Genomic DNA, 142,982 nt, shown 5'->3' on the forward strand with positions numbered 1-142,982 from the left:
GCTTATAGGGATTTCCACAAGGTACTGGTAAAGGGAAAAAGGAAACCACAAAAGAATCCTATTTCTGTAAAACAATCAATGATTAAATCTTATCTGTATGATTGTACGTGAAGAAGAAAAAAGCTGGATGTGCGACATGGCCACGCCATCCAGCTCATTACTAAGCTCCACTTCTTCAGTAAGAACACTATTTCACTTCTAACCTAATAACTAATTTCTAAAATTTACCAAAAATTAGTACTTTGCCTGTGTGTACAGCACATATCAAGGTGTGGGGAAGTTTAAGAAACTTGTAGCTTGTCTGTAGAGTGTGGCTGCTTGAGAATTATTAATTCAGTCTATTTCCCCTCCCCACCTCTTCTGTCTCCCTCCTTTTCTAACCTTGATTCCTTTTCCTCAAGGAGGAAGATGCACTTTTTGCCCTTCAAACGCCCAACTCTGCCTATCCAAGATATGACCGTATCAGTGAACTAAGCTACCTGAAAACATTTGAAATCAAAAAAATGGCCTCGTCAGTGTCCTGAGGAGATGTTTCTCTCAAATCCCACGAGTTGAAGAGCTGGGGTGTGCCCCTTCCCCCTGGAGCGTCAGGGTGTCTCAACGTGGAAAAGCGCAGGCCTATCCCGGTGCCCACTGCTCCCTGCAGCGGCTGAGAGACACAACTGGCGCCCGAGACGTGCCCTTCTCCTCAGCTTCTTACTCTGTCCAGCACCGAGTCAGGTCAGGAAGCTCACGGTCTCCACCAGCGGCTACCTGCGAGTGACAGTGTGTGGACGGGTGCCCCAGGGCAGCTCCACTTACTGGCCCAGCAGCGCCCCTCCCCGATGCCCACAGAGCCGTTCTCAACACACCCTTGCACGGCACACCAGAGCTCACAAAATAATCCTAACCAAGATGAACATCTCTTCTTCCTGATAACAACAAAATGCACCACGAAGAAGCCAGAAGATGATTCATGCTGTACATTCGTGGTTTTGTCTGACCAAAAAACAAAACAGCAGAACACACGCGTGCGACAGTAACAGCCCCCACGTGGCGTGCTATTAATATGACATCCAACATGTCATTTGATGAAGGAATTTTGTTACTAGTCACTTCTTTCTCTTCACCCAGAATAATTTTGTGCCTGGATTTGCAAACTTCTTACCTACAGCAGACCTGAAACCCAATCTTGTCACGTAGAATCAATTCGACTCTGACTGATGTCTCCGCGATCTTAGTCTCTTCTCTGACTTTGGCAACAAAATTCATCGATTTTATGCTGTTAAGTGTTATATTTATCCAAGAAAATAATTTGTTCACCAGAGAGGGCACTGTCTTTTGAAAATGTTACCAGTGCACTCTGGGCTGCCATTATTTGACGAAATTTCACAAAAAAATAACCCCAGGGCACTGGGGAATGGATTCCTGAGAGGGTGAAACCTGATTTCCAGATAATCATGGTTTTGCTTTCCTTTTTTGGGAGCGCATGTGACATCACCATATTTGCAGACTGATTTATCAGACCACATACAGACATAGACTCGTATGTACACTCCATTTTTGGCAAAATTCTGAATTGTACATTACTAGTTATTTTCACTATTTTAGCCACAGATCTTTTTTATAAAACGGGATATAAGCAACACAACGGTAATAAAAAAAAGTAAAATATGCCAGTATCAATAATAACCCTTAAATTATGGGACGTCTAGCTGAACTCCGCGCCATTAACATGCCAGCTAAGACAGTCAATTCATTCCACGCACATTCCTTATGAAGGCAAATATTAAGAACGCAATGGTACTCCCAAAGGGGGAGAAAAACATAACTAATCTTACATTTCTAGTTTGCAAATGGTATGCAAAACAACGTAATTCCAGTGCTGGCCACCTGAAAGACCTCAGACACACTTTTAGTTTTTAGGACACACTTTCAGAAAGACCAATCCTGCAGATGGTCTTTCAGAATCTGCTAGAATGGGCACTTCCAACCCCTACTTTCACAGACATTCTTCATTTGAAGGCACCCAAAATTACTTTTAGAAATTTTTTAGGAGGCTTGTAAAATTGCACTCAGCAGTGGAGATCCTAGAAATTCTACTCTGATTCTCCATGCATTTATCACAGAGAATCTCCAAAGGTCATTCCCAAGGGAAGGTCCATCTCTCAGCGATGAGAAACATTTCATGTTCAAGTCATTTAGTGCAACCACATGTAGTTTCAAAGAAATGTAACCCTGCTCCTTAATTTTAGCATGGTGACGAGGGAAGGACACTGCAAAGCTGAGAACCTTCATCTGAGTACTCGGCACCAATCACCTGATAACCTCCGTTTGCCACAATTCTCTGATCTCTGTGAAATGTGGACGTTGTAAAGGGACCACAAACTCAATACAGACAAAACCAAACTCATGACCTTCACCACAACGGTCCCCTAATGGTGCCGCCCATGGCAGTGGGTGGGTCCGCCGCCTGCCCAGTTACAACTTTGAAACCTAGGAGTCGTCTTTCACATCACCGTGTCCTTCACGCGCACATCCAATCCATCAGGAAACTGTTGGTTTTACCTCTAAATATTCCTCAAGTCCATGTGTCCCCCCGCCCCCCACCATCCGACCACAAGCTGTCTGGCAAGAGCAAGCCTAGTGCCCGAAGCAGGCTCCTCACGGCTTCTCAGTCCCCTCCAGTGGGTTCTCTGCGCAGATACCCAAGTGATCTCTCCAAACATAGATCTGATGGTACCCCTTGCTTAAAACTCCCCTATAGCTTTCCTTGTTGCAGACGGACCAAATCCTTAAGGGCAAATGCTGCCCAGTCTCTTCTGGTGTGGCTGTTCCCTTTGCTCTCTGTTCCTGCCATACTGATAGTTCAGCTCCTCCTCCCTGCCGCACAGGTTCCTCCAACAAGGAGTGCTCTTCCCTGCCAGACATGGCCTCCGTCCCCCCCACCCCTCCAGCTCAGCCTCGGATCCCAGCTCAGGCATCACTTCCTCAGGGCTCTTTCCTGACCCCAAAGTCTCCCCTGGTTCCTCTGCATAAACTGTGTTCCTTACCTGCAGTGCAATGATACAATCTTGGGTGCATTTGATCAATGTCTGTCTTCCCCACTAGGGTGTAGACCAATGGCAGCGGGTGTCTTACTCATCAGAACCCCAGCACCTAACGACACGCTGGCTCATAATAGGTGCACAGTGTGTTGAGTGTACGAATGAGTAAATGGGTCAGCACCATGTGACGATTCCCATTTATCTCTAACAGTTCAGAATTTTATCACTGATTGTGAAGCAACTGTCACAGGGTTACACAAATTTGCTCCTAAGGACTAAAGTCACTAGATACAGCCTCTTGAACTTAGAGACCCACAATCACTGCCTACAGAGCTACTGATTTCTACCTAAACGCCCCCAATAGCCCAACAAAGACCATCTCCCTGCAGATGACTCCAGGAAGTGGAACCTTGCAGAAGCAGGAGGAGGAAGGGGTCTGTCACATGGGGCACTCTCGACTCAGTGTAATGACAGTTCAATTAGAAGCTTTCCTCAAGTCTGCATCCTCTAAAGCTAATAATAATAATTAGAAAATCAACCTATGAAAAGCTTGTAAGCCACGTGTCTCAGAAAAACAAAGAGAGACAAGCAGTGGAGCTTGTTCTTACCCTAAAAATACAGTAAGAACGGCAACAAAATACGAATGGGACAATTCTTCCTAAGTAAAGATACCACTAGCAAGGGGGAAATGGAACTGAATACCTAAAAGGTACAACTATGGATAATGCCATGAACATTTTGAAGGATTGAAATTTGGGTTTTACAAATTCAATTTTAACTCTGAATATCATCACTCCAGGATTATCTCAAGTTGGGAGGAATTAGGAGAACGCCTTACCAAAAAAAATTCACTTTCAAGTTACTTAGTGAAACCACATACGTTTTCAAAAAACTGTAACCTTGCTCCTCAATTTTTAGGATGATGAACAGGGCACAGAACTGCAAAGCTGAGAACCTTAATCTGAACACCTGGCACTAATTAGCCCTTAACCTTCATATCCCACAATTTCTAATCTACATAAATAAGGGTATCCGTTGGCAAAATGTCGATAATTGTTAACTGAATGGCAAAAAAACTAATCAACCAACTATTCTTGAATATTTTTATGTATATTGAGTTTTTCCCTTATAAAACATTAATAAAAAGAATACCTTCTACTTTACTGCCTCACTGCCACATGGATAAAGTAAAATAAAACGTACATTAATTTACTAGGTCAGGCAGTGCCAATGGTAGTTTAAAATGTTTTTTTAAGGGGCGCCTGGCTGGCTCAGTCGGTAGAGCATGCACTCCTTGATCTCAGGGTTGTGAGTTCAAACCCCACACTGGGTGTGGGGATTATTTAAAAATAAAAAATTTAAAAAATAGATAAAAATAAATAAGATGTTTTTTTAAAAGTCTTCTCCACTAAATTCAGTACACAGCCAAAAAGACACCTAAGGATTTTAAAAACCAATTCTAGAAAGATAAGATGCAATAGTGTCTTTTACTGGCATTCTTCCATGAAGAAACATGATTTTCTTATCAAAAAGTAACCAAGGTGTTCACCTGGAAAAAGCGAACCAAGGTGTTGTAAAGCTAAATGGGAGTATTAGCAGTCTTGTGTCAATTCCTCAGCTTAAGATACGTTAACAGACAACATCTGCTATAATTTTAGGTTCTTCCATAAATTCTTAAATCTTCAGCATCTGCTCCCACCTGGGTGTACTGGAGCCTAACGTGGGCTATCTAGGTAAATCCCTTCATTCATTCAACAAACGCTGAGAGCCTACTTCGTGCCCCAGCCGCTGTGCTAGCTGGGAAACACCAGTGCCTGCTTCCTGGGGTGCACATTTGCATATCTACTTTTCATTATATCATAATTATAAGGTTTTATGGTGTGCAGAGAACACCTCACACTGCGAATGGCAGTCCCTGATACTGTACGATGCACAACCTGCCTATTTGAACATGGCGGCAGCCCTGGAGTCTCACCCAGGAGCTCCTGACTCAGCGCCATCGACATTTGGGGTTAAGTCTTTGTCACGGCAGTGGGGGGGGGGGGGGGACTGTCCTGTACACTATAGGATTGGCAGCACTCCTGGCTTCTACCCACTATACATGCCCTCCCCACAATGTGACAACCAAGAATGTCTCCAGTCGTTGCCAAATGTCCCAGGGGTGATGGGGTGAGTGGGGAAGGGTGTTGTGAAACTACCTCTGGTTGAGAACCACTGGTCTATCTAACCTAAGTAGCAGAGGTAGAACTAGGACCCAGGTTCATTTTTGTTGTTTCTCAAAATAATACCTTAATTACAAAAGTAATATATGATCATTGCCAAGATTCAAACCAGAAGCACATAATGAATAGGAATTCTCCTTCTCCCCGTCTCCCTTCCTCCAAAGGTAACGGCCGTGAAGTTCGATGTGTAGACATTTTTAAATACACACACACACACACACACAAAGAGCAAATGTTTTCTTCTTTTTAAGTTCTGTGACTTGCTGTTTTCATTCAATACTATACGTCAGTATACACCTATCCTTCCCCACTCTTTCTTCACAAGCTGCAAAGCGGTCTGCATTATGAGTCTATCATAATTTAAGCTTTTGCCATTGATGGACATTCATACAGTCTTCAGTTCTGGGTTATTTCTAACCATGCTACAATGGGGGAAATGCTGCGTCAGCATCCTTGTACGTCTATTTTTCCACACTTATACAAGGATTTCTATGGCACTGACTTCTTAGAACTGCTGAGTCAAGGGTATATGCATTTTAAATTTTGCTGGGTACTGCCAAGAGCCCCCCTTTCTTCTTCACCAGCTGCCACAAGGATGAAATAAGATCATGTCCCTAAAGAGGCTTGTAGAAGAGACATACAGTGTATTATGTGTCCCCAGTTCGTGGTTCGGGCATCACTGGGACAGTTAATCCACTTTTCCAATTCTCCTTGTAACATTTAACTTAACAGAAAGGGTAGTCTTTTTTTTTTTTTAAGAATCTTCTTTGCAGCAGTTCTCAGAGGGTTATTTTAAGCAACAGCAAGATCAAGCAGTGAGCATAATCAATTATTTTGTAGATGAGAAGAAATGTGATCTGTATTCAACATTCTCAATGTGACAAATGAGACCGCTTACCCATCATTATTTTAAGGATTACAGATGAAATGCAAAGGATTGTTTCCCTCCAGGATTTTCATTACATGTTCTATTGATTCTTAGAAGAGAAGTATAAGTTTCTCTGTAAGTGATAAGCTTTAATAACCCTAACTTCACGTATTTCCCTGACTCTCAGAACTATTGCAGTAAGAAAATGACCTTCGGCAGGGTTAAATTAAGGTCCAGTCAATAGTTCTCAAGGAGAGGAGACACTTTCACACACAAAAGACAGTCTGAGCACCAGCAGATCAAGCAAAGGCAGAGCTCGTGGTCTGAATTTGATACCACAAACCTCTCAGCCGGCAAAGATGGCTCTTCTGAGCTGGCACCTTCACAGCACCCTAGCTCAAAACACCTGGTGGGACACAAAGTTGCCCCCGTTCATGACAGTCCAGATGAACTTCGTAAGATTCTTGCAAACTTCGTCTTTAGAGCTGTCTGACTGTGAATGAACGCTGCGGGCTGGAAAGACACGCAGGAAAGTAAAGGAGCTGCAATTTGTGAGGATGGAGGGACGGAGCTTGTTTTCTTAGTTTCTATGTTCTTGGGGCTACAGTTCACTCCAAATTCACTATTTCTGTAACTATTGCCATGGGATCCTCTTGAAAATTCACCCACTTGACATGAATGGGCAGACGTCTACAAGCCTGCTACTGAGCGCGGAGCTCTGATCGGCAGCATCGACATCCCCTGAGCACCTGTTAGAATCGAGGAAACTCGGGCCTGCCTCCTACTGCTGAGCCAGCAGCTGCGTCCTCACAACACCCCTGCGGTTCCAGTGCACAGTTTGGGTTTGGGAAGCCGCAGTCTGCAGGACTTACAGCAGTGACTCTCCAGGGCAGGGGTGAGGAGAACGGTGCTGTCCCTTAAGGCAGCACTGACTCTATCTGGGGACATTTTTTGGTGGGTGCTACAGGCATCATGGATAGAGGCCAGAAAGGCTGCCAAACAGTTTACGATACACAGGACAGTCTCCCGTAACAAAGAATGATCCAGCCCCAATGTCAGGGGTTGAGAGACCCTGACTTACAGAAAAAAGTTGTGCCCAACTCCATATGGACACTATTGATCATAAAATAAAAAGAAATAAAAATAGCGTCAAAAGCTTATACTGTGTGGTTCCAGTTGGAGACCGTGATGTATGGGTGCCTGGTGACTCAAGATGGTGATGGAGGAAGATCCGGAATTCACCTCCTCCCACAGACACACTAGTCTACAACTACATATGGGACAATTTCCTCCTTAAAAAAAACCTAAAGGCTGGCTGAGGTATGACTACACATCAGGCAAATGAGAAGAACACCACATCAAAGCAGGCAGGACGGGGCATAAACCCCACCCACACAGAGCGACCCAGAACCAGGAGAAAACTCAAAACCCCGGGCTTTCCCCCAAGGAGCAAAGGGTTCAAACCCCACATCGAGCACCTTAACATTTAGAACCTGCAACTGAGAAATGAGCCCCCAAAACATCTAACTTTGAAAACCAAGAGGGTTCCCACCCTGAGACCCACGAGATTGTAACAATCTGGAAGACGGCTCTTAACAGGGCTTACACACGCAATGCTACCAGCCCAGCTCAGAGGCAGCCCATCACCAAGACTTAAAGTGAGGGAGCCTCACCAGCTGAAAGCGTTGGCCTGAGGGGTAGGCATCTGATGTGACTTACACCCCTGGCGTCTAGGGGAACTCTCTCCAGGGACGGAGACTGCTGGGCGCCATCCTCGAGCTCTCCTGTTGCTGTGATGTAGAGCACCGGTGCTCCCACTTGAACATACATCCGATCTCCCGACTTTTGTGGCTGCCACTCAGGGGATGCTTCTAGACTGCATGGCTCTAAAGGCCAGTGGAGCTTGCCTTCCTGGTTCCATGGGACTATAACAATTGGTGTCACCCAAAAAGGAGCTCACACCCCTGTCACCCTGACTTTCACAGTTGCTGACAAGGGACATCTCTTCGTCACCGGGCACTGGAGGCCAGTGGGGCTTGTGCTGGTGGGTCCCACAGAACTGTACCCCTGGAGGAAGAGTTCTCAGACAGCTACCACCCCCAGAGCATAGCAAGAGGCAACAGAACCAGGAGCTCAGTCTTTCTGTGAAGGAGGCCTACTAGCCAATCATCATGGCTCTGGCCTGAGGGGCAGATTTCTAATTAAACCCTCATCTAGGGGCTGACTGTGAACTTTTCCAGAGACCCAGAGAGTAGGCACTCTTTGCTCTCTCCGTCATACTCCAGAGGACCAGGGTCTCCTGGAAGGAGGCTTTATACATGACTGGTGCCCTGTTTTTTATATCTGGTGCCCCAGTTTTTGCAGCTGTGCCCAGAGGATGCCCCTTGATGGTATGGCTCTGGAGGTGGCTGGGGGAGGGGTGGAGGGTGTTGTATTCCTGGGTCCCATGGGACTGTGGCAATTGAAGAGACAGTTCTTGGCAGGCTGCCATCCGCAGGGCACTGCTCAGCAGACTGAGATAGACAGACACACAGCCCTGCCTAGTCTTTCTGTGAAGGCGGCCTCTTTGCCTCTCCCGGAGCTTTGCTGTAAAAGGCAGGCTTCAGGTCTGGCATATACATGGGGACCATGGATGCTCTCAACGAACGCAGGCTGTGGACACCATCTTGGTGCATTCCTGCTGCCTTGCTCCAACGGGCCAGTATCTCCCAGGAAAGGGCTTATAAACTCGTCTGGAGCCCCAGTTTTTGCAACTGCCACCCAGGGGCTACTACCAGATCACCTGGCCAGCAGGGCGTTCTCTTGTGGTCCCACAGGACTGTATATATTAGCACACTTTTATTTTATTTTTCTAAAGATTTATTTATTTTAGAGAGAGAGCTGGAGAGGGGGAGGGGCTGGGGAAGAGGGAGAGAGAATCTCAAGCAGACTCCCAGCTGAGCATGGAGCCCGATGCAGCGCCCAATCTCACGACCCCAAGATCATGACCTGAGTTGAAACCAAGAGGTAGAAATCTTATTTAAAAAATAATGGCAGAGGGGCACCCGGGTGGTGCAGTCAGTTAAACCTTCAGCTCTTGGTTTTGGTTCAGGTCGTGATCTCAGGGTTGTGGGATTGAGCCCTGCCTTGGGCTCTGCACTCAGTGTGGCATCTGCTCAAGACTCTCTCTGTCCCTCCACCCCTCTCTAAAATAAGTAAATAAATCTTTAAAAATAAATAAATGGGGTGCCTGGGTGGTTCAGTCATTTGTGTCTGACTTCAGCTCAGGTCATGATCTTGGGGTCCTGGGATTGCTCTCTCAAATAAATAAATAATAAAATATTTAATTAAACAAACAAATAATTAAATAAAAGTGGTGGAAAACTTCCCTATTCTGAGGAGGGAAACAGACATCCTGATCCAGGAATCCCAGAAAGTCCCAAACAGGACCCGAAGAGATCCACACCAAGATACGTTATAATTAAAATGTCAGAAGTTAAAAATAAGGAGAAAATATTAAAAGCAGCAAGAGAAAACAACTTACATACAAGTGAACCCCCATAAGGCTATCAGATTTTTTAGTAGAAATTTTGGCAGGCCAGAAGGGAGTGGCATGATATAGTCAAAGTGCTGAAAGGGAACATTTTCCAACCAAGAATACTCCACCCAGGAGAGTTACCATTCAGAATTGAAGGAGAGATAAATGGTTTTCCTGACAAGCAAAAGCTGAAAGAGTTGATGACCACAATATGGGCCTTACAAGAAATGTTAAAGGGACTTCCTTAAGCTGAAAAGAAAGAGCACTAATTAAAAACAAGAAAATATATGAAAGAATACATCTCATTGGAAAGGTAAATATATAGTAAAAGTAGTCAACTACTTACAAAGCAAGTAGGAAAGCTAAAAGACAAAAGTAGTAAAAATAGGAGCGCCTGGGTGGCGTCTGCCTTCGGCTCAGGTCATGATCCCAGGGTCCTGGGCTCGAGCCCCGCATCGGGCTCCCTGCTTGGTGGGAAGCCTGCTTCTCCCTCTCATACTCCCCTACTTGTGTTCCCTCTCTCGCTGTCTTTGTCAAATAAATAAATAAATAATCTTAAAAAAAAAAAAAGTAGTAAAAGTAACTGCTCACAATAATTAGTTAAGGGATACCAAAGATTAAAAAAATGCAAAATCTGACATCAACAACATAAAATGTAGGCGAGAGAGTAAAAATGTTGAGCTTTTGAATGGGATCAAACTTAAGTTGTTATCAATTTAAAATAGATTGTTAAAGACATAAGTTGTTACACGTAAGCCTCATGGTAACCACAAAGCAAAAACCTATTATAAATACAAAAGAGATAAAGAGAGAAGAATATAAATAAACCACTAAAAATAATCATCAAACCACAAAGGAAGAGAACAAGAAAAGAGAGGAACTACAAAAACAATCAGTAAGCAATTAACAAAAGGGCAATTAGTAATTATCTATTGATAATTACTTTAAGTGTAAATGGATTAAATTCTCCAATCAAAAGACAGAGTAGCTGAATGGATTAAAAAAAAAAAAAAAGACCCATCTACAGGCTGCCTACAGAGACTCACTTTAGATGGAAGGACGCACACAGACTGAAAGTGAGGGATGGAAAAGATTCCGTGAAAACGAAAGCCAAAAACACTTGGAGCAGCTATACTTCTATCAGGTTTTAAAAGAAGACTTAACAAAAGACAAATATGGGGGCACCTGGCTGGCTCAGGTGGAGGAGGCTGCAACTCTTGATCTCGGGGTTTTGAGTTCAAGCCCCACCTTGGGCACAGAGTGTACTTTAAATAAATAAGTAAACAAAAATTTTTAAAAAGACAAATTTGGTTATTATATAATGATAAAGAGGACAATCCAAAAAAAGGATGTAATATTTGTTAATATTTATTTGCCCAACTTGGGAGGACCTAAATATAGAAAGCAAATATTAACAGATCTAAAAGGAGAAATAGATAGCAATGCAATGACAGTAAGGGATTTGAATACCTCACGTACATAAATGGATAGATCATCTAAACAGAAAATAAACAAGGAAATGTCAGCATTAAAGGACACATTAGATTAGACGGACCTAGATATGTAACAGAACATTCCGTCCAAAGCAACAGAACATATATTCTTTCAGGATAGATCACATGATGGCCACAAATCAAGTCTTAATAAATTTAAGAGGATTAAAATCATGTCAAGAATCTCTTCTGATCATAACAGCATGAGATTACAAATTAATCACGAGTAAAACTGGAAAATTCACAAATATGTGGACATTAAACAGCATGCTATCAAACAGCTAATGGGTTTGATGAGGGAACAGAAGGCAAGCTGAGGACAAAGCAGAAACTGACACCCTGCAAACCCCCCCTCCCCATAGGATGTATGTGACATTCCTCAGGCACTCCGGGCTGCCCTAAAGGACAAAGAAATAGTTAACCTATAGATACCACAATCCTGCAAGACTTAAGTCTCCCTCAGTTTACAAATGTCTTTAGCAGTTTACAAGAACAAAGCATTTCTATCAATAACCTAGCTTCTGGAAGGGAATGTAGGGAATGTAGATATGATTAAATGTCCTTATAATCTGCAGCCTCCAGGAAGTTCCCAAACATCTTAATGTTAATGGCTTGCTAGGGCAAAACCACCTTAACTTGACAATGGCAAGGCCTCCAGTATCCCGTGAATCTTCTTTAACATATGAAAGTATTTCCTCAACCTCCCTTTTTCCTTACCTCCCCCAACCCCGCGGTATATAACAGCCACCCCTCACAACTCTGGTGCAGCAGCTCTTTCTGCCCATGGGTCCTGTCCCCGTGCTTTAATAAACCACCAATTTTGCACCAAAGATGCCTCAAGAATTCTTTCTTGGTCGTCGGCTCCGGACTCCACCCCACTGAACCTGGCGAGTATTCCGTGCCCTCATCAGGTTGAAGAAGCAATCAAAGAAAAATAAAAAAATGCTGAGACAGATGAAAATGGAAATATAAATACCAAAATCTGTGGGATGCAGCAAAAACAGTTTTAAGAGGGAAGTTCATAGCTATAAATGTCTACCTCAAGAAACAAGAAAAGCCTCAAATAAACAATATAACTTCACACTTCAAGGAGCCAGAAAAAGATGAACAAAGCCCAAAGTTAGAAGGAAGGAAATGGTGAAGATTAGAGAAGAAATAAATGAAATAGAGACTAAAAAATAAAATAAAGATCAATGAAACTAAGAGCTGATTCCCTGAAAGATAAGCAAAACTGACAAACCTTTAGCAAGACTCATCAAGAAAAAGAGAGGACCCAAATAAATAAAATCAGAAATGAAACAGGAAACGTTACAAATGCTAACACAGAAATACAAAGGCTCATAAAAGACTACTGCAGATAGTTACATGCCAACAAACTAGACAACCCAGAATACATCAATTCCTAGAACATACAACTACCGAGACTGAATCATGGTGAAGTAGAAAATCTGAACAGACTGATAACTAGTAAGAAGATTGAATCAGTAATTGAAAACTTCCCAGAAAACAAAAATCCAGGACCAGATGGCTTAACTGGTGAATTCCACTAAACATTCAAAGAAGAATTAATAACAATCCTTCTCAAATTCTTCCAAAAAACAGAAGAGGAAGAAAACACTTTTGAACTCATTCTACAAGGCCAGCATTACCCTGAAACCAAAGCCAGACAAGGATGCCACAGAAAAGAGAATTACAGGCCAATATCCCTGATTTTTTTTTAAGATTTTATTTATTTATTTGACAGAGAGAGAGACAGCCAGCGAGAGAGGGAACACAAGCAGGGGGAGTGGGAGAGGAAGAAGCAGGCTCCCAGTGGAGGAGCCTGATATGGGGCTCGATCCCATAACGCCGGGATCACGCCCTGAGCCGAAGGCAGACACTCAATGACTGAGCAATCCATGCGCCCCAGGCCAATAACCCTGATAAACACAGATGCAATAATCCTCAACTACATATTAGCAAACCAAGTCACCCACACACTAAAAGGATCACTCAATGTGATCAAGGGGGATTTACTCCAGGGATGCAAGGATAGTTTAAAACCCACAAACCAGTCAGTGTGATACACCACATTAACAAAAGGAAGGATAAAAATCATATGATCCTCTCTCTCTCCTTCTGCCTCTCCCCTGCCCACATGTCACGCTCTGTCTTTCTCAAATAAACAAATAAAATCTTTAAAAAATCTTATGATCATCTCAATAGATGAGAAAAGCACTTGACAAACTTCAATACCCATTCACAATAAAGACTTAACAACAAAGTGGACACTGAGGAAATCTACCTCCATGTCCTGAAGGCCATATGTGACAAACCCACAGCTAACACCATATTCAACAGTGAAAAGCTGAAAGCTCTTCCTAAGATCAGGAACAAGACAACGATGCCCACTCTTACCACTTTTATTCAACATAGTGCTGAAGTCTTAGCCAGAGCAATGAAGCAAGAATAAGAAATAAAGGGTATCCACATTGGTAAAGAAGAAGGAAAACTGTCACTATTTCCAGATGACATGGTGATACAGAAAACCCTAAAGACTCCAGCAAAAAACTCTTAGAATAAACAAATTTGGTAAAGATTCAGGATACAAAATCAACACACACAAAAATCTGTTGCATTTCTATATACTAATAGGAAACTATCAGAAAGAGCAATTTTTCTAAAAGTACCATTTACAATTGCATCAAAAGAAAAAAAACCTAGGAATGAATTTAACCAAGGAAATGAAACACCTATTTATTGAAAACTACAAGACATTAAAGAAATTGAAGATAACAGAAATAAATGGAAAGATATTCCATACTCATGGGTTGAAAAATATTGTTAAAATGTCCATACTACCCCAAGTAATCTGCAGATTCAACACAATCCCTATCAAAATTCCAATGGCATTTTTCAAAGAAATAGAAAAAAAATCCTAAAATTTGTACAGAACCATAAAACCCAGAATAGCCAATGCAATCTTGCGAAAGAACCAAGCTGGAGGCATCATGCTCCCTGGTTTCAAACTATATTACAAATCTGTAGCAATTAAAACAGTATGATATCAGCATAAAACCAGACACACGGATCTGTTAAACAGAATAAAGAGCTCAGAAATAAACCCATGCTTGTATGGTCAATTAATTTACGACAAAGGAGCCAAGAATATACACGGAGGAAAGGACAGTCTCTTTAATAAATGGTGTTGGGAGAACTGGACAGCCACATGCCAAAGAATGAAACTGGACCACTTTCTTACGGCAGGCACAAAAATTAACTCAAAATAGTTTAAAGACTTGAATGTAAGATCTGAAACCACAGAATTCCTAGAAGAATACATTGGTGGTAAGTTCCTTGACATAGGTCTTGGCGATAATTTTCTGAATTCGACACCAAAAGCAAAAGCAACAAAAGCAAAAGTAAATAAGTTGGACTACATTATCCTCGAAAGCATGCACACAGCAGAGGAAACCACACACACACAGAGAAAAACCTGGATGGACTAACATGACATTGTTAGCAGTGACTAGCTGGCACTTACAGATACTGGTGTATGAATGTGTACTTCCCAATTTCATTTCTTTCTTTCTTTTTTTTTTTTTTTGCATTCAACCTGTAAACTCCTGCTAGAAAAAAAAAATTCTTTTCAAAGGGAAAGAAAAAGAGGTAATGGTGTGGACATGGGAATGGAGAGCTAGCGTGCCCACATCCCAGACTCCACCGTACAGGACAGTTGATAAGTGAGCAGCACTGTACAGGACGACGGAGGAACCCATCTCCTTGAGCGAGAACCAGGCCTGCAAGGCCCAGAGGTGGAGGGAATGTTTTTTACAGAACTGACCACACTTGCCTCTGTGACTCTGTTATTCCTGGCATGTTTCTATTAAAGCCCCTATCACACTTTGGTGCAAATATCTGTTTATATGACTATCAAAACATATTAGATTACACACTTCAAAAACAAAAAAGTTCATGCTGTCCTTTTAGTCAGAATTCAAATATTCATATTTAATTGCTCTTCTTATTGGTAAAAGGCTTTATTTCATAATTCTACTTAAAAAAGCATAAGCTTTCTGAATTAAACACAGTTAGTAGCAACAATATCACCCTTCCCCAAAATGGAAACAGACCATTTAAATTAAAACTTTAGTTAAAGAGCAGAAAAGGATCATTAAAATAATCTCTTCTATCCTACTATCATTATAAAACTATATCTATGCTGTTCTGGAGAAGAGATTTCTAAACAAACAAGTTATCAACTTTTTTCAACAACTATAACAATATTTGCCAACTCACATTGTCAAGACATACTTATTCAATATTAAACTTAAAATTACATCTGAAAAAAAATAATTCCAATTCTTAAGGGAGAAGAATAATACTATTAGAAGAAAAATGTTCTGTACTGGAATTACTGTACTAAAAACTCATATCCTAATTATAAAAAATTACTTGCTAGATCTAATTTGTAGTTTATAGGTTGAAAAAAAACCCTATTCTGACAAATGACTGAAAACCTTTCAAAGTCCCATTGCTAGGCTACATCAATAAGTCGGGTCCATCAGGAAATGCACAAACAGAACTCTACCTGCCAGGTGCTCACAGTATGGCTCATTAGAGCACGACTGTGTTTAATGTTTAATTTCAAATAATGTGAAAGGTTTGCCTGAAGACCTGAGGCACTCAGGGACTCTTTTGGATGTCATCACAAAAGGAGAGATGACAGCCACTATGCGTGTGTTCCTGTTAGCTTCTGAAAATGTGAATGAAAATAATTAAAGGTGACAAGAAAAAAAAATCTTTCATGGCTCTCATTTTCCATGAAATAATTATTTTAGTTCCCTTTTATTGACAGAACTCAGTTACCATATATACTAAAAAAAAAGTTTCAGCCATTAAAATGTCACACAGCTAAGAAATATAACTGACTAATGACCGATTTCCATAAATCACTGCCCCAATCATGGTCAGATCAGTTAAAAAGGCTGGTATTATCTTAATGTACTAATTATTTTCTTTTTTAAGTTCTTATTTTTCATAATCTCTACGCCCCAACTGCGGGGCTTGAACTCATGACCCCGAGATCAAGAGTTACACACTCTTCCGGCTGAGCCAGCCAGGTGCCCCACTATTCTTTAATACAGACAAAATTTGTCTCTTGAGCCACTTTTCAAATTCTGCAATTTTCCATCACCCATTAAGTACGGCTGCTGGCAGACTAGACCTTTTTTTTCCCTGAGGATTGGCTTACAGAAAACCATAAGAAACAGTGATTATTAAAATTCTAGGATAAATATTGGGGCACCTGGGTGGCTCGGGTCAGTTACACATCTGCCTTCCGCTCAGGTCATGACCCCAGGGTCCTGGGATGGAGCCCTGCATCGTGCTCCCTGATGGGGTGGGGGGCGCCTGCTTCTCCCTTCTCCCTCTGCCTCTGCCCCTCCCCTTCCTTGCTCATGCTCTCTCTCTCAAGTAAATAAAATCTTAAAAAATAAAATAAAATTCTAAGATAAACACGAAAACGACAAAATGTAAATATAAAAGCAATTATGGCTGAAGGGACCTAGACATCTACGACCACGCTCTCATTTTAAAGAGGGAGAAATAAAGCAAGGTCAAGCTGTATGCCCAAGGAGACGGCAGGTTAGTGGCTGGTCTCCAGACAGTACTGCAAGCCGCCCTGCATTCAAAGGCAGTTATACCCAAATCCCATCAGCATTTAGGAGCAAGTGTGCAAGCCCATCATCCATCTATTATCACTTCGTTCTTCAAATGATCACTTACTAAGAGCACGCAGAATCTTGGGAATTTCAGAGCTGGAGTGGGGAGCCATTTATGGCCCCTCATTTTACAGATGAGCAAACGAACGTCCAAAGAGCGATTACTGCTCCGTTCCTTACTCCACAAACATTTACTGCACTCCTACAATAAGCCAGGTCTTAGAGATGCAAAGATACACAGGCTAGGATCCCAGGTCTTCCTCTTCACTACAGAGAACACACTGATGGTCACCAGAGGGGAGGTGGGGGGGGTGACGATGGGGACCAGGTGATGGGGATGAAGAGCACATTCACCGTGATGAGCACCGAGTCATGTACAGAATTCCTAAATTCCGATATTGTACACCTGAAACTAACAGAGTATGTTAACTATACTGAAATTAAAATTGAAAAAAAAATCCCAGTTCTTAAGGAGCTCCTGTGGGACAAAGAGAAAACATAAAGGTAATAGAACATGATGTTATTTTAAGAGAGGTCTTTGCTAGTAGACTGGGCCAGCAAGGAGGAATGAATCAGCCCTGATTGTTTGCACATGACGCTGGACACCACGCGGGAGCACATAGCTACTGACACCATTTACTGCTTGACTACAAGGTTTTATAGTAAAACAGATGAAAAAAGTTCCACTTTCACCAAAAGCTGCAGGAAACTATCTCTTTCTAGACTGTCAGGCACAGCAGCTGGCATTTCACACATATTACTTAATTCTGAAGATGACTCAGAATACGATATTACCCCCATTTTTTCAAAGGAAGCCAATGAAAACAAACTTGTCCACGTGAAGATGAGAGGCCAGAGTCATAATTTGAACCCAGGTTTGTCCGGCTCCAAACATCAGATTCCTTTCTTTTTGTTGTAACACTCTCAGCACAGGATTTTCTTTAAGTGTCTAAATCACCTCCACGTGGTTTCTCAAGTCTCCGTAAGCAATACATCCTGCAACAAATAATTCTAGTCTTCAAGATTATTACTTCCTAGAATCAGAAATCATTGTTTAAAAAGCTTAAGGAAAGACGAGAAAAGATTCTTCCTATACCTGAATAATGTGTCCTCCTCTCTTTAAGAAACTTACTCATAAAAACTGAAATATTGATATGGATTTCGGCTTTCATCTTTTCCCTTTTCTATGCTTAGATCACATCGTAGGTGCTCCATAAATGGCATTTTTCTTCAAGATACTGAGAGGACTGACTCTGAGATCTTCTGAAGCACTTGGAGTCTGAAGAAGTACATTTTCTTTCGTCGTTTCTATTCCCGTCCGGAACATCTTATCTTTCCGAAGGCTGAACACCGCCCCGCTCTCCGGAGCTAAGGAAGCACTGAGGATGCAAATGAGCCCCGGCAGCCAGAGAAGTCTGCCGCCTGGCATTCTACAACCAACACCTGCCCGCACAGCCTGTCAAATGCTGCCGGGACGAGAGTGGGGAGGAAGACGGGGGCCAGGGGCAGAAGATCGGGTCTCAACCCCTAGTATTAACCCTAAAGAAGCTCCACTCTTGCCTGGGAATGAAGGAACAACGTGGGCAGCCCAGCCAAAAGCACGAAAGGAGAGCGCTGCTAGGTGACAATGGCCTTTGTTACTGAGAAAGTTGTATCGGCGTGTACACCGTGTCACCCACAGTTCCAGTGATGCAGGTCATCGGACAAAACCCCAAGCGGCCTCTCGGAATTTAAATGAACGCAGCTGGGCATTCAAACTGAAACCTCGCTCAAGCCCCCAGGAGGAAAAGTAATCACTGCCCTCCGCACCAAGATTTTCCGCGCAAGCCGCAGTTGCGGCACCGGCGCAAAGCTGCCCCGCGACCCCCGCCCGCCCCGCGATCCCCGCCCCGCGCCTTGCGACTCCCGCGTGCCCCCCTGCAGCCCCGCGATCCCTGCCCCGCGCCCCCTGACCCTTCTGCGTCCCCCGGTCCTCTCGTAATCCCCGGACCCCCGCCGCCCGGTGCCCCCTGACAGGTCTGCGCACCCCGCGGCCGCCCCGCGATCCCCGCCCAGAGCCCTGCGCCCCCTGACCCTTCTGCGCCCCCGTAATTCCCGGACCCCCGCCGCCCCGTGCCCCTCGGCCGCCCGGCGATGCTCACCCCGCCGCCCCGCGCCCCCTGACCCGTCTGCTCCCCACCCCCCGGCCGCCCCGCGCCCCCAGGACCCCCGCCGCCCGGTGCCCCCTGACAGGTCTGCGCACCCCCCTCGGCCGCCCCGCGATCCGCGCCCCGCGCCCTGCTCCCCCTGACCTTTCTGTGCTCCCCGGCCGCCCCACAGCCCCCGCCCGGGGTCCTGCACCCCCCGGACTCCCGCCGCCCCGCGACCCCCGCCCCGTGCTCCGAGGGCGAACGCAGGGGCTGCCCTCCCGCGCCCAGGCTCACCTCCAGGCGCGCCGCCCCGCGCGCCGGCCGGGCCCCAGCGCCCCGCGACCAGCTGAAAGAGGAGGAGGAGGCGGAGCGGGCGGGACCCGAGGCCGACGACCGCGGGCCGGGACCCCCACGCAGACATCGCCCGGCCCCGCGCGGGAACGCAGGCGGCCGCCTCGCGACGGCCGCGCGGGAAAGGAACGTGGGCTCCAGAGGGATGGAGCCGGGAGGTGGGTGGGAGCCAAGGGGTAACGGAGGCTGCTGCCGAGGGGCTGCTCCGCTCCTCAGTCCGGGGCCGCCGCCGCCACCTCAGCTCGAAGGATTCCCGCGGGCTCGCGGCGCGTGAGGAGGCTCGCGCGCCTGGCCCCGCCCCTTCCCTTGGGCCCGCCCCCTGCCCGTAGCCCCGCCTCCGTCCCGCCTTTGGCCTCTCTGCTCAGAAGCCCGCTTAGAGCTAGAGCTCCGCCTTTTCCGCGCCTGGCCCCGCCCCCGTTGGCCCCTCCCCCGAACGGGCGGGACCCGGGGACCCAACGCCAGTGACCGCAGCAGGGCGTTCAATCCCGGTAAGCGAAAAGCCGGGCCCAGCGCCCTGGCCGGTCCCTCATCTGGCCTCCGGCGACCTGGGCAGGCCCCCAACTACCTGTGATCACCATCGCTAATTAACGTCTGTGCTGTGTGCAGCACCGCGGGAAGCAGACGGACAGTCTGCGGGCAGGAGGAAGTTATTCCGCTCACCAGAACTGCCCGCGGAACTAGGGCGCGGCTGGAGCGCGAGGACGAAGGGGGGCTCGCCCCCTGCCCGCTCCCTCTTCCCTGAAGCCAGGCGGGGGGCCCGGGGGGCCCAGTCCGGACCCTCCTTCAGGCGCCCGCAGAAATGACCAGCAGCGGTCTCAGCAGAGGCCGTGCCCCCCCCCCGTGTGCCCAGCCGTGAGCGTCTGTAACCAGTGCCCCCCCCACCCCGTGTGCCCAGCCGTGAGCGTCTGTAAGGATTGGTGACTCCATCCACCAGAAACATGGCCACTCCCCTGGTTTTGGGGGCAGACTGCTGGAGTGCCATCTCCAATCCCTCCCGACCCTACATTTCATCCTCTGTGTTCATAATTGATTAGAAAGCTTCATTGGGCTGAAGAGATTCAGGCGAATTAGCTTTAAACTTAAGTGGCAGAGCGTTTCACCGATTCTTCACACCTGTAAGACTTCTTATGAGCCGGAATTTCACACCAAGCTCCAGACTCAGTAAGTCTGTTAAAAAAGAAAAAACCTGGTTGTAAAGAATGTAAATGGTAAAATTTAGGTAAGACTTTTCCCCTAGGTCTAAGTACAGCCGGGAACATGGAAACAAAATCCAATGAAGCTACTCCCCTTGAGCTGAACTTAGAGGGGCCACAGAAAGGGTCAGGTGAGTCATCAATTACACTCCGCACTGGACGGAAAGTGCTTGTGGTCCCTTCACTGCAAACTTCTGTTTGCTCAGCACAGTATATGGGGCATATAGACACTTATGCAATTCACCCGCACAGCATCTGAGAAAGTCAAGTGTTATTCCACTTTCACAGCTAGGGGACTTGAAACAGCGGCTGAATAATGGCTGGAGGTCACAGGACCTCTCGGTGGGAAAACCGGAATTCAGCGGTTGTCAGCTCCGCCACAGCAAGCATAACGCAACTCCTGGAGCCCCCCCCTCAGGGTGTCCTATCAATAACCACGGAGCATGGCGATTTACCTAGTCTGTGAAAAAGACGACTTGGTGTTGTGACTGTTTGTAAGGGAAAGGCGAAGTGAGAAATTGGTTGGGCACTTTAAAATCCAAGCAGATAATTATGGAATATAAAGTGTGCCTCTTGGATGGCTTTTTCCAGAAGGATACGCCCGTTACCCTCGGTTGCTGGATGCGGTGGCTGCACCTGACTCTGATAATAGGCATTGTCACGCTGCTAGGAGACACGGCTGACACAGGGCATGAGCACTGCAGCCCCCACCGCCCAAGTCCCCTAACACAGCATCAGACTTCCAGCGTTCTGAGCTTTGACCCAGCTGGCTGCCCTACAGTCTGCACCGAGCACCTGCATCCCAGACGCGTAGCCCTCTGACCAGTGTGCAGGTCTCATCCCACGTCCCTGCCTTCGGCCACCCTCCTCCTCCCCCTCTCTGAATATTCACATCCACCCCTTCTTCAAGAACCCCCTCAAATGCTGCTTGCCCCACGAAGCACAGCCTGGTCTCCCCCAGCCTTAGCCACCTCCCTTCTCTCAAGACCCAGAACACTTGACTTTTGTCTCATAGCACTTCCTACTTTCCATCTTTTTCTCTGTAAATCTTATGTCCTCTACTAGAGTCTATGTTGGTTCACCTTTGCAAACACCCACCAGCCAGTGAGTGGCTTGCTGTGGAAAGCGGCATTTAGTAACTGCCATATTCACCTTGCCAAGGAGTGGGCAACTGTCATGATCTTCGTGCTCCTTAAATATGCGGGCCCGTTCGATCTCAAGCAGTCCAAGAGCAGTGTTGGTGTCAGCCGCGACCTGCCCTGTCCTCCCTTCTCTTAGCCCGCCCGGACAGCATGCTGGGAATTCCACCTGCTCGGACCCCACGCTCTGTGACCCTCTGCGTCAAGGGATCTCCCACGTCCTGACAACCAGCAGATGTACACCTCAGAGCCCCAGTGTGTCCCCCTGGGTAGGTGACGACGTCGTCACTTGGACCTGGCGCTTGGTAAGTCCCGAAACATCTTGTCCTCTCGCTCTTCCTATCTCGGTCAGTGGCGTCACCGTCCAACTACTTGCTTAAGCTAAACAGGGCATGCTCGGTTCCCCACCCTGCCTTGCTCGCCACATCGAACGAACCTTGAACCTGTACCTACTCCTCCCTCCTACTGCTATAGTCATTGGCACGCTCATCTCCAGCTCAGCCTGCTGCCCTGCACGCCCCAGCACGTTCTGCAGAAGGCGGCCTAAGTGACTGAACAGAGAAGCCGAAGCCCAAGTCGTGCCAGGGTCCTCAGAGTCGACCCTGATGCCCTCAAGTGCCCCGCCGCACCCCTCCTCCAGCTGTTCCAGCGGCTGTCCTGCCCACGGGCCTTCCCATAACTGCTCCCCCTGCCTGCTCTTTCTCTCCTACCACCACCTCCCCTGCTCCGCCTGATACCCGCCGCCTCCTGAGACAAACCAGCTGTGTACGTTGGGTCCTCCTCTCCCTCTGCCCCTCCGCTCAGCAGGTCACGGTTTGTAATTACCCTTCAGTGTGTGATTCCTCCCTAGAACATTCGCTCCCGAAGGGCGGCAGTAGCTGCGCCCACGTTATTCGCCGGGGTGCGCCCAGTGTATGGAGCACCGGGCGATACTCAGACGTTCGCTAGATGAGTAAATGAATGTTGGGTCGTGAGCTGAAAATGGTGAGCAGGGACTCAAACCCGGGCGGCCTGGCTTCAGAGACAACCATTCTGAAGGAAAGCTCTCTTTGGGCCCCACCCCTACTCTTTCTTTAAAATTTAAATTCAATTAATTAACATACAGTGTATTATTAGTTTCAGAGGTAGAGTTGGGGATTCATCAGTTGTGAACAATACCCAGTCGCCTCCTTAATGTCCATCACTTAGTCCCCCATCCCCCCACCCCTCCAGCCACCCTCTCTTGTGTTTGTCTCCCTCTCTGATTTCGTCCTCTTTTATTTTTTAAGTGGTGCCTTGAAACCTGGAGGCAGAAGAGGAAGCCCGTGGCGGCAGGCCCGTCACGTGCGGGAGGTGGCAGGTATCACCCTGTATGGGGCAATCATTCTCTGGTGCGCTTACTTACGGAACGCTGAAGCCAAGGGGGCAGCTCGTGCCCTGCAGCGAAAAGAGAGCTGCTGGGAGGGGGGTCGGGAGTCAGATAACGTGGTCGTCTGGGAGCCGAGGGACCGAGGGACCGTCTCGCATACCGACGTTGTTCACTTCCTTTCTTATAATGGGGTCAACTGAGCTAAATGCAGAGCCGGGCAGATTCTCGAATCTCCCATTCAGCATTTCCATTGCAGTTTGGTGATAAATTCTGCTGTAAGCCTTTAAGATGAAAGCCAAACTGAAAAGTTAATTAAAGATAAAAATGGATGCTGTCAATTTTACTGCTGAAATTAAATGTGTTTTCACAGATTAAAGCAAAAAAAGCAAGTATTGATAGGGCATTAAAATTCAGTCCTTCAAAAGAAATCCTATAAGAATAAAAGGTCCTTGTCAGGGTTACTTCAATGGCTATCAAAATGTAAAGGGGCAGACATATTTTATCGTGCAGCGCTTCAAGAAAGAAAAATTAATTGGCCATATTTTTGTTGGATTGTAATAGTTAAGTAGTTGTGCATAAAAATCACGAATCACAAAAATATAAACCATACGTATAACTGAGCTGTCTCAATAGACTTTAATGGCAGCACGTCTATACCACAAGGTCCTGGACCCGATTCCCAAGGGAAAAACACAAGTGAACAAGGAAATGGCAATTCACTACAAAACACAGTAAATTATAATGTATCCTGGACAAATACCAACTCTTGTTAGGGATAAAGATACTGTTTTCCGCGTAAACGTGCAGTGAGGTTACGCATGCCGCCCAAAACGCCCACGGCTTTTACACCTGGGAGCGATGAGTCACATCATGGAAGGGCTGTTCTCTGAAAGCAAACCAACGATACAAGCGGGTAGACCCGTTCTGGAGGTCTGACTGTGGCTCCTGTCACGATGCGCACGGGTCCTTGATGTGCACGTGGACGCTATGTCAACAGAGCTGCTAAAGCATAGGAATTTCTACAGTGAAACATCAAATCTGGATTTTCTGTAAATTTCTCCACCAGATTTGCAACTACGTAACATGCACCAAGCTCAACGTTTGCACTAAGTAAACACAACCTGTTATCCATAAATATCTATCATATTGTGACCTGCCCTTCACGGAAGGGCCACTCGTATGAATTTATAAAAGACATTTATGCCCCTATTTTAATGTCTGCGGGACACAACTGTTTAAGTGTTCGATTCTGCGCAAAAGGTAGAATTTAAGCATTCTTATCAAACATACCACCCAGACGTCACTCACTTTCTATTCTGGAACTGAGAGATATTCATAGACACCGCTACATACATCCAAAGTAAGTTCAAAGGACAAATTATACTGCAGGTGTAGACCACGGACACTCCAGAAATCTGTGGCTACACACGAAGCAGAACCTCCATCTTCGAATTTGATTTAATGGTCGCCGATTTAATACAATCCCCCCTCCAGTCAAGGAATATCATGAAATTCTCAAACTCAAAAAAGCACACACAGAAATTCAGAATTAAACAGATTCACTTCCATCTGTAACTTGTACACTGCCACATACTGCTTTTAGGGACGGAGGGGAAGAGGGAACCAAGCTGGAGCTGTTTCTCCCGTACGTTTGGGAATCTGCTCTAATTATCCCGTTTAATCTATTTAGCAAGGGTTCTCATCCAGCTTCAGTTCCTGTGCACATACTAATTGATGTCAGGTTTTTTATGGCTAAGACGCAAGACCAGACGAGCATCTTTCAGCCACACAAAGAGCTCCTTCTGAGGGCTAATTTACAACACCTCTTGTCCCAGAGAATTGATTATCTTTCACCGAATTCCAAGCCACCTGAGCCAAGTCTTTGAAAACTGGAAATCATTTGGTAACGTCCAGTTCCGCAGCTGTCTCACCTGAGACACAATCTTTCCTTGCTCTTCTAGAAGGCGCCTGATTAATTTCGGTGTTTTCAGTCTCTTGCACACTAAGGAATACTTGAGGTTATCTGCATGCCGAAGGACATTTTGGTCCTTGATTGCATATGATCTTCTTGTCCTCAGGGAACCAGACTTGAACTTGCCTGCTGTACTTCGGATGCACGTCTGATCCCCCCACTGCTCTGTGGGATGACAGACTGAAAAACAGAAAGATGGCAGCCTATTGGGAAGCACACAGCCTTTGGTCTTTGATGTCAAATAAACATGAGTTTGGATTCTAGCTCCATCACTTCCCAGCTATTCATTCAGCAGACACTTGAGAAGCAACCATATGCCCAGCTCTTGGGATGATGCGGTCAATAAGACAGATCTGTCCCTAATTTCAGGGAACTTACTGCCTAGGGGAGGAAGGCAGAGAATAAACAAGATAGTTTCAGAATTTGCTAAGAGTTCTTGAGGAAATAAATAGAAAGTGATGGGGCGGTGGCCTGAGCTAGGAGACAGAGAAAGCGCCAGTCACAGCGGGTGGGGGGCAGGCTGTGAGGCTCTGGGGTAGAAGAGAGCTTTGTGAGGAAGGACAGAGAACAGCTGTCAAGGCGGGGGAGGGGGCGAGGCCGGAAGGGCCAGCAGGGACTTCCTCCTCGGGACAGTGGAGAGCAACGTCAGCTTTATAGTGAGGATTCTTATATTATTAATTTAATTAGAATTTTAAAAGACGCAACAAACTACCCATTTTTTAGATGTGGACAAATATTGCAGAATCTAGAAAACCACGGTTTGATGCACTGACGTATCTGTGTACTAGCTTTTCTCCCGCTTTTTTGGCCTCGAGAACTGAATCTTCAGCTCATAATTCTGCACGTCTGAAGACTGGCTTCTGATTCCATCCGTGTCAAGCCCTGTTTCTCTTCCAGCGTGGTGATGCAGCTTCTGTCCCCGCACCTTCCTGTCATGATGCTGGGCTGGCTGGAATAGCTGTTGGAAGGAAATGCCCAGGAAGCCACGTCTACACTGGGATGATCGGGAATCACCTCGCGGTGCACGGCGCACATCACAGCCACGACCCCTCCAAAGACCTCCAGAAGGAGGGGCGTGGGTGTGGGAACAGAGAGCAGGACCTACCGATTGCCGCCTAAAGGTCTCCCTCTTGCAAACTGTAAGCACGGAAACCTAAGAACGCGTTGTGAGGGTCCTTCCCGGGGCCTTGGAAGGAAGGGGCTGTGCCAGTGAGGGGTTCTAAGCTCACGCTTCATCAGCGTCCCTACAGATGTGTGAAACTCCCCGCTGGGAAGCTGCGCATGCAGGGGGACAGGTGTGGGAGGCCCGTGGAAGGCCGCCGGATGGGCCGGGCCGGGAAGGCAGAACAGCCCGCACGGGAGCACTGGCGCACGTCCCTCACCTGTTCCGAGCTGTGGTTTTCTCAACCGCAAAATGGAAAGATGCCTCTAAGTCGTCAAGCACGTCTGGGCCCTCAGCCACCGAGTGCTGTGATTATAGTAGACGCTTTCCAAGGCGCCCGTGAGAGTTCGCAGTCACCGACGCATACGCTTCACTCCACAAACGACAGTTCTGCTCTGTCCTACAGGGAAGGGGTTTTCTAAGGCTTCAAAATACTTTTGGGAAGCAATGAGAGGGGGAAAAAACGTATTTTAATTTCTTCTTTGAAACTATTTTTAAACAAATGGCCTGTAATTTGCCGAATTCTACCGGTAGACTTGTTCAGCGTCTGGGCCAGTGAGAAAGTTCACAGCGGCGACCTCTGAGCACGACTGCATGGGCGATTTTTATTTAATCTGTTGTGTATGTTCACATACTGTGAAAGTGAGCACATACTGCTTTATAATCAGAAAAAGTAAGTTACTGGATTGTTCGGGACCCAGGAGACAATTTATCCTGGATTCTCCCATTCTGTACGGTTTGGGATTTTTCAGAGATGTTATTATATAAGGCTCCTGGGTATAGCATCAAAGACTCGGCCTTTCCTAGTGTTAGGTATAAAGGCACTCAGAGAAGAGATTCTTCGTGCCAACATGAAAGGAACCAGAAGTCCTCCCCAACCGTGAGACCTCCTTCAACGGTGACCAACAAATTCATGTACGTTCCCTCAGGAGTCAATCCAGTTTCCGCTTACACTGGGCTCTTTTAGGAGAAAATAGGGGAAGTAGACTCCTTTTAAAATCTGAATCGCTAATAGGAATGTCTGGCACGAAGATGGACTAAAAATAAACCAAGGTATGACCCCGCAATTCCACTTGAGGACATGCCCCAGAGAAACGAAGGCCTAAGTCTACACAAAGCCTGAGCAAGAGTATTCGTGGCAGCGCTTTTCGGCTAGCCCCCCACGGAAACCACCCTCCTGCCCGCCAGGCAGGATAATCACACAACGGGGTATTAGCAATTAAAAAAAAAGGATTCCTGCTGTTATTTCTCCTATAATTGCCAACCCGCGCTGCACCTTGGATGAACCTTGACATGACACTGGTCATGTCGACCACGTGGTGGCTTGTTGACCGCACTCCATGACCTGTCAGCAACAGGCAAGTCTGCATGCACAGAGCAGACCGGCGGTGCCCAGGGCCGGGGGGCCGGGGAGCCGGCAAAGTGGGACAGGGTTTCCGTTTGGGAAAATGAAAACACCGTGCCACTGGCTGCGCAACTGTGAGAACTAGAGCCCTGAGCGTGTGCCATCAAGGGGCGAACTGCATGGCATATGATAATTACGTCTCGGTACAGCCGTTACCAAAAAAGGGTAAGTATTTCATTTTATCTAATTCTGAATTCATTCAAGGACATTAGTCTGAACAACAGAATTAAGGTTGCATGATTAATCGAAATCCTGACTTTTAAAAATAGATACCAATTATATATTTTTTATTTTTATATTTTACCAATTATATTTATTTTATTTATTTTTTAAAAGATTGTATTTATTTACTTGACAGAGAGAGCACAAGTAGGCAGAATGGCAGCAGAGGGAGAGGGAGAAGCAGGCTCCCCACTGAGCAGGGAGCCCCATGCGGGACTCGATCCCAGGACCCTGGGATCATGACCTGAGTCGAAGGCAGACGCTTCACCGACTGAGCCACCCAGGCCCCCTATATTTTTAAAATTATGCATGATAAAAACAGAAATGTACTAGAAGATTGTCTCTATACTTGTTAAGAGCTGTAATTCCAGCATCGTTCACACACAGTGTGATAGTAGTGTCAAGGGTACAACACAGTGATGCAACACTTCCCTGCATCACCTGGCGCTCGTCACGACAGGTGCCCTCCTTCGTCCCCCACCCAGCTCCCCTCTGGTCACCAGCGCTGTGTTCTCTGTGGTTTAGGGTCTGTTTCTTGGTTTCTCTTCTTTGCTCGTTTTGCTCCTTAAGTTCCACATATGAGGGAAAGCATATGGTGTTTGTCTTTCTCTGGCGGACTTATTTCACTGAGCATAACTCTCAAGCTCTGTCCACGTCATTGCGAATGGCAAGAGTTCACTGTTTTTGATGGCTGAGCAATAGTCCCCTGTGTACATACACATCATCTTTATTGCTCTGCTTCCATAGTTCGGCTACTGCTGAAAATGCTGCGAGAAACGTCGGCGTGCACGTATCTTTTCAAGCTAGTGTTTGTATAGAATGTTTCTATATTTTGGCGTGCGGAATATCTTCATATGTATTATACTAACAACAAGAAATGTAAATGACTCATTGCTTTGCCTAAACACAAAAACACAAAAAACCTTCAGCAATCAGCATTAAAAACAAAAATGCAAATGCTAAAGAGAGGACACTGGGACACAGATGACAAAGAGCTCATAAATGACTTTTCTAAGCCGTGACAGGAAGCTGGGCAAGGAGGTGGGCAGACCGAGCAGAAAAGAACACAAATGAAGAGTATCTGGAAGAAAAAGGGGAAAAGCGTGTGACCCGGATGCCCTCACTGGGTGACGCGCACTCTTACCAACTTCTTCCCTACCAGGCCGAGACGACAAAAACGTTAGAAAATGTCAGGGGTAGCTCATCATCTTTCTTTTAAGAGAGTTTTCTTTATTTGAGAGAGAGGGGTGCGCGAGCGGGGAGGCAGCAGGAATCTCCAGCAGACTCTGCCCTGAGCACAGAGCCCGACGCGGGGCTCGATGCCACAACCGTGACATCAGGACCCCAGCCGAAACCAAGTCAGACGCGTCGCCGACGGTGCCGCCCGGGCCCCGCTCACGTGTTCTTAGCGCCTTGTCAGCTCGGAGCCTAAGTACTTACTGAGTGAGAGGCCCTGGCCCAGCTCTCCTGCCCCTCTCACCCCTCACTCCGGGGAGCTTCCCTCCTCTGGTCCCTTTCCCACTGAGACCCTCATCCTTCTTCCCGTTTCTGCAGCCTCCCAGCTGGTCCAGCTCCCAGACTCGAGGTGGGGTGTACTCCTTTCCCTCGTTCACTCTAAAATCTGGGCGTCTGGGGGGCACAGTCGGTGGAGTGGCTGGCTCTTGATTTCGGCTCAGGTCATGATCTCAGGGACGTGAGGTCGAGCCCCACGTGGGGAAAATCCACGCTCAGCGGGGAGCCTGCTTCTCCCTCTCCCTCTGCCTCCCCCTGCTCATGCTGTTTCTCCCTCTCAAATAAATACAATCATTAAAAGAAATTAAAAAAAAAAAACTAAAAATCTCAGCGGCTCCTGCCTTGCACACGGTCTGCAGAATGGTCTGGTTTCGTCAGTGCACATTTCCAACCTCGTCTCCTGTCACTCACCGTCTCCCCCTGACAATTCCTGCTCCCGCTCTGCTCAGCTACAGGCTTTCCATAAATATGTGAGGTTGTCCCGCTGCCAGGCCTTCGCTCCTGAGCCACGGCTCGCGGCCACCGGGGGTCCAGCACGTGTCCACATTAGCAAGCAGTTGATTACAGCCCTGCCCTTCCTGCACAGCCGCACAGTAATAACTGAGAACATGTCTTACTCAGCCGCGAATCGCCGTCACCCTAAAACTACCAGGAACGTGGTCAAGAGGAACAGAGATGAATCTACTTTCTGACTTCTTTTCCCCCAGAACGTGGAATATTTTTGCACTGCTAACAAATACTTTCATGGACCTTTCAAAGTGCTAGACCAGAAATCTGAGTCTTGCTTATTTTCTGATTAAGAAAAACCCCAGAAGTAAAATTATACCCAGGAACACCTGATTTTTTCCCCCACATGAATCATTTTTGAAACATCTGTAACTCGCCCAAGTGAAATAGACGCAAGATTCCAACCTTTTAGCTCTCGGTTTCTTGCTTCTGCCTGTCACGGTCCTCCCGCCCGTGGCTGAGCCCCGCTGCAAGAGCCCAAGCTCAGATGAGGGTTGCTAAGCTCCCTTCAGGACGCATCCGGCTCCACCTGCAGCCCGGAGCTATCCACACACCACGGCGCAGACGGAGAAAAGGGGCTGCAGAGGGTCTAGGCTACAGAGCCTTGAAACAAGGGGAAAACCAGTCAGAGCAGCCCCCACCCTGCCCCCACTTTTCACTTTCCCCGGCATGAAGCTGTTTCAGCAAAGGGTGAGCGGCACCTGCCTGGCTCAGTCAGTGGTGCCTGCGACTCTTCTCTCCAGGTCGAATTCAAGCCCCACGTGCGGCGTGGAGAGGATTTAAAATAATAAAAAATCCTAGGGGCGCCTGGGGGCTCAGTCGGTGAAGCATCTGCCTTCTTCGGCTCAGGTCATGATCCCAGGGTCCTGGGATCGAGCTGTGTTGGGCTCCCTGCTCAGTGGGGAGGCTGCTTCTCCCTCTGCTGCTCCCCCGGCTCATGCATGGTCAAATAAATAAAATCTTTAAAAATAATAAACCTTGGGGCGCCTGGGTGGCTCAGTCGTTAAGCGTCTGCCTTCGGCTCAGGTCACGATCCCAGTGTCCTGGGATCTGGGATCGAGCCCCGCATCGGGCTCCCTGCTCAGCGGGAAGCCTCCATCTCCCTCTCCCACTCCCCCTGCTTGTGTTCCCTCTCTCGTTGCCTCTCTGTCAAATAAATAAAATCTTTAAAAAATAATAAATCTTTTTTTTTTTTTTAAAGGTATGTTGAGATTTTTCCATCATTAGGATTAAGTCCTGAGTACTTGCTCCGGACATGGGGGAAAATGCAGTAGGCTCTCATCCCCCGCAGCCTCTGCAGCTGTCCTAGCTTTAGGAAAGCGCTCAAGGCGTGGTCAGAATCCAGAAAACTCACCAGTTCCACTACCTGGACGGGACAGGAGTGTATTTCTGGATTTCACTCCAGCATATCAGGGACCACCATTCACTTCTTCCTCAGTATTTGAAGCCTAGTATGTGCCTGTTTCTGTTCTCGATGCTGGGACGTAGCCGTTAAGTCCCTGCTCTGGACAGCAAGCAGACGTGCCTGGTGGTGAGGAGGACATGGAGAAACCCCACAGGGTAAGGGAGGGTGCGTGTGGGGAGAAGCGGCTGCTCCTTTCTGGGCAGTGGCCCAAACAAGCTGACACGGGAACATGGCGGAGTGGGCAATGCAGACACTCCCAGGGAAGAGCATTCTCAAGGCAGAGGCACTGGCAGGTACCAAGGCCCTGGGCTGCAAGAGGCCTGGTATTTCAAGGAACAAGAAGGCTCATTCGGATGAGAATGAGCAGGAGGAAGAGAAGGTAGCACTGGGGCCCCTTGTAAACCAGAGTAAAGGACCTGGCTTTCCCTGGGCAGGAAGGGCAGCCCAGCCTCGGCCTACACTCAGAGAGCTGCACCCGGAGAGCTGCACCTGGAGAGCTCCCTCTAGCCGCTGTGCACGGACTGAAGGGAAGACCAGTCACAGGGCCGTCAAAACAGTCCGCGTGAGACTGTGGTGGCCCAGGGTTGAACTCTGGGTCTGTTCTGGAGACAGGCAGCTCACTTCTCCGTCTACCTCCACTTCCGTGCACAGCGAGACCCAAAGGGTCACGTGACCACGTGCGGGGTCCTCACCATGTAGATTTTGCATTTGCAAAGTTGCTTGTAACCCCAAACCAACACGGATGGTGCCCCATGGTCACTGTGGGAGGGCGCAGAACCGTGAGAGGTCTGAACCGCCAGGAGCAGAGTGGAGCCCTGCCTCCTCGGTTCAGCCCATACTGTCAACGAGCTTTTCTTTCAGTCTGTCTTGTGCCATTTTTCGCATCTTTGTGCTGTTGGTGATTCTGCCTAAGCTCAGGGTGGAAGTCGGACGAGCTCCGTTCCGGCGTTACAGCTGTTGGCCATGCGCTCGAGAGCAACGGGTTACCAAAACAGGTTAAACGGACACACACACACACACGAGGTCACGTGCTGACCGCCTGATCAGGGTTGTGGCCAGAGGCTCTGGGGAACCTGGCCCGGCATCCATCCCCCCGAGCCACAGACCAGTATTGCTCACCCAGTGCTCACGATGACTGTACAGAACACAGCTGCTTGGAGTAACGGCGACCAGCTGTACACGGCAGAAGGACATTCAGATTAAAAACACGCCATGTCAAGGGGCTTGAGAACAGAGCTCGGCAGGAACAGCACAGTGGGCTGGCACGCACACACCACCCTGCCGCGCAGAACCACCGCGTACAAATCTTGGGAGCCGAGTCCACCACCTGTTCTGACAAGCTGGGCGTTTCTCACGTGTAGTCAGGTTTGAGAATCACCTGGGGAGCTTTGGCGCCTCCCGCACCTGGGCTGCGGGGCACAGGAGGGCCGGGCCGGGCCGGGCCGACCGCCGACGGAGCGCGGCCCCACAGCTTCTGCAAAGCTCTGACTCGATCGTAATGACAGCACACTCAGCAACAGCGCTCCTCTGGTCTGAACTATTCTCTTTGGTTCCACTTTTCCACTGCGGCCTCAATATCTCAGCTTGGGCGGCCTGTCTTGGGGCAGGACCCACAGCCTTCCTTGCTCACACCCACACCCCAGCTTGGGCCTGACCCAGCCCTCAACTTCATCCTCAGACTGAACCCCGCGGACCGAGTCGGGTCACCCGCCGGCCTCTGTGAGGAGCGCGAGGGGTGGGAAGCCAGAATATAAGCACCGTCAACAGGAGGAGATGGGGACACCCCGGGTGTCAAAACTGCTGTTTCCAAGCTGGGTGGTGGGTATGTAGGGTTTCACTTAGTTACGGCTTCCACGTGTCGTTAACGACTCACGGACATGCACGTACGTGCAGGCGTGCACACACACTTGCAATCGAGCATGAACCCATCGACACTGGGAACAGGACAGGGGCCCCTGCATCCCTGGATTCTCCCGTCAGACGCCTAGGAGAAGAGGACAGCTCTATTCTGCTCCAAACGGAAGGGGACACAGCAAGAGAGACCCTGAGTGCACGACTCCCACCCTTCTTCTTATGAAGTTAGCACCGTGTCGGCTGTCGCAGCTCGCGGACAGAAAGCGCAAGGGCCGCCACAGGGCACCTAACTCTCGGGGAGACCGTGGCCCCTACCGATCCCGGGGCCGTCAGCGATTCCTGCCACAGACACTCTCTCCCTTCACCACTTCCGTTCTTTCCAAGGTTTATTACCAAAAACAAGGAGGGACGAGGGCATCCACGACGAATCGTCGCCATTACAGGATTCAACTGGACAGAGACAGCAAGGACCTGACACAGCCGGTGCCGCCCGCGTGTCCCCACATGAGCGAAACAAGCGCAGCTTTCTCAGGGTGCAAAGGATGGCGAGGACACTGAAATGGCCCCACGTGAGCTACAAAACCCCTGGTTCCCCTTCTATTTATCCTTCTCTTTCTGCTCTTTTTCTTTCTTCTCCCGCTCGGCTTTAGCTTCCTCCTCCTCGTGGTTTTTGATCAACTGCTCCACTTCTTTTTGCTTGAGGACCCTGATGACCGTCTTCCCGTTCTCTCTCGTCAGGGTGGCGATCTCCACTGCAAGCGAGCACACGCACGTTACGGGGGGCACACTGGGCAAACAACTCAACAGTCCCAGCTCCCCCTGGAGCCCAGGCTCCCCACGCTCCCAGGCTTGGTGCTGCATTCGACTCACGGCTACTCTGACAGCAAAGAACACCTCCCATCCTGTCACTTCCTATCGAACTCCTACTTACGTGTCCTTCTCACCCATCCCAACCTCCGACTCGCCAGTCTGTCACTTTCCTGCAAAAAGTACACCAACCACTTGCTCTAGCTGGGCTGCCATTGGCTGCAACGACCAGAGGAACCCCATGTCGTCGTCAGAGCCCCTGAAGGCGCAGTCAGCGTCTCTAACCAGTGATCACACGCCTTTTCCTGGGCTTTTGAAAGCTCTTCAGAACAAAGGCATGAAAAAAGCTTCCATGACCGCAGACAAGGGAAGTAAAGTGATATCAAGGGAGAAGGGATTTTTTGAGCAGGGGAAATGGAGTAAACGCCTCCTTGAAATCAGGGAGAAGTACATGACACAGGACAGTCTGCAAGTCGACTGCATTTTCTAAGGAACACCAGAAGCCAAATTATCCTAAACTAAGTCAACCCATTAACCGACCACAAATTTTTGAAAACCTTATTTAGAAATATTGTTTTATGTGATCATATAACTTAAACTAGATAAAGTATTTAAAACTGCAACATGAGATAACATCAGCGGATTCAAAAGAACAGAGGATATCACAAGTCGTGCAAATGTCATCCCTCGGATCAACGACACCCTACGGGTAAATACTTAAGTACACGCGTATCATTGTACACACACACAAACACAGATGGGCTGTCGAGAAGCTGATCAGACAATTACTAACTAAAAGTAGCATGACTCAGATCTCTAACTATGAACACAGAGAACATTCAGGCCCAAGTCCTTACGCTCTGGACACAGGGTGGGATTACGGTCAAGGCACTGAACCTCCCTGAGGCCTGGCACCCTCACTTAGGAAACAGGGATAAGGCCGCTCGATTCATAAGGCTGCTGTTTCAATGAACTCGGACAACACGTTAGGGCTGAACCCAGGAGCCGCTCAATCGCCTCTCTCAACAACTGAGCCAATCAGGAGTGGACACCAATTACCTTTTTCAGCAGAGAGTTTACTCACATCCATGGTCTTATTTAGGACTTTGATAGCTAAAGCAAGTGCGGACTTCAAGGTCATTTCACCTTCTCTGTAGTCTTGTTTTAACATCGACACAGCTGCCTATAAGACATAAAGGAGAATCAACAAAGAATTTCCTTTAAATTCCTGCGCTCTTTTGGACTGGTCAGAAGAATAATGGCTGAGTCATTGTGGGCATCATAACCGAACACACAATTCTAAAGGCAGGGATGGGAGACACGGGATGGGGTGACAAGGGGGTTGTCGATGCTTATGAATGGGGTCTGCAACCTGGACCTCCCCAGACCTGCGAGGGGTCCGTGACAGAAGGAAGGGGTCTGAGAACTAGGATGTGAAAAACACCTACATCTATTTCCACAACTTCTCACTGAAAATTGGCATTTCCTTTCATTATAACTGTAGACAGTAAGTCCCAGGAGTATTAGCAGTGCTTGCGACTTCGTTACCAGCAGAAATCGAAGATGTTTTCCCATCACATTAAGGTTGTGGCAGCTATTATAGAACAGTTTACACTCACGGCCACTTGAAAATTATGGTGATTATTAGATCTTTTGCTCAATTTCATAGCAGCACAAAAATACTCACAGCACTATTGTTTCCAATGCACGTGGCTTTCCATCCTCCGTAATTCCCACTAGGGTCGCTCTGGTAGAGCTGAAAGCCATAGTGCTTATCCCAGCCGATGTAAAGCAACGAAACACCGAAGGGACGTTTTCCTTTAACAACAACGAACAGCCAAACACGTCAGCAATCTGCATTCAGCACCACTATGGTTACGTGAGACCCTGAGGGGGACTACAGCCTTCTCTGTGAAGTGAAGCCTTCATAAACTGCTTTGTTTTCTGAACACCGCCAATAAGCTCCAGCCAAAATTCCACTTTTGTCTCTAGGATTTGGACACAGCCAGCAAAGGGAATAAAGACACAGAGGACCAGTGCTGAATTTCATTATTATGTAAAAAGCAATTTGTTTCCAGATTTGAAAATGGCATTACGGCCTTCCAGCAGTCTATTAATAAAACATATGACAATCCACACAGCGGAAGCCAGTTAACTCACGAAGCAGGGATTTATGAAAAGTGTTTTCTTATTTAATTTTCAATTTCTTTTTACCATCTCAAAAAGGCTATTACTCATAAAATGGTTTAACTTTTTGGTATACAATGTCCAAAAAATTCAGTACCTCCAAACTGTGTGTAAGCCTGTTTGATATCGCACAGGGCTGTGACCAACTGCTCACAAGGGATTGGTTCCTGATACTGTAATAAATACCTACGATGAAGAAATCGGCACATTAATAGTTTTCTCTAAAACACAGATACACCTTAAGCAAAACACCATCTGCAAATAACCCTGTGCCACGGGGACAGTCTCACAGTCACCTGTCATTTCAAGAAGGGAGGAGGGCATGGCCACACCCTAATATCCTTACAGGAAGTAACATGTTCCAACTTCGGTTTAAGAAAACTTTAATTTTCAATTAACACATTTTTTAATGACTTTGATCTTTGCAAAAATGAGTTCTCCTTAGAAACATCAAAACTAACATATATATCTTCAGTGACGCTATTTACGGCCATACCTTTGAGCAATGAGCCTCAGTTCGTTAGTGAGAACATTAGCATCAGAAGTTATGCCGGCCACGCTGCAGGCCATGTCCCTTGAGGAAAAGAAAGACACTGGTAAGCAGGGAACGGTTTGCGAGTTCTGTTAGAAATGCACCAGACTTGCTCCAAAGCCACTACAGAAACAACAGAAGCGTCATCTTCACAGACTTTCCCCCTGATGTCATTCCACATGAAAAGTACACAAATGCACCCACAGAACCCTCAGCAGATGTATTTGTCATCACCCCCCATTAACAGGGCAAGAGAGTAACGTGAAGAAGCTAAGGTCAATCCCAAGAGTCATCAACAAAGGCAATGGAGGTCTTCCAGATGGGAAGACAGGCCGCTCTGTGCCCTCCTCCGTCCCGAGGCCTGGCTTGATGGAGGTGAAGGAGAAGGCACCACGGGAAGGGTCTTTTCTAAGCCCGCCTCCAAGTCCAGGGCTAGGCTCACACAAGGGGTGCGCTTCTTTCTTTGTCCTCGCCCCCCGGTCTGCCCTGGCTCTCCCACAGACTTGACAGCCTCTGTCCTGCCTGGCAAGCCTGACAGTGACGCCGCAGAGGGGACGGTGCTCCCTCAGACAAGCCCATCACTGAAGGGCTGGTCCCATCAGCAAGCTGCGCTGTCTGCCAGCTGCAAAGTCCCACACACCCAACTGTCACAGGAACTTCCCCACGGGTACAGGGCTTGGCTGAACTGTCCCCCACACCGCCGCGAGGTCTGTGGTTTGGTAAGGCAGTATAATTCCACAGAATTCCTGAGGAGCCACTCTGAACGATGCTCTGAGGGCCTGCCACAAGCCGGACACCATGCTAGTTTACTTGTTCATTTTATTTCACCAAACTGCCGTAACTACTCCAGTAGGCTGAGACCCGGAGGCACTGAACAACCAGTGTAGGGTCACACAGCTTCTGAATTCACCCAAACCTGTGTGACCACCAAGCCTGGGCTCCTATCACTACACCACGCGGGGTCTCCACTGACCGCATGGCTCTGCGCTGGCAAAGGGGTGACACGTGGTCCTGGGCCTCAAGGAGGTTTCAAACAAGATAAATCAAAAGCAAAAATTCTGAGGTAAAAACTGTTCAATTCTACCACGTCACAGGGAACAGCCCTCCCAAAATATGTGCGATGTCACTACGTGCGAAAGTGAGACAGTCTCCACTCCCTTCCCTAAGATCTCACTTACTCATTCAGTTTGTAAATTTTTTCAGAAAAAAAGACTTCGTCAAGAAGCTTGTGGATGTTGCGTCTCTCTGCTGCAAGCAAAACGCCGTCGTTTGCTAAGATTCCCAAGCAGGTGCCGGCGTGTCCAATAGCTTCCATGGCGTATTCCACCTGGTACAGGCGACCTACAAGACACAAGCGGTGAGCAACCAGCACAGGGCCCCAAGGGAAGCCAGCCACACCGCCGCAGGCCACACACAGGAGCCCCACTTTTACCCCCGACGAGGCACCTGACCGACCTGGTCACCAGAAATCAGCCCAAAGTACAAGAGGATGAACAACTTAGCAAGGATTTTTTTAAAAGTCTGTAGGTAGGGGCACCTGGCCGTCTCAGTCAGTGCAGCACGGGCCTCCTGATCTCCGGGTCATGGGTTCAAGCCCCATGTGGGGTGTAAAGATTACTTAAATAAATAAAACTTAAGGAAAAAAAAAAGTCTCTAGATTTTTTTCCCCTTTAGGTCAAACTAATTCAAAGACATTTTTTTAATTTGAGATAGCTTAAACAATTTCCACTTTACCTTCTGGAGAAAATATGGTAGTCCTAGAGTCGTATCTCCGAGACTGCAAAGGAAAACAGGCAAGTGACTCCTACCTACCAGAAGTCGGCCCATTAACCGTCTTACAAAACACCCTGGCATGCAAAGCTCAGTGTGTGGGAGCACACTGATGAGGAAAAAGCCCCTTCCAGCTCTGCTTCCTTCCATTCCAACTTTCTCATGCGAGTCTATAGGTACGAGCAATAGATTTATCAGGCAACAGCTTACTGGCATGCATATCAACTCACCATGTTTTCTGAACTTTATATAATTCCTGCAAAAAAAGTAAGATCATTATTAAAATGATGACTTACAATTTAAGAAGTATTTCCTGACTTAGAAAAAAAATGTTTTATTCACTCCCTTCGCTCCTCTAACATTTATGATGGGGCAGGCACTAGGCCAACTGCTGGAATACCAACACGGGGAACCCCATCCCTTCCCCGCAGAGCTTACAGTCTGGTATTCGGGTGAGGGACGCAGACACACGCAATTACAAAGCAATGGGGAAACAGAGGCGCTAGGGGTGGGGTAGGAAGAGGGATGGGGAAAAATCGAGAAAGCAAGGGTGCCTGGGTGGCCCAGGAGATTGCACGCATGACTCTTGGTTTCACATCATGATCCCAGGGTGATAGGATCCAGCCTGGTGTCAGCCTCCATGCTCAGTGCAGAGTCCCTCCCTCCCTCAGTCCGCCCCTTCTCCCCACTCATGTGGGGGTGCTCTCACTCTCTCTCAAATAAATCTTTAAAAAGAATCAAAAAAGCATTTTTTGAGAAAATAAAAAAGAGCTCAAATTAGAGATGGGAGAGGCAGAAATAAGGCTGGGAACCATTAGGCGTCAGAGGAAGAGTCGGGGAAGGGAGAAAGGGAGAGCAGCCCAGGTAGAAGAGCCTGCTCAGACGGCACTGGAACAGGACAGCTCAGAGGCTAGAGACAACTGCTCAAGTTAAAAAACATCTGAAAAAGCTTGGACACCAAGCCTTGAATGCCAAGTTAAGAGGCTGAGGCTTTCTCCGAGTGCTCGGAGTCCCAACCTAGAGGAGGTAAGGGCGGTTAGGCTCATCATTACTATTCCTGCAAAAGTCAACACTGGGTCTCAGCGTGAGTTAGTGGAAATGTCAAACTTCAGACTGCAAAGCCCGTTTTCCTAAATCCCAGAATATCGGGAATTAAGCCAGGAGAGATAAGCTGGGGATCCAAGCTCAGACCCCAACCCTGAAGGGCCCACCAAACCCCCGACCCCAGCACCGACGCGGACGCACGCGCCCGACGCCCCAACCCGGACTTGCGCGCCCCATCACGTGACCGATCCCCAAACCCGACGTGAGCACTAGATCCAAGCTCGGACCCCAGCCTCGGGGCCCGACGAGGGCGCCTGATCCAAGCTCGGACCCCAGCCCCGGCCCCGACGTGCGTGCTAGATCCAAGCCCGGACCCCAGCGCGGTCCCCGATGAGAGCGCCTGATCCAAGATGGGACCCCAGCCCCGGCCCCGACGAGAGCGCCTGATCCAAGCCCGGACCCCAGCCCGGTCCCCGATGACAGCGCCTGATCCAAGCTCGGACCCCAGCCCCATCCCCGATCCTGACCCCTGCTCGCGGTGCGCGCCGCACCCCCGACCCGGAAGCACGCCCCCGCAGGCTAGCCCCGACTGCCGGCCTGTCGCCGAGGAAGCGGGTGCAGAGTCATGGCACCCAGGGCGCCTTGGTGGCGGCTGCAGGCCGAGACCGCTCTGCCGCGACGCGCACGACCCCTGCCCAGGGGGAGGGCGACCAAGCTTCCGCGGGTGCCCAAGGACAAAGGCTCACCAGCTGGACACACGGAAGAGTGGAGACCTACAAGAGGACTTCCCTAGAGGAAGAGAACTCACCGCCAATACCTCTCCAGGGAAGCCGCCGTCAATATGGCGCCCGCGCGTGCGCAGAGCACGGGGGCGGGGCCGCCGCGGGCCCGGAAGTCCGGGGGCGGGGCCGGCGCCGGTGGCGAGAGCGGCTTCTGGTGTCCCGCAGGCTTCTCCTTCCGCGTGGTCGGCCCCAGCCCTGGGATGTGTGCTAAGTGGGCGCCGGGAGCTCCCCGCCCCTGGTCGCCGTGTACCCTCGGGACGGAAGGGTCCTAGGCGGGGACGCTGTGCCCCGGGAGGGGCCGGCACCGCCCAGCGCGCCGTCCTCCCGCGCGGACACTGCGACCCGTGCTGGCCCCCGGACACTTCCTCTGCTGCTTCCCCGACACGCTCCGTGTGCTGGTCGTGTGGAAGGTCACACTGGCAGTCGTGCGGGACTGTTAACTGCTTAGCAGGAAACGGTCCCGAGCTCATCAGACGAGCTTGCGTCCCGCCTCCGGGTCTCCCTTCTTGAACCTGGTCTCCGCTCTTACTGCGGACGCACAGAGCCAGCCAGGCCGGGGCTCACGGACCCCCCACCCCCGCGGGTTAGGCCAGGGCGGGGCTCACGGACCACCCCCCCTACCCCCGCGGGTCAGGCCAGGCCGGGGCTCACGGACCCCACCCCCACCCCCGCGGGTCAGACCAGGCCCGGGCTCACGGACCCCCCACTCTCGCCTTTTTCCTTGTCGGCCCGCCCGAGTTAGGGCCATACCTACCAGCAAGGCGCACAGCATTTAGCTTGGCTGACGCTGTCCCGTGTCTGTTCGCTGACCGTCCCTCCACCCTTTCCCGGCAGCTTCCGTCCCTCTGTCGAACACCTATTGTTCATGCTTCAAGTTGCCTTGGGTTACAAGGTTGGCCAGGTTTTGGGTTAATATGGAATCATGCGCTCACAGTCCCCTCCACGGAGAGGCCGGGAGGGCAGGAACTCTGTGCTCTTCAAGTTGGGTGAAAAATCACCCCTGGGGGATCTGGACTCTGAAGAGGAGGTAGTCTGGGAGCGAGCTGTGTTTGAGGCCTCTCCTGTCATTCCTGCTTCCTGCGCACACCAGGAGGTGAGCCCGTGAGCCCGGCAGATGGCACAGGGCCCCACCCGGACAGGGCGCTGTGCAGCCTCAGGCTGAAGTGTAACTGAGAATCTCCATCTCCGAGGACGAGGATCCCTGCCGCCTTAGGTCATTCTGCAGAATTAAGCAAGCGTTAACCAAGAGTTTAAGAGTTAAGTGAGACACAAAATCTCAGGTCTACAGAAGAGGGGTCGGGTGAGATAAAAGGGCAGAAGGAAGAATGAGTTTGGCCAGTTTGGGTGACGGAGCAATTGAGTCTGAGCAGAATGAAGGAGAAAACGAAGTACAGGAAAGGCATTTGAGGCCAATTTGTAAGATGCCTTCAAGGCCAGAATTTTTTTCTGTAGGTAACAGGGAGCATTAAAGTGATGTTTTAGGGTGATGAAGCCTCACAGTGTCCCATCCCACATGTTCCTTTTACAATGTGGTGTGGATGCTTCCCATTCAGAGGCCCTGTGTCCCCTCACCTTGAACTTCGTGGGCCTCTGACTACAAGAGAAGTAACATCCTACGACTTCCAGTGGTCAGTCATAAAAGATGATAGATTTCTGTCTTGTCCTCTTGGGATGGTCGTTCTTAGAACGTGGAGAGGTGCTCTCCCACCAGCCCAGACGAGGTCCCAGCATCCCCTGCCAGATTCGTGAGTGAAGACTGCTGCGGAAAGTTTTACTCCTCAATCACCGAATTTCCCCCAATCCTCAAGTCACCTCCCAACAGGGGCCCAAGCATTTGGGGAGCAGAGACCAGCTGTCCCAGTGCCTGAGTTTATACTCACAGAATCCATGAGATACTTACTAATGATTGAGATTTAAGCCACTAAGTTTCTGGTTAAACTGTCACACAGCAACGTATGCAGCTAGAGTTTCTATCTGCCTCTAAGAGGATGACTGTATGTTGGGGAGACTAAGGATACGAATACCAGAAAGTAAGGGTCTTCTGCCGCCTGGAGCAGATAAGAGCCTGGATAGAAAAAGCCACTTGCAAGAGGAGAGTCTTTGCTCTGCATATGGCATTGATCCCCAAATCTAGAAGTGGGTTTTCTCCTCAGTGGCTGGGAAGACCAGAGACTGGCTCTCGTAGAAATGCATGCATTCCAGCAGTTTATCAAGGGTGTGCTAGGGGCCTGGCATGGAGCTAGGCCGTGAAGACAACAGGAAATAAATACTATTCAATTTATGCCACCAAAAAGATGGGGTTTTTTTAAGTTTATTTTTTTTAGTAATCTCTACACCCAGTGTGGGGCTCAAACTCATGACCCCGAGATCAAGAGTCACAGGCTCTAGACTGAGCCCACCAGGAGGCCCTATGCCACCAGAACTGAATGACTAGAGATAAGCTAGGACAAACACCGAGCAGTAAACTATCAATGCAAGGCAGCCGTATTTAAACACCAAGGTAGTGGCCAGCAATATTTGCATTAGGAATTCAGTGAAGGAGAACCCACGTTTGCAGGAGTAAGTAAGGAGGAAATCTGTAGTTTCATGGTGTAAGAGAATGAACAACGGTCTGGGAGTGAAATCCAATTTTCAATTCATTTTTCTGGTCCCCAGTTTCCTGAATGGTCCAGCTAGATAAAAACAAAACAAAACAAAACAAAAAACAATGGGGATGCCTGGCTGGCTCAGTCGGTTTGATCTTGGGGTCAAGAGTTCAAGCCTCATTTTGGGGGTAGAGGTTACTTTAAAAAAAAAGAGAGAAATTCTTAGATATATACAATGCCTTAAATTTCAGAAGCGTAAGTGCTTTCATGTGAGTGATCTCATTTGATCCTAACACAGACGTGCCCATGCACGCATGCATGGTGGGTGGGAGGAGGAGAAGACTGGGACCCTGGCTCTGTAAGCAAATCCTCGTCTGAAAATGGGGATTGATCACAGCACTACTTCTCTCATGGGCTTGTTGTGGAGATTCAATGAGATAATGCATGTAAAATACTGTGATATAAGAAGAAATACAGGTTTGGTTTTCGTCCGGTTCTGGCACAACGCCTCTAAAACCCTCATAATCTCTTGAATGGTAGAGAGAGGAGTGTCTTTGTTATTCATAATAAACCCTATCAAGTACACTGGAATTTCGTCTAATGAGGCGACCCCACAGACAGAGAAGCAATGGCTGTTCACATACATTGAAAGAGACGTCCCTGAAAGGGTGTTTGAATGTCCAGGGTTGTAGACCTGGAACGTCTTAGAGAATGGACAAACCCACGAGAAGAAGTAAACAGCCATTTAATAAATCATCCCGAGGGACACATGAAGAGACATCCATGACACAAACAGTGGTATAAGGAACGTCAAGTTTACGGTGAGCTACAGTTCACCAACATCGCATTCATATGAAAAGAACCATGAATGAGAGCGATTTTAAAATATCTGCTTAGAGACTTTCTTAGTCTCAATCTGAAAACTAACCGTTCTGTTTAGGAAGCTCAGGCGGGAGTTAGTGGCCTCGCCTGGAGGCCTGCCTTGGCTTCCTCGCGGGCCGAGTATCTTCCAGCATCCGTCTCTAGAGGTTCAGTTTCAACTGCCCCCTCAAGCACGTGAACACTTTTTCTTAGGGACACTGTCTATATCTTAGTCTGTGCCTCATCTTCTCACACCTTTCTTTTAGCATACATTAATTTTGCAAATATCTTTTAAAACCACGGGAAAGCAGATATCAGGTATAAAAAACGGGATGAGAGACAAAAAGTAGTTTGATGTAGTCTCTGCCCTCGAATAGCTCTTAGGTCATCACCCACACTACCAAATGACGTGCCATCAAAAAGACAGAGTACAGTGTGGGGTTCTAGAGAAACGGAGCGAGGGGAGGAGGCTTCACAGAATTGGTGCTTGTTCACCAGGTCCCTGGATTACGCCCAATTGTTTAAAATACGTGCATCTATCCATACACATGTGCTCCTTTCAAAGTTTAGCACAGTCACTGAGCTCAGGGCTGGACTAGATCTTGAGACATGATCTGATTCAAAACAGGATTTCGCATGTTTTATACATGAGGCAAGCAGGACCCCCAGAGAGACGTGCCTGCTCAGGGGGCACTTCTGTAAATTTAAGGAGTGGTCGTGAGATTGCTTGAAGGCCTTCGTGCTTTCATGTGCACTGGTCCGTTCCGTCTGTTCATTCCTCACTGTGCAGGGACATCCTTGGTAGAATTAGATTTGGTCCCCTTGGGTTTTTCATGATCGGAGCTCATGGGAAGTTTCCCCGAGTCACAGGGAGACCCCGGAGTCGTAGGACCTGGCAGTTTCAAACCAGATTTCTTCCACAGCTTTCTGACCCAGGTCAAACATGTGCTGCAAGTGCTTCCACCCGGTTTTTGCGGTAATCATGAGATAGTCTTTGTTCTCCGGGTGCAGCTGGCAAGAGTACGCAGCGATGACGAGGGACTGGCAGAAGCGGCCGCACACGAGTAGAAACAAGGCGCCCCTCTCTACGGGCGTCAGCGGGATGACGCTCTCAAACCCTGCAAGGACGTGACCTCCCACGTGTACGGGCCTCTTGCTCTCAACCATCATGTACATGATGGTGATGGCCACTTCAAACACGTAGTAGCCGTAGCCCATGTCGCCGAAGTCCAAGATCCCAGACACTCGGTACGAGGTATCGCCGGAGGCTGACGTGCTGGACTCCACTAAAATATTATGGTCATTAAGATCTCCATGATTGATACCTGCAAGGAGAAAAATCAAGCCACATGCAAACATGTAATTCCCCAGCTCCTTCTCTGCCCAGCTCCTGTTTCTGGGGCATGGCCACTCAAACGTGACGAGCAGTCAGAGGTAGAGTCAAACCCTATTCTTCCTGAAATAAAAGAATTTCCTCTGAAAGGGAAAAAAGCAGTTAATTTCAGTAGTTGTATTTGCTTTTGCTTCTAATCAGTACGAGGCCCGACGATGCAGGTTGTGGTTGTTGCAAACACCTGGTTCTGACTGCCAGCAGAGTGAGGGGAGAGGCAGAACTGCCCCAAACCAGAAATGTGTAAAAGGAATATACATATGGTCATATTATTATACAAAACAAACAGTCCTAAGGGTGCCTGGCTGGCTCAGTCGGTGGAACGTGCAACTCTTGATCGTGGGGTTGTGAGTCTGAGTTCGTGTTGGATATAGAGATTGCTTAAAATAAAAAAAATCTTAAAGAAGAAAAAAAGAAGAAGAAAAATCAAGAGTCTTAGAATGGGCCAGATGTGTCTTTATGTTAACCTAGGATTTCCAAAAAATTTTCTGATGACAAATAATTCTGAATTTCCACAGTCTTGATCACTAGACTAGATGCTGCTATCTCCAGTTAGTACCCCTCAAGGTGGGGGTCTGTGGTCAGTGCTGGTCCACAAACTCTTACTAGTCTGTATGAGATAACACAAATTGAGAGTGTTCAGAAAATTTTATAGCAGTTGTCACCTAAGAGTGTGATCAGTGGACGTATCTCATTAACAGAGTAGAGACCGGTCTGGTGTTATCGAATTCACATGTATCACCTAAGAGTGTGATCAGTGGACGTATCTCATTAACAGAGTAGAGACCGGTCTGGTGTTATCGAATTCACATGTAAGCCGTGTGTGGTGCAGCTGTGAACCGGTCCTGAACAGTAGGGTCGTGCAGCAGGCAGTGGGGTGGGGGAACCATCCCTGTCTTCCATCAGGAACAGTCTGAGAAATTCTGATTTCAAAAGCTGGCTCAGGATTAGGAAGAGATGGGGGCATCCGTGAGCATGAAGCAGTGAGCGTTGGACCTTTACGATAAGTGTGTGACAGAAAGTCTGTAACATTCACTTCTGAGTATAACGGTGATTTCTTCTGTGTGACTTGGGATTGAGTAAATCATGCGGAAGTAATTTAGCGAACGTTACTGTAAACCAGATTCTAAAGTACACTTTTGTGGAACTGGGATTCATTATACAACTGGCACCATGTCAATGGTTTCACCGGCAATGTTTTTTCTTCCTTAGAGGCAAAGCAATGGTGCCTCTTATACGATCAAATGGGATTTTAGAACCAAGGAAATATGTTACTTTGTGAATGCAGTCTGTATATTCGCAAGCATTTTATTGCTTCTCTCCACATGTCCAGTGGCCCGTCGAGAAACGAGAGAGCTACTGAATGCCTGGGGAAAATGACAAACGTTGTTGAATTTGAGAATTAAAGAAAGAGAAGGCATCCTGATCAAGATGGCAGAGTGAATTCATCCTTTGATAACCCTCCTGCGTGCAACATACCTAGGAATGATGACAATAAAAAGAGAAAATAAAGATACGGCCAACCTCAAAAACAAGATGGATCTGTATACTAAAAAACAGACGATAGATGCCACGCAGCGAGCAGGAACGCAGCCGCGGGTCTGTCTACTGTGCCCAGCAGTGTGCTTACCCCTTTGGGAGAACCGGAACTGGAAATGCTACCTGCTGGGTGTGGGAGAAGCCTCACTGTGTGACGCGAAAGGCAGTGGGAAGGCCTTCCGAACTCATGAAAGGAGGACAAATCTGCTCCCAGTCCACTGCTCAGACTGCTATGGTCCACACAGGCAGAAGGACAGAAGCAGAACCTTGAAACCAAATGCAGAACCAGGTTGCTGTGTGAATACATTCAATGTCAAGTCATTCCAGTTACCAACGTCTTTGTTTCAGTTTTGAGTTAGTTTCTTTTCTTTTTTTTTAAGATTTTTAAAAATCATTCTTAACTAATCTCACACCCACCATGGGGCTTGAACTTACAACCCCAAGATAAGAGTTGCATGTTCTACGGACAGAGGCAACCACGGGCCCCTCAGGTAGTTCCTTTTGGCTCTTGCTCATGGTGACTTCCTTCCTTATGTGCTGGTATATAGTATGTTCTCTGCACACAAGGCAATGACTCTGGAAAAATAACCGGAAGAACTTCTATGAAGCAGGTGATGGGGATCGAGGAGTGCACTTACGGTGATGAGCACTGAGTGATTCACAGAAGTGGTGAATTGCTCTACTGTACACCTGAAACTAATACGACACTGCATGTTAATTACACTGAATTAGAACAAAAAATAATTTAAAATTTTTTTAATTAAAAAAGAAGAAATTCTAAAACTGGAAAACATAATGAAAGAAATTAAGAATGCAGTGGGTGGGTATAACAGACTAGACATAACTTAAGAAAGAATCAATAAACTAGAGGACATGTCAGAGAATTATCCAAAATGCAGCATGGGCACAGAAAAAAATGAAACACACACACACAGGTGAGAAGAGACACAGAAGATTCAGTGAGAGACCGAACAAGAGCTTAAACGGAGCTCAAAAGGAGGAAAGAGAAGAGCTGGGCAAGAATTTCCTGCAACTGATGAAAGATAATATCCACACACAGATTTGAGAAACCCAAGTATATTAAGAAAAAAAAATCATTTAAGAAAAAGAGAACATCCTGGGGTGCCTGGGTGGCTTAGTTGTTAAGTGTCTGCCTTCGGCTCAGGTCACAATCCCACGGTCCTGGGATTGAGCCCTGCATCAGGCTCCCTGCTCAGTGGGAAGCCTGCTTCTCCCTCTCCCACTCCCCCTGCTTGTGTTCCCTCTCTCGCTGTCTCTCTCTCTGTCAAATAAATAAATAGATAAAATCTTAAAAAAAAGAGAGAGAGAGAGAAAAGAAAAGAAAAAGAGAACATCCTACGAGAACCCCAAAGGGAAAAAGGCAGGCGGTCTTCAAAGGAGCTGCAGACCGACAGCTGACCTCTCAGCAGGAATGGAGAATTAGGAGACAGTGGGACCCGAAAACCCAAAAACCCTGAAACCTAAAGTCCTACAGGCTGTGAAAATATCCTTCAAGAATGAAGAGAAAATAGAACCATTTCCAGACAAATAAAACCACAGAGAGTTCACCATTAGAGAACTGCACTAAAGGACATTCTATGGGATGTATTCCAGGCAGGAAAAAAACGGCGCCAGGCAGAAAGCTTGAGGTGCTAGAAGATATGAAACCAACATAGGAGTAAATCTAAACAAACTTGGATATGAAAGAAAAATAATAATGTCTTTTGGAGTACAAAAATATAGATTTAAAGTTTACTAAAACAATAGCTTATAAGCCAGGACAGAGATCAATGTACTTAAAGTATCTTTAGGTCCTTATGTTGTCTTGGGTCACATTACACTTTGGTAAGTTAGAATCACATATGAGAATCTCTAGGGTAACCACCCAAACAGTAGAAAGAAAGCACATAGTTCCCAAAGTTCTGGACACACACACAAAAGATACAATCATGAAAAGAATGACCTAAAAAACAATTAAGTCAAAAGAAGAGAGGACACAGAAAAGAGTGGGAACAGACAGAAATCAAGAGTACGAAATAAGACAGCACAGCTACATAATGTCAGATGGAACAGACATTAAGGCAAAACGTAGAAGAAAGAAGGACGGATACTATATCCACAGGAGCTTCAATTCGCTAGGAGACACCAGTTCTAAGTTTATGTGCACATGGGCTGAAAGTATATCAAGCGCATTTTGACGGAAATACACATAAAATACAGACAGTCCACAATCATAGTGAGAGATTTAAAATACACTTTTCTCAATAATTGTTAGAATACATGGGCAAAAAATGTCAATAGTATAGAGAATTTAAACAACATGGTAACAAACGTGACCTACTAACATATAAATAACTGCACCCAACAATCACTGAATAAACTTTCTTTTTCAGCACACATGGACCATTTATTTTTAAAGATTTTATTTATTTATTTGACAGAGACAGCCAGCGAGAGAGGGAACACAGCAGGGGGAGTGGGAGAGGGAGAAGCAGGCTCCCAGCGGAAGAGCCTGATGTGGGGCTCGATCCCAGAATGCCGGGATCACGCCCTGAGCCGAAGGCAGACGCTTAACGACTGCGCCACCCAGGCGCCCCAGACATGGACCATTTTTAAAATTCACCAAATACTGGATTATCAAGTAAATCTTAACAAATTTGCCAGTGCTGAAATCATATAAAGCTACTCTATCCCATATGGTAGCCATTAGCCATACACTGCTATTTAAATTCATTAAGATTAAATAAAATGCGAATCTGGCTCCTTAGTTGTACTAGCCCCATTTCAAATGCTCAGTAGTTGCATAGAAACTATCATACTGGACCACGCGGATATACACCACTTTCACCATTGAAGAAATTCTACTGGGCAGCACTGATATGACATATGTTCCCTGCCCATAGTGCAATTACAGTAGAAATCAACAACAGAAGGGTGACTAAAAACGTCATCATCAACGTCTTTTACAGACCTCTATAAATGCAGAGACAGACCAATGTTCATGAATTAGATTCCTCAATCTTATAAGTGTAATATAAACAAATATAAATATGTTATACTATCCATTTTCTCCAAATTTATATACAGATTCAAACCAAATCTAACCAAAACCTTCACAATTTTTTTAAAAAATATGACATACTGATTACAAAATTGATAGTAACTGAAATGAAAAAGGACCAAAAATAGTCAAGACCCTCTTACAAAAGAACAAGAAGGTGGGAGGACATGTTCTACCAGCTATGAAACCTTAAAAGTTAAAAAAATGAAGATAGCATGCTAATCTTTAGAAATACTCACAAATATTCCAGTTATGTTCCTCCCAGGAACATGCTGGGTTGCACTTCTCTGCTCCCTAAAAAGTTGTGTATGGCCATGTGACTTTTTTCGACCCCTGATATATGAACAGAAGTGATGTAAGAGCAAGTATGCAGTGACCTACATTCTCCTTCCCCAGCTATAGCAATACTCCAGTTGGTGGAAGTTCCATCCGTCTCCATCCCAAAGTGAGAGTCCGTAGAACAGAACCCCGCCCAGTCCATGCTGGACATGCAGCCGGAGTGAGAACCAAATCTTTGCTATTGCAGTCCGCAAGAATTTGGGGGCTGTTTGTTACCGCAGCATAACCTTGCCTAGCTGATACACAGTGTGGTATGTGAGCAGAGGTAGGCAAATAGAACAGGGCAATAAAATAGAGAGCCCCCCACACATTTGATTTATAGCAGAGGTGGTACTGCAAAACAAAGGGAGAAAAGATGGCTTTTTAATAAATGTTGGTGAAAAAGTTAGCAGTCGTAAGAAAAATGCACACCATATGTAAACTTCAGATGGCTTACAGACCCATAATGAAAGGCAAAAACTAACACTTTAGTAAGATAACAGGAATATCTTCATAACCACAAGGTAGGGAAAAATGTCTACACAAGGCACGAAACACTAACCCCGGAATAGAAGATGGCTATATTTGAAACCAGGGAATTAAAGACTATTCATCAAAACACATCATAAAGACAGAGAAAAGGCAAGCCACAGAATGGGACAAACTATAACCAACGAAGGATTTGTATCCAGAAAATATTCTGAACTTCTAAAATCAATGAGAAAAAAACCCCAGTAGAAAACCTGACAAAAGACTTGACTAGGCACTTCACAAAAGAGTGTATCCAAATGGCCAATAGATAGGGAATTGTTGAGTAAAAGCACAGTGAGAAATCATTATGTTCATATCACATTGGCGAAAGCTAAAACGTCTGATGATAGCAAGAGTGTAGAGCAATGAAAACTGCCCTGTGCGAGCGGTAGCACACAGTCAGCAACCACTTTGGAAAACTGTTCAACATCATCTTGTATCGCTGGACATAGACGTGTCCTACGACCTAGCAGGCCCACCACAGCACGCATGACGTACACCCAATAACCCAGATGAGGAATGAGGGAGGCTGGGACCAAGCAGCAGTAGTAAGTGGGGGAAAGTAAAATTAGAACTGGTAGAATCTGATTGCATATGAGGTGTGTGAGAAAGAACAAAGTCAAGGCTGCCAACTCCCAGGTTTTTGGCCAGATCAACGAGGTGAATGGTGGAGACCATTTCAATGAGGTGAAGATGAGTTGGGGGGGGCAGATTTGAGGGGGGAAATCAAGTCTATTTTTACGCTACCTCCTTGCATTGCGTTCACACAAAGTAAATGCTGTGGACTGAATTGTGACTGCCCCCCCTCCAGTTCGTATGTTGAAGCTCCCACCCCCGCAGTGTGGTGGTATTTGGAGATGGGGTCTTTGGGAGGCCATGGAGTTTGGATGAGTCATAACGTGGGGCCCTCAGGACAGGATTAGTGCCCTTCTAAGAAGAGACACCAGAGACCATGGTGCTGTCTGTCCCCCACGCGAGGAGCAGAGAGAAGGTGGCTGGAGCCTGGGAAAGAACCTGACTTTGCTGGCAGCTGGACCTCAGATTTCCAGCTTCCAGAACTGTGGGAAATCCATGTCTGCTGTTTAAAGCCCCCACCTCCGTACTTGTGACAGCAGCCAGAGCTGAGCGCTACTGAAAACAGAGGCAGAGGGAGCTTGAGGCCTAGGTCAGGCTTGCTGCAAGTGCCCCTTCCTTCCTTGTCCTCTGACTGGTGCTTCATGCCCCGTCAGAGGCTGCTTCCACCCTGGAGAAACTGTTATCTGCGTCCATGAGGAGACATGCACTAGCGTGCTCACAAGAGTCCCGTGATGTAGCAAAAAAGAAAAAAAAAAGGGAACCAACCTAAAATTCTGTCAACAAGAGATGAGACCAAAAATAACACGGTACGTTCAAATAAATTATGGTACATACATGCTGTGGAATACATTTCGGCAGTTAATGAACGAAATGAACCGGAGCGACACATACGAAATAGATCAATCTGGAAAACATGATGTTGACTAAGAAAAGAAGGTAACACCATCTGATGCCGTCTAACAATGGAAAACATGCAAAACATTATCGCATATCATCTAGGAACACATATAGTAACGGTATTAGAACACGTGCTCCTTTAGAAGGGAGGGAGAGGTGTAACCATGTAAAGTTTAGAGAGGATTTCAAACGTAGCCATTTTAAGGAAAATAAAAGTACTATTCTTTAAAAAGTAGCAGGAGCAAACACGACACAATTTAAAGACTCGGTAAAACTAAGTTGTATGTCCACACTTTTCTGATGCTCTGAAACGCGACAATTTAAATAGCAAGAAAGACACTTACTTGATGGGCGGGGGGAGATACTCACATTCTCGAAAGTGACTTAGCTTGGTCAGGATTTCATCCTTGAACAGCTGAATGACCTCCACGACAATCTCCCGGTTTCGGCTCTGGCCCAAGGCATCCAGATATTTCTCCAGCAGAGGAACGTTTTTCAGATTCCAAATGAAGTTCTCCCGACGAAGACTACTTAGCTTTGGGTGATGGAATGTCTAAATCAAAGACAAGAAACTCTTAGAGTATGGACAGTTAGAACGACCACGATGGACAGCTGGGTGGGCGAGAGACCGCCCTCCCAGGCCTGGTGTGAGGAGCATGGGGGAGGGCACCCAACGATCACCAACATGCTCCATCAATCCCCCCCACAAGATGGTTCTGGCTGCACACTGGCCCAGGAGCTCATCGCGCTGAATGCATGTCCCCGTCTCACTTGGTCTTCGTAGCTGTGCAAAGGGGACTCCGCGGAGCCCCCCCGCAGGAGATGGAGGCAGTTAGACTCTGTTCTCCCCATACGACCTGCGCCTTATTACCTGTCTGACATCACTTTTTTTTTTTTAAGATTTTATTTATTTAACAGAGAGAGACAGCCAGCAAGAGAGGGAACACAAGCAGGGGGAGTGGGAGAGGAAGAAGCAGGCTCCCAGCAAAGAAGCCTGATGTGGGGCTCGATCCCAGAACGCTGGGATCACGCCCTGAGCCAAAGGCAGACGCTTAACGACTGCGCCACCCAGGCGCCCCTGACATCACTTTCTAATGTTTGCTGACTCTCCTGCAACCACACCGGCCTCCCTGCTGTTCAAGACCATGCCCACACACCTCCACCTCTCCGCCTCTGCCCTCGCTGCTTCCCCCCGCCCAGACGGCCAGGGCGTTCACGTCTACCAGCTCTTTTCTGTGGGAGGACTCCCTGGCCACTCCACCTGAAATCAGCCCTCTTGCCAATCCTTCACGGCCCTCTTCTCCGCTGATGTTTTCTTCCCAAGCTTTTAGTGTGTATTGCTAGCACTCTCCATAGTTCACCTCTGGCCTTACTGTCTGTCCTCGCTTGAACGTAAGCACCGCGAAGGGCCGGTGCTCCTTGTTTGGTCTGTCGCTTTCAATACTGAATATATCCAAACCCATGTGGCTCAGTATTGGTATTATGTTTATGAAACACAGTGCAAATAGCAAAGGGGAGGAAAAATAAATTGCATTCTTTCCTGAAATACCTTGTAGGACAGTAAAAGAAATCCAAACACATTAACCATAGCAGCACTTAGTGAAACTCCCAGTCTTCTCTAACTCGCTTCTTTCTCCCGCATCACTGCTGCAGCACCGCTGTCCTTAAGCCCCTTGTCAGAAGACCTTCTGCCCACCTTCCAAGTGCCAACTGTTTTCCTTTTCCTCTTTCACCTTCCCTACTTCCTCGATAATTTACTAGGTGGATGGATTTTGCTTTTGGGCTAGCAAAAAGAAATCTTCCATGGACAGGGAAACTGGGTTGACAACGATAGAATTCCTATTAGGGTCCTGGAAACACGCTTCCATTCCTAATTGTATTCCATCGCAGTTACAATAATAAAAGAATCTGACCATCAATTTAGCGAGGAGGAGGAAGGGGAGGGGAACGAGGGTAAATCGTCGTCTTATAAATTCTCCCGACACCAGTGCTGTTGAAATCCCATCGTATTCTAGTTCCCTTTTTATACATAATATGATATATATATGCACACATGTAGTATCCATGTATGTATGATACCGACACATGTGCATGTAGCATATATGATAGTAAGTTTGCATAGGTTTCCACTACAAAAGTTCTCTCACATGGGCATTTTCTTTGAAATCTCGCAGCAATGTAAGTTGGCTATTATTGGCCAATTTTAGATGTAAGAGAAAATCAGAGTTGAACATGGCCAAAGTCATACCTTAACTTAAATGTCCTTTCCCTGTGCTTTGTCCTGTGGTCTCCATTCCATTGGTATGCTTATTTTAACTCCCTCTATTGAACTGAAACTAAAGGTACAGGCATTATGTCTTATCTTTTACACCTATTAGGTTCAATGCTCGAGGAATACTTCTTGAATTCTTGACTGTAACTAACCCTCAGGATCCTGTGTGCTATTCTACAGTGTCCCTGTCCTCTTGAATCCTGAACGTGCCCCTTCACCCTGTTAATTCGTTTCACCATGGATTAACATCTCCTCAGAAATAGAATATATCGTGTTAGAGATGGAAGAGAGCACCTCAGTAAAGAGTTGTTTGTTTTCTTTGTATCAGTGGGAAAAAATAGGAAAATCAGTCATGGTTTGCCAGCTGAATAAACATCTGAAATGTTCTAAAACTGCTGGTCAGATTAACCAATTTCCTGGTTGATGAGAAGTGCTCTGGAGCCTGGAAAGGGACTGACTGATGGTTCCCAGAGCCTTTAAGCACAGCGGGTTTAGTTTAGTTAAGGAAATTCTTTAGTTGTGACTACCACATACCGAAACAAGAAGTCAATCTGGCCAAATGTGTTAAGCCAACTCGATGAAAAACATCCAATCAGCCAGTTATTTATTTGAATCAATTTGGTGTTAGATTAACAAGAATGAGTTTATCTGTCAAAATACCTGATCCACATGCAAACTCAAAAATTGTTTGAAAAAGATCATCTCATTCACAGCAAATCTCCTTCCGTAAGTTGCTGACATATTTTCAGGGTAAATATGGGTTTCGGTTAACACGTCCACTTTAAGTTTCATTAAAAGGCACCGAGTTGACTCTATTCAGTTTTGGAATACAATGTCATTTTATGAAGTATTAATTTTTAAAAAGAAAACCCGATTTACCATTAGTATTATTCATGGGATCTGATTACCAGGGCTATATTTCATTAGATCTGTCAAACCTTTAGATTCCATTGAATGCAATGACATTTTTTCTAAGCCGCGAGATCACATTGGACTGAACTCAGTGCTATTTAAGTTTACAGAATGTTCTAGAGGGAAAACAACCATGGCTGATTTAATTATAAAGAGCAGAATTTACCGAAGTTGGTACTGCTCTTTCTTATTCTTTAACAAAATATGCAAATGTTCCAGTTCTCAAACACCAAAAATGTTGCAAATGCTGAAAAATGCCTGCCATACACAAAATTACATTTATCAGGGAAAGAAATCTCACTCCACAATTTGCATAAGATTTTCCAAATTCGCACAACTCAAACTCAACATTCAATTTGCTATAAACTCACAAACTGCCTAGTTGAAACCACGCAAAACACAGTATTTTCATTATGCTCACACGGTATAGATCAAATAGCATTTTTTGTACGGTGCAAAGCAATGCTCTTCTCTGTGGTTTAAATAGTTGGGCTTGCCATTGAAATCTGCCCTGGGGCAAGGAAACCACTTGAAGCAGAGGAACGACCTAGAGGCTAGATGCAGGTTTCTTTCCCTTGATTTCACCACCTTTAGCCCTGGCTGCCAACTTACAGCGGCAACATGGAGCTTTCCAGAGACCAGAGCCCACTGGAAAAGTGAGGTTGGGTTACATTTTTTATTCTCTAGAGCCAAGAATGCCCCAGGTTTCAGAACTAGCCCTAATTCCAGAAAAAGTCTCCTCTTTTGAAGCCAATATTTGCATTACTAAGTCTTGCTAGGGTCTGAGCTTTTTGGACAACACAGAGGAAATGCTTTTCGTGCTGAAAATGGAATCTTTGCTTTATTTGCTATTTTCCTTGTAAAACCTCTACTCTCTGTCTACTCCTTCCCAAAGAAAGAGCCTTAAGATATTAAATACGTACTTATCACAGGGCACAGTAATTAGAGGGACAGTTTCCAAATCTCTTTTGCAAGTGTCCACATTCTCAAAAACGATGATAAAACGTATTTTCTTTGTAAAATTCAGTATAATAAAATTTTAAATTTATTACCCTTGGAGACATATTGCAATCTCAATTTTGAGAAGAGAACACTGATAATTGAAGGCAATATAGGCTTGGATGTGGGGTTGTTGGCTCTGCTCAGTCGCTAGCTAAGAGTTAATTTTCTCTGACACTAATATAAATATATATTTTTTAGATATAAATATTTTATGAATATATATTTTATATATAAACATTTAAGAATATTTTCTATGTAAATATGTATAAATATTTTAGATATAAATATATATAAATATATATATATAAATTTAAAACCAGGCGAAGTGTGAAGAGAGTAAAAGGCTCCCGTTTTGTCCTTTCCCCAGGCCTCCAACAAAAAGCAACGTGAAGCAGGAAATGTCCTCTTTCTGCTTTGCCATGAGAATAGCCATGGGTTCTCGGTAACTGAGAGCAATCAATCAATCAATCAATAAAATCTTTTAAAAAAAGAAATGGCCTCCAATGCTACAGGAAAGTCAAAGCACGTGAGGGTCTGGTCAAGGCCTCCCTGGGTGCTGCCATTTGGTGGTAGAAAACCAGGCGAAGTACGGAGAGAGTAAAAGTGATCTGCCCTCTGGAGGCCCAAAGATAAAGTGAGAGGACCATGATGTGCCCCACTGATGTCTCTGAAAAACAAGTATTTTAAAAATCAGATTAAAAATTAAAAATTAAAAATGAATGGAAGCATTATCGAGCTAGAAAGTTCAGAACAGGGGTGCCTGGGTGGCACAGCGGTTAAGCGCCTGCCTTCGGCTCAGGGCGTGATCCCGGCGTTATGGGATCGAGCCCCACATCAGGCTCCTCCGCTAGGAGCCTGCTTCTTCCTCTCCCACTCCCCCTGCTTGTGTTCCCTCTCTCGCTGGCTGTCTCTCTCTCTGTCAAATAAATAAATAAAATCTTTAAAAAAAAAAAAAGTTCAGAACAGGTCTCAAGCTGGAAAAACATCTATTCTCTTTTTCTCTGTAAAGGTCCTAGAAATCTTGGGGAAAAGTCTCCAATTTCAATAAATGCTCTTGGGAGGGGGTGCGGTGGAAGGGAGCAATGCGACTTGTTACTCCCGGAGCCGGTGCTTCTGTTGTGAGATAAGCCTGATTACTGGATCCACGCGCCTACCACAGTGCCGGGTTCACAAAACACACTGCTCAGGCTATAGCTGCTGAATAAATGAATGCTCTTAGAATAGAAAATTCTAGAATTGCCAGGGCCTTTAGCCTTGGGCCACTCTATCTGGAGTTTGATACGGCTCTGACCATCATGGCACAGAAGGGGAAACTGAGTTCAGAGCAGGCGAACGAGGTGAGTCACTGCTCGCGGCCACCCAGCCAAGCAGCTTTCAGTTGGTCGGACATGACTTCTCACGAGATAAAGACACGTTCCGGGACAACCCAGGACACAGGTAACACATACGAGCAAAACCAGTGTCTGTGAGCAGTACATGGACCATCACACGATGTACTCTGGCGCTCTGGATTTTATTCTACTTCTTTAAAAACGTTCCTCTCAATGGACTTGAACATCCACTCTTGAGACCCGGAATTTGGACACGCCCCCCCATGCCTCCACCACCCCCACCACGTCCTTGCTAAGTGGCCTCGGTGGGAGCCCCCAGCACAGGGGGTACTTTCTACACGTGAACGGCTCTGCGCCTTCCTTTTGCTGAGCTAAGCTTGGTGCGCACAGCGTCTGCGCCCTGAGTCCAGCGGTGACACCGGCAGCTCCTGCCCCGCAGCCTCCTCCCCCGCAGAGTCAGCCTTCGCAGCGCCCGGTTACCCTCCCGCGACACGGTTTGACCCTCCTGGGCACAGGCGTGCTGCGGGCCACTCCAGGTCACAAGAACATTCCGCGCAGTGAGCACTGGAAGGCTGCTAGAAGCTGTGCCTTGGGGTCGGACTGCAAAACGGACGTGCCGCGGAGGAGAGAAAAGGTTTGCTTCCCCGCGTTTGCGCTGTCGGGAAGCTTCACCGTGCGCACTTCTAACTTTTGTGTTTAACGAAAGTACAGCAGAACGCTCTTGCCAGGCTTGCGATGGAGCGACGGCGCACCCGGGTCAGGTTCTGGGTCCGCTCCTGAAGCAGCCGCGCGGTTAGCCCCGCGGCCCGCAGGAGAGGGTCCAGGCTCGGGTAGGAGTGGGAGAGGACCCCGATCCGGCCCGGGGGTCAGACACGGCCGGGTCGCCACAGGCTCTACGGCTGCATATCTCGGATCTATTTCCTTCACAGTAAAATCCGAGTACCAACACCAGCCTCGCAGTATCTTCCATAAACTAAGACATAAAGACCTCAGACGTAATGGGTGCCCAGTACAGGTTCGCTGTGGACCCAGCCCAACATCGCAGCGGAAGGGCACGGATGGCCAGACTGGAGAAACCAGCAAGACCTCAGATACACTGCCTACAAGAACCACTTCCAAGACACAGACTGTGACAGAAAGCAGCCAAGAATTCCTTCCACTCGTTCCCAGGAGACTGTAGACATCAAGTCTCTGGCACAGAGGGCATAAGAATCTTCTAAATCTTCCTACTGGGGCTTCCCCCGCCCAGTCCCTTCTCTCACTTAGCTCCTGCTAAGGCTCCACCTTAGTCTTCTAAAGCACCAGCCAGATGGGTAGAAACTGGCAGGCTGACACCAGGAGCCATGAGAGGGGCACGAGTGAAGTCAGCGGAGGCTGGTGAGCTTTCCTCCATGGCATGAAGCCTTCACCTCCACAGACCTCAGCCCCTGCCAGCCCCCATCTCTGATATGTCCCCTTTGTCACCCCTCTGTCCTTTGTTCCAGGCTACGGAGACTACCTCGTCATTGATGTCGGGTAAGAAGGCTGCCTCCTCGAGACACAGGTTAGAATCCATGTCTTGCTCAGCCCCTCCTTCTCCCATGGCTTAACATTAAATCAATCACCAAATTTGGTTGGCTCTGTCTCTGAAATATATCTTGAACCCTTCCTTGGTTCAAGTCTTCAATCAGCTTTTATCTGATTATGCATTTGCTTCCTAGATACATTCCATCCATTCTGGCTCTTTGCCAATCTGTCCACCATATTGGTCCACAGAGTGCTATAAATTTGAATCTTCTCCTGTTTAAAAAACTCTCCAGGGGCGCCTGGGTGGCTCAGCCATTAAGTTTCTACTTTCAGCTCAGGTCATGATCCCAGAGTTCTGGGATCGAGCCCCACATCGTGCTCCCTGCTCGGAGGGTAGCCTGCTCCTCCCTCTCACACTCCCCCTGCTTGTGTTCCCTCTCTCTCTGTCAAATAAACAAAATCTTAAAAAAAAAAATAAAATAAAAAATAAAAACTCTCCAGGCTGGGGCACGTGATGTGTGGAGCACGGGGTATTATATAAGACTGATGAACCACTGACCTCTACCTCTGAAACCAATAATACATTATATGTTAATTGAATTTAAGCTTAAAAAAGAAATGGAAAAATAAATTAAAACCCTCCAAGCTCCCTAAACTCCTTAGTATCATACACAATAATGTATCTTATAATCTGACCCCTGCACATGTCCAGTTTTGTCCTCTGTCGCCCTCAGGTTTAACCCCTGTGTTCCAGCCGCCATGAATTACTCATTGGTTCTGGAACACGGTCCCTGAATCTCCACAGTTGTGTGCATGCCCTTCCCTTTAGCTGGAATGCCCTTCCTCCCTTTCTCTGCCTCATGGATTCCTAATTTTTAAGAACAAGGTCAGGGACGCCTGGGTGGCTCAGTTGTTAAGCGTCTGCCTTCGGCTCAGGGCGTGATCCCAGAGTCCTGGGGTCGAGCCCCACATCGGGCTCTCTGCTCGGCTGGGAGCCTGCTTCTTCCTCTCCCACTCCCCCTGCTTGTGTTCCCTTTCTCGCTGGCTGTCTCTCTGTCAAATAAATAAATAAAATCTTAAAAAAACAACAACAGAACAAGCTCAGAAGTTTATTGTTGTTGTGTTTTTAAATCCAGCCCCCCTTGAACACCTGTTGTGTGCCTGACACTGTCAGACACTGAGGAGAAAAGATGAATACTCGAGGTGTAGACCCATTTCTCGAGAAGCTCACTGCGTCTTCTGTAGCGCAGCTTACAGGAAGCACAAACAAGCACTAAACGATTACACCACCGTATGTGGCTGACTGTTATCCCGATGCCCCCTGTGAACCATGCTCCTTCATTCCTGCCCTATGTAGCTTCCTCAGCTGACTTTGGGATTAGACACATCACTGGCTCTGGCCAATGGGACATGAGCTAGCATGATTCCAACAGAGGCTTGAAAACCATTTGTACATGGGGCTTGTCCCCTCGGGGCTTGCTTTCTTGGAAACCAGCAGCCAACGCTGAAAGGGTGTTCGGCCACCCCGGAGGGTGAGAGGCCACACAGAGAAGAACAGCAGCCCCCTGGGCAGAGCTCCCAGCTGAGTGTGGCTGCATGCATGGCCCCAATCCACACCCCGCAGAGCAGAAGATCCACTCATCCCACAGAGACATGAGAAATAAATCCGTGTTTGATGCTGCAAGTTCTGGGATGGTTTGTTACACGGCACCAGGGAACTGGAACACAGCTTAGTAAGGCCAGTGACAGGAGGAGGTCTGAGTTCGGAGGTCAAGAGGAGGAAGTGATCATTTATGCACAGCACGGGAAGACAGGGGTCCAGGGGACATTTCACAGAGCGGGTGACACCCGACCCAGGTGCTGAAGGATACGCAGGAGTTTGCTAAGCAGGGAAAATTACAGGTGGCTCGGAAAATGGCACCAGTGCAGATACGTGAGACAGAACAGCCCCGCCGGGGATCCACAAGGAGTGATGGGGAGACACGGCAGGGGGGCACGGACAGATGGACGGACAGACAGAGGCACGGAGGTGGTGTAGGCAGGACGGGGCACACGGGGCCTCACGTGGGGACCCACATGGGGACCTTGGCCTTCAGGTCGAAGCAGTGAGAAGCCGCTGACAGCTTCCCGTGGTCAGATTTGTAATTTTAAAAAGCCTGGACTGGTATAAAGAATAAATTGGAGAATAAGCCTGAATACAGGGAGGCTACGGTGGTGAGCGAGCACCGTCAAGGCAGGAGCGGAGGGACGGGCCAGACAGTCACGTGAAAGGTGGAATGAGCAGGACTCAGCGAGGCACTGCTCATACACCCGTGCGGCACAAACTAGTCACTTCTCAGCACCCCTGAGCGCCTTCCTCTAGGACGGGGGAACCCGTACTCTTCCCCCAGAGCCTGGCATGCAAGAGGTGCTCAGCACACACCTGCTGAACACATGCACATGTGTTGTGAGCACACACGGTATCGCTTCTGTGGAACACAACACCTGAATGCGTCCTTCTGCCCCACAGGAGCCAAGGCCTCACCTCCGGTGCTGGCTGAGCAAGCCTCACTGGGTGAACACCGCGGGGTTTGCTTTGTGATACAGACTGTTCCCAGGGAGCAGCACAGAGAACATGAGGACTGTCTAGAAATGCAGGCAATCTTGCCGATACACCAGCGAAGCACAGACCTGGGCAGGAAGAGGCCTCGTGGTCGGGAAATTCACACATCGGCGGCCCTATTCCCTTCCCAACACCCCTAGGGAGTCACCAGGCATAAAAGGGGAGTCGGACCCTGGGTTTATTTGTCAAGTAAAATAAATCAAAACTAAACAAACAAAAAACTCTCATCAACAAGCTAACCCCCACGTCCTACCTGCAAGGTCTCATCCAGCTTGCCAGCGAGCCTCCCGATCTCATACAGCAGCTGGGGGCTGCTGGGGATCTCGGCGACGGGTCTCCCCGGGAGGTACGACAGCAGCCTCACCAGGTAGCTTGCGACTCCGGAGCCGCCATCTGGATGGATGCAAGCACATCCCGTCAAGTGTTCTCAAGAAATGACTGGGGGCTGTCCTGCCTTGGTCACTCTGACTACGGAGAACCACAGACATCATAAAACAAGAGCAACACACGTGCTTCGCTGCAGTGAGTCAGCAGGACTCCACGGAGCGGGCCGGACAGACGGACCCCGGGACACCGGAGCCGGCCACGCACACACCCACAGCACCGCAGCCCCAGCCCCAAACATCGACCTCCTCCTGCAGAATGGAGCTAAGACGGCTTTCATACGTTTGCACTGAGGACAGTGTGACAGGAGGAATGACAGCTTCCGAGGCTCCTGCAGGCACCAGCTGGGAGAAGCCCGAGTGTCGGCACCGGACACAGCCCCTCCTCAGGGACAGGTGAGGGCCCCAGCGGTTTGGAGCCCAGCAGAGTAACGCAGAACTGGTGAACAGCTAGGCAGTATCTCCAGCCTTTCAAATATGCCGAGACTACACTGCACGGACTTCAGGCCGCTGCTTGGAGAACTCTACGGGCTCATCTAAGAATATTAGCACTGAGAAGGAAAAGGGCCCAAGTCCCACAGATGAGGACACGCAGCCTTAGGAATGTGAAGCGGTGTGCCCCAGGTCACGCACACAGAAACGACAGAGCTGGGACTGAAAATCCCTGATTTCTAGTTCTCTGCTCTTTCTGCTATTCCACAGTACCAAACACACGGCTGGTCTGATGGGTAAAAATATTTGTTTTTCTGTTTAAAAAAAAAAAGTTTCCCTAACTCCATACGCCCTTAGTGACTCATTCATCAAGTGCTTTCTTTTCTTTTTTTTTTTTAAGATTTATTTGCGAGAGAGCGAGAGAGGATGCGTGCAGGAGGGGCAGAGAGAGAGGGAGAATCTCAAGCAGACTCCTGGCCAAGCACCAAGCGTGGAGCCCGACATGGGGCTCGATCCCATGACCCTGAGACCACAACCTTGAGATCATGACCTGAGCCACTCAGGCATGCCCCCCGCCCGCCCGCCAACTCCTCTCTCCGGGAAGAGTTAGAGCAGATCCAGGCTCTGGATCTGAGTCGGAGACCCCGATCTCCACTCTGGGGTGCTGCGCTCCCCCCACCACTGAAGAAATCACCATGTCTACACTTGGAGCTCTGAACCTGTTCTTGGTCTTTCTACTTAGAACCAAAGTGCAGTAATGTCCGTGGACGGTGATGACCGGCAAGGCGGCGGGCTCTTACCTACAGCTACGAGAGAGGTGAGGTTGCCTCCTGTGGTAGGGTGCACAGAGGCCGTTGGGAACCCAGCCGCTCTCAGAAACATGCTGACGTGATTCTGCACTTCAATCAGCTCTGGAGTTTTGCTGGACTCTGTGTTGCTTATTTTGAGGACGTACTCAGTTGGCCCATCTGCAGTGTCATTGGTACTTGAAATGCACACATGGAAGTTTTGGTCATCATAGCTAGGAAGTGGCTGGATCTTGGAGACTTTTAACCCGAATACCGATTCCACTAATGCAGAGGCTTGTACATCACTGAAGGTGGGTTTGGCCAGAGCCTGTGGTTGCGGATCATCCCCACGTGACATCATACCTACAGAAAACAACCAACTAGGAAGAGGACAGACAATGAATACCTGTATTTCAACAATTTTTCTTCACACAGACCCATAATGTTGCTCAATCTTGATTCTATACTTCTTACTACTTTTGACTCGTAAAGTTAAAAAAATTGAATTAGTAAATGAGATAAAGAAGGTGTTTGGGCAGGTGAATAAATATCCTTGTATCATAGATTATTTTTAAACTCACCTCGCAAACAGAAGGTAGGAAAGCACCTGGTATCCCCTAGTCCAATTCCTGCCCCGCTCCCCCCAGCAACTGTATTCACAGGGAGACTGAGGTCGTGACAGGTGGAGCGCCTTGCCGAGTTATAGTAACTCTGCTCCCGAGACTCCTAACCCGCGGTTCTGTCCCTCTGACCACGTTACCATCAGCTTGGGGTTAAAGTAGAAGTTCAAACACGGTGATCTTACTCCGCTATCCACAAGTTCTGTTGAATTACAACCTCAGCGTCTGGCTTATCATGCTCACGTCTGGTACAATAGTGTGGGCTGCTGCGCAGAGCCCCGTGGGAGGCACTGAGGAGGTGCGAAGATGCTCTTAGGGGGCTCTGTGACACGACGCAAGTTAGCGCATGGTCACAACTATCCTCAGAGTAAAACACTCAAAAGCTGTTCAAAACAACAAGTCACGAGGCCGCAAGTAATGAACAGAATGCCAAAGAAACCCCAAAGTAAATAGAAACCTGAAGTGCCTGGATTAACACTGAACCGACTTTACCTTAAAGGGTAAAGAATAAGTTTTCTACGGCTAAGCAGAATCGGGGCTTGAAAGAGAAGTTATGGGCACCTGGCTGGCTCAGCGGGTAGAGCATGTGACTCTTGATCTCAGGGTTTTAAGTTTGAGCTCCACGCTGGGTAGAGAGATCACTTAAAAATAAAATCTAGGGGCTCCTGGGTGGCTCAGTCAGTTAAGCGTCTGACTCTTGATCTCAGCTCACATCTTGCTCTCACAGTCATGAGTTTGAGCCCTGTGTTGGGCTCCACATTGGGTGTGGAGCTTACTTAAAAAAAAAAAAAAACTAAAAAAAAAAAAAAAACAACCAAAAAAACCCCTGCACACATGGGCATCTCTCCAAAGCACCTATGTGATACAGATACAGCAGTGTGGGGCTTCTGAGCACCCTTCAAGAACGAAATATTAAGTCCCTCGTATCCTTACTTCCCTCTTTTTCCAAAATAGTTTTATTCCAATCCTCCTTTCATACTAAATCATAAGTAACTAGTAACATCTTGGGGGTGGGCTGCATTTCAGGGCATGATTCTGATTGCTGTTCTCGGGATGTGGTGTTATATAAGGAGAATCTCAAGAAGAGTTAGCTCTTACGGATAGAAATCAGAGCAGCTATTGCTTCCGGCAGGAAGGTGGCGTGAGGGAGGCAGCTTTCTAGGGGAACGTTTCTATATCTCGACTAGGCTTTGGTTACATGGATGTATACATCTATCAAAACTTAAAACTTAAGTAAGCATAAGATCTGTGAACCTCACTGCTTGTAAATTTTACAGGTGAAAAAAGTCCCTGTGAGAGATTGGCAAGGACAAGGGGCTGAGGGTGGGTGGGGGTCTTAGGACTTTCTCAGAGCTCCCCAAATCACACTATGCCCGTGAATGTCCAATCACTGCAGATCTATGGAACCCAAAGCTCAGCTTACTCCAGTGAGGAGAGGGGGATAAAATTCAGGGAGGCACACTGGGGCTCTCCCATATGACCCCCTCCCTGCCTCAGCCCGAGTTTATTGTCTGATGACTCAAGTGGTGATAAGAATATTAGCCTAGGGACTCCTGGGTGGCTCAGTCGGTGAAGCGTCTGCCTTCAGCTCAGGTCACAATCCCAGAGTCCTGGGATCGAGTTCCGCATGGGGTTCCCTGCTCAGTGTGGAGCCTGCTTCTCCCTCTCCCTCTGCTGCTCCCCCTCCTCTCTCTCCCTATCTCTCTGTCAAATAAATAAATAAAATCTTATAAAAAAAAGAATATTAGTCTAAAATGCCATTCCCCTCCCTGCCTTCCTAGGTCCTCTTTCCCAAAGTGATTTCTCCCCGCTCGAAGCCTGCCGCCAGCCCCTCCCGGGCCAGTTTCCACCACCTGTCATAGTTACTGCATTCTTGCCAATCACTTCTCATGTTTACTTTCTGACCAGAGTATTTGCTTTCAGGTTTTGTTCACTAAAGATGTTGTGACAAAGCCTGAATGGGGTTTCAAAACGCAATCCTTGCACCTGAAACTGCTGGGAACCAACATAACCTATTACACTGTATTTGAGCTTGAAGACTTGAAAGGAAATGTTAACATTCTTTCTGGAGATTTATAAACTGATATAAGGCCAGGATTCAGAATACTTTAAATTCAAAACACTTGAAAGCTTTAAATCCAAGATGAGTTGGAGTCATAGTTTTTCAACTCCTAAAGTGTTAAGGATGTCAGAATAATTCATATGAATTATATAAATCCTTGAAGATAGAAGGAACCTAGGAGGCAAGTGGAGAAGGCCAGTCTCCGTTCCAGCCTAGAAAATGTTCCCAGACCTTCCTCAAATGGGGCTCGGTCAAGTGTATTTTACCACAAGGAAAAAAAGTGGGGGGAAAAGTGCTCTGCTGGGAGAAACAAAGCGTATTTTAGTCTCAGCTGTGCTGCCTGGCCTTGGAAACTGTGGACCAGTCACATCTCCACTGAATAGGAGTTGGACAGATCCACCCTGAAAGCCCCTTGCAGCGCTAACTTTCCATGCTTTTACAGTTCTTTCTTTTTGAGCTTAAAATTGCCTTTTTTTCCCCTTGTACACAAGGACTCAAATTATGAAACTATCGGCACAGATCAAGTCAGCTCCTGAAAGTAAATAAACACAGAGAAAGAGACATGTTTGTCAGAGTCGTCTGCGTTCCCCCAAAGTCTGGGGTGTGCGGAGGGGACAAGGAAGAGAATCCAAATCCTAGAGGTGGTGGGTCTACACTTGCTGCCAGAGGGCTTTACCCAGCTTCTGAGAAAGCACCCAGGGAGCAGACATTTCCCAAGCCCACACCCGCCCATGCCTGAATCCCACAACCTTTGTCCCATAACGAGGGGGTCTGGACCTTCAACTCTGCACTGTGTGCGAGGTATCCGGGACCAAACACACGAGTTATTCTGGGTTCTCCCCCGTCCTGGCCAGATGTTACAAAGTCCGCTTAGATTCTACTCTGGACGCCCTGCACACATGCCCTTCTCCCGAAATGCCTCTGCTCTGCCCTCACAAGGTGCAGAGCGGGGTCACGCCCAGGGAACGTCCGTGCCCTCTGTGGCCAGCCCAGGGCCCCACAGTCCTCCCGCTGGGGCAGGGGGGCGAGTGGGGTGCGCCAGGGCCGCGGAGGGGCTGGCGACCAGAGAGAGGCAGGGAAACAAGGAGGTCGGGGTGCAGGGGTCAGGGGGCTGCAGCCCGGGACCCCGTCCCCACCCGCGGCCGCTCCTCCGCCAGGGTCCCCAGGCCAGTGCGGGAGAGTCGCACCACAGGGCCCCCCGGTGCACCTCCTATGCTGTCGGGACGGGCCCCGCTCTCCCCTGTCGGCTCACCCGCAGCGACCCGGGATCCTGAGGCGACACCGCTCTCCCGCAGTCGACGATCCTGACGCTGCCTCGGCCAGCCGGAGCCCGCGAGCCCCGACTTCTGATTGGCCCCTCGCTGTCCCCCACGGCCAATCAGCGCACACTACTGGGGGGCGAGGCTGGGCTGCGCCCCGCCCCGCCCCGGCCGGCGGGATCGGGCTTCTGATTGGCTTTCCGCAGCCCTGCCCCGCCTTCCCTCGGGGGTCACCCCATTCACAATCCGGCTACCTCTGACGTAACTAGGATTCTTGTTTCTTATTGGCTCATCGAGATCCCGCCCCGTCCCGCCCCGCCCCCCCGGTGGACAGCCACTGGTCAGGGTTTCTGCTCCCGAGCGGCACCAGCAGTTGGGTCCAGTCCCCGCGGCTGCTCCGCGCGCGGTTTCCTTCGGGATTCGGGGCGTCCCGCTCTCTCTCCCCTCGCCTTGCGTTCCGCTGCCGCCGGAGCCCGTTCCCCGGGGCCGCTTTCCTAGTGCCGCTGGTACACACCCCCCTCCGCGGCGCCCGGCCACCCGACCTCCGGCTGGGCTGGGGCCGAAGCTCCGACGACCGCTCGCTCCCAGGCCCCCGGCCCGAGCAGCAGATGGGGGCGGGGGGCCACGGGCGGTCCCGGCTTCGCGGGCCGGGGCCAAAGTCGCCCAGGGCCAAGAGCGGGGCTGGCAGGCGGGCCGGAAAAATCGGGGCGCCAGGCAGGACTTCTCGGCGGGTCGGAGCTCTGGCTGCGGCGCGGTCTCCGTGGTTCTGCCGGCGCCCCCCCTCCTCCCGTGCAGGTACCGCACCTCCCCTGCGGGTCCAGCACCCCCTTCCCCCTGCGGGTCCAGCACCCCCTGCGGGGGGGGGTCCACGTGGGGTCCCCTGGCCTGGTCACCTGTCCTCCTTCCCGGGTCAACATACTTTGCTCCGCTCTCATCTCCAAGGAGCAGGCCTTTATTTTCACCCGCCGGGGGCTTTCTCCTCTGGAAATCCCTTCAGGGTGTCGGACCAACTTTGATTCCGATTCCCCACAACCCAAATCTAACTCCTACTGGCCTCTTAAGGCCCTCAGCTTGCTGTTCCCCAGACAGCTCCTGACTTCCCTCCAGGGGTCTGTTTCTCTACCTCCCGCTCTTCCTGGGATGAGGCCATGCGGATGTAGACCCTACCTGGAAACTGAGAGATGAGGAGGCAGGGCCCCTCTCCACCCTGTGCCTTCTTTAGATAGGCTGTGCTTTGTAGCCTGCCCTTGCACTATTTATTTTCAAGTAATCTCTACTCCCAATGTGGAGCTGGAACTCAGGACCCCAAGATCCAGAGTTCATGCTTCACCGCCTGAGTCAGCCAGGCGCCCCCACCTTTCATTTTAAATGCACAGCTCTTTGTCTTCAATAATATCCTCATACAGAAATCTGGCCCTGGCAGACTAATGAGGTTGCTATGAAGAGTGGTAGAAAGGGCAGATAGTTTGAGATTACACGACACCGCTCCAGGATGGAGGCCCACAGCCCTGGCAGACTAATGAGCGGCTGGCGGAGGGAGGAGGCAGCTGATCCCAGCATGAAGAGGCTCGTGAAAACACAGCACCTCCATCCCGCCTCAAGAAAAAGCCATTTCCTCTGTCATACACAGCTAAGAGCACGAGACCACCAATTCAGTCCTAGATGTTGACTTTAACATAAATTCCCTGCACAGTGAGACCGTGGAACGGAGGTTATGGGCAGCCCAACTGTGGACGGACCAGCTCCTTCCTTAAATCTGTAGGTAATGAGTATGTGCACCAGACTGCTCCAGGACACACAAATTAGGGGGACCCAGGACCAGGAGTGATTGTAGGAGTTACATTTTTGGTGAGATAAAATGTCTATTTAACCAAGGGGGACGGGGTTGCCGGCACAGCAGACTGTCTCCGTCTCATGAATGTTCGGGAAAAGGTTGCCCAGCTGGCTGTTATCTGTACCAGAGGTCCCACTCTGGCTGAGTGAACAGTCTTCTCAACTGTAAGATGTGATTCCATGGACCCGAGGACCTGCTGAGCCAACCCTTGCATGGAGCTGGACGTCCCTCACGGTTCCCACGAGGCCACCCACCCTGGGATGGGGACCAGATCACCGTGGTTTCTGTTCCCACGGGCCCGAGACTAGCAACAGGGACGGGCAGGACCACAGCTCTTCCTGGAGTCGTGTCGGGGGCGACTAACCTCTCAACATTCACGTAAACATCCTCCAAGAGGGATTTCTGGATGTTTGTAAGTTACGGTGTTTTATTTTCAATCACCACAAAATGTTTTATAGCAAGAAATATGTGATAATACAATTTTCTTTATTAAAAATAATTTACAGCATCAATAACATATACACAATTGTCATCAACTGAACTTTCCTCCAATATATTTTTATACAATACTTAACATTATTGAACTTAAAACTGTTACACTGTTTTGTTGGCTTTAAATAATAGGCAATGATTTATAGTTACTTGAGATACATGGTTTCATAGTCATATATTATATGCAAAATTGATAGAAACATCGGCACTACCACACTTCAGGGGAAAACGCCGAAGTCCGTCTGCTCCCCCTCACGCCTCCAAGTCAACATCCAGGATCTGAGCACCCCTCCTAACCCTAAAGGCAAAGACAAGTGTCTCTTAACCACAGGAAAACGTCAGTCCAAACGCGTCTCCTCCTCCTGTCACCCACCGCGAGGAGGTGAACGCACTCGCCGCGGTCACCGTGTGCCGACAACAGCGCTGGCTGTGGTCCCAGCGGCACGCACTCTTCCCATGGAACCGATAAGGCCGATGCCCCGCCACGCACTGAGCAGTCCAGCCACGGTGACTGTGATGTTGTCTCGTGCGGGAACTGACGACCAGCGTCACCTCGGACGCTTCAGCTGTAAGAATGCAACTCCATGGCTGGACGGACGCCCCTCTGGTCTCATCATACAGGAGAAAGAGCGGGAGGCAGGAAACATGGCAATGGCAGGCGGCATCATTTTGGTAAGATGAAAAAAATGCTGCTGTCGATACTACGTCTAAGTTGTACTCTGAATCACACCACTCGTCTGCTTCTCTCACGTGCCCCCTATCCTTCCTCTTCACAATACCGTGCATCTTTTTAAACACCAGATGACCCACCCAGAGCGAGTCAACAAAGGCGGTAAAACGATGAAAGCAAGAGCTGTCACCGCTGCGCACACAGAGCACTGGGCCAGAGGCAGGAGCGCACGGCGCGCACGGCGCGCACGGCGGCGCAGAGACTCTCCTCTCCGGCACCGGCCGCGCTCTGTGCTCCACTGGGCGGGAGCGAGAGGCCCGGAGTCTCGACTCTGCTCCTGGAGTCTGAGGTCTGCTTGTCCTGGTGCTGGCCTAGGTAGAGGGAATGCACAGGCTCGGCTCAGAGCGCCCGTCGGCACCGGCCCGGCCGCCTGGCCCGGGTGTTTGTGCCGACGCCCACGCCGTTCGGTGCGGCATGGACGACACGTGTCCCCACGCAAACGGTCTGGGGCAGCCACCTCCCCCAAGCACATAACAGGTATGTAACAACATCTGGCTCGTAAAGTCCCCCTAATTCATGTTTTCACATAAATTAAACACACGCACGGACGGACACACAGGTGTAACAACAGATCAGGAACACAGCATGAAAGTACCATGGAAGATAGTTACGAAAACTGTAAATAAAGAAGGGAAATCACTTTCTCAGACTCCAGTCCATGCGATTGTCTGAACACAGATTCGCAGACTGCTTTCAGAGGACGGGAGATTGTGCGAGTGCTTCTGTGCAAAGCTCTCGGCGGTCTGCACCCCGCACTCTGGTAGTTCCGGCTAGAAGTGAGCGGAACGCAGTCCTTCCTTCTGTGCACCGAGGGCCCAACGAGCCGCAGCAAACCAACTGGGTCAGAGGGGGACCTCCACGTGAAAGAAAACCTCTACAATTAACCTTCTGGCTGCTAAGTTTAATTTCTTAAATTAAAAAATGGCATAGGACTTTCTGGAATTAATTATCCAACCTTTTCCTTAAAAGTCACCAAACGTCTAGTTGACAGAACACTTGCTGTGGTGAACGGACACGTGTGGGGAGAAAGTCGGATCTCCAGACAGCAACGATGTAAGTGTTTTATCCTGATAGTCAGCTTTGGTTAAAACAAAAACGTAATCAATAGAATCATGCATCCCAGGTAAAATAAGGATTCAAAATGACAGAAAACCGATTTTAAATCATTAAGAAATAACTAACATTTAGAAATGCCTAGAGTTGAGCAGCAACCATATAATTTAGGGTGGATAATTTAAAAGTCTAGAGAAAATCATTTTAGCATTTAATGATTAAGTTCTCTTCAGCAACTATAAAAGAGTGTGGAATTTTGGTTAACAATACCTAAAATGATAGGTTATAGGAAGTAACAGTATCACATAAAGTGAGCAAAATGATCAAATCTGGTCGCTAGACTCCCATCTGAGGCTGGCCAGCGGGCACAGGAGCAAATTACTGCACACGATGACAGGTGTACGTTCACTCTTCAGACACGGCATGACCCAAGCCCCACGTCCGCATGTGGACGTGCCTGGGCCAGATGGGACACGAGGACTGCGTCTGGGGCAGTGTTGAGCCCCCGCGGTCAGACGGACGCTAGGGTGACCCTGGCTTATATTACAAACTATGAACGCCAACCATGTCCGGCCCAGGCCTGGGAGTCCACTTGTAAACCAGATCCCAGCTTCCACAGCAGTCGAATCTGGCTTCTCACACGCGCACCTGCTAGTCGTAAACCAGCAAACAGCAGTACACAGTTTTGTGCGAAACTAAACAATCAACTTCAGGAAGGTACTCATGTAAGAATCTTCAACACAGGTTCAAATTCTGCCTTTATTTACAAAATGGTCTGATAAAATACCCCCGTACTTATAGGCCTTCCCACAGCACACCTCACACGTTGATTTGAGCAATGTTAATAGCACCATTCGTATATTATTTAAAATCAGAAAGATTTCATTTCAGTCACTATGTTGATTCATAATCATTTACACCCATGGTGAGATCGGTGAGCGCACGGGACCGCCTGCAGCTCCAGGGCGAGGATCCCTGGGTCCAGCACAAAAGGCTTTACTCGCAGTTACCAGTTCTGAAAGGGTATCCGTGTGGAGCAGATACTATGAGAATTTTCGTGCCACAAAGTTTAATAATCCTCCATGTTTGTACAACGTTACTTCCACATCGTTTTCAAACGAAGCAATCACGGTGAATACTTTCCCAGTGCTTGTCTTTAAACAAACAGAAACATCTCATGTGAGTGATAAAATCTTCAAGTGCCCCCGGGGTTCAGACCACCTGTCTTCATACCCATGACAACACCTGCCAGACCCTTCGAGACCCTTCTCCCACCGGAAACAGACCACGTCTAACCACGGGCTTCGCAGCGAAGGAGGGAAACGGTACTTTCAGCCCTACTTCTAAGCAGGCTCCACAGCCAGGGCGGAGCCCAACGGAGGGCTCGAACTCACCACCCTGAGATCACGACCTGAGCTGAGATCCAGAGTCTGACACCCCTCCATCCCCATTTCTAAATGACGAGTCCCGTATCACCTACAACAGTAATTGGGTGATGCAGACTCTGACTAGTTAGGGAAGTTACACCCACTCCCCACATCCACTTGGTATTGACTACTCAGCCTGTGTAGCATCTGCTATCCTTCCCTGCGCTCCTCTCAGCGCACACTCCCCTCTGGCCTCTCCTGCGGCCGTGGGCCTGCCTGGATTCTAATCCCATCAGCACAGAAGCAGCGGGAGGCCAGGAAAGGCCGCGGACGCAGGCTCACGGGGAAGCCCGCCTGTCGTCTTGTTCTCTGGACTGAGTATCTAGCGCTCTCCGCTTTTCCTCAGTCTCAGCGGCATTGATACGGCTCCCTAGGACACACGGCCATCTGAAACCCCACGGTATGTTCACTCAACGCTAGTGTGCAACGGGCGGTCATCATTTCTCTTCAGTTGACACCCAGCTGACTACACAGCATGCAGTCACGTATTTGAGAATCGGAGATACCTTTATAGTTAATGTAACTCCAGGAGACAGCTCTTCAGGAAATGTTAAAGAAAACGTTTCTCTGCCGGAGAGGCCCAAGGAATCTGCATTTTCTCCCGGAAGGAACTGAAGTGGAGCTATGCCAATTCCGATCAAATGATCTTTGTGAATTTTTTCATAACTTTCAGCCAAAACAGCCTTCACACCCTGTAACAAATGTGCATTTTATTTCTTCCAATCACGTCTTCAAAGTTGCTTTATTGGACCATTTTCAGGAAAACATGGTTCTCGTAGCCCCTTCTATGAAACTTCTTAAGCCAAGACCACACACTGAACGTCTGTGCTGGATCAAATACCTACAGCGGGTGGTTCTGTGCTTTCAGGCAGCTCCCTACTGCTTTCTACCCGCCCCTGTGCCCTGCAGGGCTGAGTCCATCTCCTCAGGCGGGTCAAAGCCCTGGGGGGGGGGGGCCCTAGCTCCAACGAGGTTCAGGAGGGTCTGTGACCCTGGCAGACCCACGTACGCGCTCAGCAGCACTGTCTAGTGGCCTGCCACGCGAACACAGAAACAAAGAAGTACGGCCCACAGCGACAGAGGAAACAGGAGACGTGGATTCTACAAATACTTAGAAGCTAAGTGACCCTGAGCAGACATCGCATGACAAAAACCATCAAGTGAACGTAGAGAGTGACACCAGTAAGGGTTGCGTCCATTTGCAACAACAAAACCCTGTTCTCTGAAGAAAACAAGCCAGAGAGGCTCCAGACCCATGTTTCTCAACTTTCCTTAGTCTCCTCCTTCAGAGCCTTTCCCCGACATTCTCCCCCAGCCACATCTTTCCCCCTGCTGCCCGCCCTACAATTTTAATGCCACACACATAGACCGCGCATCTGTTTAAGTACCGTGTGTACATCTGTACTCCATACATAAAAAGACTGACATGTTCTTACCACCCAGAAATCAATTCTGAGCCCTGTGAGTGCCACTACCTGACAAGAATGGATGCCCTGGGCCGAGGGGGTGCCAGGCACAGGGGAAATGAGCATTAAGTGCAGGTCTGCACCCCTGGAAGTCCCTGCAGACACAGACACATGGGCTCTTGCAGTCAAACAGGCGGGTTACCATCCGCTCATCTACATACGGCCCATCAACAGACAAGACCCAGCCGACACCCCCAGCCTGGGAGCAGTGTTTCAGTGTCTAACCGAACAGACAGCTTAGGATCAAGGATGAGCAAAGCCTCCAACATAGAAAACAAAGACAAAAATGTCAGAAAAAAGGGAACCTGTACGTGTAATTAATATTCACAACAGGGATAATTAATATCTCAGGCTTATTCCCACAGCTCCTCTGAGTACTTCCGTTCTAAGGCGGAGAAGACTCGAGGAGAATGGAGCGTGCAGGATCAGGACAGCTAGGAGGGCTCTCCTGGCCGGCTGCTCCGAGCATTTGTGAGCGAGCGCCTGGCAGAGAGCAGGACAGCACCTGTCCTGACGACCCTCTCTAGCAGCCCCACCCCCTGTCCACACTTCAGCAAGGACACGGGTGTGAGATGTGCCTTCCCGGCAGGTGGCCAGGCACCATCACCTCCTACCCCCTGACCCACCTCTGAAGTCTGTGAACCCCCAAAAGAAAAAGTTAAAGTCGGGGGACAAGTAGAACTCTCAGTGGGCACAAAGAATCAGCATTCCAGAGCGTCAGTTTAAGACAAGGGCCTCCTTTCCCTCCACCGGACGGATTCCTTCAAGTAAGACCGATGAAGATTTAATCTAACCCAGACTATTAAAACGCAACAAGATGAGTACAATATATATGATCCCTTAAAAAAACCCACCAATAGGAGTTCCAGATAAGCATAAAAAATCCAAATGAGCAAAGTAAACTCTGACAGGATGTTACTGACAAAAGGAAACATTTAAAACTCCATTTTAAGAAGATAACACTGAAGCATCAGTACCAGCAGATACGGTCCTTTGGCAGCCCAGTCTCTGGAATTTCCGGAGCCGTATTTTTTCCCTGCTAAGATGATCAGCGGGACGCCCTCCTTCTGGTACAGCTCCGCAGCCTCAAACACATCCAGCTGTGGAGTGAAGACAAACATGAGTACCCTCGGGACGAGCTCGGGTCCAGGCGGCAGCTGCCCAAATGCTCTGTGCGCAACCTTACCGTCTGTCCTGACGGGAAATGAATTGTTTTGGGAGCTGGTTTCCCAAGGAACTTATTAAACAGCTTGATATTCGCGAACGTGCCTCTCGTCATCACGGCGTCGTTGCCCCTGCGGGCCCCATAGGAGTTGAACTCGCGAGGAGTAAGGCTGCGAGGAAGTCGTGAAGCCGGTTTCATTTCAGACGGAAAACCATCACACGTTACTGAATCATAAAACATACTCAGAAACCCTCTTTTTATGCTGGAAGATTTCAAGCACATACAGTCGTGGAGAAAACAGAACAGCGAATGCCCAGCTGCCCATTTCTTCTAGAATCATCCCTTAGTAGACGATTATGAGGCAAACTCAGGTAACGTATTCTAACTGTATATATCTATGTTTCTCTAAAACACATGAACTCAAAAAACACTATCTTGATATAAAAAAAAAATCATAATTTCTTTCTATCAGATAGCCAGTCGCTATTTCAATTCCAGATTCCAAATCTGGAATCAATCATTTCTCCAAGAAGCACTGGATGCCTGTACAGGTTTTCCCACTGTCTGAAGACAGAGCACCCCTAGGAAATCTTTCCCAAGTCGAAACGGCATAAAGGGAATAGTATCCACCCCTTTCCAGAAATTCACATGGTGCCATTTGGCTTTTACCAAAAACCTACACACTAGGGTCCTCCTCAGATTTCTTTCAGTACGTGCGAGCATGAGACCGCAGCGCAAGGCGACTTCGCTAGTGGGAGTCCCGACGCCAGGAACGGCGGCAGACACCGTAACCTGGGTGGGGGACGGTGCTCACTGCTGCTGGCCTGGTCACAACACGTGTGACCTTTTAGGGACAAGAAACAACGGAGCATAAGCAACAATCAGCAACCAATGCTGATCAGTTTCTAATCTGGTCTTTTACGTAAAGGCAGTGAGTTTTCTAAACTTGTACGTTTAAGCTTCTTACTTCAGCACACACGTGATGAGGGGTTTATAGGGCCCCCAAAAATCCTGACTGATGAGAACTAAGACATCCGTATTTATAGGTTAGAACCCGTGCAGCGGTTACATATTTGAGAAAAGCGGAGACTTTTGTTGGTGGATGCTAGGTCACAGTTATGACCAAGAGAGAAATAATGACCAAAAAAGTTTTATTTCTCACCACTACAGATAAAAGCCACATGTGTGACAGATTCACTCTCGTCAAGTTCTAGCTACTAGCAGCTTCCACCAAAAGATGTTTTACATTCATACCAAACTATAGTTAACCAGAAAAAAAATTCAAACACAAATTCCACAACAGCACCGATGGGACTGTAAGCAGAGCCAGGCGGCGGCGTGACACGTGCGACCACGCCACAGGGCACTGAAGCCCTCTCGACGCCAAGTTGTCATGCGAACAGCCCTGGCAGCTACGGCCGCACAGGCCGAGGTGCAGAAAATGCTGCCCTAACTCCGTGTCTGCAGTCCTGATAACAGAGCAACTCCACGTTATTAATCATGCAGAAATAACACAAAGTCTTTCTGAGTTTAGAGGTCTAGCTTCCACGTCAATGATGTTTACATCCTCTTCCATTATTCTTGTAAAACTTTAGGCTCAATGGGCAGAAATTCATTGTCTTTTGATTGACGCAGACCAAGCTGAGCCTCGCGCACGCGTGCGTTATAGCCTGCGAGACACACGTTTAAATTCTGCACTCCAACGATAGGAGGAGCCATCAGACTTCACTTTGTAGGTCAAAGAAAGCTGACTTTTCAATAAAGTAGCATTTAAAAAAAAAAGAAAAAGAAAAATCTTGTTTCCAGTTGTTTAGACTACCAAGGGCTCGATTTAAAACAGCAAATTCCATTTCTAAAGTTACAGGCAAAAGCAGGTACAACGGGTACCCCGTTACTGCAGAAGTCAGATCCAGCAGTGATCAGACCTCCCCTGTGACGACGGCAGCCTGCGCAGCCCAACCCCGAACGATACCAGGTGCGGGCGCACCCTGTCGAAAATCTGGGTAGAACTTCTGACTCGCCTTCTGCGACCAGAACCCTTACCCAAAACATAAAGTCAACTAACACCTATTCTGTGTCATACGTGTTACGTCCTCTACTCCTCCAAGTCAGCCAGAGAACAGAAAGTGCTGAGAACATCCCAAGAAGAAGAAAGACACTTACAGTCCTGGGCGGTGTTCGTCAAAACAAATGTGAGTGTAAGTGGGTCGCGCTGCTCCAGGGTCAAACGCATGTACTGGGCAGGGAACATGACCAGGAGGAGCCTCTGAATCCAGGAGGAAGGGGACACTCACGCGTCTCGGGGCCGCGCACCTACCCTCTGTTTGTCAAGTACTTGGCAGCGGCACTGCTCCTGGCGATGCTCCCAGCGGGCGATATGTGGTCTGTGGTGACCGAGTCGCCCAGATACAGGAGGACGTGCGCATTTTCAATGGGCTGCAGGGCAACCGGCTCTTTGGTCTAAAAAGTAGAAAGAGTGAAAAGCGTTTACCCTTCGTGAGGTTTTTTTAGTTCATAACCACCTTGAAAAGATCAAAGAGTAAAACCGTACTTACAAGCTTATCAAAAAATGAAGGACATCTGATATACGTGGACTTTAAGTCCCACGGAAACAGCACTGAATCCGGTGCTTCTAGGGAATTCCAGCGCTTATTTCCCATCTAAATGTCAGTTTGGTTGATGAACAAAGAAAAGATAAAATGGAGTGAGAAAAAAAGAGGCTTACGAAAATGTTCAACAGAATTAAAAAGTACTTATGTTAGTTAGAAAGCCCCAGAATAAGGCCTTCTTCATTGGGAAAGGAAGCTAAGATGGCACATTCTAGAACATCACGACATTTTTGGACAGAATAAAGATTTCCTTATTAAACTCCAGTACACTAGATTTTCATGAATACCCTGAGATTAAGTTTTACATAAACTGAACACAGAAGACTTTAAGGAAGCCACTAAAAAGGTCAAGGGTTTTTAGAAAAAGCGACCCATGTAGTTAAACAGAGGCCGTGTCGTGGGGACGCACTGCTCACCTGCAAGAGCACGGCTGAGAGAAAACCCTCTGCCGCTGTCAGTGCGCGTGTCCCCCACAGGGTCCTCCCTCCACCCCACGAGAAGTCTCACCACGGTTCCGCACCGCCACCACGGCCAGTGGTCCGCACCACAGCCACCTCGCACACGGGACTGCTCCAACCCACCGGCCCGACTGTGTGTGTCCTTCTTTTTATTTAAATTTAATTTTTTAAATTTTATTTTAAATCGACTCCATGCTCAACATGCGGCTTGAACTCACGACGCTGAGATGAAGAAACCCACACGCTGACTGCATGGGCCGGGTGCCCCTGCTCTGTCCTTCCTGTCCAGCCCTTCCCTACCACATCCTCCACACGGACACAGAGCGGTCCTCCTGAGGCTAACACTCCTGTTCACAACCTCGCGAAGGCTCCCCTGTCACTTCCTTCGAGACTCCACGTTAATCACGGCCTAAAGCCTCCTCTGTAATCTCGATCCCCGCGTCTCCCCAACACCGTTTCCCGCCACGTTCCCTCACTTCCTGTGGGCCGGTCACCCTGGCACCCGCATCAAGGGTCCCTCCGTGACGCCTTTACACGTCCGCCCTGCCCGGAAAGTTCTGCTCTTGGTCCAAACGTACGGAAACGTCTTCACTCCTGAAAAGCTGCTCAGGACACACCGTGGTTTTGACCGCTCTACGTACACCGACTCCTCAGACTGGGGTCAGCCGCCTCTCTTCCTGCTCTGCAGTCTCCGTGGCACCTACCACTTCTTAATTACTGTGTGATTTACCTCACGATTCTGTTTACGGTTCACTATCCGCCTCTCCCCACGAGAATTTCACATTTTGTTCATGGATATATTCCAGAACATAGGAGTGCCTGGCACACAGTAGGCGCTCAATAAATATCTTGTTCAGTGAATACCTCTGCTACCCTTTTATTTATATTCTCATTTTTTTAAACTGTGAATATATGTATGTTTGTGGGCGCACAAAACCCCTCTGAAAAGACGTGTCAGCAAGTGACGTGCCTGAGGCCCCTGAGGAGGCGAGGCAGGCGGCCGGGGCAAGAGGGAAACTCCATGCTTGCCCTTCTTCTGAACTCTGAACCATCTGAATGGAAACAACAAACGGGCCGTTCCTATGAATTCTGCCCATATTCAGGTTGCTTGCTACCCCTTTCTAGTAAGTAAGATCCGTTTTAATACTCTAAGCTATTCTCCTAGACATTACAGATTCCAAATGCAAAATGATTATCGCTTATTAAAAACTGTATGTTCAAAATAATGTGATTTTAATTTTTATTAAATTCAGAAAGACACATGAAATAAACACTGCTATTTGTTAAACTACTGAAGAAACAAGTGAGCCTCTTACCTCCATTTTCTCTTTCAGCGCTTTAAACATGGACAGTACGACACGCTCTTCCTCCATCTGATGGACCTCCTCTCGGCTGGGCCAGATGTCCTGCAGGTAAATGCTCTTGCCGGTAGCGTCAGTGCCTGGAGAGAACATTGTACCATCAGTTAGTATAAAAAAGTAACTCCCTCCAGGAGCACCTGGGTGGCTCAGGTGGTTGAGCGTCAACTCCTCATTTCGGCTCAGGGGTCCTGGGATCGAGCCCTGCGTCAGGCTCCATGCCCAGTGGGGAGTCTTTTCTCCCTTCCCCTCTCTTAAATAAATAAATCTTTAAAAAAAAAAAAAAAAGTAATTCCCTCAAGGCATTCGTATCTTTTCAAAAATCTATCCCAGAAACCAAGTAAATCACCGAACACCAGACTGCTTCAAGCATAAGCAGCTAAAAACACTACGCACTTGTACATTTTATATTCTTCATAGGAATACAGAAATGAGTAACTGCATGATAAGATTTCCTGAAATAATTCGTAGAGTAGACGGTCTAAGAAGCATTTCAGAAATACAACTTCTGGAGCAAAAAGCTTGTGCAGGTATGTGTGTATAATAAAGGAAAGCTACCTAAAGGCTCTGTCTGGAAGTCTATATTCACCGTGCCCGCTATGGCGTAAGCCACCACCAAGGGTGGGGAGGCAAGGTAATTGGCACGAACACAATCACAAAGACGACCTTCAAAATTTTTGTTTCCAGATAAAACTCCACAAGTAACCAAATCACCCTGAAAAAAAAATACACACAAACATATAATCAAGAGATGGTACAAATTCGGATAATCATATATAAGCAATCTCAAATATTATATGTCTGATGGCAAGATAACCAAAAAGCATACTAGCAATTATCAGATATAGAACTGTCCAATCCTCTGAATAAACCAATTCACAACATTATTAAGGGATTATTTCAAGGATCTAAAAATGATTCTTTCAATCATTTTAAGATTCCTGTCTTCCCAAGAGGTGGAAGGACTACAGAAATACAAATACATCGATATATATTTCTACCATTTAACAGAATATATGGTTAAGAAAACCCCTTACCTGTTTGACTGCATTTAAAACTGCTTCTGATAAGGGTGCTGTATTTCCCACACACGTTGAACATCCGTAGCCAACTACTTCGAATCTGCATTTGGAAAAACACACGTGATTGAACGGGACGTCGTAATGTTAGTCAAGACAGGGCCGGCCTCGTCTCTCACTGCCATCCCTGCAAGGAGCGGCCTGAGCGCACATAGCCCCAACACGCGGATCAACCCTCATTGGTCTGTCTGTCTGACCGTCAGGCGTGATGTCGGTACTGAACGCAAGAACTCTGACAGAGCAACGCCGAGTTAGATGTGGTTACCTAAATCCGACACAAAACCTGCACGCTGCACAGGGCAGTTCCCCAAATACAGCTTGTCAGGGCTGCAAGATGACCGTTCAGAAAACGGATACGGGGCTTCTATCCAGGGTTTCACCTGACGGCGACGGTGGAGCCAAGGCCTCAGAAGGGGCCCTGCAGCTGCGAATGCCAATGCGAGTAGATCTCTTAATTCTTGACCAACCAAAAACCCAAAGAAAGTCCCTGACAAAAATCCCAAGACAGTATAACTAAGAAATTACAGGTATAACTCTCAAAATTACTTGCAGCCACTCTCCTAAAAGCAAAAAAAATTTTTTTTTTATTTATCAGTCTTGCAAAGGAATTCATGATTTATCGAAGATAACAAGTTCCAAAATATGGCCAGTACAATTACTTCTTCTGAGTCCATGAGAAATGGGACAGTTATTTCCTACAAAGTTCAGGGACAACTTAACCCATGCTTGATAAACCCAGTAACCTCAGAACGTCAATTCAGACAATTCAGTCCGTTCACGATGTAGCCTGTCACCTTTTGCTCTTCTGAAAACTGACCTCACAGGAATCACGCACCACCTGGAGCCATTCCTCACAAGTGTCTGTCTTTACATCCGCACAGTAGAGGCCACACCTCCACCTCCTGGGGACCAACACCCAGCCCCACCCCTCCAGTCTGCCCCGTCAGTGCCTGTGGACCGGGTGGTAGTGCACAGGTAACAGGAGAACAGGGCCTATTCTTCCTGTCTTCTCTTCGCACATGAGAGGCTCCCACGGCCTGGAATCACTGAGGAGCCCCGTTCGCAGCAGCCGCGGTGGCGCTCACATACCCGAGCTTACTGAGATAGGGCAACACTCCACTGGAACTGAGGTAATGCGTGACCATCCCGCTCCCTGGAGATAAGCTTGTCCTTATGTATGGTTTTACATGCAGACCGGCGTCCACGGCTTTCTTAGCCAGGAGACCTGCACGGTAAACAGTGACGCATCAGGGCAGTGCTCAGCAGTCAATCCCCAATTCATGGAAGGGTCCAAGTCCAAAGGCACGAATTCACGGTCCTTATTCCGTCCATTTTACTCTATTGATGTGTTTCATTTAAAACAAACACAAAATTATCCTGATACACCAGCCTTTCCGTGGTAAATGAAGATACCGCCTCACGTCACAGCATCACACACACGGAAAACAGGGACACATAATAATGTGCACATGTACAACACATATCACTACCCTCTTAGATGCCATCATGATAGCAATCCCACACTTGTTACCCATGACTTTATACAAGGAACGAGTGCTGTTACGTCCATACAACATACAATGTCCGTTTACAAGCCCCGTCAATCATCTTTTACTTCCTAATACTCTCAGCGGACTCCCGTGCACCTGCTGTGGTCAACCATGGAGAGATTCGCTAATTAGCCACACCTCTAAATTAACAGAAGCAGGTAACATCCTAAAACTAACAGACATGTAAACCGTAATAAAAAAATTTACCTTTTGTGTAACAAAAACAAAATTAGTAACATAAACCAAACTCAGGCTCCTAAAGACCCAATTAAAATCTCAGGAAGTCTCTCAATACCAAACACAGCAGGATCCAGGCATCATCTCAGAAACAAGGTGAGTAGGGCAGAAGCGGACAAACTCACTCCGGAAAGGGAAGAAAGGCCTACCTGCGGCGAGCATGACGGATGGATTACAGTTGTTGGTGCAGCTGGTGACCGCGGCCATGACCACAGACCCGTGAGACAGCTTGTACTCACTTCCTTCGTAATGAATAGAGATGTTATCCTTCTGCTTCTCAGCTGCAATCTGGAAGCCTTTAAAGCCCACCTACACAAACGTGCACAGAAATACAAACATTCTGGGTAATCTAGAGAAACAAAGTTCTGACTGCGCGTGTGTGGTGTGAAGGTCGCGACGCCCCGTCCTTGTAACTCAGCTGGACCAGGAATCTGAACAGTCACACACGAGGGTGCTGATGTTCCTCACTCCCTGGGATCTGGATCTTCCCGACGCTGAGGTTCTCTGCCCGATCCTACGGACCGTGGTCCTCAGCAGAGGGCACAGTCGTGACCCTGCTCTGGGTGTGCGTGCAGAGCACACGGAGCAGGCCCGGCTGCAAGCCTGGAGCGCCATGCTCACTGCACTACTTCACCCCTGCACCAAGTTCAGCACCAGCAACAACTACCAAGTCACAGAAAGAAAGGCTCCGGAAAGAGCGCCGGACCCTAGCTCCCCAAAGACAGACAGTGCTCAGGTCTGAGCTGCGATTCTCACAAAGTACAGACCCTGAGAGTCAAAGAGGTCACTTGCCATTCAGTTCCATTTACTGGACGTTACGGGCGTGAGTACACAGTGCGGGGTTTTCTCCTCATCTGGGGTCAGCCGTCGACAACACTGCTGCCCAACGGCCTTTCTGCGACGACCCAAGGGCCACAACCACCTGCAGCAACTGAGTGCCTGAGATCAGGCAACTACGACGACAGACACAACGGATGTCTGACCTCACAGCGGGCTGGGGACAGCGCCAGATGACGGACGTGCTTCACACGGGAGGGGACTGACAGGGACTCTGGCCTGCGCCTCACACGCGAGAACACGGCAGCAGCCCGAGTCTACGAACTGGGCTGGTCCTCCACCACCCAGCGCAAGAAGTACTATTCTCCACCATCCAGCCCAAGAAGTACTCTGTCCTCCACCACCCAGTGTAAGAAGTACTATCCTCCACCATCCAGCCCAAGAAGTACTCTGTCCTCCACCACCCAGCGCCAAGAAGTACTTGGTCCTCCACCACCCAGCGTCAAGAAGTACTCGGTCCTCCACCACCCAGCGCCAAGAAGTACTCGGTCCTCCACCACCCAGCGCAAGAAGTACTCGGTCCTCCACCACCCAGCGCAAGAAGTACTCGGTCCTCCACCACCCAGCGCAAGAAGTACTCGGTCCTCCACCACCCAGCGCAAGAAGTACACGGTCCTCCACCACCCAGCACAAGAAGTACTCGGTCCTCTACCACCCAGTGTAAGAAGTACTTGTCCCTCTACCACCCAGCACAAGAAGTACTCTGTCCTTTACCACTCAGCACAAGAAGTACTCAGTCCTCCACCACCCAGCACAAGAAGTACTCTGTCCTCCACCACCCAGCACAAGAAGTACTGTCCTCCACCACCCAGCACAAGAAGTACTTGGCCCTCTACCACTCAGCGCAAGTACTGACAAAGGTGGTGGTGTGGTAACCTGCCTTTTCATTCAAGCAAGCTTGAAAGTCACGTTTCATGTCCGTCACAGCAACTCTATCCTGAGGTCTCTTTGGACCGCTGACAGACGCAACGATTGAATTCAGATGAATCCGGATCACCTAGGAAACGGGAGGGAAGAGGAAGACAAGGAATGAGAATTCGTTAGGTACAGACTGCAATCCAGCACTACTTCCTGAAGCAGAATGAAAACATCCACACTTGTGTAATGGTGATCTACACCCCCAGAAACAAATTAATTTGTGAAACACAGCATACAAACATTTGCTAAAAGCAAAAGCAGCGGATCAGTATGCAAACCGTCCCACACCAGCCATATAGTCTACAGAGTATTTTGTTTGCCCGATTTCCTGTCGTCGTGGATGCCGGACGATAAGGCAGACGCCTGTGAAAGCTATCGGTCTCCTGCCTCCAGGCTCCAAATGCACCCTTCCCTGCTCTGTGACAACTGAGGTGGGTTCAAGGAACACAGCTCCTTCCTCGGCGGGCGTGGTGCCAAGTCTGGTCAGCACAGGGTGCTGGAGGGACACGGCAGAGGGACTTTCCCCTTCTTGTTCCAATGTGTCTAGCCGGCCAGGCTCCAGCAAGGCCAGCTTTTATTCCTTGGTTAAAAAAACCTGTATCTTCTTTTTTTTTTTTTTTTTAAAGATTTTATTTATTTATTTGACAGAGATAGAGACAGCCAGCGAGAGAGGGAACACAAGCAGGGAGAGTAGGAGAGGAAAAAGCAGGCTCCCAGCGGAGGAGCCTGATGCGGGGCTCGATCCCATAACGCCAGGATCACGCCCTGGGCCGAAGGCAGACGCTTAACCACTGTGCCACCCAGGCGCCCCAAAAACCTGTATCTTCTTAAAACCCAAACTCCCAACTAGGCTTCTGTGCATTTCTTCCAGCATGTTTACCATTTTCTTCTGTCCGTTTTATTTGGGCGCAATCGGTTCAGACGAAGCTTCTCTCAGCCCTGCCTACTCTAGCTGATCCCAACGGCAATGCCCGCCACACAGCAGTTTCGCTTTACGGATCCAGAGGATCCCTATCTTCACACCTTAACGAGTTTGTCTTGAAACCAACGTCCTGATGGGCTTTAGTTTTATTTCTTTAATAAACAAATTTATTCCTTTTTATTATATAATGTGAGAGTTTTCATTTTTCTTCTTCTTTCCCTTTGTCTTTAAAAAGTGGACAAAGCACTAAAATAAACAGAGCTGAAAGAGCCAGAAAACGATGAGCTGAGTTAAAGATCTGCCCAGAGCTGACAGATCCAGGTCGTCCAGGCGCTCCACTGGCCGGCACGATACCCGTGTGGCCTCGGCATGTCGGGCACCGCAGCTGCACAGCCACAGACACCCGACAAAGCTCCTCTCCTGGGGAGCCCACCTGCCTTCTTGGCAGGGGACAGGCAAACGAGTACAGAAATTCACAGATTCCAGGCAGGCATATGTGCTATGAGGAGAACTAAAGCAGGATCAGCAAATGCTCTTGCCCAAGAAAACAGCTGAACAGTTAACCAGACCTTTGACGACACCACATGGTTTGAGATGCTTAACACAATCCCAGGAAAGGAATGTCACGAAAATCCAAACTTCCTGACAGTGAACTTTACTTACTTCAATACAAATTTCCAACAGATAAATAGTGGCCTAGATAACAGAATACGTTTAACATTTAAGCCGACAAAACTTTACACTCCTTTCACAACACATCTCTACAGAATGCAGACGCTAACCGGATGCAAGCATCACCAGAAGCGACAGGTTCGGGGCGCAGCACGGTGCTCTTCTCAGAGTAGAAAAGCATCAGAGTGAGAGGTTAAGAGTCAATTTTGTGTTTTAAATATTAAAAATTTAGACTTAATAAAATGTAAAATTCACTAACAGAAATCTACATATAAACTTAATGAATAAAATTTACAAGTAACAAATAACATTAACTGATTAAATGGTAACAGGTGACGTTTACTGAGCACTTTCTGGGTGCCTGAAACCACTCTGACGCATTTAATCTAACATATTTAACCCCTTCAGAACAGCTTCCTATTTTGGAGGTAAGCAAACGGAGGCAGAGAGGCTGCAGGGCTGCAGGCCGGGAGCGGCAACGAGGGCCCCTCCACCCCCCACACACACCTGGGAGTATGCGGGTTCTCCTGAATTATCCTGGTCATGTCGAAACAATTTCACAGCTTTAAGGTATGTTTCCATTGACTTGAGTTTAGCTTTGTCAAAACCTAGAAAGAGCAACAAAGACAAAAATACAGTTAGAAATTTTGAACTCTTTGGGGGTGAGGGTGAATTCCAATGAGAAACAAACAGACACTGCACATTACTAAGTACTCAGAATTCACTTCTTTACAAATTGCTGACATTACCCTCGAGAGTAGTAAAAACTCTACCCTTCATGAAAACTTGATAAAATACATACTAGCTCCCCCTTTAAAAGTTACTCGGAGACGAGAAATACTGGGCTAGTTCTATAAAACTCACAAAACCTATACCGTTTGCAGAAAATAAATCATTAACATTGAATATAATAAATTATCATCCACCACGAAGGACACTCATTACTTTCCAGTGTGAATATAAAAATCAAAACAAAAACTTAAATGAGGCTTAAGGAAAGTCTCATGAGCAGAAACACAGAAGTCTAACAAGATCTTCCAGAAGGTAAAGGAATCAAGATGTTAACAACGGGCAGTCCTCTGCAAGCCTCATGGGAAGTCCTCAGTGGTGGCGGATCATATCCTCCAGCGACTGACAGTATACTCCCTGAGTTGTATGTTCTTCTTACAATGTGACAACGACATCTCTCTGTCAAGGGGCAGAATCGGCCCCGTGGACATGAGCTTTGGGACAGACCCTTGGCTGGCTGACACTCGCTCTTGTAGGTCACCCACCTTTGAGAAGCCACCACGTGAGAAAGGACAAGTAGGAGATGTGGTGGACAGTCCCAGCTAAGCACCCACTGACCAACCTTCAGCACCCTGGGCTCCCAAGTCTCGCGGTTGAGGCTGCAGACATCGCGGAGCAGACACACGCTGTGCCAGCCGTGCCGCCTACATTACCGCCCGTGGACACCACGCAGCCGTAAGTGATTATTACTGTCTTAAGCCATAAAGTTTTAGGGAAACTTGTTACAGCAACAGATCACTAATATACAAGTCATATCAACATGGAAGGGAGGAGGAACCCCTACCATTTCTCTCTAAATGTTCTACCAACCCAATACCCTTTAGAGAAAGCTCTGCACTTGATAAGAACCGTTCCCTCCAACGTTCCAAATGACCACCTGTCCATCTTGCCATCTGGCCTATTAACTTATAAAATGTGCCCCCGAATGAAAGATACGAGACCCTGTCCCCCAAATGTACTTATGATCAGAGACCAGTAGTTCAGCAACGGTCTCACAGAAGGGAAGTGGGCGGCAGGAGGGAGGTCGCAGGAGCACATGCTGGTCTCACAGGTACTTTCTACGCTAAAAGTTGTCAATACAAGAGGGTCCAACCTCCCGTTAATCAGGCTACAAAAAAGATGTGGAAACTGTAACCCTACGCTGCTTTTTGCAAAATCGTGTTACTCTTTAGACGGAGCACAGGTCCCCAGACTCTTCCGTCTGCTGACTCCTCTACTCCTGGTGGGGGACAGCTGAGAGAATGTGAGTGTGCACAGGCCTGCCTCCCATCAAACCGCAGCTCTGACCGCTAAGAAGGGTCGGCAGCCACCCGTCCTGGAAGAAGTGAGGCCGAGACCGGCAGCTGGACTCATCCCTCTAAATCACTGTGAATGGGTCACACGGGAGGGACTACGTTCTGAGGGCACAACATTCTTTAACGACGTCCGAGGCAGTTTACTTGAAAGCCACTATTTCAGAATAAGATCATTTCCTGAATATTAAACACCATGCACAAAGTAGTTATTAGGAAATACTTAGACAGACACACTGGACGGGTAACACATTTATCCTAATGATCTTTCATCTTCTTACCTGTATGTTCTAAATGTTTTAATGTCACATTGTCAACAGGGAAAAAGCTGAGGATAGCACCATATTCTGGACACATGTTTGCTATTGTGGTCCGATCCACTATAGATAACTGTGAAACTCCACTTCCAAAAAACTCAACAAACTTTCCAGCCACTCCTACTTGCCTGAGGTGCTATACAAAGAGACACACAGAAAGGCACACACAATTAGTAAGATTGGCATGGATTCTCTGAAAAGCACAAAAGCTGACTTTTACCCCTACCAGTGACAGCGGATGAAAAAGGTTCTCTGTTGTTCTTATCAAACGTCAACTCACTCTGGGTCTGCAGATATTTTAAGATAAACAGTCCACAGAAGGCCGGCCCAATATCACCGTCTGGCAGGGCAGAAAGGGCTTAAGAGCTGAAAATGGCTAGATCTGCAGGCGAATGTCTCTGACATCGAGGCAGACCTCCGACCCAACAGTGCGTGTGTTAGCCGGCAGCCTTTCCTCTTTCTTAGAGGACACGAAACAGTGCTAACCACTGATGGCATCTTAGATTTAATGGAATACTACCCTGCTGATCAAACTGTGTATTTAAATAAAAAAATATGTTCTGGCTACAAAGATTCTTCGAATTCCAACCCTGTCCACATATTTACAGCATCGTTCATTATTGGTAAATTTCATTTTGACAGGATTTCACACGTCCTTGTAAAGTCACATTTCCGAGTTATTACCAAGTAACCACGCCAGCGGCTCGTCTAACTACACCACGGCCTCAGACTGGGGCAGGAGACGCCGAGGGAGGTAACTTGGAATGAGACCACCTTCGACCCAAGAATAATATTCAGCCCTAACAGTGCAGAGGTGCGAGGGGCCCTTTAATCCACTCTCGTATAGAAGGCTAAGACGTGTTTTCATGTTCACGGTTGTAGTTCTGAGGGTCAGAGCAGCACACGTTAAGATACACTAAGCTAAAGGCTGTTTCAACAAATTCATGGCGCCACAATACACACTTTGAAAAATGATATGGGATTAATCCTATAAAGGTCATGAATACAACAGCACCTCAGCAGAGAAAATATTTAATAAATGTAAACATACGTGATAGATTTAATTTTGTACCAACACGCCAAAATTTAAAAATAGACACGTAATCTTGTTACAAAAATATATAGCCAGAGGGGTCTAAAAAGTGGCATTACTTCTCAGGTTACCCAAAGGAAAGTAGAGATTTCTCTAAAAGCATACTGAGATCCTCCTTCTCTCTTAGGAACAATCCTGCAATCTTCAGTTTAACGTCTTATCTTTCGGTTCCATGCGTGCACCGAGTCAACGACCTCTACAAGGTGTCAGCATGTTTTCAATTAGGGAAGAAGGCTCCACGCTAAACGTCGACAGCGCGGCTGGACCCTTTCTTCCCCTGCAGAGACTCTTGAAAGCCTTCAGACCAATCATCTAACCAGAAAAGTGGAGGCTCCAGGATCCAAACTGGCGTTGTACGTGGGATATTACCCACACTCATTTATTTAACAAAGGGACTTAATCATTAAAGTTACTGAAAACCAGAAGCTCAGGATGGAGACTTACAAATTACCATTCACTAGGAAATTCTAGAGTACACGTATTATAGGCATGCACCCAGTATTTTAAAAATTCAGGTTAAGGTTTTCTATAATCCTTTAAAAGTGTTAAAACAGCTAACAGACAATCTTTACACTGGCGCACTTCCATAGTCCATATTCTCCAGGACAGAAATCGTTTCTAAAGGGCAAATGATTCAGTTAGGTATTAAAGAAATACAAATACTTTTCCTAAACAGGATTCTCTAATCCACGCGGTCAACAAGTGAGACCGTAACAGTTAGGAGCCTGGATGCGTCCTGTTCCAGCACTCACTGCTCAGTGCAGTGACCCTCTCCCAAGTCATTCAACCTGACGGCGTCTCTGTTTTCTCAGAAATGAAATGGGGATGGTCACAGCAGTGCTCTTCCGGACTTGTAATGAGGAACGAAGGAGGCAAGAGTCAAGCAAACAGCAAGCGTTTCTGTACCCACTGGCACCAAGGAAGGGCTCTGTGTCTGCAGCTGCTCCTGTGCTGGTCACCACGAGGCCACAGCCAAGAAGGCCAGGGCACGGCAGGGGCAGTGCAGAACCCAACCCTGCCCTCACGGGACCCCTGCACGAAATGTCCGCTACACCATGCGGTTGGCACAATTACCTTTGTAATGCCAAGCACGACATCTATGGACGTGACAAAAGGGTTTGATGAGCCGGTCAACTCACATCCAACCACCTCCGGTAGAGTAAGAGAAACTGGCAGACCCAGCATCACTGCTTCGGTTTCAATGCCTCCAACGCCTAAAGCGGTTAAGACAGACGGTCAGCACAGCGCACCTGAAGATTATGTAAGTTCTCTGCGTACATCTGCTGTCTGAGTGCCCCATGAGCGCGTCCTACTCACGAAGCAGCTCAGAGCCGCCACATTGCCCTACTACGTGGATGTGGACCCAATCTCTGCCAAAGAATGACTCACTCACATGGCTGAAACAGACTGGTGTCTACCTTCGTAGGAAATGCAGTCAACGTCCAGTATTTATCATGCTGAACACCGTACTGAAGCTCGAGATAGAGCCTGAAGCCAGAGCCCATGAGCCTCAGCAAGCGCAGTCCAGCGGTCAGGACGAGTCAGCAAGTCTAACGCCCTGCGAGAGACTAAGCCTATCCTGCTAGAGGGGAGAGCCCAGGCCAAGCCGGGAGGTACACACGCACAGCTCACTTGGGGGAGTCCACGACTTGTCTTTAAGACGTGTGTGCGTGAACGGCCGGAGGCAGCAGGTTGTAAAGGGCCTTGCATAAAACACAAAGGAATCTAGAGTCCTAAAGAAGGCCAGAAGTCCCGTAGGACTGGAACCAGGGAGTAACCACAGCGTCCCTGGTGATCGCTCCATGACGGCAGCGCTGCGTGGGGCACACTGTCCACACACGCTCGGGTCCAGAGTCGTCCTGTCGCCGCTACTGCAGATGAGGAAACCGCCTCAAAGAGCCTATAGAGACCGCTACCTACACTCCTTTACAATGTTTCTGACACCACGTCCCCCGCAAATTAAATATACTGAGTGGTTTACTTACCCCACCCCAGAATCCCCAAGCCGTTCACCATGGTTATGTGCGAGTCTGTGCCAACCACACTGTCTGGGAAGAGGAGGTCGTCTTCCTCAAACACCACTCTCGACAAATACTCTAGGTTGACTTGATGAGCCATTCCAGTTCCAGGAGGGATTACAGCCACATTCTTAAAAACTCTTGAACTCCACTGTCATGTTTAAGTTTAAAAAATCCAAGTGTTAGTGTATCAATTTGTGCTCACAATCAAAATACAAGTAAATACTGACACTAAAAATATTTTACCGACATTCAAATGGTTGATGTTTACAGTAGACACATGAGGACAAATACAGAGATACTAACTCTAAACATATTCATTTTGCAGATTATTAAAGCAAAATTAAGTCAAAGAGAAATGTTCTACTAGTTCAGATAAATGGTAGTTTTCAACGGTGCCCCAAGGACTCACACAGGAAGCGGGGGGTGGGGGTGGCCAAGCACAAGGCCTTCCTGCAACCTCAAATTACAGCCACTTGGTTTCATCCTGTTTTCTACACTGGGGTTTCCAACAAGATTTTTTTCTGAAGGAAGAAAAGGTTCTATTGCCACAATGCACTGAATAACTAATTTAGGGATGCCTGCGTGGCTCAGTTGGTTAAATGTCTGCCTTCCGCTCAGGTCATGATCTCAGGGTCCTGGGATCAAGTCCCACCTCAGGCTCCCTGCTCAGTGCGGAGTCTGCTTCTCCCTCTGCCTCTGCCCCTCCCCATGCGCTCTGCCAAATAAAATAAAATCTTAAAAAAAAAAAAACAAAAAACCCCCTACTAATTTAAAGGATATAAAAATCATACTTATCAATATTTCATGAATTTCAATAAAAAATGCCCCCTAAATCAGTGTACCTTGAAAAACTGAAGCCTCTCCCGATTTCTGCCAAATTCTACTTCTTGGTTTTTTAACACTGTTTCAGGTCTAAAAGGAAGAAGAGCCGGCATTAAATGCATGTATCACACAAAAGCCTTGCCTTGTTTCTAAGCATTCGTTCTTATGCACAAACGCGTTTTAAAAATTCTTGGAACAGCAATTTACTAGACTTCTCAGAATCGGCTGTTTTCTTTCAACAAGCAGCTCTGCTTTAAATAGCGCGCGGCAGCTATTTCCAGGGCTCCCCCCCCCCAAACCCAACGGACACACGGCCCGAGCGAGCAGCGCTCCACAACACGCAACCCCGGCGGGAGTCCCCCCGCAAGGGAGGGGGCGGCAGCCAAGTCGTCGGCGCACGCGCACTCCCTCCCCCGGCGGCTGCAGCTCCGAGGGCGTGTGCGGACGGGCCACCTCGCGCGTACACAGCTTTGCGCAGAAACGCTTGCATTCATCTCACCCAAAACGGAAAGCTCTCTTTTTTGTGTAAGTGGCAGTTTATTTTATATGGATTATAAACATATTTTACGTGCATCATTTAAACGAAGAGGTAAAAACAATCCACGTCCAAGCAGTAAACACTGCCACTTTCAGGAAGCTATTTTTATCTAACGGACATTTAAAAAATGATTTCTAAGGGTGCCTGGGGGGCTCAGTTGGTTAAACGTCTGCCATCGGCTCAGGTCAGGGTCCCCGAGTCCCGGGATCGAGTCCCGTGTGGGCTCCCTGCTCAGCGGGGAGTCTGCTTCTCCCTCTGCCCCTCATCCTGCTTGTGCTCTCTCTCAAATAAATAAATACAATCTTTAAAAAAAAAGAAAAGAAAAAACGATTTCTAGCAGTTTTAGGCTGTTTCCTGCCAGCTGGTGATCAAGTGTTAACTAGGCTATCAATACAACTTAAATTATGTGTGTCCTCCAGGGTCCAGACAATTACAGATGTTCCCTTGTCAACTTTTTTAAAAACCACAAAGATTACTTGACTAATTCATTGCTGAGAGATCCCTTGAAGCCTCAGCACATCTTGATGAGATTTTCCGCAGGACTCAGGGAGCCAGTCCGATGACTGCACGTCCCACAGCGTGTACGGCTACAAAGCGCCCCTCGCTTGTGAGCTCAGAACCCAACTTCAAGTTAGGCAGCGATTTCCAGTGCCCACTTCCTACCCGTCCATTCCCTGTCTGGGCCTGTAACTGGGCTGCACCAAGGCTCCGCGGCACAGACGAGAGCCACTGTTTTCCAACAGCCAGAGACTACAGTCCAACCCAACCAAATCCTTTGTAATTCGGAGTCAAAACTGAGGGGAAATGTTACACCAGATTGTATTTTTAATTAAAAATATATCATCTTCACACTTCACACTCTGCCAGTTATAAAAAGGCAACCAAAAAAAAAAAAAAATCAACGATGTTTGAATCAGTAAGTGTCCCTTTTCAGGAAGTTCATTTCTGTGTAAGAAGGGTTGCTCATCTCAGACATCAACACGCACCTAACGAGCGGGACAACCAGGGAGCAGGAACAAGGACTGCTTACATAAAACGGTCATAACCTGATGGCGAGGAACCTACAGTTTATACTGAATTCCCAGATAGGAAGAGTGCGTGAGGTCACTGTGACCAGAGGCCTCGGAAATACTGAGCCCCCAATTGTACAACTACAGAGAATCTGAAAGAACCAGTTCAGGGACACACAAATTAATGTGTCATGTAGCACTTAGGACAAGATACGTGTCGATGTTATTCTTAGCTACTCTAAATCTTAAATGTATTATTTTTTTTAATTTGAAAAAGTATGTCATTTTCTTACTAAATTTAAAAAATTTTTGACAGTCTAATGACAATGGGGTAAACAACTCTTAAAAATAACACACTTTGGAAACTTTATAGCATACAAAAATTCAAAAAAAATTTTTTTTGGAGAAATTACCTATTAGGAAATTTTACCTACTCATAAGACCAGAATTCTTTCCTGGGCAGGTTCACTGCTTCCCATAGCACCATACAGGCAACTGCTTACCTAAAAGGGTTTTTTATCATTATAATATTCTTAACATCAAGCTCTTCATGCAATTGGAAAAAACAAGAAATCTAGTAGGAGGGAAAAGCTAAAACTGTAGAGAATTCACAAAAGCAATGTGAACGAATGAAGAACATGTGAATGGTACAGATTCACTAAAATAAAAAATTCAGAGCTTAAGATGAGATCCTATTTTTCTGCCTACATTAGTCACAAAATTAAACATGTTTATAGAAAAATCTTGAGAAAGGTTTTCTTCCTACAGAACAGAAATCGATAACGGGACTTAGAGACTACCATCTTAACTGGCTTCGTTCGGGACAGGAGGGGAAGGCTGCACCATAGGAACCAGGAGGGAAAGAGGAGCAAACGGGATTTCCATAACGGAAAAATAACCAAGCACTGATCAGTATTTTTTTAAAAAACCCCATACTCAGGCACTGGTTGCAAATGAAAAGGACAGAGAATGGGCGTGTTCTCAATCTGCGAAGAAAATTTTCCTGAGTTTCGGCCCGGCTCTCCAGAATCGCACGATCCTCGGCAGGTGGTCTGGCCTCTGCAGGGCAGCTTCTTGGGCTGCGCTCTGAGTGGAGAGAGCTTTCCTGCTTTCTGCACGTCGCCACCTCCAGGGTTTGGGGCATTCTGTATTGCACTAGCATTCCAAAAAAGGAAACAGAATAAGACCACTCACAAAGTGACAGAAATTTAGCTTTTCAAAAAGAACACCCTTGGCAATGTTATCTGCAACTACGTAAATGTTGTTCAAACATTAATACAGCATCTAACTCAGGTTTCAACGGCGAATCTCAAATTACAAAAGAACCCAGAAATAGGTCACTTAAATTTATGGAGATGAAAACACAACTCTACGTGTCCAAGAAAATCATTTTCATGTACTTCTATGACAATCGAGATGACCTTTAGCAGCACCCATGTGGGTTTCCTGCCATGTTAACAATTAAAAGCAGCAGAGCCGCAACGCTAACCTAGAGGACAAGAGCGCTCGCGGGCCGGAACAGTCCCCTTCGCCCGTGCGACAGACCATCTACAAGAGAATTAGGTCTTCTCTGGTCTGACCCTGGTCACAGGGACCTTTTAAATAGAAGACATGTATTTCAGTGCGAGGAAAACAGAGTTTTACTAAGCACTGTGATTTCAATCACCAATGAAAGACATTCACGGCTCCTGTCTAGATTCTCTCGAAGGCAAGTAGGTTAAAAAACAAAGGATAATGAAACATTCAATCCACAAAGCAGGTTCTAGGCTCACATTTTTATCAAAAAATGCAGCAGAAATCTACAAACGCAAATACCATTTTAAATTCAGACTCCGTTAAAAAATTCGTCAGTACATAAACTTCAGCTCTTTTCTAGATCAGTGTGCACTAAACGTGGCAGCCTTCACTCAGGCACGAACCGTCTCTACTCCGTTTCCTCTAACCAGGGGGCTGGCTGCTGGCTACCCACGCAGCCCTCTTCACAAATATCTGTGCTCACGTACCATTTACTGAAGTCGATCTGTAAAGAGTGGTCAACTGTGAGATCTGTCGGACGGGCAGGGTGGACTTTCTTCGGGTCACCTCCAAGAATTTTCACTGCCTCCCTCATAGCAGCAAAATCCACCATTGCTGGTATTCCACTAAAAAAATAAAGAATGATGAAATTATGGTCTGAACTGTACTTTCATATGCTCAAATAATTAATATTCACTTGTTCACTTTTATATCTAAACGTACCCCTTTCTAGCTTGCACTCGCATTAGATTACATACTTGTTACCCAAAGTTCGACATATCCTGGTTACATGAGAGTTAGCATTAAAGTTACTGAGAACTTGAGTGCCACAAATAACACGAGAGATGATTTTTAGAGACAAAAGAAAATTTCCAGAGAACTGTCTATGGAATTCTTTCCCCGTCTTAAATTTCATGAGACTCCCCGCCCTCCCAGAGCCTTCTTAGGACTCAGAGCCCTCAACCAGATGTACGAGCTTCCAGACACCGGCGACACCGGCTGGTCACACAGGACTCTGCAGGGAATATGCTTCCAGGACCACAGAACGGTATCGTTAAGTACCGTGCTAGTGCGCACAGGGTACAAAGAACAGTGGCATACAAACCAGATTTGGGGGGGTAAGTGAGGGGGAGGCTCTTATTTATCTAGCTAACTCCAACAGCTCCTTCCAAACTCTTCCAATAGGGAATTCCTGGGGACTCAGATCAGACTTAGGATTTTATTCTAAGTGTGATGGACGTCCATCAGAGTACGGGGGAACGATGGGACCCTGGTTAACATTTTTAATTAAGTCACATGATCTACCGTAAAAAGACAACTACAGATCGTAAGTGTGCAAGCAGGGGTACTGGCTAGAGACACTAACAGCTGTAGTCCTGGTGAGAGCGCCCGGCGCCAGGATCGGGATGGTAAGAGATACGTGGGCTCAGGACACGTCTCAAAGGTAGAGTCCACAGAATTGCTGACGGACTGGGTAAGGCAGGAAGGAAAGAGAGGAATCGGGCCTTTCCTGTGATGGGAGAGACGTGGAGAGGGACAGGTACAGCAGCTGGGCAATAAGGTTTCCATGTTTAAGTCTGAGAAGCCCACTCACCAACTGGGGACGACAAGCAGGAAGAGTTCAGCAAAAGCAGATTTTCAATAAAGAGTACAAAAAACAGGCACCTCATTTTTAATGAATTGCTTTAGTTTAGAAAGGATAATTCTTTAAATTTATAAACTAATCTTCAGAATTAAAAACAGAGCCAACCATCAGGGAGTCTGGATTTTAAGAAGGAAATGCGTATCACTCACGTAAAATCTTGAAGAAGAACACGGGCAGGGAAAAAGGGCACTTCAACATTGCTTTGTTTGGTTTTCCAGTCTAAAATGTTCATGACATCTTCCTTTTTCATTAAAAAGCCATCACAGTTCCGCACAGCAGCTTCCAACAGGACCCGTATGGAGTAAGGCAGAACATCTGAGTCAGAGACAGTTACTACTGTTAGTAAGGGAACAGTCTTAACTACATACTAGGAGATCACAGCAGCAACAAGTTAGATAAAGACAGTGATGCGTGTTTTCTCAGTCTCAGTAAACATGAAGGAAAACACCGTTTACGTGAATACCAGGCTTACTACAAATCTGACTTTCCCATACGTCAGCCAAGGTGCTGCAAAAGCAGAGATTAAACCTTCATGAAAGACCTGCACATTTCTGAAATGGGCATGTGAGACTGGCCGATACGTAACATTGAGGGAAGACAGACAAAATCAGAATTAAATATAATAATGAAAACATCCCTAAGCTGTAGAGAAGTCTGTAATATATTTTAAAGATTTCCACCAAAAGTGGTTAGTTTAGGGGCGCCTGGGTGGCTCAGTCGTTAGGCATCTGCCTTTGGCTCAGGGCGTGATCCCAGTTTCTGGGATAGAGCCCCGCATCAGGCTCCTCTGCTGGGAGCCTGCTTCTTCCTCTCCTACTCCCCCTGCTTGTGTTCCCTCTCTTGCTGGCTGTCTCTCTCTCCGTCAAATAAATAAATAAAAATTCTTAAAAAAAAAAAGTGGTTAGTTTAAAAGTAAATCAGGGGCACCTGGGTGGCACAGCGGTTAAGCGTCTGCCTTTGGCTCAGGGCGTGATCCCGGGGTTCTGGGATCGGGCCCCACATCAGGCTCCTCCGCTATGAGCCTGCTTCTTCCTCTCCCACTCCCCCTGCTTGTGTTCCCTCTCTCGCTGGCTGTCTCTATCTCTGTCGAATAAATAAATAAAATCTTTAAAAAAAAATAAAATAAAATAAAAAATAAAAGTAAATCAGGATGCCTACATGAGTCAAATCATTTCCTGCTAATCGTCACTGACCCTGGAGTCCTCGTTTAAGTACAGACACAGACTCCAATACCCTCAAGTTTTCAATTATACTCCAGTCTCACACCAGATGTAGGACTGCGTCAGTGTGGGGGCCAGCTGCATGACTCCGGGCAGCCCACATAGCAGAGCACTATACAGTTGTCTAAAGGGACAAAGATGTCTGCATGTTGATAAGGAGTGATCTCCAGAATGTACCATTCCGAGAAAACGTAGCGCAAGACAATGTTTACAGCACCCTACTATTTCAGTAAGAAAAAGCATTAAAAAAGGTGTAAGAATACACATTACTGTATGACAAATATAAAAATTTTTAACTTTATATTATATACTTAAAAATATTACTAAATATTTTTAGTTACTAGTAAATATTACTAGTAAATACTAGTAAATATTACTAAATATTTAAAAAAAATTTTTAAATATAAATAAAAATAACATACACTTTCCCCCAGAAAGAACAATAAAAGGACACCCGGAAAAGTCACTACCTATTCCTACGACATTTCGGCTGTATTTCCCTAGCAGGATATGTAAAAAGGACAAAAAGATCCACAAAGAAAACAAACTACGTTCAGGTATTAGTACAGACAGCGCAGCTTGGAAGTTGTCATACACGTGACAAGAGGAAGGCAAAAGCACTTGTGTAACTACGGCTGGAAACTAGAATTTTTAAGAGTAATGATAAAGAAATATAAAATCAGAATAGCCAACTTAAAGAAAAAACTTTCATCTCAATTGGAATATGTACAAACTCATAATTTATTTTTCTCTATTTTTCTCTTTCTAAAAAATATGTGTTTCCCGCTCTGTTCAGTGAAAATGCCCCAAAGAATGACAATCCACCGGTAAGGCCCCCGGCCTCTCGCCCCACGGTTCTGCCAAATCCAATTCTCCCACTAGCAAGAAAACGGCGAGTTCCTCCCACGTCTGGGGAGGACACGCTGAAACAGGCCCAGGACACCCTGTGTCAGAAACCGAAGGGAGCACCGATCGGTCAGCGTGAGCATCGAATTCGCTGAAATGTGACAAACACAAAAACAGCCCTTAGTTCATAAAGACTCTTTCAAACACCCTTCATCAATGGCCATGCAAGTTCCTGGAGCAACTCGTGACCCTGAAAACTCACAAAGGGGGGAAAATCAGTCATTAATCTTGTCCTTCTTCATTTCAAGGAACCAAATAGTCAGTGAAGACCAGGTTCCTCCTCACAGAAGAACGGAAGCTAATAAACACAGAAGGGGGAGGACCTCACCCCAAACATCTCCCACGTGCAGCGCCTGACGAAAAAGGCCCTGGACCGCGCCGGAATATTCGGGACGGACGGAGCCCACGAGCATCAATACAGCCGCCAGCATCGCCAGATGGCGGACAGGAGAGACGTCGTCTGCCTCTGAGGAAACAGAAGCTCCAAGCCCAAGCACCAGGATTCTCGCCCACAGACACGTGTCCGTCCATACAGCTGACGCAACCACACAGCCAGCCCCCACCTCCGTCGTCAGCAAACACAGAGGCAGCGCGGCAGGAAGGGGACCTGCGAAGGAGCAACCAGAGTGACACACACAGCTGCCTCAACACCACAATGGCACGGAGAAAGGAGTGAGGACGGGCATGACAGACTGACAGGGACGGACAAGATGGAATAACCGAACGTGGTGTGTCAACATGGCAGAGACAACAGGGAAATCTGCGTATGGACCGGGTTCCAGATCAGAGAAAGGAAGGGGTTCCTGTTAACTTTCTTAGGTATAATAAATGCACTGAGAGCATTGTTTTTTAAAGTCCTTTCACACGTCAGAGATGTCTGCTGGTTATGGAAATGGGGAAATAGTTTAAACAAAAGGTCAGCAAATGTTCATAACTGGCTGACAAATCCATAGTGGGTTATGATTCTGTCCCTACTTTAAGGATTGAAATTTTAACTGACACAGGTTAAAGATGAAGGAAGTCATAAGTGAGGAGATGAAGGACTACATAACCAGAAACACTGCACTGAATGCCTGTATTTGCCATTTACTACAGGTCTGACCTTGAGGGATGAACTCAAGCTGATTCGTGTTCTCGCCTGGAACAGGAGCGACAGCCGCCTAACGGACATGTGAGTACCCAGTACTCGTAAAACCCACAAACACATATGAGTTTCCATCCTACCTCAATGAGAAACACAACAAAGTCCTCCAAACCAAGGGGAACTATAGGGGAGAGATTTTTTGATAGAACACTTGGAAATAATAAGGAGGGAAACATTATCACAGAAGCAAATGCACAGACCAGTTTTCTATGTAGTTAACTGTTCTGGAAAAACAATGTCAGGAATATTTTTTGTTTAAAGATCTTCACAGAAAGCATTTACTCAGATTTCTAATAAAATATGGCAAACTCCAACAATGATGTCCATTCACTTTTGAAACCCACTAAGATAATAGTGTAAGAAATAAAGTCATAAACCCACAGGAACAAAGAGAGAGAGAAGCACAACTCAGAAGATTTTGGCCAACAGCGCATGGATGACTGCGCCTACAGGGTGGAGAGGCAACCGGAGGCAAAGACTGGGATGCAGGACAGCCAGGGCGAGAAGCTAAGAGACCACGGAACAAGGCTTTCAGAATTCCAAGGGAAAATCATCTCCAACCTAAAGATCTCTGTCCACGGGCAACCATGAGTCATTCCCGCAAGACCTCCAACACTGCACTTCCCGGGACGCTACGGGAGGGAAGTGGAGAGCAGAACAGCACGCAGGCTGGGACACAGGGTCCCGGCCACTGGCCGCAGCAGGCACAGCGCGGTCTCCGATGGGGCAGGTGAGAAGTCCAGGTGGGACGCTGCCAAGAGAAGGGGGGAAAATGAACTGCGAGACTACCGGATTCTACTGGGAGGGGTTTAGTTCTTCTAAAGAGTTTGGAGAGAAATTACTGATAAAGACACAGAAAACTGAGCAAACAAAAAAAGATAATCATTACTTCCAGGAAAAAATAAAAGGCTGTAAGAGAAACAAGATGCAATCGTCATTTACTACACAGACTGGCTGGGAACATTTACAGCCGTCAAAATGTAAACATGGAATACTGACTTGATAACTAAGAAGTAGCACATGGGATATACGTAGAAAAGTGCCAACTTCGTATTTTCCACAGTAGAAAAGTGGTGAAGTCTAAAACTGAAAATCAAAAAACAGGTGTATAAGCAAGGCTACTTAGGAACACAGAGAAAATTACCGTAAGAAACAGCCAAGAGAATTACATACAAATGGTATTTTCTGCAGAGTGGAAATTCAGGTTAGGGCAATGGGCTACTGTTTTGGTTATTACCTTAGTGGTCTTACCGGTTTTTAATTCTATCATTTGAAAATTAAAGTATTAAATTTAAAAGCAACTATCACATAATTGTGCTGTAAGAACAAAATGGGTCAGGAATGTTAACGGGACAGTCACTGAGAAGCACTAACTTGCAAATGTGCCTACATGTCGTGACTACCAGCGGCTCCTACAAGGAGAGACACAGGTGCACATCAGCCATGGCCCGAACCTCCTCTCTGTGCTCACCGGCCTCCCAGACAATACTATCAGCCTCCCCTCCGGGCATTCACCATCACGCCATCTTCCACACCTGCTGCGTGACCAACAGAGCGTGGCGGAGCCAACGGCGCGGGTGGCTCCCCAGCACCAGCCTGCCTCTCTTGGACCACCCGGTCTAGGGCAAGACAACAGCGTGTTACGCGGAGGCTCGTGTGGGTAACACTGGGGCCTGTGTGCCAAGGGAGCGTGGGGCTCCCTCCTTAGCAGGGGTGGGGGGCTGCCCCTCCCCCCTGCTTGTGTGCACACGCTCACTCGCTCTCTCCCTGGCGGGACTCCATCCCAGGATCCCGGGATCACGACCTGACCGAAGGCAGATGATGCACTGACGGAGCCCCCCAGGCACCCCGTCTTCCTCAACTGTTCTAATGATAACACCCACAGTTACTTACCAGGCCCCGCTAGGGAGCAGAGGTCGAGGTGCTCTCCCTGCACTCTGGTGTTTAATCCCTGCGGTGACTCTACAGGCAGGTATTGCAGAGCCATAACCAGAGACAGCAGGCTAGCGGACGCGCTAGTGTTCCCCTCCCCGGCACGGCACGCTGCTTCTTCCCTGTGTACCCCCCCCACCTCCACACGCACCCTCCCGCTCCAACCAAACCATCCTAGCAGCCCGCACACCACCGCAATGTCTGATCCCCACGCACCCAGGCGCTGCTCCCACAGCACTTCTCTCCCCGAGCACCGCCCATCCACGTGCTCCCTCACTTCCACCGTTTACGTTCCGGGTGGTGAGACCTCTCATTCCCCAAACTCGCACTCACTTGCCCCTCTCTTCTTTCATCCTCTCAGTGCATCAGAACACCAACCTGTGTCAGGCGGTGAACCGCATGTTCCTTTCCTGCTTAAAAACTTTGTTTTAAAAATAATGCTATCCAGGCCTATCTTGCCCCCATGAAAGTCTCCCTTCCCAAGTTGTACGGTCAGCACCACAAATCCGCCGGGTCCCTCCTGCCCACCTGCAGTCAGTGCCCCCGCCCCCGGCCTCTCCCACGGCGGGAAACCACTCAGCTACTGGGTCTCCACGGCTCTGCCACCTGTGGCTTATTTCATACAAATGCAATCACACGACAAGGTCCCTCACTGTGTCTGGCTGCTTTCAGCATGCTCCCAAGTGTGGCCACGCCGCGGCACGTATCCGGACTCAACCCCCGTCACGGAAGAGTATTCCACGGTGTAGACCTACCAAATTCTGTCCATCTGCTCACCCACTGAAGGACCCTGAGGTGGTTTCCAATTTTCAGCTACTATGAGTAATGCTGTTCAGACCATTCATCTGCAGATCTTTGCGTGGATCAGTGTTCTTACTTCTCTTGGGTAGATTCCTAATAACGGAACTGCTGGGTCATATGGTAAACTTATGCTTAACGTTTTAAGAAACTGCCCAACGGTTTTCCAAAGTGGCTGCACCATTCTACACCCCCTCCAGGAGTGTATGGGGGTCTCAGTCTATTCTGTGTGTACTACCCATTCTCGTGCGTGTGAGAGTTCACTGTGGTGATGTGAGGAGGAGGAGGGAGAGAGAGAAACCCACAACAACCAGAGACACGGGCCAGTGTGAACACGTGGCCGCGGTGTCAGCCAGGGCCTCACTCTACCTTCATCTCCTTTACACCTCATCGCCACTTTCCCTGCGGGACCCAGCCCTACCTCCTACCTCCACCTCTTCCGACTGCACCCACAAGCCCAGCTGCCCCAGAGCTACTCCTTCTCCATCTGAGAAGGCAGCGGCGGACCTACTAAGTGCCCACCTCTAGGGAGGGGCTCTGCACCCCACTCCTGCTGGCACACGGCAGAACCGGAGCCATCCACCGTCCTCTCTCCCTCGTCTGCAATGCAGCCCTCAACCGCACTCTCCCCACTCAACGGCCTCTAGCCCCAGCGTAACACACATAGCTGACACGTACTGCTTTCCTCAAACTCTCAACGAGGTTTTTTGAGAGTCACTATATGCCCGATGTCCATTTTTCTATACTTCCATTCACTGTTCTGCCCACACTAATCTGATTTCTAGCCTTAAAACACCAATGAAACAACACCCCTCAGCAATATTCAACAGAGCTAACCATTCTGTCCCTCGTGAAACCCTTTCCCTCCAGCTCCCACACCGCCCCCCGCTTCTAACGGGCTGCAGGAAGACTGTGTTCCACGTCTCCCACCTCACAGTTCAGCATGACTTGCAAGCACAGGCACTAACTGCCTTTGCTCCAGGATTTTCTTTAAATGATGTTAATACAGTGAATAGCCTTGAAGGTGAAGATAGCCTTTTGCTTCTGGAACAAAACGCAGGCATGCCTACTGTCCATTACGAAAGATCTAGGTCCCCTAAGTCCGAATTCCTTTCCTGTAACACAACCACTGTGCGTGCTACACGCGTTATCTGGCTCTCTTCAAAATCACCAGTAAAAACAGGGGCCTGGCCACAACTGAGTCCAACAGCCAGGTCTGAGCACATGTGAGCACAGCGGGTGGGGGCAGGTGGACCCAGAGACAGGGAGGTACGAATAGGGAGACAGGGGGAGGCAGGTGGACCTGGACCTCACCCGCAAGTCCATTTCTGGGCCATTTCCCCGGCCCGATGACCTGGGCTTTGGGCAGGTCCAGAGCGTGCCGCAAGAGGACACGAGATGGGAGCACCCCTACGGCAAGCGCAGAAAGGCCTCATCCCCTGAGAGGGGCCGCAAAGCAGCAGGGCCCCTTATTACCTCTGGGGCCTGGGAAACCAACAGAAATGCTGGTACTACCTTGCTGTGGGTAATAAACCACCCATTGTCTCTGATCCCAGAGTCTCGTGTCTTCTGCCCGCATCTATAAAACTATGCCAGGTTAACTTGTTAACTTGCAAGGAGAGTACAATTCTAGATCCTTTACAGTCCTTAACACTTTCTGGCAGCCCTGTTTTGGTTTCCTGGCCAGCCTCTACTTCTTTGCATAATCTTTATTTCTTATTGTTTTTTAAGTAAGCTCTATGCCCACAACCCTGAGATCAAGAGTCACACGCTCTACCAACTGAGCCAGCCAGGCCTCTTCCCCCCAGCACTCTGCCTGATCCTAGCGTTCCCATCTAGCTCACTTCTTTTCTCACCATTCTGTCCCCCCTCGGGAGTCTTCATCATTCCTGCGGCCTCTGCACCCACAATCTCAAACCCTCCTCTGCAGTCTGGGTCTTCTTCTGAGCTCCAGAACCGCAGGCCTCATCACCTCATCAACACCTCTACTGGAATACTGATACGTTCCCGAACTCACCAGGACCTAAAGCAATCCCTGTGACATCCCTGCCCACCCACACCGCCACCTCCTCCAGTGTCCCGAGCTCAGTAAACAACACCAGCACCCCCCCAGAGGCGTATGCTATCAAAACCAGGCAGCATTCTGGACACCTCTCACACGTCCTTTGAATCTGTCTACTTCTATCGCCACCCCCAATCTCGCCCAAGCCACCGCAATGTCATTTCTCACCCGGCTTGCCTTCCGCCTCCATGCTTACCCCATGCCAGTGGTCCCTGGACTCCGGAAGGCCCCTAAATTCTCTCAGGAACCTGCAAGGTCAACTCAGACATTATTTGCTTTGTCATCACCTTGACACATGCACTGACAGTGCGAAAACAACGGTGGGCAGACTGCTGGTGTCACAGCCGAGCTGAAGGCAGTGGTGCCAAACCGTCCTCATCCTCCTCGCACTGTTCGTTTTCACACAAAATACCAGCTTCACTTAAGAAAGAATGCCCTTGAGGAAGCAGACCAAGTGTTCCTTTTATTAAATCTCAACCGCTGAGATCAAATCTAAATATTCTGTGTGACAAAACTGACAGTACGTACACAGCATTTCTGCTCAAAACCAAAGTAGGATTGCTTGGGGAAAAACACCGGCTTGTGTGATGGTTTGAACTGCAAGCTAAATCAGCCACTTCTTCCAAAGAACACCATTTCCACCTGAAAGAACTGACAGACTACAGTTACTCAAATGTTGGTATTTGGCAGATGTTTGCTCAAAAATAAGCTTGTCTGTTCACGACCTAGTCCCACCGCCGTCTGCTCATTACATTCGCTGAAGATCTTCGAGGAATAAAGGTTCACTAAGTTACGCGGATCTTCCAATGTGGACACACTTCATGACACAACATATAAAAAGTATATACACACACATTAGTATCGCGACAGCCCACCCAACATGGGAACCGGAGCCTCCACACAGCGAGCTGCATGCTCCGGAGAACTTCTGCCCGTGCTGGGACGGGGACCCAGACACTCCTGCACAGAAGGCCCTCTGTCCAGCCAGCTTCTGGACCTCCTCTGCAAGCCCCCACGTGGTCCAGGCACTCTGACGGGCGACGGCCTGGCCACCTCAACCTCAACGCACCTGTTCTCTCAGTGCATGCATGGCCACACCACCAGCCGCCGGTCACCTAAGTCCTCTGCCTGCACTCCAGGGGCTGCCTTCTGCCTACCCAGCAACCCCAGGCCAGCTCCAGCTCAGCCACACAGCAAACTTCCTGCTATCCAGTGGGTTGAACCACACCTTCTCCAATGAGCTCTGCACCCCTTTCCAGCTGGTCCCTCCTTGGGTGCTCTCTATCAGCCCTACAGTACCATATGATTCCCTCACATCTTACAACTACTCCTTTATCACAGTTAATAATGACTTCTATTAAACTCCCCCATCCTGTCTCCAGATTGGACCAAGACTGATATAACACAACAAAGCCCTGTATTTACATATTCTCCACTTATATCCTCAATACTAAGCCATGTGCTTTCTTGAGCACAACGATGCTATCTCAGCCATCTCACATTTGCCAGAAACATGTGAGTACCCAATAAATGTTAGCTGAACGAATTAAACAGTGTTGTTGACAGATCTGTGCACCAAGCACAGAAGCAGACTGGGTAATTCTGCCTCTTCTAACCAGAAGTTTCTAGAATTCCATAAATCCAGAAAGCTAATCCTCTAAGGACAGGTGATCAGAAAGACATGTGGGAACCAGGACAAATGGGTAACTTAAACTGGGAAAGCACGATAATTTGTGTTATCACACCTCTGAAATGAGCTGATAACAACTGATACCCTTTTGATCGATGATGCGGTGGAATATCCCACAGGTGTCTCAGGCTCTGGGAAAGGATGCTGAGGTCTACTCTGTGACCCGGCACAGCCAGGCCTCTGGGACTGCAGAGCCTCCTAGTCAAGGCTGAACAGCTGCCTTATCAGGCTATACGGCGTCTCTCCCAGGGTGGGGGTCAGACCGCCGGTCCGCAGACAGGCTGGCCCTGTTCCGTAGAGCTGTACCATTTTATATATCAGAACATTTTACAATACCAGCCTCCCATCTCCGCTGGAAACGCGGAGCACCTGCCCCTTCATACAAGCCACCATCCCCACCAGGACGGCCGGCTGGTCGAGGTGGCTGCTGTCTGTGGTCCCTGTAAGCACGAGCACAGAGCCTCCACCAACAGTTCACACACAGCGGCCTCAGAATCACAGTGTTAGGTCCAAGATTCCCCTCCACCACGAAGATGGTAAAGGTACTGAGCAGTGGGACCTTGGTCAGGTGGACAAAAACAGAACTTGCCACAGAATGCATATGGCAAATACGCCAAATACTAGCACATTTACTACTACCGTTATCAAGCTCGGAAAGAAAAGAATGAAACAGGGAAAAGTACTGGCCTGAAATCAGGAGACAGGAGTCTGAAACCAAATCTCCTCATTTACAAGATAATGTGACATCAGGCAAATGACTGAGATTTTTAGCCCCATTTTCCCCATGTGTGTAAAGCAGAGATAAAACAATCTTTTCTGCCCGCTACAAAGCAATGTAGCAAAGATGCACATACCACATAAAAGGGCTTTGTTCATTCCTCACACGTGAAAATTGCAGGTGTAAACAGGTGCAGAAATCACCCACAGGCGATAGCAACATGAACTGGCTAACAAGCGGCCCAGAGAAACTAAGTTGGACACAAAAAATACACCAGGGGAAGAAAGGGGGACACAGTCACAAGCACTCTAGGCTTGCCTAAAGCCGCAAGGACGGTAGCCTGGAGTTCAGACTGAGAGACAGAGCCAGGGCTGGAGTAGCTCCGGGGTGAACCTAGAAACCCCGGTCAAAGCCAGGGCCCTGGAGAAACGATTAAGAAACTGTTCCAGGTCTTGTAACCCCCTCAGATCTGGCAACAGGATTAACTCACACCCACGTCTGATCAGAGTCCAGGTTTCATTTCTGTCTCTAACTAGTACCAAGCCGGATAGGATAGATTTCCAATAAAGAACTGACCTGTTTTTAAAAAAATTATACTGCCACAAATAGAGTCTAAGAAGGCAGAAAAAAAGAAAACAGATTCCTGCTTCTTTCAGATTTTCTTTCCCTACTCACAAAGGTGCAGAAAATAAGAAAAATCATACCTATTATTGATCAAAGTGCAGAAACACCTACTCTTCCCATTCAGTCCTGGTGAGTATGTATCTGGCAGTGGCTGCTAACGCAGCAGGCACACCCCGCGGGGCTCGTGCAGCCACCCGTGGAACCGACGGTTCACTGTGTCCCATCACCTCCCTGGTTACAGAACAGAAGCCAGAGCCAAACCTGGGCAGGTGGGTGACCACCAGCCTCATGAGGGAAAATACATGAGGACAATTACATTCCTCTCCCAGGAATTTGCAACCAGGACACAGACTGAACCAGAAAGGGGTTCAGAGCTAAGCGAGGGGCTGAGGCTGCCACTTGGGGCCCCGTATAAAGTCAGCGGGCAGGAGGCTAGGCTGCAGTACAGTAGCGGGCACAGAGACGTGAACCCCTGAGAGAGAAAAACACAGAGCTTCCTCAATCCTGGTCCATCTTCTTGAGATACAGCCATATTTCACCAGCCTGGGAGCTCGGTAGCATGACAAACCCGTCTTTGCTTGAGGTAATGGGTGTCTCTTCTTGGCCACCCAAAGGGCCAAATCTAGAACAGAAAACGTCAACAAAAGCAAAGATAAAATCAATAGAATCTTGGACAAAATGTGGAGGGTTGGTGAGTCCGTGGTCACACCTGGAATAGTAGAATCATATTAGGTATAAGTAATCCTTGGAAAGGTACGCACTGTGTGTCTACTCTGCAAGCAAACTGTTTCATTGCTAACCGAACGCACAGCCCATTCCAGAGCATTCCAGAGTCCAGGGAAGAGACAAGATTAGAAAACACGGACTTGGGTCCCTCCTAGCAAGGTAACTGTCCTGCAACAGACATGTGACAAGCCCAGATAAACTAGGCTAAAGCAAGAGGCAAAAAAGTCAGCTACGGGTACAACCAGTCTTAACTGGCCAGTAAGACAATCATAACATCATGGCCAGCAGTGGCTACCCTGGGCATTACACAAAGTGAGTAAGAGCGGGCTGCACAGATAGACAGCTGGGGGGTAGATATTCAAACGGACACAGGGAAGAAGAGACCAGACAGCCTTCAAGTGACAAAAAGAACAGCCTCTGGCTTAGAAATCCTGGTTCCCATGAGCGTTGACTATGCTTTCTTCCTCTGTCTTCAGATGTCTGGAAATTGCAACATTTTTCCTTAAGTTTCTGTTCCTTATGTTAAGGGTGAAGACTGAACACACAGTATACAGCAAAGGTAGAAAAGAAAAACGCTGACCGCTGACAAGGACAGAGGGAACGGAACACTTCCAATCCACTAATGCTACAGAACGACAAGCTCGCATCAAAACTAAATGTCACACATACAGAGCAGCTCTGTGTCAACAGGGACGAGCTGAAAACAAGCTCCACACTAAGCCGCGGTGCACCCGCCTGGGCCGTCCTGTGCAGCCATCCGAGGCTGCTGAGAAGTCGCAGTATCCCCTGCTACCTGGACTGCCGCTTCGACCCGGAAACCAAGCAGGTTCAGACGGCGCGGGTACTAGTATTCCAGGACACAGAGAGACGTTCACGAGACAGCAGTAAACAAAGGTTACAAACCAACATACGCCACGTTGCTGTTAAAAACAGCATGTCCACATATATTTGTACGACTCATCCACAAAGAGACTGTTTCTGCACCGCTTGTAATGTGGTCTTTCTGTGATTCTCAACCCCAATCTTATTTCTTATAAACAATGAAAACACTCCTAAAAACTCAGACTTCTCCAGAGGCTGCAAGTTAGGATTAGGAAAACCCGGCCTTGGCTTCACTGCAGGTCAGGGAGGGAGACAGACAGGGTGCCAGGCTGAGCTGAAGGACAGCAGGGGCTCCACTGCTCAGGGACAGCTAGTCTCCACCACAGGCTTCATGACAGCCAGCCCCTCCATGTCCTCCTCTGCCCTCCACACCTTCCTTTCAGCCTGTAGGAGGCCTTCCCTGCACCTAACTCCCCGAGTGTGGACTGTCCCTCTGTTCACCAGCAGCTCAAGTCCTCACTCCTTCAGAAAGCAGCCTCTGACTGCTCTGAGAGCAGTGATCTCTCTCCCCTCGGAAATAGATCTATTTTCACAGTAACAGTTACTTGACTTCTCCAGGACACAGTCAGTGCACTCAAGGGCCACACGGGCAGCTCGGGATCCCTAAAAATGTGATTTCCTGTAAGTGAAGTTATATAAGACCAAAATGGAATCAATGTGCACAAGGTGTCCACTTCCATAAAGATCCCGTGAGTGTAAGCCTGGGAAGTAAAAAGATAAAATGGCAGTAAAAAAGCAGAAATCAAATGATTTGTGTTGTGCCCCATAGAAAGACAGAGGAAGGGGAAGGAGGAATCCCCCGGGGAAGGACGAATCCAGGCTGGTTCACTCCCCAACTGTGCAAGCACTTCTCCCTGCGCTGTCCCCCGTAAACGCTGGAAGGCTACCCCCTCTGTCCTCCAGCCTCCTTGAAGGGGACAGCGGCCAGTGACACTCTGGCTGAGGAGCTGCAGGCCCATGTGGGGGCTCTTCTCCCCGCTGCCCCTCCAGGGGCCTAGAACACGGGCAGTGTCTGGAGGTGCGGCAGCATCTGCCACCAAAGAATGAAAGCAAAACAGAGAACAAGAAGCCTGGCTCCTGGGTCCTTGCCGACACTGGCGTGCTACAGTCCGTCTGCCAACTCTGGATTCCTGCTTCATGAGAAAGATAAACCCCATTTGTTAAAATCATTGTACAGAAGGGTTTCAGCTCCCCGTGCTGTAGGAATTCCTGACACGTGAGCAGGGGGCTGACAGGAGTTCACCCCGTCTTTCATCCCCAGGATGGGAGGACAGAGCACACTCCCCTTCCCTGGCAGGGAGCTCACCACAGCTAGCTCTCCACCCGGCCGGCACCAGCACATGGGCCCGAGCCCCAGTGACCGCCTAAGCCCCCTGAGCACAGGTCTATGAGGTCACTCAGTCTGGTCTCTCCAGAAGGGCAACACACACTTTCTGTCCTGATGACAAACAAGTAAAACAGCCAGCTACTCCACTTACTCCTTTCTCTCCAAGTCAATTCTTTCAAATTTTATTCCCTCAAGTAATTACTAAGAAATTGCTCTAGTAATTATTAATAAGCCTTTCATAATAACCACTCTATGAATAAAACAGGGCTTTAATCCTATGGAAATAAACACCACATTTCTGTTTTGAAGGCATTTATATTTACAGGTGTGTTATTACCGTATTTATCCTGGTTATAAAACCTGGATGCGCAGGGACTCACTTACCTCTAGATGCCCGTGAAAATTTATTTGCCAGAGAAAATTTAGCTTTTACATCATGAACCATTCTCTTTCAATGCATTTTAATTGTTTTTGAAAGTTTCCTACTGATTTTCTGCATTTCAGAAACATAGACCATCTTCAAGTAAGCATATTTCCACAAATTATCCACAGAAAGAACTTACGCCCAATTTTTAAAATATCCTCACATATGTTCTTTTATTATTTATTAAACTATAAAATATGGCTTAAGAAACTCTTAGGCCAGAATCACTAAATATTAGAAGGAAGTAAAGGGAAATAAAAATCCTTTCTTATGTATAAGCAATTTAGCTGTTCCCTTTTCAAAACTAATACAAACTCATCATTGGTGAAAGGATAAAATAAATGTGAATTAAAGACACGTGGTGCTTACGAAAATGACCAACCTGTCTCAGTACAAATCACGGCACCTCAACATGGAAGGTAAGGGGTACTGCTCTCATTTTGGTGAACCTCTTATTTTTAAAGGCAACCTAATTCTAAGACAGGTTGCTTCTCCCAACACATTGAAATTTTCTCACAATGTACAAGAAAAACTGTTAGTGGCAGTCTAAATACATCAAAATCTACAGAAAAATCACGAAAGCAATCTTAATTAAATAGCATAAGAAAAGATTAAAAGGAGAGCTCCCTCCAAAATGCACTGCAACAGATCTGGCATTTATCTTTCCTAGTAGTTTTCCCAGAAAATCCACACAAACAAAAACCACTTTTCCAAACAGGTCTTCTCTTCATTGGCTGGTTCAGGTGCTCAACTGACAATAAAGTCAAGACTTCCATCCAATTCCCTAGGGTTGAGCCAAGTTCACTCTTCTGAGATCTCAGAGAAAGGTTTGGCCCTAATCAGGCGCCTGCAAAGGTCTGCCAGAAGAGCTGGCGCACAATCCAGGGTAGACCATGCGCAGTACTGGAGCACCACTCCATCAGGGGCCGCTGACGATGCCTATTCAGGTATTACAGGTAAAGAATCGTGGGCTCTGTTCACTTGAAAAACTGAAGCATGCGTGTAATAGGTGTAGACTATCATCAGTTAGGGTTTACTGTTGTTTTTAAATTGCAATAGTTTCTCTGCGGAAAAAAATCATTGCTAAATTAACTTACATTTTAAAATGAGAGGTTAAAGTATGGACTTACACCCTCCTCTAACAAAAAGTTGTCTCAAAAGGAGTTTTTAAAATGTTAGAGATTATGTGTAGGTTTGCATGTTACAACATGGTGGGAGTAAATCTAACATTTCTTCAGCTCAGCTTAACAAATGCATTTTTATTATTACAAACTAAACAAACCCCCCAAAGTTTAAGTAACATTACCATACTTGGTGCCTCCAAGTCTAGGTACATTGAAGAACTTCTTACGCGAACTGTCATTCAACGTTTCAATAAGGTACTCAAAGGCGTATCCTGAAAAAAAAATATATATGCTTTCATTAAACACAGCTACAAAGTACCTTAATTTAAAATGAAAATAACTGGAAGCCCACTTTGTCCAAGAGAATTTTCTGCAATGTTGCAAATGTTCTCTAGTTGCACTGTCCAGTAAGATGCCATTGGCCACACGTGGCTACTGAGCACTTGAAATGTGGCTACAGCAACGGAGGAACTGAATTTTAAAATTTAATTTTTATTAATTTAAATTTAAATAATCACATATGGCCAGCGTCCACCGTACTGGACAACACAGATCAAACCAGGACTCTGTCAAATAAAAACAGGTAAGATGCTAACTCCTGAAACGTGGTAACAAAGAATAACCGGAAAGGACAAACAAGAATGGTGTAAATGATGTACAGGCGTTTTGGGAAGACAAGTCTTGAAAAATGCTACGTACAGACAGAACAATCTGAGAAGGTGACAATTGTCAGAAGGACCGATTTTTTCAAAAATCATCGAATGACAATCTTCACAGAGCATTCAACATGGACAAAATCGAAACCACACCAAAACACAAAACTTAGCAGGTAAGACTACCAGGTCTTAGACTGAAGGTAGAAATGAACAACAAAATATCTGGGTAATTTAGCAGATTCTCCCCAAGAGAACACGTCTTTCTGGTTTTGCACGACATGAACCTAGGGGTCTCACTGGAGCGCTCCCCAGCTCCCAACATGGGGGGGGGGGGGACACCTTCAGGTCAGGTCTTTTGTGCAGACTCATCGCTGTGGGTGGGCAGGACCCTCCGTGAGGGCAGCACCCGTGAGTCCAGGGCAGAAGACAGGAGCACAGCCCCCTCAGAGAGCAAGAGTGTTCCCTCTCATGCTGGGGGTGGGGGGAGAGGTGGACAGGGGAGCAGGGGGGTGGGGAGCAGGGGGGTGGGCAGGAAGAGGCAGGAAGGGCATGGGGGTAGGGAGGCAGGGGGCAGGAGAGGCAGGGGGGCAGCAGGAAGGGCAGAGGGGCAGGGGAGGGGGGCAGGAAGGGCAGGGGACAGGGGGGCAGGGAGGGTGGGGAGAGGCAGCGCCGCAGCGCCGGGAGCCGGTGACCCGAGCCCGGCCTTGACCGCCCCCCACCCCTGCCCGGGGCCCGCAGCAGAGGGCGGGGGGGCTCGGGCCGGTCGGCGGGGCCCACGAGCGGCCCGCGGGACCCCAGCTAGGAGACACCGGCCGACCCCGCGGACGGGGGCGGCGGCAAGGCGGGCGGCCCCCCCGACCCCGGCCAGGGCTGCCGAGGAGCGGCCGCGCGCAGCTGCGGGGGGGGGGGCTCTGCGCAGGCCCGGGCCGCGGCGAGGGCGGCCGGGGCCCCCGGGGAGCGCGGCCCGAGCTCGCGGGCCCCGGCCGAGCGACCCCCGGCGACGGGAGCGAGCCACGCGGCGCCGGGCCGGCACTGACCTGCACCTGGGGCGTCCATCGCCGGGGACCATAGTATCCCCGCGGGGAGGGGGCCCCGCGGGGGGAAGGCGGGGGAGGCCCGGCGGGGAGAGGGGAAGAAGGCGGGCGGGCCGGCGGGGGAGCAGGAAGGGGGCAGTCTCGCGCAAACACCGCGAGAGCCGCAGCGCCAGCCGGCCTGCGCTCGCGGGATTTGCCGCCCGACTGTCGCGAGATCTTCGGACGTGGAAACAAAGAAAGACGCGGGGCGGCGCTCCCAGGGGGTGGTGCTCGCGGGCGTCCGGCGGGGGCTGTGGGGCCGGGCGGCGCGCGGGCTCCCGCGAGAACTCCGCCGGTAACAGCGTCGGCCCACCCCGCGGCCCCGGACGCTCGGCACGGCCCCCTCGTCCCGGTCCTGCAGGGCCCCCACCGCCGAGCCGCCGCGGGCCCAGCCCGGTTTCCAGGCCTTCCCCTCCCATCGGACTGCTGGCCTGGTTCTCTCCTTCCCGTCCCGAACGCTGCTCTTGCTGCGCCTGGCGCGCGGCGGCGGGGTGTCCGGAGACCCCAGGGCTCTGCCCTGCGCCCCGACTCTACGAGCGCCGGCCCGTCCCACCCGGTCCCTTGGGTTCGTTCGTGGTTGGCGGCTGCTGCTTCCCGGCCACGGCTCCTGAGCCCGGAGATGTGGGTGTGCTGCAGTACCACGTCCACAGACGCCCCAGACAGCACCTCCAAAACGGAACCCACCATTTCCCCCCCAAACCCACGAGTCCTTTCGTGATGCCTGCCTCGGTGGATGGTACCGCCGTGGCCCGCTTGTCCAAGCCAGAGACCCGCACACCGTCCTTGACCTCCGTGCCCAAGACCTGTCCGTGCAAACCCCAGCATATTTCCCCTTCATTCACCCTTCTAGCCGCCCGCCCGCTCCCACCCCGCTCCAGATTTGAACACTCCCTGTCTGGACGACCCCAGCGGTCTTCTCAGAAAGAACCCAGGACATGAGTCCTGTTGTAGTCTTCATCTTCACGATGATGAACAAACCGTGGAGGAACTTACCCAACGGTACCCAGGCACCAAGTGACTCAGGACTTGAACTCGGTTCAAACGGATGACCGAGCCCAGAGGTTCAGCTTAGTCCTTGGTCTGGTATCTCGCACTTGTGGTTCTTCCCCTTTTCCAGAGAACTTCTTTGGGCAGAATCCCTTTTCTCCCACGTGCTGTTCTGTGTTCATGGAAGTCTCTGCTGTGCGCTGTCTGGCTAACCCCTGCTCCTCCTCAGGCCTTAGTCCAGATACTATTTCCTACAGGCAGCACTTGCTGACCTTCCCCACCCCCCAGTCTGGTTTGGGAACATGATGAAACGCTTCTCTCGTGCGGCACCTGGGTGGCTCACTCAGTTGAGCGTCTGGCTTCGGCTCAGGTCATGATCTCAGGGGTCCTGGGATCAAGTCCCACGTCAGGCTCCCTGCTCAGCGGGGAGCCAGCTTCTACCTCCGCCTCTTACACCACTTGTGCTCTCTCTCTAATAAAGAAATAAAATCTTAAAAAAAGAAAAAAAAAAGAAATGCTTCCCTATCCTATATTGCAGAAAATGCACTTTATTACACTTGATTGTAATTGCTGATTTCCTATATTCCCCACATTTCAGCTGCATGCAAGAGTACGGAAGGAACAGTAGCTTAAACAACACAGACCTATAATTACCTCCCGTGACACAATCCATAGTAGGCAGTGCGCAGGGATCAGTCACATCATCAAAGACCCGGGCTTGTTCCTTATTTTGGCCTCACACGCCTCAGCATTTGGTTTTTCTTTCTCAGACCTGTCACCTCACGGTTGTAAGATGACCACACCAAACAGAACACGATGTTATCCTACAACTTCCCAAAGCAGGAGGGGAACCGGTGCAGATCATCTCTCTCTGTAATTACTATTTTTTAATGTCGTCTCCTTGCCCAACGTGGGGCTTGAACTCACAACCTCAGGATTAAGAGTCGCATGCTCTCCTGACTGGGCCAGCCAGGCGCCCCAGAGCATCTCTCTCTTTTTATCAAAGAACATATTTTCCTGAAGATCCTTGGCAGACCTCTCTTGGACCAGAAATTAGATCAGTCCTTCCCCACCCCATCAAACCCAACACTGCCTTTCAAGGCGTATGATTTTCTAAAGTCTCCTTTAGAGGAGGATAACGGGCAGGAAATTCACAGGTAACATAACTTACACAAAACAATAAAAGAATCTACATGATGCCCTAACTGTAATATAAAGGAAATATAAAAGGAAAGTAACTTATTAGAAATATTATTATATAAGACACAGACATTATCTGATGACGTAATGATATCATCCGATGCTGGCACCTACTTATAATGGTTTTCCAGAATATAAACATTTTTTCACCTGCAGTTGACATTTCAAAATAAGGATGAAGGGGCGCCTGGGTAGCGCAGTCATTAAGCGTCTGCCTTTGGCTCAGGGCGTGATCCCGGCATTCCAGGATCGAATCCCACATCGGGCTCCTCCGCTGGGAGCCTGCTTCTTCCTCTCCCACTCCCCTGCTGTGTTCCCTCTCTCTCTGGCTGTCTCTCTGTCACATAAATAAAATCTTTAAAACAAAAAACAAAAACAAGTTTTGAGGCCTGGATGGCTCAGTCGGTCGAGCAAGAAATATGGTACAAGCATATGATCAAACAAATTGTGGTGCACCCACACGATGGAGTACTACTCAGCAATAAAAAGGGAGAAACTAATGATTCAACAACCTGATGATACAACATCTAGGGAACGATGTTGAATGAAAAAAAAAGCCAATTCTAAAAGATTCTATACAGTACAGCTCCATTAGCATAACATTCTTGAAAATGTGCCAATTACAGAAATGGAGAACAGATTAGTGGTTGGCCAGTGGCTCGGGGATGGTAGGGTATAGCCGAGAAGGAAAGTGGGTGTGATTATAAAAGGGCAACAAGGTGCGCCTGGGTGGCACGGCGGTGAAGCGTCTGCCTTCGGCTCAGGGCGTGATCCCGGCGATCTGGGATCGAGCCCCACGTCAGGCTCCTCTGCTATGAGCCTGCTTCTACCTCTCCCACTCCCCCCGCTTGTGTTCCCCCTCTCGCTGGCTGTCTCTATCCTGTTGAATAAATAAATAAAATCTTAAAAAAAAAAATAAAAGGGCAACAAGAGGGATCCTCAGAAATGGTATCTTCCCTGTGGCCGTGGTCACATGAGAGATAAAATCACATAGAATTACACACACAGCTGGCAAAGCAGTGGAAATCTGAATGAGGTCAAAGGATGGTATCAATGTCTACATCCGTATTTGCTGTTGTGCTGTTACATTGGGGAAGACTGGGTGAAGAGTATGCAGCATCTCTATTACTTCTTACAACTGCATTTAAATCTAAAATGATCCCAAAATAAAAAGGTTTTTTTTTAAAGATTTTATTTATTTATTTGACAGAGAGAGAGACAGCCAGCAAGAGAGGGAACACAAGCAGGGGGAGTGGGAGAGGAAGAAGCAGGCTCATAGCGGAGGAGCCTGATGTGGGGCTCGATCCCATAACTCCGGGATCACGCCCTGAGCCGAAGGCAGACGCTTAACCGCTGTGCGACCCAGGCGCCCCCCAAAATAAAAAGGTTTTAAGATGGGTGAATTAAATTTCAATGAACTTATTTACTTTTTTAAAAAGATTTTATTTATTTGTCAGAGAGAGAGAGCATGAGTGGGGGGGGCGGCAGGCAGAGGGAGAAGCAAGCTCTCCACTGAACAGGGAGCGGGATGTGGGACTCGATCCCAGGACCCTGGGATCATGAGCTGAGCTGAAGGCAGACATTTAATGACTGAGCCCCCCAGGTGCCCCCAAAATTGGAGTTTTATTAGCAAGGAAGAAGAGGCAACATCGGTGAGGTTGGCAACCCCCAGTGTCTGCCACGTGTCACTAGCCTGTACCCTCTGGGAGGGCCCGTGCTGTCCCCAGCATCTAGTACAGTGCCTGGCACAAAGTAGGTACCAAATTACTGTCTGTCTAATGAATGACATGACCTGTTCAGGGTCGTACTGTGGGCAACACCAGATTAAAAAGAAAGCCTAATCATTTGGTTCTCCTTTCAACATTTGGCAAATACGTATTTGGTTTTCATTTGGGAGAGAGATAAGAAGTTCACAGGGGAAGAGCAGAGGAGGACCTTCCCTATGAGGCCACACGTTGACAGTAACCGTCTGTTCATCCTGCAGGCTGCCCTTCGGAACTTCATCTCTCTACCTAAGTCCCGGCATTTTTCCGCAACAACATCAGTGTTTTTCAAAGAGCGGTTTTCGTGATATGCTTTTTCCAAGTTACCTTTCTGCTGAGATTTTTTAGCACAATGGTGACACATTAGTGCCCCTGAAATCAGCGCCCTGGGCAGCTCCCTCTCTTTTTCTTTAATTTAACTTCCTTATTTTGGAAAAAAAGTTCAAGGATGCAGAAACTCTGAGAAGATTATGATAAACTTCCTCACACACATCCCCTAGATTTATTTAGTGTTAACATTTTGCCACATTTGCTTTCTCTCTCTCTCTCTCTCTCTCTCTCTATATATATATATATATATATATTTATATATTACATAATAAGATCCTCAATATTTGGGGGCATTTATTTACTTGTTTATTTTCCAGCTTGAGATGTAATTGATATATAAGGTGTACAATTGACGACTTGAAAAACATACATTTGGGAATGCTTGCTACAACAAAGTTCGCTAATACCTCTGTCACTTCACTAGTTGTGAGAGAGTTCTTAAGCCCTACTCTCTCAGCATCTTTCAGGCAACAGTACAGTATTGCTAAGTTCCTCATCACTTCTTGTTCTAGTTCTTCCTGAACCATTTGAGGGTAAATTACAGAGATTATAACACCTCAGCCCCAAATACCCCATCATATCTCTCCGGAGAACAAGGAAAATCTCTTACACAATCACAGTGCTGTGATCAAATTCAGGACAGTTAACATTTCTACAATACTATTATCTAACTTATAATGTGTATTCAAATTTTGCCAACTGTCCCGATATTGTCCTTTCTAGAAGCTTCTTTCAATAATCCAGAATCCAATCCAGGATCAAACCTGGCATTTAGGTGTCACCCCTCTTTTGTCCCCCATAATCTGGAAGTCTTCCTCTGCTTTTTCATTTTCCTTTATGGCACTGACGTTCTGGAAGACTACGGGCCCGATGTCCGCAGCATGTGCTTTAGTTTGGGTCTGCCGGAGTGTTTCCTCAGGATTACACCTCGATTATGCCCTTTGGCAGGAATGTCGCACGGGGGATGCTGTGTCCCGCTCACTGCTTCACGCCGGAGGCACCTGACTCCATTTAGCTCCCTTTTGTTAAGCAAACCCTCTCTTACCGAGAATCAGATCAGGTCTAAGTCCAAGTGCGTGGGACTCTGGGGACCCAGTCTTTACCCACCCACAGCTCTGTGGTTTGACGGAGTCTCACTTATTGTGAGGGGTGGGGTGGGGGGCCCCACGCCTTTCTGAATCTTCTCCGGATGGCCTCTCAGCCGCTAAGCCCTGAGTGCTGCCAGGTTTATCCCGTCTGTTTTAATTCTACACGGGGGAACCTATTTAGTTATCGACAGTTCCAAAATAAATGCCATCTTAAAAAAAATCAAAATACACAAGAACACCTGCCATTCTGTGGCTCACCTTGGAAGTCACGGCTGAGTCCGATTGCAGGGAAGGTAAGCGTGGCTGGCCGCCAGCCTTGGTGTAAGAACTCGAAGGGGACTGTTGCATCCTGGAGCAGGTTTCTGCGTATCTGGTCACATGGGATGCAGCAAAGGGGTTTTTCTTTCAGCTGCTAGGATTCGAGCACATATTTAACTTTTTTAGAAACTCACTAAAATCTGTATCTGTTGCCAGCAGGTGGTGATGAAGTCAGTGAAGGCTTGCAGAACGGTGTCCTTGGGACCATGATAAGATAGAAATACTATTCCTCAGACCCTAATTCTTCTTTCTAGGGGAAAAGTCAGAATTACCATCGGTAAAATGACAGAAGAACATAAGTTTCAAAAATACGATTATGGCTTAAATCTCATCCCTCCAAATTTCAAATGTTGAGGTCCTAACCCCTCAGTACCTCAGATGTGACCTTATGTGGAAATAGGGTCATTGCAGGTGTAGTTAGCTAAGATGAGGTCATACTGGAGTAGGGTGGGTCCTAATCCAGTGACCGGTGTCCTTATAAGAGAGAACAGGAACGTGGACGCACAAAGGAAAGGAAGCCACGTGAAGAAACAGACGCTCACACTGGCCAAGATCGGGGTGATACACCTACAAGTCGGGGGGCAGGTGCGTGTTCTCCCTCCCGGCCCCTGAAGGAAGCAGCCCTGCCCACACCTGGGTGTCAGCAGTCCAGCCTCCAGAACTGAGACAGTGAGTGTCTGCTGGTGAAGCCCCCCACTTTTATATAGTTGAACCTCATTGTCATTTCCTAGTGGGTCTTCCTGCCCACCCCTCGCCACTGCCCCACACCCTTTACAGCCCCCAAGATATTCTTCGTCCTGTCTGCTTAAAACCCTTCAAAGTCCCCCCATTACCTTCAAGAAGAACATCTGAGCTTCCCCAGCCAGCAGCCGAGGCCCTTTTGGACCTGACCCTACCCTACTGTCCAGTCTTACCGCCTGACACAAGACCTCTCCTTACCCAACACCGGTCCCATATGGCATGAAGGCTGCCTGGGTTTCCCCGGACACAAGCTACCTTCGACCTGGGTCCCGGGCACACTCAGCAGCTGGCGGACGGCTGGCTGGCCTCGAAACAGTCAAGGCTTCTCTCTGTGAACCGTCTCCCACTCCCCAGCCTCGGGCTCCCTCCTTTTTGCCCTCCTGGCTGCCTGGGCTCCCCGCTCGTAGCACGCAGCTCCCTGGGCTGCAGGTCTTGGGTTACTGTCTGTTGGTTCACAACTCTGTGCTTTCCTGAACGCAAGGAGCAAGCGTCTACCGTCCGTCCCTCTCTCCCAGGCCCCAGGCCAGGGCCCAGCATGCGGCAGCGGCCCCAAAACATCTTGTCGATGTGGGAATGGGTGAGTGAAGGAAGGAAAGAAACCTGCTCGTGCCTGTAAGAATTCCCAAATCTGCACAACAGGCAAGTGAGATGGAAATGATTTGAATTATGAAATGATTCATCTTTTAAAAATAATTTTCTACAGGAATGCGGTAAACAGCAAGCTGTCCTAGTGAATTTGAAAATAGAAGTTGGATTTAACAATTCGATTGATAGCAACTTGACTCTTGGGCTCTTGGTACCTTGGACACTTCCGTTTGGTTCAACCACCTCTTAAACATTACCTGCTACATTCCAGAATACTGAAGAGGAACGCGCCCGCCTGTGAGGAGCTCCTGCACAGATAATGTCACTCCAGGTGCTGATAAAAATCATCACTGCTCACACGGCTCCAAACCTGTTCCGTGCTTGGCTCCCTTATCTCGTTGAAACCCTCTCAGCGGCCCCATGAGACGCAACTAAGGGGCTTCTAGCTGCAGGAAGCACGTAGCTCCCTTTAACTTCAAGCCACTTCTTACCTCCGCTGAAGTCCTTGTATTTTCTCAGAAACATGTTGTCTGGGCAGCACCCCCCCCCCCCAGTCTCTCGCAGGTGGAGCTTCCTGAGCGGGTCTGGGCCGGGGAAGAGCAGCCCCAGGGCAGCTCACATTTCTCTGCGGGCTGATCTCAGCCTGGCCCTGCGCGGGGCTGGGGACGCAGACGAGGTCAGGACCGCTCCAGGCTTATCTCAGTCCAGGCAGGACACAGGCTCTTTGACAATGTGTCCAAAGAGCCAGAACACAGTGTTACCAGAAACTTTGTGGTCGGGATGTTTCTCAGCCAGCACTACAGACATTTAATACCCATTTTCTGTTTCTTCTGCCCAAACTACTATGATTTCCTTTGGGCTATTGGACCCTTTCCCACTCCCCAGGCACAGGTCCACCCCCTGGACTCAGAATTTGGCTCAGGAATTTGAAATCAACATAATTAGAAGCAACAAAGCACAACAACACTTGCTGAGAAAACAAAGCTTCCCTTTCTCCTCCAGAGGTTGTGGGGAGGTGGTGACATCTGGAGCAACTGCAGCCGTTTAAGCACCACCATGGTGGGCCCAGAGCTGTGGGGTCTGCTATGGGGAAACTGAAAAGGAAGCCAAGAGTGCAGAAAACAGAGAGAAGAGACAAAGGAAAACTGCGTCCTTGGTGTCATCCTTTTAGCTTCTGGATCAATCCTATCCTGTTCTCCACAAGAACTTCTAAAATTCTTTTCAGTTATGTGAGCCAATACACCCCTTTGTAGCTTAAGCCAATTTGTGCTTTAGTTCATTTTTGGTAACTTGCATCAAAAGATCTGATAGTACTTACTAGCTGTGCAATTCTGGGCAAATTTCCTAACTTCTCTGACCTGCGGTTTCCTCAGTGGTGAAGTTGGAACAGTAACAACGACAACAAGGACAGACTACTGCGCCCATCACATGCATGTGTTTTCAGGAGTGGCTGTAACAAATTGCCACAAACTTAGTGGCTTAAGACAACACAATCGTGTTATCTCGTTGCCGTGAGGTTGGAATTCTGACACGAGGCTCACGGCTAAAGCCGAGGTGTCCGTCGGGCTGCGTTGCTGTCTGGAGGCTCGAGGGGAGAATCATTTCCTTGACTTTTCCAGCTTGCAGAGGCGTTCTTCCTCCTTGGCTCGGCCCGTGCGTGCCCTGCGCCCACCACGGCGTCCCTGGGCCCTCTGCTTCTGGTGCCTCCCTCCATCACTTACAAGAAGATTTGAGATTACCGGGGCCAGCTGGATAATCCGGATAATCTCCCCCTCCCAAGGCTGAATAATTAGCAGCCTTCATTCCATCTGCAGCCTGAATCCCCCTTGCCATACGGTGTGCACAGGGTCCAGGGGTCAGGACGGGGAAGTCAGCGGGGACTATGCTGCATCCCAGGGGTCTACCCTGGTGCGGACACACAGCCCGTGCCCAGCGACACAGATTCTAGAGCACGGAGGAATATTTAACCCCAGCTGGTGGCACAAATAAAGTCTCTTGGGGAAAATGATGTCTAAGCTGAGTCCACCTTAATGTCCGACGTTGACCCAGTTCCTCAGACGCCATGCCAGGCACTTCACAGCACCCATCTGCAATCTTCATTCGATTCAAATTGAATTGCAGATAAATAATTGAAGATAAGTAACATTAGCTCTGTCTTACAGATTAAAAATCGGAGGTCCAGAGATGGGGGAACTATGGCCCCTCGCGCGTTGGTAGGACTAGAGAGGTCCCCCCACCTCCGCCCCCCCCCCCCCCCCCCCGCACAGGAAGAAACAAAGGTGGGAGACCTTGGGTGGCGGGACAGGCGGGCCCGGCGGGCCCAGCAAGGGACAGCCCCGCACAGCCCAGGCTGCCAGGAGGGAGGTGGACGGCGGGGGCCGCGGAAACCACACTCCGTTGGTTGGGGGATGTCGTAAGCTCTCACGTGTCAGACCGAGAAGGGAGCCTGAGAAGCTGGCCCATCTCAGGGCTGTCTCTGCTGGTCAAGCTCCGTGGCGCCTTTTCCAGCCCGCTGCGGAGCGCAGGCCAGCGCGGGGTCCGTGCAGACGGACCACCGCTCGTCCTCAGGTCCCTGCGGGCTCCTGCTGGCGGCTCTGCCTGCCCACCCACCCGTGGTGTGTGCCCAGAACACCCCCCCACACCAGAGGTTGGGGAGGTACAGCTCGGGTGCGATAGGGCGCGTAGCCTCCGGGGGGCAGCAGCGGGCTCCGTCCCTCCCGTGATGTCCACAGAGATGGGAGAACCAGCTGGTGGGGGGCAGCGGTGCTTAAGGAAACAGCCTGAAACATGGCAATAAAAACGGATATGTATATTTTTACTCTTAAGACACCCTAGTGGGCCGTCCTATGGGGCGCTTGTCCGTCCCAGCCTAGTTTGTCTCCCTCCACACGCGGCAGCGCCGGGCGGACTAGACGGGTCAGGACGAAGGGCGAGCACTTACACCCGATGCTGTTCATCCGAGGCTCGGACCGCTGACATCTGACCTTCCGTCCCCAGACCCCGGGGCCCCGGGCCTCGCCCCCACAAACCTCTGCTCTCCCCCCACGGGTGTGATACCTCACCCTGATCCCAACGACCACTGAACTACAGCAGTGGCCTCCTGGCCGGTCTCCAAACACCCACCAGAGGGCCTGTTACCGTGGAAGCCAGCTCCAGCCGTCCTCCCCTCAGAACCCTGCACTTGGGGGAAAAGCCGGAGTCCTGACTGCGGCCACCTGGGCCCTGCACTGCACCCCCCCAACCCACTTCTCTGCCTGAGCCTCACCGGCCTCCTTGCTGCCCCTCGAACAACGAGCATCAGCCATTCTCTGGCCGGTGCAGGTTCCTCTGCCTGGAACACTGACCCACATGTCCACACAGCTCGCTCCTTCACTTTCTCAGGGTCTCTGCTCCGATGCGACCTGCCGGGTGGGGCGTTCCCTGACCCCTAATATAGACGGCGAGGCCAGCCCTCCTCACACACAGCTTTCTGCTTTATTCCTCCTCACAGGACTTCCCATGGTCTCACACACTGTCTGTCCACCCACAGCCTGCCGTCCATCTCCTGGCTGGAACGTGGGCTCCATGAGGACAGGGACGGGCAGGTTGTTCCCTGGGCCCAGAATTGGCCCACGGCAGGTGTTCAGTAAATGTGTGTCGAGTGGACGTGCGAATCACATCACCCCACAGGCAGGCTCCGTGTCGCTCTGCACCTGGACTGCAGAACACGGGAGGCAGGGACCTCTGCGGATCTCGGGCCAAATGTACTTCTGTGACTTTAGTGAATGCAGCGTTTAGAATTCCGAATTGGAAAGGTCTTTCCCGGCTGAGGTCGTGCCTACTGTGTCGGCAGCAGTGATGGTGGGGAGGCCCCCCAGCCTGGCAGCAGAGAGCCCCACGGCCTAGGGAAGGCCACAGGTCACAAAATCTCAGTCTCTCTCTGCTTTCGGACCGGGCATATCTGTGTGTGTTGCTGTGCCTGAGGGTGTGGTGACTTGGTCCTGCCGTTCAGGAAGCTCTTCCCGGGACCAACGCAGCGACGGTAGAAGGGACGCACCCCGGTCCCCGTCCTCCTGCATCTCCCCACACCCCCACCCCCATGCTCTCATCGGGCCTGAATCACCTCTAGCCTGGGCTCCTAACTCGCCTCCTAACCCCACTCCCGCTGCCCGGCTGGGCTTCTGGAGGCATCCGCATGGATTATAGTCATTTCCCTGCTCAGAACCCCCAGGCCCGCACAAAGACCCAAGTCCCAGCTCTCCGGCCTCTGTCTCCATCCTTGGCAGCGCCTCACCTTCCTGGAGCTCTTGTCACCTGGCAGGTGCTGAGCTTCCCAGCCTCCCACAGGGTCTCCAATGCCAGAGCGCTCACCCCTTTTCCCACAAACCCACCAGGGCCCAGCACCCTCACGTTCCCTGAAGGCTTCCCCACCTTCCAGGCCCTGGTGTGAATGCTTCTCTCTCACTGTGGACGACACCATTATCTGAGCTGTTCTTGACCATCCCCTGCAGACCAGGGAAGGACCCTTTAAGACAAGGCCCTGCTGAGCAGAAGGGCAGGGGGGCTGGGAGGGTTCAGCAGGGCTGCCAGGGACCCCATCGGCAGCACGGCTCCCCCACCCATCCTGTTGGCCTTTGACCTTTCAGAGCCCTAGCCTACACATCCCCCCCTCCCCTGCTCCTGGTGTCCAGGACCCTGCCTGTCCTTCCTCTGGCTCTGGCTGTGCCTGCTCAGCCCTTCATCTCCCCCCCAACCCCATGGAGCTGTCTCCCATGACATGAGCACCTTTCTCCCAGCACGCCCCTGTCCATAGCATCGAACACTTTCTACCCTGTAGCCCGAAGCCCCCAGACACAAGCCCCTACTGTATCTGGTGCTTCCCTGTCCCAAACTGGAGGGAGAACTGATGGGAAGAACTGGTCTTATGGAAAAATGATACTGTCATGCAGCGGATGATGTTCAAGGGTATGTGACTAACCAGGGTTTTTAGTGAAGTGCTGACTTTAGAGCCCAGCCCCATGTAGGCAGTGACTCTGCCGTGTACGGTTTGACAGCCTCAGGGATTAGGACTGAGTTGGACGAGAGCTGCGCTTCATAGAGACCTTTGCGGACTACCTCCTGAGCACCGGGTGTCTTCCCCGGTAGGGGATGAGCCCACCCTAAGCATCCGGATCGCAGATCTGAGCTCTGGGAGGGAGCGGGGCTGGCAGTTTCCATCGTGCCTGTTGGATAAAGCAGCTGAGGCCCAGAGACAGGACAGAGCGTGGGTGAGCCCCATCTTCCCAGGGATTCCTGGGGCAGAACCCTTTCCTCTGAGCCCCACTGCCACCCTTGGAGAGAATAAGGGGGGACACGGGGCACAGAGCTCCTGTTCCCCGGGAAGCATCGGACCGAAGGGCTGCTTCAGCTCAGCCCCAGACCGCACACCATAGGGACGGTTTCAGCCCGTGTGTGCTCCTGCAATAGGTCCTAACGGGCCCGCCTTCTGCTTCTTCATGAATAAACACCACGTGCTGGGAGGCATGGCCTCAGACTGGGCTGATCCGGGGGCACCTGCCTGAGAAGTCGCCGAGGTGAGAACGGGCCTGAGGATGTTTGCAGGCTTCCCGGCAGCTCAAGGGTGACGTTCCGAGCGAACGCAGACAAGCCTTACGTTCTCTTGCTCCTTTAGGAAACACTACCTCTACGTGGCACAGAAATAGAGCTACCTGTTGACGGCCAAAGCGTCAGGGAAAACGGGGCTAACATCTGCTGAGTGCTTACCCTGTGCGAGACGCTTCTGACTCGTCCTTCTTTAGGAAATCCCATTTGACAGCGTTATGATTAACCAGTTTGCTCAGGAGCAAACTGCAGCTCAGAGAGGGTGAGCGACCTGACCAAGGCCACACAGATCGTGGGTGGCAGAGTTAGGACTTGCTCCCTGGTTAGCCTAACTCAAAGGAAAGGAGGTTTTCCAAATCCCAAGATGCCTTCCTTTCGGGGAAGCATCATGGATCCCTGACCCTGGGCGCATGGGGTCTGAGCTCCCAGCAAATGCAGGAGTTCCTGCCTCGGAGTCTGTCGGGGACACGGGGCACCAGCCAGACGTTTGCCTCTAACCAGCTGTGATCTGGGCTCCGACTTGAAGAGCCCAAGTTCATGCATCTTTGAAGGCTGATCTAGTCTACGCTCCCAGATCTCTCCCGGCCTGAAAGTCAGTGGTTCTGTAGTAAACCCCGTGGCCTGGCTCCCATGGTACCCTCCTGAACCACAGGGGCTGCACCACCATGACCACATTTGCAAGACTCCCTTGCAGGTCGGGATCTGGCTATGATTTGTATTCTGAAGCTCTGCCTCAGAACTGAATTATGTGGAGAAACGGGCATGTGTTTTGCTGGAACAGAACGGGGTAGAGGGGTAAGCGTGTGAGGACAGCCCTCAGTAGTCACGTACCTTCAGCTCCCCTAGTGGGTGGCCCCGGTCTGCAGGGTTGTTCTGTGACCTGTCCCGGAGCCCCAGTGGTTTGCGAGGTTCTCCGCGCTGCTCCGGACCCGCCAGGGAGGAGTTGCAGAGGGCGCTGGAGCAGGAACGACCCCCCCAGGGCTCAAGGGAGCTGCCACGGCTCCAGCACCACACCAAGGCTGCTACCTTCTGGAAGCTTCTATGATGATCCAAGTCTCACAATCAGGATAGTCACCATGGTCGGAAAACTCAGCCACGGCGACAGCTCGGAAGCCATGCTGGGCCTGCTGCCGTCCATACCAGCAAACACTGGGTGCTCGGCTTCCTAACACGCATGAAGCCACGGTCTGACACTGGCATTTCTGCAAGGAGATCAGCAGACGTGGCATGACTGTGGCTCCTCTTCACCTCCACCTCGGGTGCAAGCCTGTCTGAGCCCCGCTGAGGGAGCCTGGCACGCTGGCTCCAGCTCTCCAGCCTCATCAGCTGGGGAGGGAGGGGGAGCAGAGGCTGAGCGCCGTCCACCAGGACAAACTCTTCTGTGAAGACGAACTGGGGTAGATTCAGGTGTCTGCAAGCCAAGAACCCTGACCGACAGCTTCTGTCTCTGGTGGCAGGGCCCTCTGCCTTCGGAAGACGCCTGTCCAGCACGTGGCCGTCTGACCGAGGACACGTTCGCTTGTCCGTTGATCTGAGACCCGGGCTCGTCGGGCTCTCGCCGCACCCAGCCCAGCTTTCTGGGACCACACAGAATGAGCCGGCTCCTGCGTCCACGTACATGCCCTTCCAAGATCTCAGGATGGTGACTGAACTGGGCTTGGCTTTCAGACGGAAATCACTGAGGACGGCCAGTCCCCAAAGTCCAACCACAGAAGCCGGGGCTGAAGGGGCGACAGGGACCACCCATCGCCTCCCACAGGAGAAGAGTGAGCCACACCATCTTGGCACAGGCACAACCGCTTCGAAAGGTACCGTAAACACTACAGGAGTCTGGTCGCCAGAGGGCGTCTAGAGGTAAGCGGTCCGGTGAGAACAGCACGCCCTGAGCTTCTCCCTCCTTCCTCCAGGCACTTGGCCACCACCCACCCACCCCCGCCTCATTAAGGAGCAAGTGCCTCAAAGAGCTAGCAGGTGGCCGGCTCATTACCCCACCTTTCAGAGAAGGGCACCTAGAGGTCAAGTGACTTTCTTTCACATTACGCTAATTAAAACCTTCTGTAGCTGTTATTTGCAAGTTCGTGGGCTCCTTAAAAGCTATGTCAGTGATTTTAAAAGCCCAATTCACTCACTGACTGCTTTGACATGGCCATTAAGAAGAGGAGTCAAACAGGAAAGGAAGAGGCAGGTCCGCCTCATTTTGGTTTTGTGTGACTGTCAGAGAGTTCGGTGAAATAAATTAACTGCCTCTGGCACCAGAATTTATTCATAATACTTCTTGGTTTCCTACGTTGAGTAAATATTATGAACTACACAGACACTGAGGCTGACCCCAAGAAACAAACAGTCCAGCTGGGCAGGGCCACGTGTGCCGGCCAGAGGGCGAAGGAGCCGCTCCGGCTGGGGCGCTGCGCAAACGCTCGCAAGACCAGGCGAAGGACAGGAAACAGCCGTGAGCGTCATTCTTTCCCATGGCAGCCTCCCGAGGGGCCGGCGGGGAGCTCCGGGCGCCCTGGTCCTCGTCCGGCTCTTCCCTCCGGCCTTCCCGCAGACTCTGCTGCTGCCCAATGTCTTGCTGGTAAATTCCATCCGGGCCGGCGTTCGCCCGAGTCTGTGGCTGATGAAAGCACGTTCTGAAACAAGGCTGAGCAAAGGGCTGCAGAATGGGAAGACCAGGGCTTTCCGGGGGGACGGAGCAGATTTGCAATGACAAGTGTGAGCCTCCGAACGCCCCTTCCCTCCCAGGTCCTCGCCCTGAGGGTCACGCGCTGAACAAGTCCCCTAGGAGGACGCCGGGTGGCGTGGACGCAGAGCCTCCCTGCATTACCGCCCCAGCCTTCTGTGTACACTGGGAGCTGGCTGGGGGCCGTGGAGGGAAGAGGGGGAGAGCCAGCGGCAGACGGGCAGGCATTCAGAGGCAGGCAGGGGGGCAGGCCTAGGGCAGAGCAGGCAGGAGCTTCAGGGGAGGACGTGAGCAAGGCCTCCTGGCCCCCCCGCATCTGAGGTTTGCTTTACCAGCCGCTGGGCCGTGACATCGGGTGTGCGGGCGTCAACTAAGACGAGCCAGCGGAGAGCTGAAGGGACAAAGGCAGGAAGATGATACACAGAGAAACGGGAGAAGAGGGAACCTTCGCGGCTTGCTGGCCGAGCACTAGCCGCTGAGCCGGGCGCCTCCCGTGGCTCTCACTTCACTCGCACACCAACGCATCATGGCCGGCGGCGTCATCTTCAGCGAATTCCGGAGGAAGGAAGCTCAAAGAAGCGACGTGACGTGTGTCCACGCAGCTCGGCGGCGGCACAGCCGGGATGAGGGTGCGGGTCTGCTGGACGCAGAGCCCGAGGCTGGAGCGCCCTGGCCGCCAAGAGCGGCTCCCCCGAGCCCACGAGCCTAGTGGGAGTTTCCCCGCAAGGTGCAAAGATGCTCGTCAGGTCACCTCCCCACACCCCCGCCCTCGGGTGGACAGGGTACCTTTTGTAGCACAGGAACCCCCCTCCTGACCCAGCTGACACTTGTAGGCCACAGTCCACAGCTGGCCACGGCTGGTGCGATGGCTGGACCCAGGGGCAGGTGCGTTACTGATTTTGACGAATCTTGCCCAAACTGCCCTTTGCAGAGCATGCTGTATGCTCCAGCTTCCCCACACGGGGTGACACCCATCTGTTGTCAGGAGTTTTGCTCTTTATCAATCTCCGGTAGTTTCTAGAAAACCAGACTTACTGAGGTATAATTTACATATGATACGCAGGGTGGTTTGAGTCACGCTTTCCCCTTCAACCAGTGAGCCTCTGCTTACGACGTTTAAATGATGGGACGGTCTTAGGGTCCCTCAGAAGGAGTCGGGGTCTGCGCTTGTGGGGGGCGCTGACGCTGTCCCCACTGAAGCCCCAGCACTTGTCACTCGGGTCCGTACTGGCTTTAAGGCCAAGACCGCATGAGCTTCACGTACCCTCCTCTTCGGTGCCCACAGCCCCTGAGGCGGCTGTAAGGAGCCTGTTCTGTGGGTAAGGAGGCAGAGGGGACAGCGAGCTGGGGGCCACGCTGGGTTTAAATCCTGGTTGAATCTCCTGACCCCCGCCCTGGGGTTCCCAGACTTGGAGCCAGGCCACCAGGATTCACACCCCAGCTGCCCTCGGTGGCGACCTTTGAGACTTTGAGAAAAAACCCCGCCCTCTCTGGGCCTGGGTGGGAGGATGGGGCAGGAAACAACGGAGACGGCTGAGACCCCAGTCCTTTCAGCGTCTATCAGAGTGAGTGAGAAGAAACATCTGGGCAAAGCAAGACCCCCACCCTCGCAGCAGGCAGCAGCTCCACTCACCCTGCAGCTCTGAGCCCCGGGGAGGCTGGGGGAGGGGAAGGGGCCCATATTTTAAGCATTCATCCCACACATGCAAGGCAGCCCAGCCCTGTCCAGACCGTCCCTCGTCCCAGGAACAAGTCACACAGGCAGGTGGAAGTGGTTATCCTTGTTGAGAGAAACAGGGCACAGGAACTCGCTCAGAGGCCCTGCAAGAGGAAGAGAATGAAAACCAGACTCTGCAGGGCTGCGGGCTGCTGGGGCAGGGTGGGGGGAGGCGTGCATTTTAAAGCTGGGAGAAGGAGGCATGGACGGTCTTGCTCAAGGTCACACAAGCTTCAAGATGGGAACGCAGGTCTGTCCATTGTGTCGCTGCTCCCTGTCCCCCCATGCCCCTGCAGCCAGCCAGCCTGCTTTCCCAGCAGCCCCCGAGGCAGGGAGACTCGGGAACGCCCAAACCGCCGGAGGAGACCGTTGGATGGGAGTCTCGCTAACGCCTCTGCCAGGCTTCGTCTGGGCTTTTATTACTTGCACATGGAAGATGCCGTTGCGAACAGTACCTCTGGACGGTTGGCTACGATGACTGCTTTGCTCCACGATTTTCTGGAATCTGCAGGCACAGAGCTTTGCTATAAAGGGGAATAAGTGGAAAATCCCAAAGGTGTGGCTCCGCTCAGGAACACATGATTTTTACCCAAAGCTTGTAGACATCTCCATCCTTTGGGGCCCCTCTCAGCTGTGACAGCACACGCACTCTGCCTCCTTAGGGAAGTGGGGGGACCAGCAGGCTTTCCGCTGTGGTGCCCCTTGCTGCTCACAGACCTGGCCAGACGCCACGCTGCAGCGAGCCGGCGAGGGAACGTCCAGGGCACGGGGACTGGCGGTGGGGGGACCAGCCGCGTGCTGCGGCTGCTCCCTGGCTCAGCCACGTCGTGCTGTTGCTAACCTGGGGACAAGGATGGGGCTTCGAGCGAACCAGGACACAGAGAGTGAGCGGGGGTTGAGCTCCAGCTCTGCTGACCAGCCCTGGTCGTCGGGGAAACCGCTTCACTTGCGCTCGGTTGGTTTGCCCGTGCGCAGAACATGAGCCGGAGGAGCGCGGTGACGGAGCCGCCGAGATTAACGAGACACCGCCCCGCCCGGCCCGCGGCTCGCCGACCTCAGTAACTGAGCGATTACCGCGCACGTTCACCACCTCCGTGACCCGACAGTTGCAAGAGGCACCGTTCTTTCATGCACGGCTACACGAGGAGGACGCTTTGCAATCCACCCAGGGCACAAGGCTTCCCTATCACGTAGAATGTTTATCGTGTCCTTGCGAAAAATCTGCCCGATTTACGTAGACACCAACGTGTCACGATGTGTCGCTTTTAGTCACTCGTAAAGAAAATGGAGGCCTAATGGGTTCGCTTCAGCAGGGCACAACTCTGCCGAGTCACTCTTTCACTCGGCATGACTGGGGGTGGGGGCGGAGGGAGGGGGAAACCCACGCGGACTGGGCACCGAGCCCCAGCCCGGAGCCCAACGCCCGGCTCTATCCCACGACCCTGAGATCACGGCCGGAGCCGAAACCGAGTCAGACGCTCAACTGATGCCCGTTACAATGTGCCTTTAAGTCATTTCTAGTCCCAGCGTGGGGCTCACACTCACCACCCCAGATCGAGTCACGCGCTCCCCTGAGTGAGGCAGCCAGGGGCCCGACACGCCGCTCTTAGGAGGGGTCTTCTCCAGCGTCCCAGGATTCCCTTCCGAGCTGCCCGTCCCCACCCCCAAGGTTCTATGCACACGTGTGGACGGCGACGGCTGGGTCCGACGGCCCCCTGCCAACCGTGACGGTGAGTCCAGTCCATCCTGAGTCCAGGGTGTCAGAGTGTGGGGAAAGTGTGCATTTTAGAATTCCGGTGTGTCACATGTGTAACTAGCAACGATTAGAGCTTCGGAGGCTGTGGGTGGCTTCCCTAAGCACTGGGGTGTTTAATGTCTCTCTGCTCCGGAGACACTGTTATTACCATGACGCATAACAGTTCTCTACCAGCCACACACTGGCCTAAATCACCAACACATCCAGTCCTCACAGCAACGATTACTGTGCTCACTTCACAGATGAGGGAGCTGAAGCACAGAGAGGTGAAGTACTTTGCCTGAGGTCACACAGCTACACTGGGCTTTCTCCCCTTGGGCCCTACCGACCTTGGGCCAGACGACTCTTTGTTGTACGGGGCTGTCCCGTGCACTGCAGGCTGCTCAGGACCCTGGTCTCCAGCCTCTCGACGCCAGTGGCTCCCCCACGTACAGCACGTGTACAACCGACCACGTCATTGACGTTGCCGAATGCTTCTTGGGGTGCAAAATCACCCCTGTTGAGAACCACTGCATTACCCGTGGCCGCCGAGGAAGCCAGGCCCCAGGCCCTGCGGCTGAGTGTTGCACTTGAGTCCTGAAAGGATAGGAGAACCCAAGATTCTGGGCACGAGTCTGGTCAGTCTCGGGTATAACCACGTCGGCCTGACCACGTGGGCCTGCACAGGTCCGTTGCTGTGGCAGGTGCCCGAGGCAGAGCAGGTGGCCGGGGTTCAGGAGAAGCTGAGGTCAAGAGAGACCCAGACGACACAGCAGCCTTCCAGAGAACGTGAGTTCCCTTGGACTTCATCCTTACGGACCCGTCCCCACCCCGTTCCGCCTTCTCAGGGACAACTGTGCAGAGGGAAGCGTAATCCTTCCCATCTGCTTTTCAGGCTCTTACACCGAGAAACGTAGATGTGTCTGTGGTATCTACTATTGGTTCCTCCATTTGGAAATTGATGGAAATAGGGTTTTAATTTTGTATCACACAGCAGTTTTGGGGTTTACCCACCATGACACACGTAGCTTTATTTTTTTTTTCTCTTTTTAAATATTTTATTTATTTATTCGACAGAGATAGAGACAGCCAGCGAGAGAGGGAACACAAGCAGGGGGAGTGGGAGAGGAAGAAGCAGGCTCATAGCGGAGGAGCCTGATGTGGGGCTCGATCCCATAACGCTGGGATCATGTCCTGAGCCGAAGGCAGACGCTTAACCGCTGTGCCACCCAGGCGCCCCTGACACATGTAGCTTTAATTCGTTGCTTCTAACTGCTGTGACCCACCCCGTTGTAGGGCTTTACTCCGCTTAGCGTGGCTTGTTTCCCGCTGTGCACGATGACCGACATCCGGCGGTGACCCTCCCCGAACACGTTTCCTGCGTGCAAGCCGAACGCCTCTGGGGCGTATCTTCAAAGATGGAATTGCAGGCCCACGGGCAGGACAATTGAAAGGACATGTCCCCATTCACCGGAAACTGCCAGGGTGTTCTCGGCCGGGTCTGTGTCTGCTCACACCTCACCAGCACTGCGTCCAAGCGAGCGTCTTCCCCATCTGTACCAACACTCAGAGCAGCCAGTCTTCACGGCGTTTGCCGACCCGAGGGAGTCTGTTCCCACGGGGGCCGACCCAGCACGCGGACAAGCACCGTGCTTCCTGTGTGTCTCACAGGGAAAGGCTGAGAGTCCCTGGGTCCCTGAGAACAGCCATGTGTGACCGCAAACATCACACCGAGGTTTGAAGTTTGATGAATCCCTTAATGACCCCCCATAGGAATTCACCCTAGCCAGTGGAACACAAACTGCTCTTAGAGCAAAGCGGTCATCACATTAACGGCAGCGAGGACAGAACTTCCCAGCGGACACCATAAATGTGGTCTGAAGTCTGGCCCGTGGGTCCCCGTGCGTGTGCCTTGGCTTTGGGGCAATGGTGACCCTAGGTCCGCGCTCCTCCGCTCCACAAGGCTCGCCTGGGGGCAGGTGGGACACGGGTGGCCTCCCCCACACTCCACCCCCACCGCTTGACCAGCTGCAGGGGCAGGTGGGGGAGGTCGGCATCCCAGCCCGCCCGGGAGAAGCCAGGGTCGGCCCCGCACGGCTGCCTCAGGAGGGGAGGTCAGCCTGTTTCGGGTCAGCCTTCTGCCCTGGGCCTTTCAGACCTTCCTTGCTCACCTCCTGCCCCCTCCCCCGAGTCACAGTCTTCTGGCGCCAAGAAAACACAGCAAGAAGCCACGGAGCTGGGGCTGGCTCCGCTGCTGGCCCAGGACCTGGCTGGGGGCTGACTGCGTTCCCGCGGTTCCTCCTTCTTAGGCTGGTGCCACAGATGTGGTCCCGTGGGCAGGCTCCACCCCTTAACTAGCAGGTAACTTCCGGAAGTCTCCTCCTCTCTCTGGGCCTTGGTTTCCCCATCTGTGAATGAGAGAGCCGGACTCCCGCATTCCCCAGACTGTGTCTGTAACTCCACGACCAGGGGGCTCCATGGCCTAAGCCTGGAAAACGCAGAGTGCGGTAGCCAGCCTGGAGGCTGCTTTGGAAGGCGGCCTTTAAAGGTTGTGAGCCATCTCTTGGGGAAGACGATGGTGTTTCCCAAACATCTTTGGCTCTGGAACCCTTCTCCTGTTGAGTGAGTAACACCATTGTAACATCTGGGAAATCGGGGCCACGTCTCACAACAGAAGCTTCTTGGAGCCTTTGAAACACGTTTGGTAACAGCTAACGTGTATTGGTGTCGGCTAGATGCTGGACCTAAGTATTTAACCTGTGTTTTATTTAATACTCACAGTGATCCTGTAAGTTGGGGACTTAGTCCCACTTTGCAAACGGGGAAACTGAGTCACAGGGCGGCTAAAAGACTCACCCAGGACCATGTGGCTCATGAAGTGTGGAGCCAGGCCAAGTCCTGACGACCCTGCCCTCTCGGGTCCTTTGGAACCAGGCCGTGGTCCAGTGACGTGTGACGTAGGCACAGTCCTCGGAGGCCTGGGCGTGCCATGTCCCGTGAGAGCAGAATCATCCGTGGGGAGAGCCCCACGCTAGTGCTGGTATCAGCAGACAGGACGCCCCCGGCGAGCGTGAGGAGCAGAGGGTGCAGGGGGCGCAGGGAGGGACCCGGACCGGGCCTCTCCGCCGGGCAGCGGGATCAGGCGCCGGGATCCCAAATGTCAAGCTCGTGTCCTGCTCCGAGTGGCAGACCGTTCCCCACCCCGAAGGTCCCAAGAGCACACCTGCGAGGGAGGGGGCACTGCGGTCACCCTCACCCAGGGCAGCTGTGGAGGCCCAGGGAGAGAGAAATGCAGGAGTATCCTTCTGCCGCTCCTGCCCTCGGGCGTCCGCGGGACCCCCGAGCTCGAGTCTGCAGGAGAAGAGGCAGATAGGGCCTCTCTGGGGGAAGGCTGCGTTCCAGGCCAGCCTGGTGTGCTGATGGCAGTCGCAAAGGCGCGCCCGGGCGACCTTCTCTCTCCTCCTTCGTGTCCCTCCAGCAGCTGGTGGCTCGCCGGAGGGAGCTGAAACTCCTGCCCGTTGGAGGGTCCTTCACTGAGGTCAGCGGCGTCACTCGTGCGAGGGGGATTTGCAGCCGATCCTGGGAGTCTTGTTCACACGCAGAGTCTGAGTTGTACATCGGGGCGCAACCAGACATTGCTGCACGCCGAGCTGTCCGTGATGCTGAAGCCGTGGGTCCCCCAGGACCGCGCGCCGAGCACCGAGGGCTTAGAGCTGTCTGGAGATCGGGGCGCCGGGACCCCCGGCCCTTCTTCCCACCGCCGTTACTCCAGCGGACTCTTGGAAAGCCACCCGACTTCTTCTAGTCCTAATTTTTCCCTCGTAGAGTAGTAAATACCTTAGTAAATATGGAAACACTGGCAGAGACGCAGGGTTGTGCTGCTTCCCTACTGGGGTCGTCGAGAGGTTCGAATGAGGAAGTGCGCACACAGCACTGAGCCCGACCCGGCACCTACCGGCCTCGCGGGTAAATACTAGTGAGCAGCTCTCGCTAAGGGAGCGGAAAGGCTCGTCTGGTAGAATCCCAAGCAGGGAGCAGCCCGCAGGGAGATGGGGAAGGAAGGGATTCCTTCTGGTGTCATGGCGGAAAGCCATTCCGAGCCATCCGGGGCGGCTCCTGTCCTGTAATTCATCAGAGCCCCTCTGCTGGTTTCCCCGGAAGGAACGGAAGGAACGAGAGCCCGAGTCACCCTGGGCAGCCGCGACGACAGGTCACAGGGGCGGCCCCCCGCCTCTGCAGCTTTGTCCCCCGAGGACCGTCTCCGCGGGCTGTGCACTAGCTTGCAGGGGCCCTCAGCTGCTTCTCCTTAAATCATGGCCGCCTGGCAGAGGCCGGCAGCCTGCCCGCTCCGCCGCGGCCCCAGCTGTCTGCCGCGGGATATGAATGGCACCCGTTGGGCCGTTTGTCTTGCTGCCTCTGCGGTCTGCTTTCTGCACAATGTAGGCGATGCGCATCTTTGCGGGCTCAGGAGCCATTATTCCTTTCTCTTTTTTTCCGGTGACGTTCTCAGGGAGTAGACTGGGTTCATGAAGGCCGGAGGACAGCTCTCGCCGGTGTCGGGCACTGTGTGGGCCATGTCCCCATCGCCATCTGTTTCTCTCTGTCCCACACCCAGACCGAAGAATCGCAGGGCGAGAGCTCAGGTGGGGCGCTTGTCAACCCCAAAGGCGCCTGTGGGCCCCCGAGGTCTCGTGAAACCGCTGTCTGATTCCCTAGGCCTGGAGCCTGAGACCTTGCATGGCCAGCAAGCTGATCTGAGGACGCTCGTTTCCGCAGCCTGGCGGCTCTCAGACTTGATCTCACACCACAGTCACCGGGGGCGTGCGTACGGCGACGGATTGCCGACTCCCACCCTGGAGTTTCTCCTCCTGTCCGCCTGGGGTGGGGCCTGGTGATCTGCATTTCTAGGGGGTTCTCAGCTGATACTCATGCTTCTGGTGACCCGTGCTGGAGTTCTAGGGCTCTGTGACTTCTCCGGGAGGCCTCCCGTCCCGACGCTTGCCACAGCCCAGTCCCGCGGGGCGCCTACACTCTGCCCCACGCTCGCCTGATGACACCCTTGCGCTCTTTACGCTCTGACGCGCCTGACACTCCACGAGCCCGCTGGCATCCTTTTCCCGAGGACAGACGCTCCCGGTGCTTTGACCCGAGCCTACCAGGGAGCCTCCAGTGCTGGTCTTTGTATTCGTGTCCCTGCTCGCCGCCCCCTGGGCTCCCGGCCCCGGCAGCTCCGGGCAAGTGGTCCACACCGGCCTGCACCCTGGCCCGCTGCCCCGGCTGCCCTCCTCGTTTCCTGGTTCCTCTAAGGGCACCGGGCAGCTGCCCGGGGGCTGGCATGCAAGGCTGTCCCTGAGGGAGGCAGGAACCATGGAGCTAATTAAACCAACATGGACACAGGGTCCCGGAACTCGGGGGCCTGCCTTCTCCCACCCCCTCCAACCAGAGCTTCGCAGAGCTGGAATGAATTAGTTTGACCCTCTCGACTGACGTAGTTAATGAGGTGGTTGTGTAATGCTTTCCTTTGCAGGACTGGCTTCTGGCCCCGGCCCAGGGCTCAGCGGGACCCTGGCAGGCGTCTGGCCCCATCCCTGCCCGCTGCCTTGAGCCTCCCGCTGGCCGGTGCCCTCTGCATGCCCGGGGCTGGCCTCTCGTTGCCAGCTGCCCGACATCCTTCGCCTCCCCTGACAAACCGGGGGACAGGCTCTCGGACTTTCCCTGGAGCCCCACCTCGGAGAGGCTTTCTGTTTTACACGCTGGGCCTTCTTGCCTGGAGAATCTTGTGTTTATAGTTGAGCAGGAGCGAGCAGACGTTTCAGGCCCTGCCCAGCGAGAGTAGTGACTGCCTCAGGGTAGCCATGCCTCTGTGACTAAGAACCTTTGGCCTCAAAGACGTCCTAGTCGCTGTGCCTTACTGCAGTTCCCAAAGTTGTTCCTCAGCGTGTCCGACAGCTCCCGCTTCGCCTGTGGCAGATCGCCTTCCCTGAGCCCCGCACGCTGGAAGCGCAAAGTCTTGGAGCCAGACTGGCCTCGGTACAAATCACAGCTCCGCAGCTCTCCAGCTGTGTTACCTTGGGCAAATGACTTAACCTCTCTGAGACGTGGTTGTCCCATCTGAAAAACAAGCAACAGCTCCTACCTCCTGCTAGGGGTAGTCTAGGGACTGGGAGGATGTGGTGGAGTCCCCAGGACGGTGAGCGGCATTTGGGGCTCTTACTGGTCTCCCCAACCCGACCCCAGCACCCATCAGGGGGCAGGGCTTCCAATGGCTCAGCCCTTCAGACGAGGAATGAGTGGGTGGGATTCTAGGCTGGCTTAGTTCTTCGCTCTAATCTGAGCGGGAATGGCAGGGCGGGCCAGAAGACAGCCGCAGGACAGGGGGGACGGGCCCAACTCTCCGGGCCCCCATCTCCCCTCCCTCTGCCTCCGTGGTCTCTCCTGCGACAGGCAGCTTGCCCGTGAAGCTCAGCCTCCACAGCCCTCTGATTTTAAAGCAGATACCAGATCAGCTCAGTACACACCTTGGGGCTGGCGGAGCTTGGGGGGGGGGCGCTGGGGCCATTCTGGGGCTCCTCAGTCCCTGCGTCTGGGAGAGGACCTGACCCCCTCACCCCAGGACCGCCCCCACCCCCATCTCAGGATTTCCAAGCCCTGCACGTGGAAGTGGGCTGTTTTCGCATCTAAGTGCCTCTTCCTGGTGAGCCTGTACTCAGAGCCTGTAGGTGGTCCCTCCCCAGTGGGCCTGTAATCACTTCCCGGATTCCACAGGCTCATTACGTGAAACCCAAGCTGGAAGGCCCAGCAGGTTTGCCTCTCCTATCTGCGCGGCCAGCAGGCGCTCGAGATGAGATGGCTCAGGGATGGGAGGGCTGAGGCCCCTCCTGATCCTGCTCTGCCCTCTGCGGCACCTGCCGGCCTCCTGGCTCTGGGGCGCAGCATTTGACCTGAGCCTGACCCCCCCCTCACTGGAGGTGGGGGCTGAGGGGCAGAAGGGGGGGTCCATCCAGGAAGGATGAGTTTACAGGTTGCTCACAAAACAGAAATGAACTTGAAGCGGGTGTAGACAGTATTCCGTCCGTACAGAGGTGCAAACACCTCTTGCAGACACAGAGGCAGGTCTGTGGGGGCTTCAAAGATTTACCACCTACGAATCCTGCCCTTAAAGAAAGAAAATCCAGAGAGCTTGGCGCTAGTCGGGCCTCCGTCCTGACCTTTCTGTCCTGGGTCAGCTCTCTGCCAGCAAGCCCTTCCTTTTCCCTCCAGGTCTCAGGTAGAAATGGGTATTTGGGGGGCATGGGGGGGGCACAGGAGGGCTGAGAGCGGTCACACTTCCACTCCCTTCCAAGGGGCTGGAGCACATGGATGGGGAGCACGGGGCCTCGCACACAAGGACCACAGCGCAAGGCTGACTTTGCCACGTGCCCCCACGAGGCAGAGACAGCCGAGTGCGTGGAGGAGGTCATCACTTCCCGTGAGGGTGCCCGGCGGGGGGGGGGGGGGTCCTCCCAGGGAAAGCCCCGGCTGTGGCTGGAAGGATGGAGCATTCTGCAGCTGGAGATGGGAAGGAGGGGAGTGTAGGTACAGACAGCGTGTGAGGAAGGCGGGGGGAAGGTGGAAACAGCAGGATGTGCTCAGGGAACACGTTCACTACAAATTAACCCGGACAGATCCCCCTTCTCTTCATAACTGTGTGGTCTTGGGCAATTCACTTGTGCTCTCTGGGCCTTATTGCTTTGGTTTTACAACGCGCAGAAGGCAGAGACCCCTGTGAGGGCCTTTTCACCCTGTCCCTCCTTTGTAAAGCAGTGACCAAGACAAAGTCCTTGCTCGTGTGGAGTGGGAGAGAGAAGAAGTAGGACCTGCAATGCTAAGTGTCCTGGAGGAAAATGAGCCACGGAAGGGAGAGGGGAATGAGGAGGGCTGGGATAGCAGTTCAAAACTGAGGGTCAGGGAAGGCCTCACTGTTAGGGCGACAAAGATGATGGAAGAGCTACAGGAGGTGGAGGGGCCAGCCCTGCGGAAATCTGGGGGAAGGGTTGCCTGAAGAGAAGGACTGGTGAGTGCAAAGGCCCTGGGGTGGTTGCAGGCAAGATGTGTTCCAGGCCCAATAAGGAGAACAGCAGGGCTGGAATGCAAAGGGGAGCAGGAAGTCTCCATGGAAACATTCCAGGAGGACAGGCAAGTTGGTCTTTCTGCCAGGGGCAAGCCCATTGTGTGATTTAAAGTGGCTTGATTGGGTTGGCTGGCGGGAAGCACGTTCAATGCCAGCATCCGCATCTGGCGGGGTGCCCAGCGTGCCGGGTGCACCTGGGGGCAGTGGTTGCCTGGACCAGCTGGCGAAATCCAGAACATGCTTCCTGACACACGCACGGCGGGAGTTCTTGGGCGCTCCCGCCTTTGACCCAGCGGGCTCGGCGGCGCTCTTCGGGGTGGGCGGGGAGCAGCCCGAATACCGCTCTTCCCTGGACCAGGCACGAGCCCTGGACTGAATCCTCCGTAAGCTGACACACAGTGTGCGGAGAAAACATCTAACGTCTCCACTGTTTGCCCCGTCACATGCATTTCCTTCTGCCCCTTGACCCTCCCTCCATTCCACCCAGGAAGGGATCTGTCCCCTGACACTCGATGGGAGAGACAACACAGCAGAGCCCTGAGAACAAAGGGTTTTGTTTTGTTTTTTTTTTTTGCTTTTGAGTCACAACTACCAAGTCCCTGGGGACGAGCGAGAGTGTGGTTCTCAGCTTCCCGGAGGAAAAATAGATGATGGCTGGGGGGGGGGGGGGGAGGGACGGAATGAAGAGTCTGGGAGCTGGGGGCCCATTGAAAGGAGTCCGAGGTCAGGGAGGCATGGGCGCCAAAGGAGCCGCTGTGGGGTGTGTCCAGGCTGACCCGGCTCGGAGAGAGCCCTCCCCGCGCTCTCTGGGTCCACCGCGTTGAGGTCCTGTTTGCAGATGACCTACATAGGACCCGGTGTCCTGGAAACTGAGGGGCTAGGCTGTTGGGAAGGGGTGGGGGCAACACGGTCACAGCCCCTACGCAGAGGAGTCCTCTCAACGCCCCAGTGAGGCAGGTAGGGCCGTTATCCGGTCTTACAGACAAGGAATCTGGGGCCGTAAGAGGTCAAGTGACGTCACAAAAGGTCCCAGGCCGGGAATAGGACGGCCAGGATCGGAACCCCAGCAGCCTCCTTCAGCACCTGCTCCCCATGGTGCTGCTAGGCCCGGCCGCTGTGGTGGATGACAAGCTCACGGAGGACCGGAGGGCGCACCTACCCCAACCCCCCGGTTCTCCATACGCTTCCCCAGAGCCTAGGCCCAGACAAAATGTGCAGGCGAAATCCCAAAGTGCCTGGGATCCCGTTTCTCTCACCTGCTGTCAGGGGCCTGTCAGGGAAATGTCGTTCAGTTAGGCTAAGGGCCGTTCCTGTTACAACAGCTCCCGGGACCGAGGTGCTCCATCCTCCTGTGGCTGCTGCCGCCACGGGCACCACCGTCGCCCCCTGCCCTGGGCTACATCAGGGAAGCCAGTCACCGCACCCGGGGTAAAGGACAGCTGGGAACACAAGCAAGGGTTTCCACTTCCTGGGTTGAGCCATTCCATGTGGGCAAGGTCGGGGTGCCCCCGGAGCGGCCAGAGCATCAGTACCCACTCGCTCGCCCCGTCCTGCCTGCAGTACATCCCCCTCTGGAAGGAATGAAGGCAGCAAGGCACTGTGGTCGCCTGATGCAAGCCGTTTGTGCAGTCAGAAGGAAAGTGGGCGCGACATTCATGGACGTTCCGCTTCTCTTGCAAGAGGCCAGTGGTCAGCTTGGCGAGAGCAGATCGTTTGCAGAGAAGGGGCATTTCCGGTCAGGCTGGATCTGTTCCCCCATCAGCATCCCTGGACCTCCCTGGGAGCCGGGTCTGACCCACCCTCTGTTCCCCGCAGACAGGCTCCGCGTGCGTGAGGTCAGCGGCTTTAGAAATTCCAACTGGATGAGTTTGACGCCATCTTCCTTTCTTCCAGGGCACGGCCCCAGACGGCACATGT

General features: G+C 49.8%; 3 protein-coding genes across 6 annotated transcripts; all 3 read right to left on the minus strand.

Moving 5' to 3' along the window:
* Positions 1 to 33,395: 33,395 nt before the first annotated feature.
* Positions 33,396 to 40,264, minus strand: PSMA4 (proteasome 20S subunit alpha 4). Of its 3 annotated transcripts, none has more exons than XM_045804430.2 (9): positions 40,176 to 40,264; positions 38,554 to 38,579; positions 38,288 to 38,330; positions 37,732 to 37,894; positions 36,518 to 36,595; positions 36,119 to 36,207; positions 35,522 to 35,652; positions 34,894 to 35,017; positions 33,396 to 33,779 (listed from the first exon to the last, which is right to left on the minus strand). In XM_045804430.2, the coding sequence occupies exons 2-9, from the start codon at positions 38,554 to 38,556 to the stop codon at positions 33,625 to 33,627; spliced, it is 786 nt and encodes a 261-aa protein (XP_045660386.1). In that variant the 5' UTR covers positions 38,557 to 38,579; positions 40,176 to 40,264; the 3' UTR covers positions 33,396 to 33,624. The 3 variants fall into 3 exon arrangements, with proteins under 3 accessions (XP_045660386.1, XP_045660387.1, XP_045660388.1); XM_045804431.2 differs by having other exon boundaries at positions 40,114 to 40,191; XM_045804432.2 differs by lacking the exon at positions 38,288 to 38,330 and having other exon boundaries at positions 40,176 to 40,232.
* A 3,198-nt stretch (positions 40,265 to 43,462) lies between these two features.
* Positions 43,463 to 67,179, minus strand: HYKK (hydroxylysine kinase). The gene is made up of 5 exons (XM_045804434.2): positions 67,070 to 67,179; positions 63,148 to 63,515; positions 61,786 to 61,925; positions 52,277 to 52,460; positions 43,463 to 44,920 (listed from the first exon to the last, which is right to left on the minus strand). The coding sequence occupies exons 2-5, from the start codon at positions 63,494 to 63,496 to the stop codon at positions 44,460 to 44,462; spliced, it is 1,134 nt and encodes a 377-aa protein (XP_045660390.2). The 5' UTR covers positions 63,497 to 63,515; positions 67,070 to 67,179; the 3' UTR covers positions 43,463 to 44,459.
* Positions 67,180 to 69,377: 2,198 nt separating this feature from the next.
* On the minus strand, positions 69,378 to 115,388 carry IREB2 (iron responsive element binding protein 2). Of its 2 annotated transcripts, none has more exons than XM_045804436.2 (22): positions 115,225 to 115,388; positions 112,685 to 112,774; positions 97,075 to 97,240; positions 95,769 to 95,906; positions 94,702 to 94,920; positions 92,238 to 92,307; positions 91,360 to 91,543; positions 90,449 to 90,588; positions 88,246 to 88,417; positions 86,391 to 86,491; positions 84,252 to 84,368; positions 82,684 to 82,843; positions 81,837 to 81,972; positions 80,706 to 80,790; positions 80,227 to 80,383; positions 79,627 to 79,751; positions 77,799 to 77,903; positions 77,561 to 77,703; positions 75,265 to 75,412; positions 75,056 to 75,178; positions 73,119 to 73,304; positions 69,378 to 72,339 (listed from the first exon to the last, which is right to left on the minus strand). In XM_045804436.2, exons 3-22 carry the CDS (start codon positions 97,173 to 97,175, stop codon positions 72,229 to 72,231), a joined length of 2,721 nt encoding a protein of 906 aa, XP_045660392.1. In that variant the 5' UTR covers positions 97,176 to 97,240; positions 112,685 to 112,774; positions 115,225 to 115,388; the 3' UTR covers positions 69,378 to 72,228. The 2 variants fall into 2 exon arrangements, with proteins under 2 accessions (XP_045660392.1, XP_045660391.1); XM_045804435.2 differs by lacking the exon at positions 115,225 to 115,388 and adding an exon at positions 114,196 to 114,348.
* Between the last annotated feature and the right edge of the window lie 27,594 nt (positions 115,389 to 142,982).

This window comes from Ursus americanus, chromosome 28 (assembly GCF_024610735.1).
Source record: "Ursus americanus isolate L20-20 chromosome 28, mUrsAme1.1.p, whole genome shotgun sequence".
NCBI lineage: Eukaryota > Metazoa > Chordata > Mammalia > Carnivora > Ursidae > Ursus > Ursus americanus.

Excerpts from the sequence above, each read along its gene's own strand:
- PSMA4 (XM_045804430.2), bottom strand. Across the intron at positions 36,596-37,731 it reads AAAATTTACAAACTGAATGA|GGACATGGCCTGCAGCGTGG; the intron begins GTAAGTGAGATC and ends CTTTTCCTCAAG. Across the intron at positions 36,208-36,517 it reads CTGAGGCTCATTGCTCAAAG|GTATTTATTACAGTATCAGG; the intron begins GTATGGCCGTAA and ends TCTTCATCGTAG.
- HYKK (XM_045804434.2), bottom strand. The coding sequence starts at position 63,496 with ATGATGTCACGTGGGGATGATCCGCAACCACAGGCTCTGGCCAAACCC. Across the intron at positions 61,926-63,147 it reads CACCTCTCTCGTAGCTGTAG|ATGGCGGCTCCGGAGTCGCA; the intron begins GTAAGAGCCCGC and ends GCATCCATCCAG. Across the intron at positions 44,921-52,276 it reads GCTAAGTCACTTTCGAGAAT|GTATCAATCATGGAGATCTT; the intron begins GTGAGTATCTCC and ends TTCTCCTTGCAG.
- IREB2 (XM_045804435.2), bottom strand. Across the intron at positions 91,544-92,237 it reads AGAGGCTTCAGTTTTTCAAG|TGGAGTTCAAGAGTTTTTAA; the intron begins GTACACTGATTT and ends TAAACATGACAG. Across the intron at positions 75,179-75,264 it reads ATTTCCCGTCAGGACAGACG|CTGGATGTGTTTGAGGCTGC; the intron begins GTAAGGTTGCGC and ends TTCACTCCACAG.